We start from the raw sequence: 144,179 nt of genomic DNA on the forward strand, positions 1-144,179 counted from the left end.
TGTGTTGTATGCTACATGTAGAATATATTACCTTATAAAAAGCCCTTAAGGCCTTCAGATGGCTGCAGGACGACTATAGTCCTTTCTCCCTGGTTCCCTGGCTGACTTGTCCACCTGCCACCAGATATCTTTACTAGCACTTTTCTCAAGGAGAGGAAACTAAATTTGTGGTCACATAAAAGTCACATGATTGTTAATGTATTCATTTCAGACACAGCAGAGACATTTGGGGTATTTAAGTACTAATTTTGCCACCTCTTGCTTAATTATGGCAGTACCAAAAACTATGTGGGACAGACATGGTCCAAAAGTCATGAGTAGGGCCTAAATAACTTGGGTTATATGAGTTGTAATGGTCACTTCTGCCCCAAACTTCAGAAGACAGATATGCTACTGTGGATTTTTACTAAGACTGTCCTGTTCTAGAGACCATCTCCTTTTCATTGGTGTAATGTTTGTCTTTGTTGACTTATTTGACTCCACTCTTTTTTCTTTCAAAAAGCCAAAGCATGCTTGATAAGAACTAAAAGAATAATCTTTTCACTAAAATTTCCACCGTTTGCCCAAATAGAGATAGGAAATTACCTATAATGGTCAGAAATGACCAAGGAACCACCAACATACAAGTTTGCCATGAACTGGAATCAGTAGTAGTAGAGATTAAAATCAGAATGGACTGAGGGGGCTGCCATCCAAGAAAGACACCTCCGGTTCCAAAATAAACACGGTCAAGCTTGAGTTTACAGCTGATAACATGGACAGATGACAAGCTTTCTGGGGCAACATTTCATGACCAGATTGGACAAGGACTGAGTTTTTTGGCCACAATGACCAGAGGTATGTGTGCAGAAGCAAAAGTGTGGAGTTATTAATTCTGCTACTCAACAGAATGAGTTAGAAAGATTTCTCCAGCTCTTTGGCTCAACCAAGTACTGAATAGGCTGTGTGCACTTATGCTTATGCACTTAAGATGATATTGTGTGATGAAATTGTGCACTTATGCCCAAGTTGATATTGTGTGACTGTAGAATAGAATAGAATAGTTGGAAGAAGTCTATACCTGCTATTGATCATTATCATTAACAGACAGGTATGAGTAGATTAATTTGTATAGCTTAGATGTCTTCACTGTAACCATAAAATAAACCATCTGGAAATTGAGCTGCTCAGATCTTGAAAAATTCATTGAATTTCCTTGCAGTTAACTGACTCCACTCTTCTTCCTACCTGTTTGTTATTCTGTGCTACAGGCTGCAGCACAATCCTAAAGCCTGGTTGATCAATCGCACTTATAAACAGCTGCAGAGATTATGCTTTCATTAGATTCGCCACCCCTTTTCCAAACAGAGGAAGAGGAAATTACCTACAGTGGCATTTGCATCAATGGATACCCATGTCCATAAAACATCAGAGTAAACTTCCCTTTTAGAGCTTTACCTTTCTCCACTGTAATTAATAATATCCTGTACAAATTCACCAGTCCATAGGACTTGTTTCTAAAATGCATCAGGCTTATTTAAACACTCATCTCCAAACAACTGATATTTTGTGTTGAAAGTGCAGGAAAGATTTTCCTCCATCTCTTCCTGCAAAGCCATGTTTGTATGGATTTAATTTTATTTTTTTCTTTTGATCCACCACCAGCCCATAATCTACTAAATCCTCCTTAGGATTTCTTGTGGTCAAAGAGAGGCTGATGAGTTTTTTCCAAAAATCCTACAAACAGCAATCTGAGAATGTTTTTTGGACTCCCAGATCTGAACCAGTCCTCCACTGTTTCTGTTAACCATAATATCTTGATCACATTACAAACTGAGGAAACAACTTCCTCAAATGACCTTCCGGTGTTATTTTAATTCAGTTGTTAGAACTTATTTTATATCTAATGGGAGTTCTTAAGGTTTTCATTTGGAGCCTAGAAGCTACTACAGAGAGGTCTAAGGTGTGTTGGAGCAGGGAAACATCTAAAACCTGCAAGACAGTGACCCTCAAGTACCAGAGTTTGACATCCCACCTCTAAGGGGACTGTGATAGACTGGTGACCTGTCCAGGGTGTACTCATGCCTAGCAGCTGCTGGAATAGGCTCCACACCCCTGCAACCCTACCTTGGAATGAACGGATACAGAAAATTCTATCCTGCAACTTTTAGATGCATCCCTTCTCCAACACATTTGAATCAAATAAATGGCTCATTATCAGGTCTCTGCAGAGCTGAATGACATGCAGATGAGGAAATTCAGCCATTTGGTTCGGGTGTGTTGGTGAAGGGATTCATCTAAAAGTTGCAGGATAGTAGATCTCAAGGACCAGACATGGGTACCCCTGGTCTAAGGGGAGCCTATGGAGTCTGGGAGTTAGGGATAAGGTTGGAAAAATGTTGCCTGGTCTGATGAGTCTGCATTTCAGCTCCACATTTAGATGGTAGGCTCAGAATTTGGTGGAAACAACATGAAAGCATGAAACGTTCCTGCCTTGCATCAACCAACAGGCTGCTGGTGGTGTAATGGTGTGGGGGATTTTTTCTTGGCACACTTTGGGCCCCTTAGTACCAACGTGGCCTGGTTTAACCACCACAGCCTACCTGAGTATTGTTGCTGACCATGTCCATCCCTTTATGATCACAGTGTAGCATCTTCTGATGCTCCTTCCAGCAGGATAATGCACCATGTCGCAAAGCTCAGATCATCTCCACCTGCTTTCTAGAACAAAACCACACAAACAAACAAACAAACAAACAGACAAACAAACAAGACTTGGATAGAATAATCAGGACATCATCAGCGTATAAAGTTATCTTATGTTGTTTATCTGTTACAGCTATCTCATGTATACCAGGGCTGGTCCTAATTACCTCAGCCATCGGTTCTATAGCGACAGCAAATAGAAGAGGGGAAAGAGGACATTCTTGTCTTGTACCTCTGAAAATTAGAAGACTCTACACCATTAGTGCTGCAAGGGGATCACAATATAAACGTTTAACCCATTTAATAAACTCATTTCCTGCACCAAATTTACCATGTGTGTAGAACAGATAAGGCAATTCAAAGTGGTCGAAAGCCCATGTCTTTGTTTAGTTAAAGTGTTTTAGTTAAAAAGCTGAATTGTATTCAGCAACCTATGGAAAATATTCAGAGTGTCAACACTTTACAAAACCTGATCTTCTTTAACAAGGGAACGAAGTACCTTCTCAAGGTGAACAGCAACTTTAAATCCATGTTTAACAATGAAATCGGCCTGTAAGATGCACAATCCTCCAGCTGTTTTCCCTTTGTTAATAACAAAGAAATAACAGCCTCCCTTAGCGAAAATAGTAAAATACCTCTTTTGAAGGAATCATTGAAAATATCTAGGAAGGGATCAACAAATAGGATCTGAAATTCTTTATACAAAGGGTCCAGGTGATTTTCCAGATTTCTTTCCATTAATAGCTTTCAATACTTGCATACAGAATATGTTTCTGATCTTGTGACAAACTGGGCAACTTCAGGGAGGAGAACAAAAATGTGCCTTGCTTGATGCACATCTGGGTTGGAGTCTGATTTAAACATATTCTGTTTAAAAGACTTAAATGTATCATTGATCCAACTGCTTTCTTGAACATGACAATGAGTTCACTGGACTCCAACGGCCTCCACAGTCTCCAGATCTCAATCCAGTAGAGCAGCTTTGGGATGTGGTGAAACGAGAGATTCTCATCATGGATGCAGCCGATAAACCTGCAGCAGCTGTGTGATGCTGTCATGTCAGCATGAAGCAAAACTTTTCAATCTATGACACCAAGAATTAAGACAGTTCTGAAGCTAAAAGGGGGTCCAACCCGGTACTAGAAGGTGGAACTGATAAAGTGGCTATAAATGTAGTTTAAGCCAGAGTTTTGTATATAAGTAACACAAGCTATTTACTGTATGTTGGTACTGACCAAGTTCAGATGAAACACTCTGGGACAGCGACAAACAGACTGGTGTGTTTATTCTGAGGTATTTTGGTTCTAGTTTATAAAAATATACTTCAAACTTTTGATTTGTTTTCTGTGGATTATAAAATCTGTTTCGTTTGCTTTGCCATGGGAACTGTTTGATTTGCAAACAGACTGACAGACACACTTTTGACAGCAAACGCTATTACAACATGTTTATTGACAACCTTTTTCAACAGCATAGTTTATCAGGCACAGAGAGAGAGACAGACAGAGAGAGAGAGAGAGAGAGAGAGAGAGAGAGAGAGAGAGACATTGTGAAATTGTTTTTTTTTTTGTTTTTTTTTCCCCCAGGGAGAGATGTCTGCCCAGAGGGGTTGTTGTGGTGGAATGTTACATCATGATCAAAATAGGTACATTGCAACAAACAAAAGCTATGAATTACAAATGGGGAAAAAAACAAAAAAAAAATGTCATGTCAAATGGTTAGTTCCACCTTTCTATGTTAGCCATACGAATACAGACAGAGAAAATAATAAATTATCTTGGTAGAAAAAAAAGAAAAGAAAGTCAAAGGATGAACATGGTTTTGAATATTCTTTTTATCAAAAATGGATATGGAATGCAAAGATAAACATGATGAAAGGACAAGAAACAAGGACAAGGACAAAATCCTTTCCTCTCTATCATTCTGACTAAATGTTTCACACAGTTTAATTCAACTCATGAAAACAGCAACATTAAAGCACATTTCAAACAAAAAAAAAATGAATCCAAACTAAGTTCTTGTTGGGTTAAAACTGACTAAATGAGAATGGGATGAATGAATAAAGGAAAGCTGTGTGTAAACTAACCATTCCAATGTAGAAAAAAGGAAAACAAAGAAAAGAAATGAGAAAAAAAATCTATAGTTTTATGTCTCTGGAAGGTACAGCGTGCATCCATCACGACACTCTTCTCCTCTCAGTCTCATATTGAGTCCTTATTATCTTGTGGTTGAGCATAACGGAGAATAAATAAGTTGTTCAAAGCAGAAACTGCTGGTAGTGGGATGTCGATGCATGACTGTACACAACTATGGTCCCTCCCTGCTGAGGCTGTGGAGCTTATTCACTCAAAAGCAAAGAAAACTCTTGAATATGTTTGTTGTTTTTAACATCTGTTTGTGTAACGTGTCGGCTTTTCCAGGAAGATCCTGATGTGTTGCATTAGAGATGATCCAAAAATAGTCCTTTCAGTAGTACTGTAATTTTTATGAAATGTCACGGGAATTTAATCAAACTTATCCGGAATCACGGCTTTAATTTCATTAAACAAACAAACAAAATAAATCTTATTCTGCTGCAGTATTGAAACAGTTTGACTAAAAAGACCTAAAATAAATGACCTAATCGTAGGAAATATCTGTTACATTTACTGCTGAAAACAAGCCACATGGTAAAAACAACATTCATTTCAAAGCGGATTTAACGGAGACAGATGCATTGAAGGATACAGAAAAAAAGAAGGAACCCAGGGAGGGCTTACAGATAAAATGAAAGAAATTATGAGAGAAACTACTCCAGAAGTAAAAACCTGATAAGGAGCATCAGCATCTAATAAAATTACTACTCTACACCATAATTATCATCTTCTGGCTCTTGAATTAACACAGAAAAGTAGATTGCTATGAATAAAAATACTCTCACCATAGGGAAAGCTTTTACCCAGCATGGAAGAATAAATAAAACAAAACACCTTCTGTTTCATTAGATCCATCCATCCTTTACAGAAGTGCTTTTTATAACAGTTTTGTTCATTCAATAATAACAAAACAAGCTAAATACTCGCTAGCCTGTTTCTCATAAGAACTACTTTTTTTTTCTTTTACATTTTTAATTTTTTTTTGTAATTATACTTTCAAAATGTGATCAAAATGTACCAAATCTCTTTTTCTTTGCTAAATTAATTGAGGCACTTCATGGAATTGGGCCAAAACTCTACTGAAAACAGAACTAACACCATTGAGTGACAATTTACTTTACAAAGGCCTTTTTCTCTGCATATAAACTTATGAAAAAGTACATAACATGGTGCTAATAATTAAAAAAAAATCTACCACTATAGCAGAAGATAGTACCTCAAACATTGGGATGATTTAATTAAGTACTGACACAGACTTGTTGGGTAATTATAGCTCATTTCTTAACATTATTTGAGCTCAAACACTGGAATAAGGCCATTGCACAGTAACGTGTTCCCACCGTTTCCATTTAGCAGCGCCTGAACTGTGTTTCTGAACCCTTCAATGCCACATGAACGTCCTTTCCCTTTTGTGATTTAGCTGAAAACAGTAAACATTTAAACTCTTATGATTTCTTTATTGTTGGGGGTCAGCTAGATAGACGGCTGCATATTGAAAATAAGATGAATACACCCAATTGGGGATCCCAGAATCTCTCCTTGCACATGTAAGCTTCGCCCACTTACATTCCACAGTGCAGCATTTGGTTCGGACATCTGGTGAATTCGGTGAAGAAGAATTTAAGACTAATTTGGCACAACAAAACAAGTTTGAAGAAGGACCCACTGCAGACTTTAGAGTCTCCAAAACAGATATTGTGTATTTGTTTATTATTTTGCTGTATGATCGGAGTCACACAGCATGCCTTCATTTCAGTAATAATACTAAAGAGCAGCGATAAAATCTCAAGCATCATGGAAGATTTTTTGTAGTAGAAAAGGACCTAACAGCTAAAGTGATCAGTGTCTCGAGGACATTTTGACTCATGTTAGCATCCATCCTGTGAACTTAGAGATCGCTGACAGAAGCCTTCAGTCACTTTTAAGAGGAAAAAAAAAAAAAACAACAAAAACTAAAGAACACCTGCAGATTACTCTTTTCTTTTATTTTCTGTACTCAGATATTGGTTGGAATTAAGCAGTGAGTACTTATTTATCCTGTATCTTTTAAGAGGCACAGAAAACTGTAGCTTGCCTCAAACTAAACTCAAACTCCCATCATGCTTCACAGCAAAAACTCAATTAATCTGGGGTATGAAATGCAGCATACTTTAGATTGCTCTCCTGCTGTTAAAACAGTTTATGAGAGTTATTCTTCCTGATATTTGCTGCAAAGCCTGCTGGGAATTGTAGTTTTTCCTGAATGTCTTTTTTGTTTTAAAGTTCACAGAAAAATTGAGTGGATTTTCTTGATTTTCACAGCCAGTTTTGTTCAGAGAGGCTGTAAAAATGTTTTTTTTTCCTTACAAATGTACTAGAGTTAACGTATAACAACAAATCAAGTTAAACAGTCCAACAAAAAACTGTAAATAGATTTTTTTTTTCCTCTAAAAAGCTGACCAAGTTCTGAGGCTTTGCATGGTTCACGGCTAATCACTGATGTAATTACATAAAACAGATTTTTCTCTGTGTTGCATGTTGAAGTGCTGCTATTTCTTGCCCAGCAAGAGTTAATCGCTGCTTTCATATTGCAAACATCAACTTTTCAAACCAGAACTGGAACTCCGCGGAAACATCCGAAATCTTCGGTTCACAAATCCTCCTCTGCCAGTCACATCACTCTTTTACAAAAAAAAAAAAAAAATCCTCTCTGTTTTACATTCTTTTTTTCTCTTTCAAAGAAATCAATAAAAAGATGGATCAAACCTGGAAGAGTCTGCCAGTTGTGACGATAACATCGCAGTTCTGCTGTAAAATAAGTTATAAAAACGCTGAAATAAAAATCTTTGTGTACAGTACTAAAACCTAAACTACACCTTTTAAACTTAACAACCACATATTAAGTCTATAAATACCTTTACAAATATACATGTTAATTATTCAAATAAACCTTTTCTGTATCACTTTAAATGATTAAATGTTTTACACGCTCATTACGATGTCCTCCATCCTCAAATAAAATCTTAAAAATGTCATTTTTTTGTCTTTTAAGTACATGTGGACAGCAATATCATACATATTTGCATTTCTATATTTACAATAAATCACTTTTTTAGATATATATGTATATATACTATAAAAAGCCCTCTGAACCTCAATGCTCACGTCACTGAATGGCCCTAAAACTTTGAGGATTTTGTTCGGTGACTATCAATAGACTGTTGCGGTGATGGCGGACATGTTGATGACTAAACAGTCATATGTTCATGTGATCCATTTCTGATGACTCCCATCATTAAGTTGATTCTGGCTCTGCTGTTATCTTCTTTCACGGATTCGCTTTCAGATTGCAAACTTTGTTGGACTCCGTGAACACAAGAGGATAAAAACCTCACCATCTGCATGGCTAACCAGTCAATACCTTTCATTCCCACTCCTCTTAGATCCTCTTTACTTCAGTCTCAGGAGGTTTAATTCCAGTAGGCACGGAATGGTTTCCCCCCACAGACAGTTTGTAACAAAAGACTGGCCCGAGTACAAAAATATAATTTCATTTCTGAAAAGAAGAACACAAACACGGTTCGACAGCTAAAAAATAATCCTTCAATGTTGAAAGAGTGTCTTGGGGACGAGGATGAGGAAAGAAAAACTCGTTCACAGAGAATGTCGACCGAGAGTTTTAAGACGAGCTGAAGAGCTGTGGAAGTATTGCATGCTGAGATTTTATTTCCATGTCTTCAGGAGCTGGAGTCACAGAGAGGTGATTATGTGTCACAAACTGTGAGAAGAGGGTTAACGTCCAACCTCTCTGAGCTCAGGTTTTATGTCCTAATCACCCCATTGCTAGGGAGCTGTTTGGTAAGACAGGGCTCGTCAGGCAGGGGGTCGTGGGCGAACACCGAGTCATCTCCCGATGAGCAGGTGCTGTTGGAGTCTTGACAGGTGGGGGAGTACTGTTCGAAGGGCACCGACAGGTCCAGGTACTCCTGTCAGAAGAGAGCTCAAAGGTTATACTGTCACTGTCATTTAACCCGTCCATGATCACATGATTAGCTCACCAGTACAGTTCCTAAAGAATCCTGCTTATAGTCACATTCAGTGTCTGTATTTCTTTATTGGATTTTCCTAAAGTAAATAAACTGAATTATTTTGTTTCTTTGTCTGTAATTTACAATGAAACCCAGATGAACGTGTCTTTTGTTCCACAGATGTAACAGTAAAGGAAAACCAGGGCTGACTCTGAGGAACTGATCTCCTCTGCCATCTTGTTCCAGAGTTTAATAAAAAGCATCAGCTATAACATCAGGATACCAATCTTTTATCATGTGAGCTCCTTGCTATTAGCACTAGATAAGAAAGTTGTAGGATAGTTCAGGGAAGATGTTGTGAGATACTAACCTGTGCATTGTGCATAAACTTTGCCTATGCACATCCTGACGGACACAAAATATATAATAAACCTTTGTGACAATAATTGCTTTATTTCTCTCTAGGAACTCACTTACAGAGAGAATCGTTCTTATCCTAGGTAAAGAAAATCTGTTAAAGAAAACCTGAGGCTGCAGTGCTAACCACCACACCACCTTGTGGCCTCAGTTTTATACCCAGTTATGTTACTGCCATAGTAGCCAGTAAAGACTTGACAGTAGCCAGCTCGATTCTTAGCATAATCTCATCTAAAACCTTAGCGTGCTGCGTTAAACAGAATTCAATGATTCGTAAATCACATTAACTCAACAGAACATAAACAACATATCAGATGTTTGAACAAAGACATTTTACAGAATCATGTTTGTTTTTAATGCTGAGCCCCGGATCTCCGGCCTTGTCCTGTGTACACTGATTACTCCTGATTCTCAGAATCATTTAATAATATAATAAACTGTTGATGTGGGATCTTTAAAGCCTTCCTAATTTTACTCCAAATTTTACTTTTGGGAGCATTTTTCTGAAATTGTTCTACAATATTTAGACCCAATTTGCCTCAGATTGGTGAACCTGTGCCCATATTTACACGTGCTTCTCTAAAATATTCCTTTTATACCCAGAAAATGTTACTGACCTGTTGTCAGCTAACCTAATAAGCTGTCTAATCCAACAGATGTGTTGCCATCAAATTCAAACTGAGCTGATATTTTCCATTAAATGCTAAAATGTCTCAGTTTCTATTGGGAATAAAAAATTGATTAATGAGATTTGCAGATCCTTACATTCTGGTTTTGTTTACACTACTTGAGTAATAAAATTAATAAACAGGTTTTTTATTTTGTTATTACAAATAAAATGGAAGTTTTGTGGAACAATCTTTTAGTGGAAATCTGTAGCGTAATGACTAATTATAAAGTGGATTGAAGAGCAGAGCAGTGGGGAGTAGAAAGATCCAAATGTAATCGGTTGGACATATTATAAATTGCTCAGTTATTTGCTCAATTGGTCAATTAAAAAGTGAATCTTCTCTTAAGCAAGTTCATGGTACTTTACATTTAGCTACTGAAGATGCTTAAGTATTTTGAGCACCAGTTTAATTCATTTTAAGGAGCTCTTTAGGTATTAGACCAACGTAAGAGAAAACCTGACTTGTAAAAAACTGTAGTATGCGAGGATTTCATCGTTACAAGGGGCATAAGGTCTAAAAGACTTAAGGTGTTTTGTGCAAATTATTTTGTTGTAAGGGGACTTTAACTGACTTTAAGGAAAAGATCTTTTGTGCAACAGGCCCCGTGTGTTTAAGCCTGATGGTGATAAGTTACAGTAGTCTGAAGTTAATCTGAAAGTTGTGTGTAATTCTGAGAGTGTGCATTCTGTGTGCAGAGGGGGAGACTCACGTCTGTGGAGGTCATAGATAAAACTCGGTCGTGATCTTCTACCAGCTGTCTGAATGTCGGCCTCTGTGACGGCACCGCATGCCAGCACTCCCTCATGATCATGTACCTGAAGGCCACAAGTCAAGGTGTTATTACTCTGCATCAGATCCTTTAAATTACAAATCTGAAACATGTACTCTCAGATGCTAAATATGACAGTAATATGACAAAACTCAACTAGAAATGACTTGAAAACTCACAGTTCATGTGTGCAGTTGGCAGGTTTGTCCATCCGATGTCCCTCTTTCAACAGTTTAAAAAGTTCTTCTACTGGGATTCCTGGGTACGGCGAGCCTCCCAGGGTGAATATCTCCCAAAGCAAAACTCCATAAGACCACCTACGCAAAGACACCAAGATGTACACAGATAAGAGGTTAAATAGCAATAATATCCTAAAACTGTCAAAGCTCAGAAAGACTCTTCCTCCCCAGACATCAATCAGTCTTAGAAAATGTTAACTGCAGTCAATTTAGACAATAAATACTCTCAACCTTTTTAAACTGATCAAGATAAAATCAAGAGAATCAAGATAAAACCAATAAAAGTCTGAAAGTTCAGTTATTTGCTGGTTTTGGTCTGGCCACTGACTTATTTTTACCCTTAAAGGGAAATTTAGAATATTTCCAGCCTTACCCGATGCATTTAAAACCAAATAATGCCCACATGCCATTAAAAACCAATTAAAATAACTGGGAATAAAATGGCTGTATGTAAAATGAGCACTAGGAACTCATTATACAGTATCTATGTTTCCAGCTCAACTGCTGTCTAGCCCAGAATCTGCTGAGGCTCTAAACCAAGCCATCATCTCTCTTTCTTTCTCTCTCTGTGGCAGCAATTTGTTTGGACTGCAGCATTTTTCCTAAATGGCTAAAAAATGAGGCAAGGTAATCACATAATGGGCAGTCTATTAACCCAGTGTACTATTGTTCGCCTGTTCATCCAGTGAATCACAATGAGGCCCCTCCTGCCTTCGTGGCGTGCGGTGGGCTTAATCTAATTAGCTATGCTGCAGACCAGAAGGTGGAAAACAACCACTACTGACCGAGCCAGCAAGTCCACCAACCCAACACAGCCAGGAACCGAAACCAACAAAAACAAAAACTTATTGTTATGTGTTGATCTCACACATAGGGGTCAGGACAGGTTCAGGACTGTCCCAAGGACAACACATACTAACACACCAGTTTGTTTGTATTCATTCACAGTTGTTGGCCCAGAATATTTACAAGTTATTAGGCTGCTAATAGGAAGAGGCAATTAGGATCTAATCCAGGGCCACTCAATTTAGTTCTACAGGCCACAGTCCTGCAGGTTTTCGATGTTTTGATGTTACACACACACACACACACACAGACACATACATACATATATATATATATATTTATATGTATATAGGGATGGGAAACGATTAAAAAATGTATCTAATTAATTTCAGGCTTTGTAATTAATTAATCTTGATTAATCACTGTTTGCATAACAACATTTGCCCCAAAACATTTTTTCATTTAAATGGATTTTAGTGGACGACTGAATTAAATAACATAAGTACTTAAACTAGCAGCTCCAGCTGTTCTCTGATTAAAAGTCTAGAACATGTTACAGTACTTTTAACTTTCAAAAAGTTTTCGTCCACACTCTTCATTAATAGGCATTAAGATCTGATGGTAAGCCAGTGTAGGATCAGCCGGCAGCAGCTTTGCATGTTTCATTTTCAGTCTGGTCATGGAGTAGAAGTGAACATCTGCTCTGACTGCAGCTGTGAGAGCTAATGGACGGAGATGGGTGGAAGCGCTGCTCATTGAGAAGAAGTAAACGTGCTTTCATGTCAGTTTCCAAAAGTCTCCAATAACACCAGATAATGTTTCTAGATTTGACACTACTCGCTTCTTTGAATTAGAGTCACTAGATCTGAAAACTTGCTAAATATAGCTCCAAAGTGGGTAAACTGGCAACACCGATTTAGCCGAGCTCTGATGTGTGCGATGATCTAATCGGTGTACGGGAGATGGTGAACAAACGTTCTGCGTTGTTTGGAATGCAAAATGTGTTAAATTTTTTTAATGCGTTAATTTTTGGTAATTAATTAAATTGTAATTAATGCGTTAAAGTCCCACCGCTAATTTCTATATAAGTGAAAGGTCAGAGATTTAAGGCAAATTTAAATAAATAAGTGATTTGTTTAAACTAAAGCAGAGATTACATTTTATATAGACCTATATAGTTTTTACACAACTTAATTTATTTAAGTAGGTTTTATTGATAAATTTGTTTATTAATTGTGCCACTTATATATATTTTTTAAATTTTTTGCAGTTTTAGTCCTCCATATTTAAATGCAAAATAAATGAAAATCGCTGCTGAAACAACATGACGGAGACAACTTTGCTATAAGCTGATATTTGCTTCCAAAGACTCTGTGGAAGTATAGCTGTGTATGGTTATTTTTCATTTTATAAAAAGTGTCCTTGCCGTCTGCTTGGCTTCTCTGACCACCAATCATATGAAAGAGGTTGTGGATAATGTGGCAGAACCTTCTGTTCCAGCCAGGTGGCTGCAGGGAGGGCATCTTGACAGTGAAAAGTCAAACAGTGACTCAGGCTTTAACATTGCCTCCTTGTATGGAAAAAAAAACACCACTAGACTAAAATCACGATGGCTAATGCTGAAACTAAAAGTGGCATAAAGTGGTTTTTGCATGTGGCACCAATCGAGGAGAAATACATTTTTACATCTTATGTCAGGAAATGCTTTAGAACTCGCAGTCTAACTGATGCTGTGATAAATCATACAGGTTTTTGTCCAGGTTGACAGGTCCCAAATAGGTGGTTTTTCCTATTAAAACCATTTGTATTTCAGCGCCAGAACCTCACTTTGACCCCCACCTGCACCTTCTTTGCTTTTATTGAGTTAGCAAATCTCTGTGATGGTGCAGAAAGATTTGTTCACTGCTGCTTTTATAAGCTGACACCTCTGAAACTGCTCGAAATAACATCTTCACCTTTGTGAAACTGACAGTAGGAGAAGCTTATTGAGGAACTTTAAGACCTGTCTCTGCAGTAGATAACACATTTCTCCAGAAAAAAAAAGAAAAAAAAATCCTGTAAAACTGCTGCCAGCTCTGCTCCTGCAGCGAAGAACATTTGGGAAGGTGTAACGAGCGTGAATCTGACTGCATAAACTGGAATTTCAGTTGTGATGGTTTGCAACTCTCGCATGATTTGTGTTATTTATGGTTTGATTGAGGGTTTCTGACACATTTATTTTAATGCGTTTTAACTGTTTCCCATTGCACTGCATGAAAAGCAATCACAGGTCAAAAGTCAAAGCCCCCCCAGGGTGTGCTAGAGTAAACTGGCTTTAGAGTGACTACTGTATATAGGGAGGAGGAGGCGGTTTGGCGGGAGGATTGACTCTGTAATCCAGACCTGCTGAAATAACAGAGCAGGCTGATTCTCCCCTCGGCCCATTCCCAGTCTGGTGTAATCACACGGCCAAGCAGTGTTGACAGGGGCTCTTGTTTGGCTTGGATGGCTGTGTGGGGGACACAGCGTCTGGCTAAAGCTGTTTGAGGGGGAAGAAGTGGGTTTACAGGGATTGCAGCTACTGCAAGACAGATTGATATTGCGACCTTCTCGCCTGAACTTGCACGCACACTCTTGATGGCAGCCAACACGGAAGCACTCAGAGGTAGTAAAAGGTGCGTTTGTCTCTGCTGCCCTGACTCCTTTGAACTGTCGTGGAAAAACACCCAGAGGGGAACGCCTTGTGATAATTCCACTGACCCTCTTATCTCCTTCTGTTTTGGGGCCGGTTGGATTTGTGCTGATAAAACAGCAGTAAGATGTTTCTGTCTCCCTTCTGATGTCGTGTTGGAAGATTTATGAACAAACGTAGACAGGAATGCGGAACCCCCCGATTCACAAGGAGCTCGGGATTATCAAGACAGTGAACAGGAGACTTTTTGGCAAGGGAACGTCGTGATTCCATATTCACACGAACAAATTCAGAGCTTGATGCTAACGCGCTCAGTCACAATATTTCAACACTGGCATTCCTGCAGCGTACAGCAGCTCCACATGAGTGGACAGTTGGCATGTGATGGTTCGTTTGTGCAAACTCACACATCGCTCTGGTGCGTGTAGACCCGGTCGAACAGAGCCTCCGGAGCCATCCATTTCACGGGCAGACGACCCTGGAACAACAGAAGTACAACAAAACCGCTTCGGTTAGCAGAATTGTTCTGTACAAAGCGTAGCCCCAAACAGACAATGTTTATCAAGTTTTAGCTGAAATATCAGCTGCGGAAATAAGGAATAAGACACTAAATGAACACTTGTCTCATACCTTACTGTTCTGTCTTATCACAGTGAAGGTAATATGGAGGCTTGGATTGAAAACTCATTTTGACACAACTAATTTCTGTTTTTCTTCCTCAAACTGACTTCAAACCATCAAACCATCTAAAATCTGAATTTAGTCAATACCACCCTGTCATGTCAGTTTAAATAAATATTTTCCTGATGGAGTCAGACTTACATTTGTGGTCTTTTTGTAGTAGTCTATGTTGTGCACATCTCTGGCCAGACCAAAGTCGGCGATTTTCATCACGTTGTCTTCTGTCACGAGGACGTTTCTGGCTGCCAGGTCTCTGTGGATACACTGGGGGCAGAATTCAAAAAAGCACATTTTAAACTGTGTATTACACATACAAACATGTTCATGTACAATTTTAGACCGGCAACTTTCACTGACCCGTCAACTGTTTAAGCCTAATGATGTGTATGGGCCAGATGTGGCTGAATTCATTTGTCTGCTTTAAATTGGGATATTGTAGAGGCTGTAAGGGTCAAACGTGGCCCAAAGGCCTAAAGAATATGCAGTTTAAATTGTAGTGGGACATGTTGAGGTTAAACAAAAATGTTATCCAAGTTTATATCTTCTTATCTGCCCTTAAAATACAGTACAGACTCATTACAGACTCATTATTACCATTATCTCACATCTGATTTACACCCACTCACAATCATGCTTTGGCATCAACTCTGTCCTCTTTTTTTCCGAATTATCAGTAATTTCACTAAATTTAATTCTATGTAAAAACAGCCACAACAATAATAAATCACTTCAATAAATTAATCTGTGATGTCCTGGAAAGATGCAAAGAAATTCACAAAAATAAGATTTCACTGAAAGTTGCTTTATGTTAAAATGACCTGTGATGAAACGTGATTCCATTACTAAAAATTGGATTTCTCTCAGTATTTAATTGCTTTGCTTAACGATTAATGATGATTTAAAATTATTTAAAATGAAGACGAGTGTTGCTCAAAGGGTGGCGAAGAAGAGGAAAGTAAAGGAATCAGTGATGCTGTTTATGGAGAAACATGCAGGTACGCATTTAAAAAATGGGATTTTATTTTTATTAAGTAATGTAGGAAAAGGCCACAGCCCAAACTGACGTTGACAAAGACGTGAAAGCATAACATGAAAGGCAAATTAGGGGTAAACCAAAGGCCGGTGTGGCTTTTCGAAGGTGGAAATCAGAGATGAAGATACTTATTTACTCAACAGGTAAATCAGCTCACTGATGGGGTGAAACTGCTACCAAATAGGCAACACTACTTAGTTGCAAAGTTGCAGTGGTTGGACATTATGTTATTCAGTGCTAGCTTGGCTATTAATGATATGCTCCATTTCTAATTTAACAATGGGAAAAAATTATATGGAGAGATAAAACTGATGACTGATGCTGTAGCGACTGGAAAGAAAGGCGAAAGGTCTACCAGGCAAACTGTGTTACAATGAAAAAAGAAAGGTAGAAGCTATACAAGCTGAACACATGATATTTTGTTTGGCTTTTTGTATTCTGTGGTTAAAGTGTCAGGTTAATGTGGCTCTCCTGCAAAAAAGAAACAAGATGTCTCTGAGATATTAATGGCTGACCTTCTGTGAGGCAAGGTACTCCATGCCTCGGGCCACCTGATAGGCACAGGACACCAGGTCTTTGAAAGTGAGCTGCTCATCTGGGATTTTGCAGGTATCAAAGGAGTAGTCCATGCCTGGTGGCCTCCGCGCCCGCAGATACTCCCTTAAGTTGCCTTTTGAGGCATATTCCACCAAGACGTACAAAGGACCTGCGAGCGAGATAAAGACCAGTGTCACTTAGAGACTTGCTTAATTCCTTCTGTATTTGAGCTAAAGTGCAGCCTCACCGTCCTGCGTGCAAGCTCCCAGCAAGTTGATGATGTTTTTGTGCTTGCCGATCATCTTCATCATCTCCATTTCTGACACCAGGTCTGACAAATCTTTATCTGTTGCATCATCTAAACATGAGAGAAAAGCTGGATCAGAATCTTTGTAGAAAAAAAAGTGTAGAGACAAGCGGCAAAGAGAAAAGACAAGCCCTTTTCTCAGTTAGCAGGGTTATCACTGACAACCTCACAGCGGTTTCTAACCTTTCAGCATCTTCACAGCAACAGTGAGTGGCTTGTTGGGCTTCTCTTTGTCGATGCCCACCGCCTCTGCCATGACCACCTGACCGAAGCAACCCTCTCCAAGAGGCTTACCCAGAGTTAGCCTGAAACAACAGCAAAACAGTTTCAAAACTCGGAGGTTTGATTCTTGACTTTTTAAATTTCTCTATATAGTTATAAGGATAAATTTAATTCCCATTTCTTACCGTGTGCGTGGAAACTCCCATTTAGGGTCGGAGGGCAGCTCCAGCTCCAACACGTTGGCGAGCATCGGCCCATCGCTGGACGACAGGCGAGCAATCCGGACCAGCGGTGTGTTGGAGTTCATGGAGGAGTTGGAATCTAAGGAAACCTGCTTGGGTGCAAAAATCAACTGTTATAGTCTCTGAAAAGAGTGAGGTGATGTGTGTTTATGTAAGGAGACAGAGGAAGAAGAGAGACCTACGTAAATGCACATGTAAATCAACGCTTTTAAAGAAAGGGTCTACATTTTTTTAAATAATAAAGTGATTAATACATATACAGCGATCATTTAATGTAAAAAGCAAAGCAAAATTTGTAAAAGCAAAACCGTCTATGATATTTCTTTTAAATCAGGAGTTGTTTACTTAAGATGATCCTACATTGTACCGCTTAAAAGACTAAATTTAACACTTATACTTCATTGATTATGAAAAAAACTTGCAGTTTGTGTGAATGGATATTATCATTTATTTAGGCAGTTGGTGAGATGGTGCAGTATAAATGCTGCGTTTTGATCTAAAACATGGCGTTGATGTAGAACATCATATGGAAGTACATTATATGCTGCATTCAATTGCACTTGGGCATCTGAGGTTTACCAGGTAAAGGTCAGTTTACACTAAATATTTGTCTGAATTCAATTGTCTTTTTTTGGGATGATCTGAGCCCCCAGGCCACCCCTCTGGCTTTGCTCTTGATAATAATTACACCACAGTCTTCTTCTACAGATACTAAAATGTTTTCTCTATGGTTGTAGTTTGAGGGGAGAATTCACAGCAAAGCAGTTTTATAAATCATACTGATTTAAAAAAATAAAAGTGTTTCCTAACATTAAAAATGACTAAATAAGTTGTCAAGAAGAAATCTTCTTCAGCAGAAACGGACTGCAAGCATCACACGTCTCCAGACCAACATCGAAGCTCTCTCGGCTTAGTTTCTCTGAAAAATCCGCCTGACTTCCAACACCGGCAGAGACTCTTACAAACAGTGGGACTGTGACTGTGCACAGGAGGAAGCGGGAGGTAACAAAGATGAATGAGGCAGGATACAGAGGTGGGCGACAGCCAGGCGAGATGGAATGGCCATCTCTATCCATCAATAAGCTCCATTTCTAGATTGGCGGTCCTACCGCTGAGCCCCTGGGCGCGACAACCTCCCACCATTTATCTGATGGCTGCGGGGGAAATGACGGTTCTGGCCCGGGTTTTTGATGGATCTGTTTGTGTCAGAGCCTACGAGCTTTGCCCCTTCAGGTGGGGTCCTCCAACAAACAAGTCCACTTACCAGACTTCTGGACTGCAGGAAAATGAAAAAAAAAAAAAAATGCTGTGAAGCTGAAAAAAAAGGAGCTCTGACCACAATTTCAGAAGCATGAAAAGTAATATCTAATAGAACATGCCAGGAGCTTTACAGGAGATTTACTCAGAGTTATGAAAAAGAAAGGAGAGAACTGGGAGATTAGCTTTACAAAAATGAAGCAAAGATTACAGAAAAATGCAATAAGAACTTGCGCTACCTTATAAGACCATTTATATAAAGGGAGCAAAAATAGAAAAGACTCTGAGGCTGCAATTAGAGGATCTTTCGAAAGATGAGGCTTTTTCTTGAAGAGGACTTGAACCTAACTGGACTTCTTTATGTAACATGATTAAATACATTATTTAAAAAAAAATCTCCCCTTCTTTTTTGTTTTCAAAGAACTGAATAGTGACTTTCAAGTAACAGTTTGCTTTTCTAAAAATGTATCTCATGCATGTTTTGCAGCACAAGCCTCCAATTATGAAGCTGGAAAGCTGGAATTTGCAAAAAATAACCTCACAGTGGTTTTGTCCAGCACACAGTGGGAGTACAGCAGGGTGGGGCTGGATGTAGAATCACAAACTCAGCTAACTGAAGATATTCAGACACTTTCGCACACCCGAGATGCACATACTGCACTGCCTGTGGCCTTTTAATGATTTTTAACAAATCACTCTGAACCATACATCTATCAAATTGTACTGAACTGACCAGAATTTTGATGCTTTTTATGTTCAAGCATTCTAAGACAAAATAATATAATTTATCAGTTTGGGAAACATGTGTATTTACCTTTACTTAGATGAGGAGGATAATGCTTGTGTTAGCTGGAACAGTTAGCCTAGCTTGGTAGCCAGTAAAGATGTGATAGTAACCAGCTCAATTCTTTGCTAAGGTAATCTTAAACCTCAATTCCACAAAAGTTAGAATGATGTGTAAAATGTAAATTAAAACAGAATTCAGTGATTTATGAGTCTCATAAACCTATATTTTATTCCCAATAGAACATGCGTAACTTATCAGATGCTGAAACTGAGACATTTTACAGAATCGTGTTTTTTTTTTTTTAATGCAGTGTCAGCAATCTTCGGCCTTGTCTTATGCACACTGACCTGATTTGCTGGATCTTTTAAAGATATTATACACTGTAGATGGTGGGATCCTTAAAGTCTTTGCAATTTTATGTTGAGAAAAAATTTTTCTAAAACTGTTCCACTACTTTTAGGCACATTTTGCCTCAGATTGGGGAACCTCTGTCCATTTTTACATCTGAGAGACTCTGCCTCTCTGAAATGCTCCTTTTCTATATTTAGCCATGTTACTGACCTGCTGCCAGTTAACCGTAGTTGTAAAAATGCTCCTCCAGTTGTTTTTAATTTGTGTCTATTACTTTTCCAGCCTTTTGTTGCCCCTTTTTTAACTTTTTACAAATGTGTTGCTGCTATCAGATTCAAAATTAGCTCATATTTTCCATAAAATGGTAAAATGTCTCAATTTTAGCATCTCATGTTTATGGGAATAAAATATGGGTTTATGAGATTTATAAATCATTACATACTGTTTACATTTTACACATCGTCTCAACTTTTTTTTCTCAGCCAGTTGTCCTTTGTTTTAAGTTGCTATAAGCTAAGCTAACTAGCTTTGTCTTCTATCTTCATTCAGCTTTTGACATTCAAATATTTTTCCAAAATATCCCTTGAGCCCACAAGCCCTGTTTTCACCTTATTTTGTCTAAAATGTTGCATGATTGGCTTAATCTTTTGCAAACACAGCGTTTGAACTTGTTTTGGACTTTTTCTTGAATGCAGCCCCGTCAGAAAACGGGATGAGGAGTTCTTCCAGTTGCAGGTTGTGGCAATGCAGCTGCTTCACCTCATGTTTCTCTCCAAACAGTTGAGAGGAAAGTGTGTGTTACACACATAGTGAAATGTAAAACTAACACTGACAGTCACAGGAGGGCATAAATATCCCTGCGCTGAATCTGCTCCAAGATAAATGTGAACACATGTCACCAGTGTGATACCTTCCTGTGTCGCACAGAGTATCTAAAACAGCAGCACAGCGAAACGTCCACGAAGGACAGAAATATAAGAACTATCTGTTTATTTAGCATTTGTTTATTCATGCTTGTGACTAATCATTGTTTTCTCATTGTGGCACCATCAAACTAGAATAAAACAAATCAGATAAGCAGCGTGAAAAAGGGAAAAGTTTTGTACAAATCTTGTATCTACTTTCTGTTACCTGTCTCTTGAGGGGAAACTTTGACAGTTTTTGCACTGGAGGTGTTGGCAGAGTCTTCTGTGTGGTCATCCTTGTGCGACAGAGGAAGATGATAACCACGGTGAAGATGAAGATCACACATCCAGTCACATAGATGAGGATTTCTGCATAGTAGTCTTCCTTTTGTGGGTTTACTGCTTTTAAGGATAAGGGTGAAAACACAGAGAAGAAATAGTTAAGAAATGTATATATGCTTCTTAAAAATGACAGACAGCCATTGTTTTGATCAGGAGCATGTTTGACCCAAACGGATTTCTACAAATCAGGATCAGAAACTTGTGTTTGCAGACTGAGACATATTCAATCACTGTATAAATAATCAGCTTGTAGTTTAAAACTGAAGTAGGTAATTACACCAGTGATGTGTTGCACCTCAAGCTGGTAATTACTGTCTTTTAACATCCAACACAGAAATGTTCTTAAATTGCCTCATAGCCTCGAGATGTTTAATTAGAGCAGACGATCTGCTCTGACTTAAAAGTGTTTTTCAATGAAGGATGGTTTATGTGCTCAGCCTGTTCCAATGATGGGATGATGATACAATTTTAACAAACTTTAAACATGTTAACGAGTAACAGTGCCAAAAAAAACATGTACACTTGTAAAGTAAAAAATGTGCTACTGAGGAAAACAGGAAGTTGTAAAAACATTATAGTAGCAGCTAAATTTTTTATTACATTTATAATATTTCTAGTGATTCAGGTGAAAGTAATGAGCAACAAGAGATTTGAGACCCATAGAGTGATAACAAATATACCTGGAAGCACAGTCAGCCAAGCAGAATGATAAGTAAAGCCGATAGAGTTCCCTGCCAGACATGTGTACTCGCCCGCATCCTCAAAAGACACATTGGTCAAGAAGAGAACCTCTAGCTCCTTATCTGTGGTGTTAATACCAGCAGTCTGTGGAGGATGAGAGGGGGATTAGGGGGAAAAAAAAGGAGAGACAAGAGATATTGTGAACCCAAAGCTTCTTAAGAGAAAACACCAAATACACCCTGAAGGAAAGGACAGGGCTGAGGAGTCAGCTGTGCCACCACCAACATCTGGAAACACCCAAGCAGCACATTTACCCCGCTGCCGAAGAAGCTCGTTGGTTCAATCCAACGCGAAAGGCGCTTTATGGTCAGCTGTTGAGCTTTTGAGTTCAGAATTTCTTTTATGATAAGCCAGGGTGGCAATTTACAAAAAAAGAGGTAGTGCTCATCTTTCAGGAGTTTATCTGTCAGAAATTGCCGTTCCTTCCTGGAGTTTGATTTGTAAGGGACACATGTTTTGAATGGAGGCTTTGTATGCTTTGTTTGAATGGAGAGAGGTGCACCTGTGATTTTAAACTGAGCCAGTCTGCATCTGACCTGTTACCAAAGCAAACCAGATCCCTTCACCTTCAGGTGTCGCCTGCAGAAATCTGTCAGTTCAGTTCAGTTCAGCTTTATTTGTGTAGCGCCAACTCAAAGTCATCTCAAAGCACTTCTATAGATACAGTTCAATCCCATTTACTGTAATGCAGTTAACATAAATGATATGATCCACATTAATCCAGTTTGTTTGTCAAGTTTTAAATTTACTTCTTTGCTGTCAGTTGCAGTTATTTAGGGGTAGACATAATAATAAGGTCTAGATAATCAAAGGAGGGTAAGATAAAAAAAAAAAGAGTTATTTAAGTTATTTAAAATGGTGTGTTTTTGTGGTTAAATATGATAAAAAAGATTATGTAAAAATATATGCATGTATAAACAACAGGCACTTGAAGAGTGCACAAAAGAGGCACAAAAGAATCAGAATTTGAACATTTCCTGTCCTATAATATGCTGACATGACAACCTGCACATGTGGACAAAAGCATCTTGTGAGACTGGACTGGATCTATTTTTTATGTTCAGCAGAAAGCTACTTGTGTCTTATGATCAGTTTTTCATGTAGGTGTGCTTCTACATCCGTCTATCACACGTCTGTTTTTAAAATGACAGGTTTGTGGTTATTGATCGATGATGATCCAACACGTTCCTATAAAACCGTAAATTTAGTCCAACGGCTCAGTTCCTTTGTGACTAAACACAAGAAGAGCACTACTGCAGCTGTGCTTTTTCTGCTTTGACTAATGTTTGCAGTGATGACCAGTGAGAGTCTCAGTAATGAACACTGTCACCCAGACCCAGTTACGAATAAGACCGCAGCACCCTTTCATCTCAAAATACATTAATACTGCTGGATAATGCACTTCGGGGGAAATCAATATCGACCTGTATGTGGTTTGGTTAGTGAGGGGTTCATGTTAGCTTTTAGATATATTTGTGTTTTCATGTATGGTGGCGTATGGGTGTGCAAGGGCGAGCCCTTTGAAGCCATAGCAGTAATTAACGATGCAATGTTGTGTTTGTTATTGATCTCAAAGTGGCACTGGGAGTTAAAATGAATAATAGCTACTTGCTAACAAAATGAGATTACTTGAGCTTAGTAGGAGAATGAGCTTGTGTTCAAATACATATATGTGTGTGTTTGTCCCATTAGCAAGTCAAGCAGACCCACAACCAAGAGGAGCATTGCTGAGCAGAGGAGACACAGCAGAGGATCGGATGTGGTGAAGGAGGTTCTTGTGCGAGGTTCAGTATTTACCTGGTTTGTGAACCTTAAGCCAGAAAGCTTTTTCCGACTTGCCTACAAAGTTTGAGGCACGACACCAGTACTTCCCAGCATCTTTCTCTGTCACGTTGGACAGTTTCAACTTACTGTGGGCCACAGTGTGTTTACTGACATTACTCTGTGAAGGGAAAATTGAGAGGCACAATGAAGCCTTCACAGAACCTGCAAGAACACATTGTCAAACAAAAATATAAAACAAACATAAAAAACTTCAACATACAACTTGACAGCCAGGCTAGCAGACTGCACATCCTCCCAGTCTTTATGCTAAGCTATGCTAATCAAATCATCCCTCATTGATTGATTTTGTGCAGTAAATCATGTTGAGCATTGGTAGATTAAAGAGATTACAGCTGCCAATCATCTGAACCTTGTGCACATACACACCCATGCTCTTGTACACACAGCTAGCTTTCCTGAACAGACTGCTGTTGAATTATTAAATGGGTAAAGCTCATAAAGGAGAAAACGTATCGTGTTTTACAGTTGCTTAATGAACATCCAGGCCTTGGCTCCCTCTCCCTCCACATGCAGGTCCAGTCGCTCATCGTTAGCTCTTTTTCCAGGCATCAAAAAGCGATTGAGGCAGTTCTCACAAAAAAAAAAGCATGACCCCCTCCTCCCACTCTAAGCTGTATTTAACTCCTGCAGTATGCCACACATGAGAGCATATCATGTCTGAATGAACTGTGGTGAGCCCAGAGAGAGAGGCGCACACAAATCTCAGTAAATACTGTTTCAATTATGTGGTAGTTGAAAATAGAGCCTGGAGCCGCAGTCTGGGGCTGACAGGCTGGCTGTCCCCCTGTTTTTTCTTTCTGTTGGCCTGCTTTCATTTCTCTCTTTCTCCTTGCATTGCCTCTCTGTCCATTCATTTCTCAATCTCATCCTTCTATTTTATCTCATTGATGCTGATCACCTTCTCAGATTTAAAGCTTCCTGAAATCTGCTGAATAGTTTATGATGTGAACCGGGGTTTTTAAGCTCTGGAGTCACTTTTTCACAAGTGATGGCGACCAGATCTGGTGATATATCAAACTGTTTAACTAACAATCGTGGTTCCATAAACAAAATGAGGATCTTGTTCTGCTTTCACAGAATACTGAGATAGACCCTTTTCACACTTGAGCTTTGTTTTAGTAAGACTCAGACTCCTTATTTATCTTTTGTTTCCTTTCTCTGGGACCCAGAACTCAGGCGCAATTGATTCAAGCAATAAGGAAGGAAAAGTCACAATCTTTTTCCAGACGATTACAATGAAAAATGCCAGAACAGACTTCAGAATTGAGCCAACCCAATCGGATTTGAGTGGAACCGTTTAGCAATCTTCCTTTTTTTAAAGAGGAATGCTACTTTATTCTCGACTAAGATGTAAATGGCCTACCAGAGAGTTTGACTTTAAATTTTTTAACGTAAGTAGGACTAATACTATGATAAATTTCATAACTGTATTTATTTATTTGTACTTTTTGCACTATGTCTATACTTTTTTTTTACTGTCTTAGTTATTTATCAATGATTCTTTTGAGCTGCTATCTCTTTGCTGCTGCAATCCTCTAAATTTCCCCATCATCTTATCTTACTTACATCTTTTCTTATCTTATTGAGTAAGGTGGTGATTTCTATGGTGATAAGTATTTTGTTACTTGTAGTGATAAAATAGACATAGTTAAATGTAACTCTACGTCACTGTTGCACCAAATATCTGAGCAAATGCAACCTAGCCCTGTCTTCATATCTTCTGTTGTCCTCAGCTTCAACCCCAACTCTCTAAATCTTTAGTTTAATTTGTCACAAATATGATGTCGTTACATTTTCATTTCTGGCTGATGTGTTAAAATGAAACCTAACATATTATGTTTTAAGAAATTTTAACAAGATTAAAACATTTGTCCATTGGAGGGAACTTTTAATGTCGTCTGTTTTCTCTAAACTTCTACTTCTTGGCTTCCTATTGATCATGGAGACACGTCCAACTTTCTACAAAATGAATAAAAAGGATTCAGTGAGAAAATAAGGCCCTGAGGATCTCCTGCACTCAGAGTAATTATTATTTGGGACTTCAACAAAATAATCCAAACCAACCTCTAAACTGCCTTCTGCTTTGATATTATTACTTTCCGCTCTTTGCTGAGAAACAGCAGAACTCAAGAAAGAAAGAAACCGGCCCTGTTCGATATCATATCTTTTCTGTCTGCTGTCACTCACTTTTTATCTCTGGCCTTCCTGTCGAAGTTTCTCATCTTATTTCTTTCTTTCTCTCCCTGTCTGCCTTTCTTCTTCTCATCCATCTCACCCCACCACTCTGTCACACCTTCTTTTTCTCTCTGCTGACTTTGCCCTTCCTCGTGTTCCTCAGCTCATTTTTTCCATGGCTTTCTTGGGTGCCTCTTCCCTCTTTTCCTCTCTCTCTCTCGCTCTGTATGCCGCCCCCTCCTCCTCAAACCACGCGACGCAGCACATCTGACGGCAGCGGTGGTTAACAGAGCCCGTCTCCCTCCCTGCACTGCCGCCACCACAGCAGTTAACTTAGTCCAAACCAGATGTTTGTTTTATTCGCTCTCACTAGAGGCAAAAGGGGGGAGATCAAATATGAAAGCAAAAGCCGTCTTGGTCTTCTTTTCTTCAGCCCAGCAAAAAGACGGGTCCGCACTGGGTTTGGGGTGTTGTCTCCTCTTGTTGGGGAGTGTTTAGAATATTCTTGAACACCAATATTAAGTGTTTAGTAGGCCACAGAGAGCTTGGGATTGAAAAATCTTCCAAAAAAACAGAAACAAGAAGCTGCAGCAGAATCCGTGCAGGTGCCACAGAGACCTCCTCCTTGATTGCAGTGATATCATCAGGTTGATGGATGTACGCTTCTATAAGCTGCTGGATCTCATAATGAAGGTCTGGACTGGAGCAATGAGCCATTCAATTATGTGCTGCAGTGAAAGGAGCCGGCGGCCCCACAGACTCACCTACTGTAGAAGCTCATTAAGTAAGACATTTTGGGAAGATTCATTTTGGGTAAAATTATCACCAGCTGAGACGGACCCCAGGCAGCAAGTCCCAGACTCATTAAAAGTGAGAAGTACAGCGCAGGACTCTGAACTCACCTTCAGGACGCTGACGTAGGGAACGCCGTCCGAGCCGTAGCGGCTGCCGTTCACCTCGATGTGTTTGAGCCACTGGATGTGCGGCTGGGCATCGCTGTAAACCTTGCAGTGGAACTCCACGTTGCTGCCCACGACCACCGTCTGGTTGGCTGGTAGGCCTGCCTGGAGGATGGGCCTGTGGGGGGAACGCTCTGAGAAGAAAACAAAAGGCTTCACTAGCAGAAGATGTGCTGCAACAAATAGAGACAGGAGTGCAAAATGATCTTTTTTTCTTTAACCCATTAACCTCTTTGCAAGAGCCTCCATAAAGAGGGCAGCATGAGATAGATTTCTGTCTCATCGCTGTGGGACACAAACTATGTCAGCTAGCGGCTTAAGAGTATCAAAGAAAGACGTTACAAAATCAAAAATCATATCTTATTTTTCTGTTTTGTGGTCAAATGTGTTCTCCTATAACTCTGTCATTATTTGAAATGAACCATGAAGGTCCTTGTAGTTTCCATAAAGATGAAGCAGGTTTTATAGTGAAGTATTTACTCTTCCTATGACATGATAATATCTTGAGCTTCACTTTCTGGATCCTCAAGGTGTTTCTAAAGTGAATTTGGGGGCCTATCCCGTGATTCTCCGAACACTGATCAACACTGTGCCAAAGGTTTGCTGAGATATTTACCTGTGTAACACATCTTTTAAAACATCTGGTAAACTTTTCAGGTTCACTTTTTTCGCTTCTACTGAACCTCATCAGATATGACTTTTCTAAATCCAAGATGAATCGAGCTGCTATTATCTGGTTTTCACTGAAAGTTTTTCTTTTAGGAGGAGATAACATTTACATTTTCTACCGTGTTCCAGGTGAATTTACTCTGACACTGTGACACGCATCTTAATTCTGACACTTCTGTAGTAATTTCACATATCTAAGACCATGCACACAACCCTTGTAGTTGTGGAGATATACATAATTTATTTTGGGTGTGTCATTTTGGACAGGAGGCAGAAAAATAGGCCTCTGCAAGAGGAGGTTAAAGTTTGCACTAACAAAAAAAGCAAGAGAAAAATGTTTTTTTCTTTTTCTGTGTGACAATAATCATAAGAATCAACATTTTAAAAAAATGGTTGAGAAAAATCTGTTAAAAATTTAGGTCAAACTAAAGATCTGATGATGTTTACCTAAAACGTCCAGCTGGTAGGTGTGGCTGATGGTGCCGTACTTATTCTGCACCACACAGGTGTAGTTTCCCCGGTCTGACGGCACGGCGCTTTCCATCACTAAGCTCCACTGCTGGTGTCTCAGCTGGGGAGAGGACAGAAAGGTGGGAAAGATATGTTACTAGAGCACAAACCAATCTTTTGATTTTGATGGGAAACAGCAGAAAGATGACGGATGAAAGGAGTGGAGACCAGTCTGTAAGTGTCTGGTGCAGACTTTGCGCCTCCATAAGAATCCAGGGATGATATTTTTTTCAATTCTCAATGAGAAAATTAGCTATTATCTTCTAAATGATGACAAACAAGGGTCATTTCTTCTATTTTCTTTCTCCCTGCAGTGAGGACATGCAGATTCTTTAAAATGTATTTTCAACATCCATAACTGGCCCCACTCAGGAGCAACCCATCCCCAGAGAGTGGAGGGATAAATTTTGTGTGGTAATTCAAACCAGGTGTGGCTTGACGGCAGCAGCCGACAGATACAAACCCAACACAGCGAGGCGAGAACCTGCTACGCATCGACAGACAGAGTCTCCGCGGGCCAAAGAGGACAACCTCCTCAGTGCGCGCGTCCACATGCGCCTCAGATGCCGCCGCCGTGGCTGCTGTTCAAGGCCAGAGCGCAGTGAACCCCTCGGAAAGAGGTCAGAATTACTAATGACGGGAGCGAGTGATGTCAACAAGGAGGCTTTTTTCAGGGTGGAACACTTAACTTCACCTGCATTGGAAAATGTGCCGACCCAGAGAGGGCCGAGTTGTTCACATTTAACCCCACACGTTTGGTGATGGGCCAGCTATTCACCCAACATATACGTGCACATTTGTAGGCTAAGGATCTCATTCTCCTCCCCTCCTTCACTCTCTTACTTACAGCGCACACTTTTCAGCTCCCTCTTGGAGGCGTGTTCGGAAAATAAAGAAACAGTGTAAATATTATGCCAGAGTGTGCTTTTTGCAGTTGCATGGTAACACAGAGCAGGCCGCCCGCTCTATGCTGGCAAATGGTTTTTCTGAGTGGCTGGCTCCACCCGTCTACCCCCCTCTCAGAGCTGAGGAGTCAAACTGAAGTCAATGGCTGCTCTCATGAGCAGATGAGTGACGCCTTGTGCTGCGGTTGCTGAGCAGAGGGTGAGAGGGGGAGGAAAAAAATGGCGATTCATGATGAGGGGATCTAAAAGGTGGTCAAATATGTGCTGAAAGTTGTAGAAGCCAAGACCACCAACAGAAAGAGGGAGATTTGAATCAGAGTTTCTGATACTTGAGAGTATAATTTCAGATATTATATATGTTTTTTTTTATTCTGGCACATTTATCTGATTGCAGTTGTTTGTCTAGCTTGTCTTCATGTCTCCAGCTGCTTACAGTAAACTGAACATCTTTCGCCTGTCTCTGGAAACTTTAATTATTTTCCACATGCATGCCAGTGGATTTTATTAACATGTTACACTGGCTAACCCCTGTTGAACCTGCAGCATTAGGCCCCAAATGTGATAATCCCATCCATTTCAATCATGCCAGATTCCAACTAGAATTAAATTATTAAGCAGCTTACGTTTGAGTCATACGAAGCATTAAAGGTTTTAGGGCTCTGGCTGTGGGTGTACAGAACTGAACAAGCCATGGGAATGGACAGGGGGGGCTTCCCGCTGCAAAAAGTGTGCATCTAAAGCAAAGTCTTGGCATAGATGAGGAAGAGGAGAGGGCTGGAATTTGTATTCAGCTCAGAATTTGTGAAGGAAATATCTCAGCATCATCTGTTTTATTTTAACTTACTGATGTCGGGTTGGTAGACTCACCCTGCAAAACACAGAAGTTACCTCATCCTACTGGCTGTTCTCTCACCTATTTTAATCCTAACTCCACTGTCAGCTTGAATCCCTTAAAGAAGAAAAGAAAAGGAATTTTTTTGCAGTGTAGCAGTTGTCTGAGAAAACACAGGAAGCCCTGTTCCCTTTATAGTCCAAACCCTCCGTCTTCACCTCGCAAAATAGCCCTGTCAGAACCAGCGGGGCCAGTTACCAGAATTTATGACTGTGCCAGAGCAGACCAGTGGCCCGGATCTGCGCTACCGTCTAATTTGACCCATAGAGAAAGCGGAAGCAGATAGATGCGGCCCTGAGGGCTCTCTATTAAAACTGGTGAGGTTTGTGGGTTTGTTGCCTGACTTTGCCTCTGCTTGATGTTGTGTCAACACGGAGGAGGAGGCCGTAAAATTTAAAGTGTAACAGTTCAGCACCGAAAGAAAGAAAAAAAGTTTAATAAATAGGATAATCTGTCTTTTGATATTCACGGTGGATTTGGGTATAACAGCAAAGGGGGAAAATGAATAACTGTAGCATGCCTCTAAAAAAAAGAAGAAAAAGAAAAGAAAAAAAAAAAAGAAAAGAAACAAGACTCCAAAAATAATCTTGCAAGTGCAGAAATTCCTATGTGACCAACAGAGACTCACAATCCAGGCTGTGTTAAAATCTGGACTGGAAAAACACGGATTTAAAGTACTTAAAGTCTTAAAAAGCAACAGTGTGGAGCCAGTTAAGAGCCCTGCTTTGGAAACTTGTCAAAACAGAGATTGAAAAATCTGCTAAGTGCTGAGCAACCTGGATGGAATAAAACACAGTAATGACATTGTCTCTGCAGTTTAGCATGAACACAATAAAATCCCTTTGGCCATAATGTGGAAGCACACAACAGCGTTGGCTTTGGGTGTCAAAGGCTCAGGCGGGCTCAATAGGCCGATGACACACCCATCTCTTGCCACCTCCATCTGATGGCTCAATAGCAGGGTGAACTCTGACCTCCAGGCCCTGCCCTGCCATAATGGAGAGCGCCACAGTTGTCTGGGAAGGCGTGCAACGCTGCAGCACATCGCCCTGCTGGAATTTTATTTTCTATCCCACAAATGAGCCACACATCCTATTTACCGTTTCATTTAGTTTCAACAAATGTACCGTTTTGTTCTTTGTGTTGCATTTAAATAGACGTACAAAATGGCTGTAAGGCTGAACCAAATGTCTGAAAAAGTGCCAGCAAATACAAGAAAGAAAACTGAAAACAAGTCCAAGTTTTCCGCTGATGTGATTCTTTTTGCTGATAAACGATGGTAGAAAATCTAAAAACAACTTTTTTTTCCTGCCATTTTTCTACAGAAAAGCAATACTTTTCAGAATTAGAGGCATTCAGAGCATCATGGGACATTAACACCACTTGCTGAAAGCTAGACTGACTGATAAAAGTCTTAAATGGAGCCTGACCAACAACAGCATATCTGAAAGGCATTCATGCCATAAAAGACGTATTTGCAAACAAATCCTTTATAAAATTAAGTTTTCATCTTTGATCAGACAGAAATATCACAGGCTAGCAATGACCAACAAAAACTGGGATATTTTGTAAAGTTTAAAGTTTGTTTTTAATTTTTTTTTCTATCATTATCAATATTTTGATGGATGTTTTAGTAAAATGACATCATCATTTAATAAAACAACCCAATAAAGCACCTTCATTCATTTTTATACAGCAAGATTTAAAGAATGAGATGAGTTGTTTTGCTATTCGAGACATAAAAACTCACAAACTCAACTACTAAGAATCCTTGTCAAGTAAATGAAGATATCAGGCGTTTCCTCATTATTCTTTATGAACTGCTTCATGTGTGGAGAACGCTGTGACTCCTCAGGAATGATACTTTCCACCACTCTGCTGTGAAGACAGGAGGTATTTTTGTAGCAGAACTAATGGACCATAATGGTCCGACTCAGTCAGCAGCCTTCTCTCACACTTCTGCAGCTCTGAAGGCACTTTACAAGAAATGACAAACTGTTTGGTGGGAGAAGACTCCATCGTGCAGATCAGCGCGGATCAGTTCGTAGGCCACTTCCAGCCTCACGCCTTGCTTGGAAAGCAACAAAGTTGCCCTGTCACCTCTCCAAAAGGTAAAAATCAGACATGGTGGGGACTCATTCAGTCAGAATCAACTATAGCTGTCAAATCAAAACGATCTTGTCATTTGACACAGAAACAGGAGGAAGAAGGCTTCACCTTGAAGACCCTGTTGGAGGAATAGAGTCTTTAGAAGGCCATTGTCAGGCTGTCAGAACTTAGAGACCCCCTTAGCTTCTACACATCTACCCCCAGCCTAGCTAGATGAACTCATCACACAGATGCAGGGTGGGGTTATGAGCTTTGTGACACAGGGCGACAGAGGGACGTCTGTCTTTTACTCGTGTCGACACAGCAAGTCAATCTTCAGCTGTTCTTTCAAAAGATCTAATGATGATTTTTCTTTAGGTAACTCTCACCATACTTTTTAGATATTTATTTACTTTTCATACAGTTATCACTTTTAATTGATTAGCAAGCAGACTTGCTCTGTTGGGTGGTGGCTATGTAAACACAAGCACTCTCAGTTGTTTAGAACCAATGATTGGTGAATTCTTCTAATGAATAAGTGTGGATTTTGTCCACAAAATACAATAATAAACTATAATAATAAAATAAATAAATAATAAAATAAAATAAAATCTATTCTATCTATTCTTAATACTGCAGTCTTTTGTATAAAAAAATCACAATCTAAATAGAGTTAAAATTAGACAAATATAACATAATTAGGCATATTTTTCAAGTTTATTGGGCAGAACATGATAAGTCATGAGCTATTTTCATTTTCATAACTACTTGTTGCATCTGCAGAAATCTTTTGGAAAAAAGTTTTTGTCACCATTTCTCAAATAAAAAACAAACAGACAAACAAAAAAAAACAACAACTCTTAATTGCAAATATTTAAAAATTGGCTATAATTCTTTAATGTTATGTTTCAAGCTAATGCTAAACAAAGACACAATTCAGATGGATGCTTTCAGCAGTGTGCTGAGTGGTATAGTTTTGATATTAGGGTGGGGCGCGCTGTTATCCCTGACCCCTCTAAAGCCCGGCCGTGTCACAGGCTTGTCTGTCATCCAGCACCACGGTTCTATAGGGGATGACCTCTCCCTTCACCTCCCTCAAGACCAACAGTGGCCACATGGTGATTAGCTAACTGAATTTTAAAACAGCTTGGGGACAAAAGTGAAGGGAGGAGCATGTGATTTGATGCTGATAAAGACGCATAAGAGAACGTCTCAATCACCTAATAAGGATTAATAGTTTCTTTTCCACTGAGCTCAAAATGTGCAGGAATGTTATGATCTTAGCATCCTCTAAACATCTTTATTCAAATTAGATCATACTTAAAACAAATGCTTTTTTATAGTTCATAGTTTTTCATAAGAAAACACAATCAATATTCAGGAATTTGCTTTTGAATACCATGATGTGCACAAACCAGTAACAGGAGGAGAAAACTGGCTTTAAATCATAAAGATTGCAAGCTGTAGGAAAGCAAAGCCTCCTGAAAGGGAATTTTAAGTTGTCAGTTCTGCAAGACAAATAGTGGCAAACAGTTTCAACAAAATACCAGTTTAACCACATCCTTGATTTCCAGGAGTTCTGTGAACTGCTGCTTCTTCAATGTGCACAGAGCGAATGCACCATTCAGTAGTTATAACGACTATAAAGAAGTTTCTGTTGGAGAAAAACACTTTTTACTTTTCAGACTAAACTGACAAGTCAAGACAAAGTCAGCAGGACTTGATACTCTAGAGTCTAACAACAGAGTCAAATGTGATTTCATTGATCATCTTGAAATAAATACCTCAATGCAATACAAAACACTCTTGAAGTCTCTAAGATGACACCAGCTGGTCATTTTGTACTTAAAAACAGGAAAACCGGGCTTTGGGAACATCAGAGACTGCTTGAACAGGTGGAAGTGCTCTGCGTTTGGGATTAATCTGCTGCGAACAACGCAGATACACATTATCATCAGCAAATCGTCATGTGCACTACACATGCTAAAAGTTGCTGTCGGGGGCGTAGTGAGGGCTGGAGACAGGTGTGAGGGAGAGGGAGAGAGAAAGAGTGGGGACAGAGGGAGGGAGACAACTGCTGCTGGTCTGCTGGGAGCAGATGTTGGATATCTCTGTAAACTGTTAATAGCTGCAGGATCTCATTACATTTAACTCTTTAAAGGCCAAAGTTCTGCTGGGGAGAAACCTTCTCTCGGTGCCTCCCTGCCCACCTGATACATGTTTACTCTGCTCAAATTAGAGGATGCAACTTAATGCCAAATTAGGCAATTTCATTGACTTTGCTTCTGTTAACTGTGCTGCCTTTTCTGCTTTATTCAACACACTTGAAAGACTGTAAGATCTTTATGGGCATATTTGCCTCCTCTTATGTCACTTTATTGCAGCATTGTGAACAAAATTAGAAAGAGCCTTAAAGATTATCTGTGTATAATTTTAGAATTTTTCTGTATGTCATCAAGTTTTAGTTAATCTGAGTCCAAACAGGATCAAACTAGATGTCATTTGTTTTTGCAGCTAATTAGGGAACACCAAAGTAAACATAGCCTTGTTACGTTAGCAGCACCGTTCCACATGAGAGACCGGTGTTTAGAATGAATTCGATGGCAAAATTGAATACAACAGCTGTTTGCTTCCTCGTGCTTAGCTATTACACAAGCATGCACAACTCTGAGTCCCAGTCAGAGCACCACTGCAGTTTGACCCCCCTCCCTTAAGTTTATTTTGGTCGATGGTTGGTGGAGCATGGCTCTGTGGCATGCTTTTTGACCTTTATTTATCGTGAGAAGATTCACCAAGCGCAAGGTTTCTTTCAGCGCGCTCCTTCGCACTCTTCCAGTTATGGAAATTCACACCAGGGAGCATCGCAACACCCATCCAGTGATGGGCTGCAACTATCCCGGGATTAAAATGCCTTGCTAAAAGGCATTTTGATAGTAGCTTGAGTGGAGCAGAACATGACCCCTTCCGTGCAACAGATTTTTGCACAAGTGTTAAGGTTTAAGTCTATAAATCATGACCCTGCTCCTCTAACCTTTAAGAGTGAACATGTTCTTCCTCTCACCTTGATTCCTCCCATCCTCTGCTCGCCTGTGAACTCTTTGCCATTTTTCAGCCAGTGGATGGTCGGTGTTGGGTTTCCGGCCGCAGCACAGCGGAACTTGACGGTGTTGGCTGCAGGGACAGCCAAAAGCTTCTTGTCCATCCGTTCAGGCTTGGACCAATGTGGAGGTTCTGTGTGTGAAAACATAAAAAAGGTGCTTTAGTCATGAAAAATGACTTTATCAAGCTAAATATGAGCAAATAAAATCATCTTTTAGGTTTGATATTTGCACTTCGGCTTCTAAGGCGCTGTTCACTCTGCAGCTCATATCGGATTTTTTATTGATGGTCTGAATGGCGCAAATTTGATTTTTTTCCAAATCCGACCCAGGCCACTTTCATATGTGGTCCTAGATCGGATACGTAACCGATCTGTGCGGAAGTGAACTCAGAACTCAACAGAAGTTGCACCACAATGCTGCTGTTTCACAATATTCACGTGTTGTTAACTTTTTCTTTCTTATATTGTAAATGAAAACGTCGACAAAACATCACCATCACTTTAAATATATGAAGGAATTAAGCAAAGTAATGCAATGAAGGGAGGGACGGGGTGTATTTACAATAAGAATGTGCTAACTTTCTCTGGAAGATATCCACGGGTCGGGTTTGGTAATCATCCTAACGGGTTCGGGCGGGTGTGAGTTGGTAAAATTGGACCCATGCAGAATTCTGCACAGATGAATTCGGCTGCATTGTCTGTACATGCCTCTGTACAGAAGTAGGAGCCACTGCTCTACAAAAGGCTGTTGTTAACATTTCTGCCCTTTTTCTTACTCTCCTTCTTTATTCATCAATTGGGCATCATTTTATTGGTTCAGAGTGGGCAAGTACTTCCAAACAGATAAAATACTATGCACATGACGTCATGTTATCCTCTGTGCATGCATGTCTCTTCAGGCCACATACCATTTACACTTCCGTGGGATGAAGGTCGCATTGAACTGATAATGTGAACGACCACGCAAAAAAAAACTGATTTCATTAATAAAATCGGATTTGAGCATTAAGCCTTTAATTTGCTTGATGACGACCTGCAACTCTCTCTCATCATAGCAGATCTGTCCTGGCTTTTTTTTTGTTCTTTTTTCATTTTTTTTGTCTATTCTTAGACCATAAAAAGTTTGGGGAAAGACCTTTCCGGAATTTTTAGTTACATGTTGTTGTAATTGCAAAAAGATGGTGCAGATGGGACGACTTTACTCCTGCCCTGTTTTGAAAGTGGTGCATCTTGGATGAGTTATGTTCTTGGCCAGAAGAGATGTGAGATTGTGGTTTCACAAGAGATCTTCCTTCATCAAAATGCACAAAGTACCAACACTGTTTAACAAAGACTGACATGAACTTTAAAGTCTGTTTTTTTCTTTTATTTTTCTTTTTTATTCAAGCAATGTCTGACTGTACTGATATTTAGATAGTTTGAGCAAACAGAATCCATCAGCAATGACTTTCCCATCGTATTTACTCAGACGCTCTTCTACAATGTGAAACTCAACCTGGTCTCCAAAGAGATACTGTTATGTACAAGACACTCAAGTGGTGTGAAACACAGTTTGACAGATTTTGAAAGAACACAAAATTGGTGCCTGAAGCGTCACAAGAACCAAACAAAACTTATCATCTTCTTCCCCCGATTACAATGCGAGGGTTCATCCGACTCGTCCCATCCTGAGAGTTCGGAAACCTGTCAGGGCGATTTATTGAGTTGTATTGAGAAGTTGCCGGACAAAGAGAGAGCAGCCAGTCAGACAGGCTCATTGTTGCTGCTGTGTGGGTGAGGAGGGTGAGAGCACCGAGGCATGACTCACTCACTCTCTCTAACCAGGACAAAAGCTGGGGAGGTGGCTGACCGGTCATCAGATGTCTCTTTTTACTTTCCAAACGCAGGAGGAGAGGAGTTTATTACCATCTCAATGGCAGCGCTTGGTGTGTGTGTTTGTGTGTGTGAATGTGCGCCATCAGACGAAGATTAGCCCGTAGTTAGAAAGTTACTCTCAGCCTCAGCACCAACACGGGCAGGTTTTTGTCTCAACTCAGGTGAGATGTCAATCACATCTGATTTTAAAGTCTGGGCTTTATCGACTACACGTGTGTGTCTGTTTATAATAAAGCTTGCCGTGTTCTGATACATTTCTGACACACACCTCTTTGGCTCCTGCCTTCAAGCATTGGCTTCAGCTTCACAGAGTAATTACACCCAGACTGAGGGAGATTTTCTGTGATGAAAGATGCAGCCGTATCTTTTTAGAAAGCAAACAGAATGTTACTAAACTCTGTTAAACAGGCTGGAAACTGTGTGTGTGAGAAGCACAGCCTGTCATTGTTTGAGTTAGACTCCCCAGCTTGCAAAGACAAACACTCTCCACGTGTAACCACACACACAAACCGCCTCCACCTTAAGAATGAAATATCTGCAAGGTTTCATTACTTCCCCCCCTCTGTTTCTCTGCCGTCTCTGCATATGTGGAGCGACTCGTCGCTCTCTCACACAGTGTGGGGCAAATCACCAGTCTGAACACATTGTTTTCTTGGCATTGTAATCAGCCACACACACATACAGGCCCAAACAGAAACACACATTGAGTTTTAAACTGTCTCCCTCCCAATATGTGGTCCTGCTGCTCCTGAACTCATCTGGACCTAAAAAACACCCCTTCCTGCTGCTGCCGATCCTTTGGCCACAATGACGTCTTTAACTCAAAATAGACACAGAGGTGAAATCGGTACGAGCTAGAGAAGTCCCGGTGGTTTAGTCCACATGCACAAGACCGGCTGTCAGTCAAACAAAGGCGCTAGAGCTCAGATGACTTTTCTTGAGGTTTTCTGTCAATACATTTTAGCTCTTTGTTATCTTCTTCTACAACTTATTCCATCTGAAAACAACATTATCATTAGCACTGGAGAAGGTCTCCTTTCTAAATTCATCTTCCTCAGTTGGGGACCGGGTAGACCAAAGGCCTAAAATTGTGGTTTTCATTTAATAGTTAAAAAGAGATGATGAGGTCATGAGAAACATAGGACAAAAATGCAGGAACAGAAAAAAGTAAAATGATTTAAAAGGAAAAGGGGACTGTTAAAGCTGAATTAATACGATTATTTTCATCCCTTTCTCTTTGATTAGTGTTCTTTTAATCTGGCTTTTATAATTTTTTTAATTACAAAAAGATGATTAACTTACAGGGAGCTAAACAGATGCACACTCAATATGATACTGGATTATTAAAAACTAGTTCACTTCCCAATTATAAATAATTCCTTCTTCGGTCCTGCTATTAAAAAGCTCGGTTTTTCTTGCTAGTACTTCACAAATGTGGAAATTGTAATTTGTTGATTTTTAAAGTCTTCCATTGCTAAGAATTAAAAACCTTGTCATCATGTCCATAAGACATGTTAACAAGCTAATTTATATTAATTCTGAGAAACCAATGAAATACAAAGCTTGTGCAAGCTACAAGGAGAAGTTAGCCGGTGCTAGCAGCTGCTGCCCAGGCCTAGCAAGCATGTGAAGGCTGTTATATGCTAAGATGACGCTCAGCATGGCAAGCGAGAGCTAGCAGCTGAGAATTGGACTAACTCAAGCATGTGAGTAGCTGCCAGCAGCTCGCACCTGGCAGCCTATCTAAGGCAACGTTTCCATAAGACCCTAGCTAACTTCTCCTAGTATCTGCTGCTTGATTTTCATTTCATTCAAAGTTAGCATATTAATAGATCCCCACTAATTTAATGACGAAGAAGATGTGGAGCTCTTTTAAGGGTACAATTTTTACCCCCATGGTATTACTCTAGAAATGTACTAAGGAAATCAGTAACTTCTGAGGGATACTTTAACAGCATACATTTAGAAGCCAGTACAGAAACTTTGCACCCTAAGAGCACATAAAAGATGATGAACTTTTTTTTTTGGGGCAGCAGCTGATATTTGAATAGCAGCATGTTTTTTGTTTACTATAAAGTCCTGCTCTGTACAGTGAGCAACACACAGGAATCTCAACTTGTGTCTAATTGGGTGGATGGTATTTCCTCAGTGGAGGGCAGTGACATGGATGGGGGGGGGGACACAAACCAGATACCCCTCAACCTCCTCTGGGGCGAGATCTCCACATAACCAAACCCTGCTTGGGTATGCAGTTGCTGTAGTGGAAACTGGTTTAGCATAACATCTTCTCTCAGCTCTGTCACAGTGTCATGTCCACCTGTCAGCTGCAGAGGTTAACCAGGAAGCGGAATCTTTCCGGGAGACTAAAAATACATGACGGGGTTCCAGTTTGGTTGGTTTATGTTTGATAACAGATTTCAAAGTGTGGCTGAAGGAATCGCTGGGGTGAGGCGAGTCAGTGAGAGGGGAGTTTGCTTCCACACACAGTCTCACACCCTCTGCTGCAAATGTAATCAGCAACTAATCTCTGTGATGCCTTCACTTGCCAGCAAAAAGAACAAAAGTACACATTTACAGCTTTTAGATGTACACTTTTATACCTACGTTTTCTGAAATAGCTGATCGCAGATTATTTTAAATGCCATGGACAACTGAGTGATACATACATACATTTTTGTTTCAGATTATCAAAACATTTGAACTAATTTCAGTGAGATTTTCCCAAGAGTTTGGGAAGGATCCAGGTTCTTTTATTCAAATATTTATTTATTTATTTTCTGTAATTTCTCATGAACTGCTAATCTGAACAACAGAATGTTTCATATTGTGTTATTTGATGCTAACCCAAATGCAGATCAAAAAATTTCAAGACGCTTTCTGCTTCTAAAATAAGGTTAATGGATTGTGAAGATTTTCCTTGTTTTAAGAAACAAAACAAAAAGATCAAACAGAGAAAGATTGTATTTTTCTTGTTTTTGGATTATGTGCTGGTGTAACAAGTGTTCCATACAGATTAAAGTGTACAACCACAGCGCCTCTGCAGCCCCCTCCTCGGTTTCCCTCTGACTTGTGTTGCAGGTCAGAGAAGCGTGACTGGGGCTCCTACCAGCCTGACTTCAGCGCAGCAGCAATTAGCTGCAGCAGGACATGGAGTGGTGCCGATGGCCGGGGCACAAGGCCCTTTTAGCGCTGAGACACCGATCTGTGGGAAGGAGGGGGTGTTTTAATTGTGTAATTGTATAATTTGCCCTCACTGACGCCTGCGAGTACACAGGCAGATTTCATTACAGATTACACTGGGGCTCTTTGAAGGCACACTGCCCTGGTGGACCTGCAGGGACTCAAGGCAAACAGAACTGGAGGAATAACGGCTGTGGAGCAGCGTAGCGTGGCCCGGCGTCCGGCTCTCTGCTCTCCTGCCAGGGTAAACAAGGAGACTGCATAGCTCTGGAGCAAAGCAGAGCACAGATTAGGCTCTGTTAACATTCCTCCCCCTCACACACATACACTGCCCTTTCAATTCACAAAGGGGCAGTGTGTGCGGATTGCTTCCTACTTAAAACAAACAAACAAACAAAAACAATTACTTTAGTGAATCATATTTATTAGGTGGGGTCTTTAACATTTGATTTTCTCTATCAGCTTCACATTAAAGGCATTTAATTTAGAAAAGCACCTCAATATTGAATGAGGGATCAAAGGGCAGAAGATATAATTATGCAAATAAAGGTGAATGAAGTTCCCTTCATTCATTCACCACAAAAAAAGAAGCAGGAACTGGAGTTTGTTTTCTTCTGGTAGATGTAAATACATCATGTCTGTCCCCTGTCCAGTCAGAACCCTTCCCAACCCCCAGATCTTAAGTGGAATTGAATAAAGGCGATTTAACATGTTTTCCATATAAACCTCAATTCAGAATTACTATTTCCATGTAAATGCAAAGGAGAATACTGTAATTCCAAATGATTTAATTCTGAATCTAAACGTGAAAGGGCTGCACAGGTGGTGTAATGGCCTCACAGCATGAGGTCGCTGGTTCGAGCCTCGGCTGGGGAGGTTTGAACAGTAGCCTTTCTGTGTGGAGTATGCATGTTCTCCCTGTGTGTGTGTGGGATCGCTCTGGGTACACCGGCTTCCTCCTACCGTCCAAAAATGTTAGGTTAATTGGTCCCTCTGAATTCTCCCTAGGAGTGAATCTGGGTGTGAATGGTTGTTTGTCTCTCTGTGTTGGCTCTGCGATGGACTATCGACAGGCTGGGATAGACTCAAGCTCTTCCGCGAACCGAAAGGTGTCCATGTCCTGTGACTGCAGAACAAGCCCAAATAATCAGCCCTCCCCCACCGTGCTTAACAGTTGGTATGAGCTGTTACTGCTGATAGACTGCATTTGGTCATCTTTAAACATGCTGTTGCGCATTAGATTCAAACATCTCCACTCTGGTCTTCATGGTTTGTTCAGAAGCAACTTTGTAAACCAAAGTTGTGCTGATGTGCCATTTTAAAGAAGAGGCTCCATCCTGGCATCCTCTCAAAACAAAGCCAGTTTCAGTCTTTTTAAACTTGTGCACTTAATCATTTAAGCTTGATTGGCCCTTTCAAGGCCTGAACAGACAAAATCAAGTACAATAAAAAAACGATAAAATATGACAATGGTGTTTAGTTTCAACTGTTGCTCAAAGTAAAGAGCCTAATGTTCACAAACAAGACTGACAGTGTGTTTCAGTCCAAACATTGCTTAGAAATGATTTTGTTGCTGATGGTGATCAGTAGCATCTGTGTGCAGGAATCATTGTTAATCTTTCATCAAGTAGGGACAAAAACGGGAGGATAGAAATTTCACATTTCTCGGAGCATTACAGAGTCTGACCTTGGGTTGAACTTGCTGGGATATTCACGCCTGGGATGATGGCAGCTGCCTTTAATGTCTCCAATGTGTTTATAATTGTGCTCACTGTAGAATAATGGTCTCCAAATGGTTTAGAAATTACTACAACCTTCCCCAGAACAACAATTGGTTCTCTAAGATCATTGCTGATGTCTTTCCTCCTTGGCATTGTGGTAAAAATACAAATTGCCAAAACGTCTGTTTTTTTTTTTTAAGAGGTGCTTTATTCAGTTAGCAGCACTTGGCTGCTACTAAAGCTCTTAATTCCTACTGAAGTCTTCATTTTTGGACAGGTTTTTCTAAATAAATAATGACCAAGTAAAATATATGTTGTTTTATATCTGAGGTTGTATTAATTCAAGACCTAGTAAGCACCAGATCATTTTAATTTAATCCTGATATGTGAAACCTTGGCACTCTTTTTCCCCTGACTGCACTTTTCTGGAGGCTTGTAAAAAACGAGCTCATGTCTGTGGCAGCTTTGCATATTCGAGGGACTCAACTTAATGTTCATTTTCTTTTTCTTTCTCTAGATTTCTTCCTCTCCCATTTTCCAATTCTCTCTGTCAATCAGCAAGCATTTCCTGCTCCGTCTCCTCATTAAGAGCTCGACTCTTTCATTGTCTCTGCATCTCGGCTTTCTCTGCATGTGGATGCGGATGTTCTTCCGTTCAGCATCGGGGACTCTCCGTCTGGCTGTGGGGCTCGTCACATGGCTCCTTCCTGCTACAGTCAGCTAATTAGCGGTGGCTTAGTGGACATTAAGCGGTGATAGGGGTTTAATGTTTCTGAGCTAATCCGTCTCCTTTTGGCCAGGAAATCGGAGCCTCATATGTCATGAGGCGGTCTTACATCCAGAGATTAAGTCTGGCAGTCAGGGACTATTTACTGGCATTCAGGATATCTACAGTAAGCTGTTGCCGCTGCTGCCACTTCGGCCCATTTGGAAAACACTCCAGGCTGTCAGCGCAAAGGGAAGTTGTGTATTCAAACACACGGAGGTTTTTTTTGCTAAAGGTGTTAAAGCTTATCCATGGTGACTCGAGGACAAAGGCGGCAATAACAAGCTTACTTCGGGGTTACATGTCTAATGTCTAATGTCAATGCGCCTTACAAAAAAAAGCTTTTGAATATGATGTAAGATTATATTTTAAATGACATGAATGGAGGAATTAAATGTTTAAAGTAACGGCCACAATATGGGAGACAGATTTAGCGACATTCCTACTATCAAATAACAGGAATTTTATGCGAAACGTTTCAGCAGGTATTTTTCACAACATTTTGCACCAGTTGTTTCTGAAGCCATTTCATTGACTTTTCTCTAGAGTTTTCATGATTTCTTTCCCTTCCAAAGACAGGCATCGAAAATCCATCCCCGCATCTTCTAAAGTCTATCGTTTGTCATGTGGCAATGACAAAATGCTGCATGAAACTTTAATGATCACCACAGGCCTGTTTCAGCAGCAGCATCTTCCAAAGTCACTGTCTTGGTGTTTTACTTTGAGTGGAGTGTGACGACATGGGTTGGAGAGTCGCAGCGTTTACAAAGCGGCTTTGATTTCAGAAAGGCGTCTGCCTGTCGCTCCGTCACTCAGACAGCTCCACATTTTACTTCTGGCACCAGATTCTTTTTTGAGAAGTTAATTTGGACTGGGAGTCATTTTATTAAATCATGACCTCTTTGACACGACTGGGTTGTTTTTAAGTTGCTGTCTGCTGTCATAACTTGTCTAATTAAATGTTTCTAAACCCTTTAAGTATGCAAAGAGTCTGGTACACACCCATCCTTCCACTCGTGTCACTTTTTCAGTAAGACTCAGTTTTGGTTCCCTATTTTCTTCTTCCCTTCATTTCTCTTCCAGTGTCTCTGATCTTTTACAGCATTTTTACAATGTAATTACTTTTTGTTTTCCTGATTTTCCTCTGCCTGTCTGCGCTTTACCTTCTGCTGTCTCGCTCCATATGGTACAATAAAGGAAGCGCCAAGTGGCGTCTGGCTGGGGTGGAGACGCTTTCTGTCACTCTGCAGTCGTGCTTGGAAACAGAACGGAGCGCTGCAAAGCCTGCAGAAGCCATCCCTCATTGTTCCCTCTTCACCTACACCTGAACTCGGCACATCCCTGAATGCCAAATTAGCTCACATCACAGTGGAGCACTTACAGGGGTGTTACCTGCTGGAAAACTACCAGCTTCTGATCTGTGCAGCAGTGGTGTTTAGGTAAGTGCTCTGGGGTACAGGTTTAATGTGAGTTAGCAAGACAGCAGGCGCTTAGAAGAGCCATATAATGCCAATTACACATATAAAACTCTAACAGCACTCATACAAATTTAATCACCTGCAAAAAACAACTTTCTAAAGCCCTGATGTTGCTCTCACAAGTTAATAAAAGTCTTACAATAAAATGATTAACTTGTGAGAGTAAAGATACCACAGAGAGACAGAAATAAGTGTAATTTAAAATTTAAAAATGTTCATATGTTCAAAATAAATGACTTTAAGTAAAGATATGAAGAAAATTAACATGTATATTTTTCTCAGATTATCAATTTTTTATGTCAGCGATTGATGCCCTCAAAAACCAGCAATGCAACAAATCCAATTAACCATTTAAAGGAATACCACCCACGTGATTATATGGAAAGCATGAAAAGGTGACCACAGTCTGCACAGCCTGCCAGTTTGGCACAAAGTAGACCTAGCAGTTTAGCCGCTACTAGCAGGTTAATGCTACTAGAAATTTAGCTGCTACTAGCGGTGCAGCCACACAACCAAAACAGCAGTCAATGGCGTCATAGTTTGCAACCATTGCACTGAATGTGCAGCACTCAAAGAGGAGAAAAAGTTTTGCTTCAGTTCGAATTACACTGGGGCTTTCGGGGAAGCTCTTTTTCGGGCACGCGCCTTTACAAGTTACGTATATTTGCATACCCTCATATCAGTGCACAGTACCACAGTCAAAAACATTATAACTGTATGCAGTAGTAGCAGAAAAGTAGACGTAGAAGCAGAAAAATCTCACTTAGGGATGGAAAGCGCTTATTACTGAGGCTTTTTTAAAAATCTGAATTTGGCATTATCTCTGTGAGAGAAGCTGATTTTGGGCATGTGAGTTGTCACAGTGGTGAACAAAATCCACAAAAACCACTCCTAGATTTATAGAAATTCTGATAGTGATCTTCATTAATTTACGTTATTTACTTTTTTATGTTAGTAAATTGCTGAACTAATCTGTAGTTTCTTTACTTTTTAGTACAGATACTTTAAAACTAACAGTATTAAATAAAAATCGTAATAAAAGATTGAACTTTAGCTGAAAGCCATTAGTGCTATTAGTTTATTTTTTACTAGTTTATTAGTTTTTAATGATTCGTGTTAAATTCTTTGCCTGCACTGAAGGTCAACAGGCGTCTGAAATCTTTATTTCATAAAAGCACAGTGGTTTAGTCAGTGTAAGGTTGAGTTTACTGAACCTTTCTGTTTGCATATCTATTTATTTTAAATCTAAATAGGCATATAATCAGTCCTTTAACCCTTTAAACACATGAATTTTGGAACTGATGCTGCATAAAGCATATTAGAGGCGCCAACCAGCTCCCACACCTGACTTCACTCAGCAGTTTGTGTGGCAGGTGCTGCTCATTAACCTTAACGATGTGCCTAATGCTGCCTTAATCAAACTCAGGTTCCTTCAGGATACGGTAAACCCAAGTGAAAAGAATAAAACATTTGGATGCTACATTATTTAGAAATAATGACTGTTTACAGTAGATTAACCTTCTAATTAGTAGATAAAGTAGATAAATTAGCCTGATCTCACCGTCACAACATGTCAGGGTGTATGTGATTACTCTTCCTAAACTAAGCCAAAACCCTTTGGCTTTCCTTACATTGGCTTTTAAAGTCAGCATATTCATCTCATAGTTTTATCAAATTTATTAGTTTTCTTTTTTTTCCATTTTATTTTGCATTTTCGGGGAAAACATCGTAATTATTTACTTATCAAAAACAAATGAAACTGTCTATTAAAAGGTAACAAAGAAAAGATTATTAAAGAATTCACCATTTCCATTACCTGCATCTTCTGGATCTTCATCATAGTCTTCATCATCACCAGATGACAGAGAATCTGATAAAAGTAAAAAAAAAAAAACACTCAGGATTAATTATTAATTCATGGTTTGGAGGATTTATGGTCTTTATGCTCTGAACTACAGAGAGAAAAAAAAAAAAATCATTCCCTTGCTGTAACTTAAATGGATTCTGAGTGAACTTTAGCTACATGTTCTAAAATAATCGATCAATAATCAGTCTAATTGGTGAAGTGAAATGACAAAAATGGACAAATTATTTAAAACATTTCTAATAAATAAAAAATAAATGAATCAAAAAGTATTGTAAGGAAAGGTAAAAGCAAATTCTTGTATGTTGTTAATAAAATGGTTTTGGGTCACAAACCAGTATGATTTAACAAGTGTACACGTGCACATTACAATAAACTGTTCATTGAGAAACTCATGAATGAGTCTACAGTTCTGTGAAGCGCGGCAGCTCTCAGATATCACAACCCAAACATTTGCACAGACGTCAGATATGAGAGGGTCATTAGTATAACTGAGATGCTTGTATGAAAATATCTACACTTTTCTACAGACATGCATACAGTTGAGTCTTTCAAGGGTTTTGTGCAACAAACGAACGCTAATTCTTACAGTCTTGTGTGCCAGTTTAATTATTATTAGTCACAGATACTGTTTAGATTTGCTTTATCAAAGTTTTCCACAGCAGCAGTTTTTTTGTAATTATTTTCCATCTGACCTTGGAGTTTTCTGGTTCAGCTCCACAGGTCTGGTTAATGAGAGCCAGATGTTACCTCGACAGCCCCGGTGAGCAAAGCCTGTTCCTGAAACTCCTGAGTAGCATGTTTTTCTTTCTTTTACTTGACACCTCAGTCCATAACCTCAACTCTGACTGTGGTACAACTCAGCAGAGAGATTTTACAAGTTTCGTGGCATCATTCTTGTAGACAACAACAATAAAAAAAACAACTAAAAATAACAAAAGTGGGAAGAAAAACCTAAGTGGTTGTGTAAACAAACCTCAAAATGGCATTTGGTGATTGAGTAATTTTAGAAACCTTCAGGGGAAAACACATATGGTCCGATGTCTTGTGTCCCACTACAAATTACAAACAACCTTTCTAGCTAGGAGGTTTTCTATGTTTTTTTTAAACAGACACAAGAATAAATTATTTTCAGTTTCTTCACTGACCAACTTCAAAGTATTTACAAAATATAAACAAATCAATTTTTTTATGACAGCAAAAACACAAAAAGAATGTTGCAAGAGAAGCAAATAAGGAAAGCAGCATTTTGACTGGTGCGGGTGTCAGCATTGGTTATAAAAGAAGCATCTACCAAATGTTCAGTCCATCTAAGCAAGTCTGGGTAATAGTTCACCACTTTTATCAGACAATACTTGGTCAGTCGTAGAAAAGAAAAATCTCAATGTAAAATTGCCAAGAACTTTGGTTTTTCAACTTCTAGATTGCATCATCTAAAAAGATCCAGGAAGTCTGGGAAGATCTAAGTGTGAAAGGTCAAAAGTAGAAATTACTGTTGGATGTGCCTGAACTTTAAACCCTTGGGCATTACTGCACAAAAAACTGTTATGCTCTGATTATTAATACAGTCTAGTGAAATCAGGAGTACCTTGGAAAACCATTTCTTACTCACAGTCCAATACTGCCAGAAATTTAACCTGAAACAGGGTTGTGTAAGGAGGAAACCATATATCAGTTATGCACATAAAGTCTGGAGATAAGCTGATAGACATGTTCGGTTGTTAGAGTCCATGTTTCCGCTGATTTTGAGGGTAAAATAAGTTTTATTTAAAGTACTAGAAATTATAATATTAAAACATAGAATAGAATAGAACAGAAATACTTTATTAAGCCATTCAGAGAGCCCTCAGGGAAATTTGGGTATTGGCACATGGTGTTGCTGTTCAACTGAAGTCTAACCAGTATGTCCTAGAAAGTTTGGAAACTACTTGTTTGCCTACAGTTTTCTTCATTCAGGTATCTAAAACATATTTCTTTGATGAAGCCCCAGTAATTCTTGCTAGACATGTAAAAACTCCAAACCTCCCTTTCATTCACTGCAGCTTGCAGATAAATCCTCTAATTCCTTCACTGCTTCTAGTCTCCAACATTCGTACAATGTGTGTACAGTATGATAGGGCCTCTTCTGCTGCCTGGATGCTGTCCTGCTGTGGAATCACTCTAAGGTACCTGACACCCTACTCAAATATTTGCAGAACATGACAATAGTGCATGTGTGCTTTGGAAGTAGAGGGAGAGGAACAGGATATTGTCACCACACACTGACTTTACAAGTAATTCAAACAGGCAATAAGCGCTAAAATGATTTGTTTCATATTAGCTTGCAATGAATTTGTGGTTTTAACCCCTGAGACATGCTGAGCAGAGCTGGAAGCAAATTCACTTATTTTATTCATGCAATTGATTTAAAAGAATATGAAATTACTTTCTTATAGCAAAAAGCAGCTTTCTGATGGGGAAGGGTGTGCTTGTGTAGAACGTTGCAGTCTGGAGCTGATATGTAGGTCTGGGAGGTGAAGCTGTCCATCTCTAACCAGTGCTGGAAAGATCTGTTTTTTCTCCAGCTTGCAGACAAATATGCACGTGTCTGTGTGTGCCTGTTTGCGTGTTTGTGAAGTGGCAGGAGGGTGGACTGAGAGGGAGCAAGCTCATGCATTTATTGCCACCCCATCTGTTTTCAATGCAGAAATCTTTGGAGCTAATTGCTTTCTAATTAGTTGTCAATAACAGGCTCAGCTGGTGTCCTTGAGTTTTACGGGAAAATGCCGCCTGACTTTTAAACTGCTGTTCCCTCTGACACCCCCCCCACATCCCCACCTCCTCTTCTCCTGTGCTTATTAAAACTCTGCCTATCCCGAGTTTCTCAACCCATCAATTTATTTGTAAATAAATTTCACCTTTGACTGTGCATCAGAGGAGTTGATCTCAAACTTGGCTGAGCGTTAGCCGGTGTGGTGCTGCATATAGAATAGATGTGTGTGTGTGTATGTGCAGCTTGGCAGGGAGCTAACAGGGAGCTAAAATCAAGCGAGAGAAAATAATAGAGCTTTCCTCCTGAGCAAACTGTCATGTTGAGACGTTGCTTCGAGTGTGTTTTATAGGAATTACTTCAAATCTCATTTTCTTTGTCAGACAGGCAGAAAAAACAAATCAGGTCAAGTTTCAGGGAGCTCTGCACGGTGACTCCAGTATCTGTTAAAAAATCTGAAATAGTCGATTTAATATCTCATCTAATTTACTGTAACTTCACAGGCTATAGCTAAAATGTTAAGCTCTCACCTGTCACCCTGATGGTGTAGTTGCTGAGCAGTGTGTTGCTCCGAGCGAGCCGACACGAGTAGACTCCGGAGTCCTCGTACGACACGTTGATGATGCGCAGCAACCTCTGGCCCAGTCGCGTTCGGTTGCTTGGCACAAGTCTGGCGCCATCTTTGAACCAGACGATGGGCTCTGAGGAGTCCTCCAGGTCACATGAGATATCCAGGGTGTCCCCCATGCCCAGGACATAGTTCTCCAGAAAGGCTGTCTCGCTGGACACAGAGTCTGCAAATCAAAGTTTACATTAAGTCTTGATTCAGTCCTCTTTTCTTTGTTTCCAGTAAACAGGAAAAATGTCCAGAGATTTATAAATATGTGCAAGCTAAATATAAACACATTACATACAGCCAAAAATAAAGTTTGTACCATTCTAATGAGGTCTTTTAAACAATATTTCTTACAGATATGGACTGAAAATTAATAAAAAGGAGCCACGTTTGAGAGAAAAGCTGAACAAACTTCAGAAAATCCAGAAAAGTATTGCTCAACATCACTTTCAAATATCACAAGATAATCCAAATTGCAAAATATGATCTGGTTTTTTATATCTGCATGATCAGACTAAACAGCGAGTGAATTTGTAGTTGATGTTTGGATATTTTGAGGGCTTAAAATCAGCAAGGAGAGCTGACAATGGTCTGCTTCTTCCTGTAAAATCTGAATGACCTTTTCCCCAAAAGCTTTAGTGGGGTGAAACTCCTTATTCTAAAGGTTGCTGTGTTTTTTCATGTATGAAAAGGCAGTGTTGCACAGCTAACCACCGACCCGCTGGCGAGCTATCAGCTCATGTGCTTCTGGAAGTCACAGAAAAGTGCAGGTTTTTTGAAGAAGACAGATCTGGGCCGCATGGAAAATGAACCACCCGCCTTCCCCAGCCTTCTCTGTCAAACACCAGCTCATTTACTCCAGAAGCGCCAGCTTGGTTGGAGCCGGGGAAAAATCAACATGTTTACTAACTTCACTGAGGATGCTGACCCCCGGAGAGGAGGGGGGCAGAGACGTTGGGATAGAAGGTCCCTTGTTTTTAACTTCTCGTCCATTAATCAGAGGTGTCTTCTTATTCAAACTTCAAATACACAGTATCACTGCTAGGGAGAAATGGGATGGGTTACCTCATGCATGTGCACACAAAAGGCCACTTATAAGCACACAAATGCATACATGCTTTAAGTATGCAGGAGCGCAGCCATATTGGACGTCTCTGAATGAGCGTTCACAAACACACAGCCACCCACCCATGGGAAAGACTGAACGAGGTGCGTTGGACTTGTGATTTATGAAGTCAAACACGCCCGCTACTGACAACGGAATGAGCGAGTTCACTGAACAGTGTGAACGTGAACCTGTCCGTTCAAAGGCAGCCTCAAACTGATCAGGAAATTGGAGCTGAGGGGCAAAGTTGAACTCCAGAGTGGCCTAGACGAGGAAATCTTTGCAGAGAATACACAAGTGGTGCTTTAAATTATAGGGGTATCTGAATGTGAGGCAGGTTTCTGAGGATGCAGACCAATGCACCTTCAAAGACCAACAGTTTATGTAACAGAAGCAGCAAATAATGCTGTCAGCTTATTATCGACCCTGCAAAACAAGCTTTTATCCCTTACATCTATTCTATATATCTTTAATTTTACCCATATTTTATTCAATATAATATAAACAACATATCAGAGGTTGAAAATGATACATTTTGAACATTTTATCAGGCAGCACTGCATTAAAACCAGATATGATTCTCTACTGGAAACCGCTGCATGGACTCAGGAAGACAGAAATCACTCTCTGTGAACACAGTTCACCCTGAAATCCAAAAATGCAGGTTAAAGCTTCATCATGCAAAGAAGAAGCCAGGTGTGAAGAGGATCCAGAAGCACCGCTGTCTTCTCTGGACCAAAGCTCATTTAAAATGGTCTGAGGCAAAATGGAAAGCTGTTCTGTGGTCAGATAAAAATGTTTTTTTTTTCTGGAAAGCATGGACGGCGTGTCCTGCAGACTAAAGAGGAGAGAGAGCATCCAGCTTGTTATCAGTGGACAGGTGAAAAGCTGCATCTCTGATGGGATGGGGCTACATTAGTGCCTATGGCGTGGGCAGCTTCCACATCTGTGAAGCTCCAGCAATGTTGAAAAGTACATGGAGGTTTTAGAGCAACATCTGCTCCCATCCAGACAACATCTCTTTCAAGGAAGGCCTTGCAGATGCTGAGCCACATCCTGCATCCATCACAGCAGCATGGCTTCACAGGAGGAGAGTCTGGCTTCTGAACTGGCCTGCCTGCAGTCCAGACCTTTCACTAATACACAACATCTGGAGCATCATGGAAGCAGAAATCCAGCAACCAAGGTCCAGGACTGTAGAGCAGCTAGAATCCTGCATCAGACCAGAATGGGACAACATTCCTAAAACTCCAGCAACTGGTCTCCTCACTTCCCAGATGTTTACAGGCGGTTGTTAAAAGAATAAAAGATGTTACACCATCCTAAACATCACCCTGAAACTACATTTTAGAGATTGGTGAAATATGGGTTGATGAGATTTAAAAATAATAACCAAACTTTTGGAAATTGGGTTGAATATTAGCTGCAAATCACAACATTAATTTATGAAACTTGTCTTGCTTGGAGATAAAGAAGCCAGTCACCCCAGCCTTTAGATAAATATAAATCAAACCAAATTTATCCACAGGAAATATTTATTCTGTCATTTATAATCAGTTCTTGAATAAACTGAATGGAAAACAAAAGAATTGTGACTTCTTCTCTAAGCCTTAACTCATACCTTAAAAACACTGGATATGTCAAGTCAGAAATGTGCTTAACAGGGCTGCACAGAGGCCTCTGGCTTTGACAACAAAATTTACTGCACTTTTTGTTAAAACAAAAAGGTCCATTCAGGAGAAGAAAAACACTGAGGCAACAGCGCAGAGCACATAAATTCAAGACTAGCATGAATGGCTCTCTACCTTTTGTATATTACTGGGAAGGAAAGATGAAAAAATAGGCTGCAGAATATCTTCAGGTCTTAAACATGGGGAATTGGGCTTTATGGGGCAGATATAATATTCTCCAGAGACCCATAGCTCACTTTGGCTTATAGACCCCAAAACACTCGACCGCAGCCTCCACTGAATGAGAAGCAAACGTGAAAATTCGACTGGAACTGTTCCTTTGTAATAGGCATGCATCTCCTACTTAAAGGTTTGGCTCATGCAGATTACAGAAACATATTTCTGCCTTACACAGAAAGATATTTAATCCTGCAAATACTTTGACCAGAGAAACATATTTAATTAGCATTCGCTAATAGCGAGGCAAGGCTATTTGTGTGATCCTTTGCTTTGATCTTGGGAAAACACATAAGAGGAACATTTGTTCACCGCTTGGATGTTTGGACTGCCAGAGGCTGAACAAATGCAACACACAAAACAAAACAAAGATGCGTCCTGCATACTTTGAAGAGCCCAGTTTCTCAGGTGTCGCACAAAAGAGTAAAGCTCCTTTCTTTTGACCACAATCGATGACCTGCTTCAGATTCTGGACTTTGAAATGGAGATTTGAAGCTGCTCTGAATGAAAGTGGATTTGGTTTGAAGGACCACACTTTGTAGTGTTGCACGACCAGTCAACACCGATCTACTAATACTGCAAGGTCAGAGGCGTGAGCGCATCAGAAAGAGTTGCAATACAACATGCTCGTGTAAGTGAGTCACAGAGAAATATGTAGTGAGGAATTCCTGATTAGCACTTTCAATCCTTGTAGGAAAAAAAAGCTAGCAGCTGTGTCCCCAGCTGTGCAGGACTGTGGCGGTACTGAGCTGCTCGCAGGTGGGAACTTGTGGATGTGAATGAACGAGAACCAGGGTTTCTCTCAGACATCTTTGTCTTTATAGGAGCGAATAAGATAAATATCAAAGTTGAAATCAAACTGGCTCCATCCTTCTATCATCTGCATCTTCCAGAGACGCTCACTGGGAGTTTTTCAGGAATTTTAACAGGAGCACTGGAATTTTGCAAAATAAAAAAATAAAAAAAAAGTGGATGGCAAAAAGGAAACTGTGTCAAAAGAACCCAAGAAATGGGACAAAATTAGAAATGTCTACAACTTCAAAGGTTCAGAATATTCTCAAAAGTACCACTTCTATTCAGCCCCTGGTTACTGCAGTCAAGATAAGGAGGGGCAAAGAAAGGACGCCTGTAAGACCCTTAAAAGTTCATGTAATAGGTCCCTGCAGTTGAAATGCAGCTTAAATCAGTGAACTGATTCCAACAAAGCGGAAAAATAAAAGCTTTGCTCTGGTTTCTGGCAGTGTCCAGTCTGATATCAACATGTAGACATTCCTGCTGCTTTCTCATCCGGCGCAGCATGCGTGAGCTATCGCCTGCTTGGTGTGTGTGTGTGTGTGTGTGTGTGTGTGTGTGTGTGTGAAGGGGGGGCGTTGGGGGCTGTGGCGCTCTTGCCGGAACCCTGCCAGCTGGAAGCAATGTGTTATATGTACTTTCTGAGCATCTGTGTTAATGTGGATGTGGGTTCAGATACGTATGTGTGTGTATGTAAACGAGATATTGAGCGTGTATATGTGCAGTAAAGGCTGGACAGTCACTCCATAAATCAAGAAGCCCCTGCCCTCCTGGCCCCTTATTTACACTCTCATCTCGATATAACAAATAACTCTTTAGACTAATATAAAGTCTGTCTTTGATAAACTGCGTGGCGTTGTCAAAGTGCTGCTTACAGACTCCATCTTTTCTCTGTGTCTGAAGAGCTTTATTTATCCTCTACAAACTTCTCCAGGGGCCGGTGGGCAGGCCGCGGCCCCAGGGATAACAAGATCTCATTATGTGGGAAGCCTTTCCATGTTTAACCCCTCTCTCTCTGTAACACACACACTCTCACACACCCACTAAGGGACTGAGTGGAAGATCCTGGAGTAACAGGAAAGAGTACAAACTGAGAAGCTGTCTCCATGACTGCTGTCGTATCAGGTCGCAGGAGGGAAAGAAGACAAGAAAATAATGTGGTACATGTAAATGAGACGTTTTACAAAAAAGGGTCTAGATTTTAGAAAATAATTTACTGATTATTACAACTTAAGTGGTTATCTAATATAAAAAGTAAAGCAAACATGTAACAACCAACCAATTCTTTTTTATCATCAGTTATTTTACGTGGGATGATTCTGCTTCGGATGGCTTTAATCGCTGCTACTCAAAACAGTTCATTCATAATAAAACTTGCCTGAAGCCAAATCACATGTTTTTATCTGGTTTTTAGCATTAATGACTGTTTGCCTCTGACCAGTCGACACATCTGGTGGTTTTATGACTTTTATATCTTCTTCATAAAATGTAAACTGTTGGGAGAGACAAATGTTATCACCAATGTAGGCAGGTGGCTAGATGATGCTGTTTGAAGGCTGAATTATGATCAGGGACATGGTAGTGTTGATGAAGAACATTATATAGAAATACATTACTTGTTGATTCACTTGCACTTAAGTATGTGAGGTTTACCAGGTACATGTCAGCTTATACTTAATGTTTGCTGGAATTTGATTGTCTATTCTTGGGCTGGCACCTAGCACTTTAACAGTAATAATATTATTGCTAAAGTTTATAGTGCAAATCAGATCATCATAGAACTTACTGTTTCTTTAGCCAAAGAGAGGTTTTTGTGAGTGTTGTCTGCCACCCATTTTGTAACTGTTGATGTATCCTAAACTGTTTTTCTGGCCTCTAAAATGAAGTCTTACATAATCTTTAAAAGGGTGTTTTGTATTTAGATGTTGGTGTGATGTTTCTTCATGTGGTCTTCATTAAAATTCAGAGTTAAAAGGACATTTTCAGAAATTGATGCCTCTCAAACTAAACACAGCGGGTTTCATTCTCAAAGAGTTTTGTCTATTACATATCCCGTCAAAGTCCTGCAAGTTGATTTATGATGCTCTTTCAACGTCTTCTTATTCACTTTGACTGATTTGCATAAAGTAACATCCACACAGGTCCAAACAGGCTGGCAAGATGCTTCCTGAACTGTAAAAGGTTACTGGACTCTCTTAACAGGTAGTTTTATTGAGTCTGGTAGGAAAGCAGGAGCACATACCTTTTCAAACCATATCTGCATTTAAACTGCTTTTCAAAGTGATGGATTCCAGATGCTCTGCAGACATTCGTCTTTATCAAGCTCTCTTTTTTCCTCCTCCTCACTACATTTAGCTAATAATACAACAAGGCTGTGTTTCCAACATGTGCAGAGCAGACTGCTCCCAAACCAGCAGCAAACAATTCAGCAACAAATGGCCTGTTCCAGCTAATTAGTGTTTGTTTCTACTACTGTAAAAAAAAAAAAAAAAACTGGATTCTTTTTTGCTTTTTAGCAAAGATGGCTATTTTGTGATCAATCATGGCCAACTGCACTGCATGTGTGTGAAGCTGGTAATGCAATCTGAGTAACGGTGTGTAAAAATGACTGACATCTAGTGGTCAAGTTGGAGATAGCAAACATTTCTAGTGACGTCCACCCATTACTGAATCCACTGTATATTGATAGGACAAATTAGTTAACAGGAGCACACAAGTAGCTTATCTCCACATTGTATACTCGCCAATTTCAATCCAGGGCCGCGGGATGTTATCCCAGCAGCTACTAGGCGGGAGGCACGGTACACCCCGGAAAGGTGACTGCAGCATCACTGCCTCAAAAGTTTCTTTTTTTAAAGATTTATATCCCTTTTCTAGTATTGTCTACACTCTGCCTTGGTCCAATCTTTTGCTAAAACAAAATCCTGAATTTACTTTGCATTTTTATGTTTTTGCTAATTTAATGAGGTAAACTGACAATCATTGCATTTTGGGAAATCTAAACTATTTTCCTTCAGCTCCTTTTTAAGGGTTAAAATGCTTGAGCTGTGCTTTGTCCAATGCTAGATAAAGTACACTGAATAAAAGTTTAGAGGTAAGCCAAATTTCTGCCCAAGTTAAAAATATAAAAAGGGGTTGAAAAAGCTTACCTTAAGCCCTGATGAGAATATTTGACTTTGTGTTGCTGTTTTCTTTTAATTTTTCTTAGAAGATTATTTTGTTATTAAATGAACATGATGAATGTGAAACATTCTCTGTTTAATCAACAGTGCTTAATGTTAGCCTCTAAAAGCGTAGATAAAATGCAGAAGAACAAACTTGGCGGTGGAGGTTAGGGTTTAATTAGCTGATATGTAAATAAAAAATAGCTTGATTTTTGATTGCCATTCTAAGGCCTCGTTTACATGACAACGCTAGACAGTGAAAGGCAAAAAATTTAGGTTTTGGCCGCTAATTTACACGGTAACAGAGTTTTGGGCAGACAAAACCACAAAGGTTTGAGAACTGGCTCCAGAGTGTAATTTTAGTAAAATGCAAGCTAATCCTGTCCGTGTAAACATGAACTGGAATATTTTGGCAATGATGACGTCTTTACAACCGCGAACAGCACAAAAACAACAACAACAATGGTGGACCACCTTCTTCTGCTTATGCAGCCGAGTGTTATACATATATTTTGTCTTAAAGCAAAACCTGCATTTATCCCGCCAGCATAGATGCATAGATTACATGCGCTAGATAAGCAATACATCTTTATAATAGCTGCTGTCATGTATCCAAGTCTGATTAGGACGTAGTGCACATGTGGGGTGTGTTGCTGTAAAGTTTCACCACCTCCTACAGGCCTGGCATGCACACTACATCATTTATAGTCTTATTAATGTTTGCTGTCTGTATGGAGATAGTTTTCATTGTTACACTGTTTTGCAAATGTTTTTTTCTAATATGCAAAGACAAAAATTTGCGGTTTTGCATGGAAACACTGGCTCACTCGACCCCCTAGAAATGGATGCTATAAGCAGAGGTGGGAGTTGCAATGTGTGTCTCTGTGATATTTGGACCAAAGTGTCACAAATCTGTAATTCAGACCTCAGAAAAAATGTGTCTATTTCTGAAAAAAATGGGATGATTTGTCTTCTGTAGAGTTTTTTTTATAAAAAATAACCACTTTTTAAACATGCAAATTAGCTAAAACCTAGGTGTAGGGCTCCAATATAGTGTATAAAAAAAAAAAAAAAGAAAATATTTCCTGCATAATTGGAGCCACACAGACACACAGCCACCCATCTGCTTGTTGTGTCCCACCAACAGATCCTTTTACTTGTACTTCCTATGCTGAAAAATTAGACCGGCGGCCAACCGTTTGGCAACCTCACCACTTCATCAGACAAGTCAGCATCACATGACCTTCAAACAGGATTTGTGGAGTCCCCCAACAACTATCACCTCCCCCTCCATAAAGAGCACATTTCTCTTCCTCCATTTCACAGCTATGCCCATAGTAAATCCTGCCCATCCTTGAAGGATTCTCTTCTTTTCACTCCTTTCCTTTTTTTTCTCTCTTCTTTTTTGAGATGTGCAGTGAAAACCCTTAATCTCTGTTTAATATGGTTTGGCCGGATGTAAATACCTTTGGACAATGCCTTTAATCTGGGCCGGCCTGACAACCTCACACCGTCGGGGAGAAGCCTGCCAGGAGGAGATGGGGAGGAAAGAGGGATGGCTCGGTGGAGATCAAGGAGTTGGGGGTGGGAGAGGGGAGGGTTCCCCCAGCTTGTTGCCTCTTTTCTTCACCGAGCTGAGCTGCATTTTATCAAAAGAGCCCCTAAATTCAAGTTAAAGATAGACGTTGCTTCTAAACATCCCGCCCCGGCCTATGCCAGCCTCAACCCACCCTCCCTTCAACACTGCCCCTCCCGACCCCCCGAGTGCCCAACCCTCTGCTCGGCTGCACTAATGAGCATCGGAAGCTACTGTACATCCAGAGTACCTTGGCAGCAACCAATCGTCTTTACTCCTTTTATGCTCTCGTCGTCACCCCCACCTCCAATCCCTCCAACCTCAGAATGGGGGTCTGGGTTTGGTCCATGGTAATTGTCATTCCAAAGACGAACTGGCCTAGTTTCAATTCAGCAGACAAGTGTAAGAAGCTCGGCCCACAAAAGCCAAGATGTCTGCAAAGTGAGTGCGGGGCTACTACACAATATAATCACACTTCCCTAAACAACACGGAGGAACCAATCTGATTACAAGGCAGCTTTTCAAGTTTAAAAATCTGGACAATGGAGCTTCTAATTGAGGCAACAACTTCAATAAGCACTTTTTTACAAAAGAAAATGTCATATTTTAGCATTTTTAATGGTATAGCTTTAAAAATGACTTAAGGAATACTGATAGTCTGTCATGGTCGTTATTTGCGAGCACAAAATTCTTTGCCTGACTGATCTAAAAGTGATGAGAGCGAACTTCATTTTTTAAAGTTCAAAGTGATCTTTGAAGGAGTCTTATCCACAACTCCAGAGACAAGAAACAGCTGATGGAAACCATCTCCAAACATACTGACACACAATGAGGAGATGCCTGATTGAAACGTTAAACTTTGGCCCCTGCTGCCCCTGACTAGACTACCCTGACCTTTCAGGGTGGCAAGTGTGACCCCTTCCCAAATCCACCTACACACATACACACTGAGATACTGTGATCTGTGATACTCTCCAGCAGGAAAGACCCAACAATGATACCCCACTCTGGTAGGACAGTGTTAGTCAATGTGTGTGTCTACGTGTGCGATTCGATCTGTGTTGTGGACTGAAATTAATTCAAAAGCACACAAATACATAAAACACCTCTAAAGTAGGCTTTAGTCTATATTGAAGTACACATTAGCTGTGTTTCCATTGCAGTTTTTTGCAAAATAAAAGCGATATTTCTAAAATTTCAACAAAGTGCAATTGCGATTTGCAGGTGCTTCAATTGAATGGTGTTTAGTGCATTAGCTGTTATTCTCATAAAATGCTGCCCCGCGAGACTCCACTTTGAGGAGGATGGAGATTTCTAATTATTTGTAAAACTGCATTTCTCTGTTGTTGGCCATCAAGGATTGCAGTTATATTTTTTCTTTATTTATTTGTAAAAAGATTTCCATCTTCTCCTGCGTCTACTCATACAGCGCCATCTTTACTTGAAAATAGCTGGTCATGTGACCCTCTACATCACATCCTGGGACGTGAAAAGTGTTTCCATTACACTTTTGCGATATAAAAAATAAAAACTTTTTAGCGATATTTGAGAGGTTTTTTTAAATGTAGATGTTTCCCTTTCCGTTTTTTTTTAATGTGATACATATTTTTTTTCAGCGCAATTCTTGGGGTAATAGAAACATAGCTACTGACAGTTTTTTCTTTAGAAAAGCCTACAATGAAACATTAAAGCCTCATTGGGAATTTGTCAAAAGTGTTTAATACCTAGTGACATGCTTTACACTCCAAACCCCAGAAACGGGAAATGTAAAGAGGCCGGTGGCATGTCTGCTATGTGAAATCAGTACTTTAGGCTTCCAAGAAAACTGATGTTAGTTCTTAAGCCTGTTACATCCTCTGTGACAAGCGAGAACTTTTTTCTTTTTCTCAAGACCACAAGAACAAAATGACGTCATTCATCGTACGGCTGTGGTTGGGAACATGTAGCAGCTTGTTAGCGACGCATCAGCTCAGCAGAACTTTCTTCTCTTGGGGCTCCGAGAACTATTGTGTGATTGGTGAACCATTTGAGGTGCACGTTGTTAACGTGGAACGGCATGAAGAGGAAAGTTGTTGCTTCTGCATTTTTGCTGATGCGAGGTTGAACGAATACTTTTAATGAACAATTGATAGTGGTGGTGAGAAAGTAAATGAAAATGTATAAAACACGTAGCATTTAAAGGAAGGGAAAATTTTCTCGTTCAATATTAACTAACCGGGTCAATTGTTCATTGCACATAAAAAGACAGACATGCCCCGCCAATACGGACATAGCTTCTCATGGAATGACCGGAACAAAACAACCTTTTTGCTTGTTCTTGGGGTTTTGCAAAGTTCAAAGTTCTCGCTTTTCTTGGGGTATCTAACAAGGTTTACTGTTTTTTTTTTTTCTGGGAATTATATGGCATTTACAGGAGGAAGGCTGGTGGTTCAATCCTGGCTTCCACAAAGTGTCCTTGCGCAAAGCCCACGTTAGACGTGCTATATGAGTGTGTGTGTGTGTGAATGAGTGAATGTGGCCAATAAAACAAGAAGTTCCCCAAGTGGTTAACAAATACAGACCTTTTACTATTAACAAAGAGCTCAATATTAAAACCAAAGCTGCAGGATATGAGGAAAACATCTGATATATGATATCATGGTTGATTATTATGATTATATAGCTTGTAATATATATAAATAAATACCTCTGCACCTGTGAATTGTTATTTAGTAAAGTTTACAAAAGCAGAAATTAAATAAATGCAATGAAATAAATACACTATTATTCTCTAAAGGGAAATTATAATGTTGTAATAAGTGTTTTTTTTGTGTTGTGTTTAAATTAGAAGTAATAAATAGTCAACCAAATATTACTCAAGTTAAAGCTCCTTTTCCACATAATTTAACTTTAACTAAACGTGTAGTAAAATATAGCTAAATAACCTAATTGAATTGAACCATGTAGCATAATTTCTTACGTCACATTTTATGGTTTTATAGGCAATAATGCAGACAGTGAATCAGCAGAGCAGAGTTTAGTAGATATCAAAATATGGCAAAAATATGACTTAGGCAATTATGCTATGAGGCTATCGATATAGTTTATATTGCTTTACTTCCTTTAACTGGAATGAAATCATCATTAACACACCTAACTTTGTGATGTTGATTGTGATAACAATCAGTGTCACAGAGCCTTAAATTTACATTAAAATCTCATTATTTCAGCACTTTTAGATATTATATTTGGACGAGTATGCCCAATAATTATTATTAATAAAGTATTTTTCATTCATTCATTCATTCAAACATTATAGTAGTATTGCAGATTTTTAAACAGTGATCATTAGCTACAAGGAGCTGCAAGAAAACTGTTACTGGTATCACAAATATCAAGAATATATATTTTAAATCAATATTTTTTAGTCTTGGTTGTTCCAGCAAGGTAATTAAATTTAAACTTTATCATTATCATCACTTCGTTAAACCAGTTTGATCTGAGGGGCAGGAAGAGGTTGGTACATGTATGTCAGGGGGTTTGAATCAACAGCATGTACAAGCGTTTACCTCTCTGTCTATGACGCTGTTTATTAGTAACTGGGGGAGGGGGGCTGCATGACCTCTCCTCTTAAAACCTGCTGTTTGTCTCAATTTCTTTTGCTGCATGTGCAGATCTGCTGTCTTCTTCACACTTTTTTTTCCCTTACTATCCTCTTTTCATTATAATAACAAAAAACTTTCCAACTTGATATGTCACAGAGTAAGTATCACTGTTTCTGTTCCCTTGTGGATTTTGGATTGAACATGGTGAAACTTTAAAATGAGGTACTGTTAAAGTATGTTTGCTTATGAGAGCTGCACAGGAGCAGGAAAGCCCTTTAATCCCATCAACCCGCCCTCTTGCTTCCCCGCCAGGGCTGGCCTCCACTCACAGCACAAACTGATCAGAGAGAGGAGCCTCTGTTTGGGAGAACAACTGGAGCACAGTTGTCCCAAGACATCCACACCAGACATCTATACTATCATATATTCTGTTGTATAACAGGGTCTTAGAACCAAAATAACTGGAATCAACATTAAATTACTAAAACAACTTAATGTTTCATTTATTAGTGTGTGACTAATTATGTTTCTAACCGGTTAGCTGTGCCCTGCAGGTAGCAAGACAGTCCAACATATCTATGCTAACCACCTTAGTAACCAGAGTGACCTCCCATCTGCATCCCATCGCAGTCCTGTCATCATTAAAGAGCCGATGTGGCTTCCTACGGAGCAAAGCTCCACAGAACAGCAATTCACACCTAAAAACTGCCTTTTCACTGAGCAAAGTGTTGGTATTTTATGTCTGACTGTTCCAGCAAAACATTCAGTGGATGCTCGTTTGAAGCTGCAGCTAGATGTGGGAACAGACATGAATGCTGGAAACAAACAAAGCAACAAAACCTAAACAATCTGAATAAAACTGAGGAAATACTGTTCATTCACCGCTTCTGTCCCATTAGCTGTGCTGTTTAGAGACTGACTTCATGGTTTCTATCAGTTAGAAGCCAGTTCATCAGAGATGGTGTCACTGTTGAAGTTATTTCTCTAAAGATAAAGGTCACCGCTGACATCTTGACCCCAGAAGAGGCCAACTCAAACAGAGCAGACCAACCTCAAAGGCAAATCCAGGCTATTACAGTTAAAATGATCCAATGTATTCTGATTAGAGATGCAGTGATACGCAGTAGATGCAGCACTGCATGCTGAGATGGGGAGAAAGTTGTCACATGAGGAAAAAATGCAGCCAATTACCAGATCTACCACACTCAAAAATAACATTTCACGAGAGTTCGAGGAAGAAAAATATAAAAAAAACAAAACTTCTGACGTAAGGTATTTTAAAAAACCAAAACTGTCACTGTGCTGCTGTTTGCCAGCACAACACCACGTCTCGCTTACTCTTCTTTCCAGAGGGAAAAAGGCTTCCATTACACTCTGCAGACGGTACAAGGGTTTATTATTTTAGCTCTACTGGCAAAATAACATACGAGGAGACTGGGGGGGGGGGGGGAGTGAGAGGGTGAAGGAGGGAGTTTGGTTTCAATATTAGATGTGTCAGCTGCCCTGGATGTGGGGGAGCTTTAAACAAAAGCGCATATATGAGTGTGAGAGCAGAGGCCCCGCATCTTCTCAGCAATACTGCAGAGAGGGGAAAAAAAGATGGATGAGCCAGAAAAGAAGTAACAGTCTACAGAAGTTAATTACATGTGTTAGTGAGGAGGAGGGGGAGAGGGATGGAGGGATGGAGGGCCAGATGTGTGAAAATGTGCATGCAGGAAGATGAAGAGACAAACAGAGGGAAGAAAGGAAAGGAAAGGCAAAGTGAGGAAGACAGGAAGAGGAAGATGAAAGAGACACAAGGAGGTATGCCACACTCCTACGCAGTAACTGTCTCCCTCCATCCTTCACCCTCTGACAACCACGCACACACACACACACACGATTTAACACTATCTACTGGCTCATGTTTTCATTCACAGAAATATCAATGGATCGCAGAGCCAGACGACTCTGCTTCTGGTTGGCGGCCAGTGTGAAAGACAGATGTAAAGAAAGGCATTCAGTGGTTTGAAAGATGGCCAATAAATAAAAATAACAGTGTAAGTGGGAGGTTAAGATAAAATAAAACAAAAACAAAAACAAAAAAATGTAAAAACTGGGATTAATAAGTTAGATAGTAACTTTAGAAATCATTGAGCCAGTTTACTTGCACACCAAAAATCAGATTTCTGGAGTTACCATAATCAGATTATGACAAATCGGATTAACACATCTAGATTTCTTCCCGATACTCTAATGTCTTTGTGTATGTAGACCTGTATTTCAGATTTCGTGGTTGTTTTGTTTTATATATATATATATATATATTTTATTTTGTGCATGGGCAATAAACTGCATAGCCTCTCCCGTTTTTTTTTTTTTTTTTTATGTTAGATCATGCTGTAAATTAAGTAAAACATTCACATGTAGATTGTTTTGTAGGCTGACTAGCTACCACATTAGCAGCTAATGCTACAACCATTAGCATCCAACTCAACAAAGATTGGATATGTTAAAAATAACAGAAACTACGTAAGTACTCTGACAATGGACTGGAAAATGTAGACCAGCTTTTTTTGAATATCACATTTTAGAAGTAGATTTAGATTAATTAGACACCGTTATTACAAATATTTGATTGTACTCAGTTTACTGATTTTGATGGTCATGTAAACGGGCTCATTTTTCAATTAATCTATAGTTATTATCCATCCCTATCCATCTCTACGCCTGCTATATCCTGTTTAGGGTTGCAGACAGCTGGAGACACCCATAGTTGAACAAACATGTTCACACCCAAAAATATGTGTCTGGAAAACCTTCACAGGTACAAAAAGCACATGCAAACTCCACACAGGAAGAGGGCTGGTTGCTTCATTGTAGGTGAAAAAGATGACCAGCGGAGAGTTTGTTTGGACCCAGAAAAACTGTAGTGGGAGTTGTCGCAAAGCAAACACAGCAATATTTGGAAAGGAGTACCCACACAAAAAGGCTGCAATCACAAAAAGGGATGTAATGTATTTGCTTACTTGGGTGTCTGATATTGTTTCTGAAAGTCTCAGAGGGCTGGGTTGCATGACAAAGTGGTTAAAAAGAATGAGATTGCAAATGCAAGCAGCTAAAAAGGTCTAGCTCTGAAGAGAGAGGGCTGAGAAGCTCAGTCAACTGGGATGCAATGAGAGCCTTTGCTATTCCTCTGCATTTAAAGTAGAGAAATTAGTGGGGGTTGGGCATTTTGGTCAGGATAGCTTCCACATGCCTCTGAGTACAGGAGTTTTGATGGAAAGATTTTATGTCTCAGCTAGATTGGGAATGCTTTTTGTCCCTTTGGAAGTGGTATGGGATGTCTGGTGCCACTGCAGCCAGGTTGAGGATAAGCTGCAGAATTGGATGCTTCTGTCCGATTCACTTTTCCACCAAGACCGGCTCAAAGCGGAGACACATAAACAGTCTCAAACATGTTTTGACATGCAGTGTGTATTGGCTGGATTTTGCAATCGCAAATCCATCCCAGCAATTCAGACGAAATTATGCAATTCAACGGCTGGTGGTGATAAATCTAGATGACAGAGGGAAATAATGGGAAAGTCTGAGATGACATGTAACTTTTAATAAAAAACTATCAACCAGTCACTCTGCAGCACTAAATATTTTGTCAGATTTAACTGCAGCTCCAGCTGAATGCTCCGCACACCTTCTGAAAAGTCTTCCTGATATGACAATGAGACTTTTTGTTCCCTTCCATGTATGCCTTATCTGTTGAGTATCTCAACAATTTCCTTAAGGGGAGCTTTGTAATTAAAAACCAGTCATATGTCAACGCTACTGTCAGCCTGCAGGCTAAGAACTGCCCTGAACTGCAGCCAGAGGTAGAGCACAAGACATGCACAGGTGTGTTTGAGACAGACAAGTGTACGTACATGCCTTTAAGACAACATTAGGCTGAAACAAGCAGTACATGCAGCTATCAAAGGGCTTAGAAACTGATGGTGATGTGAAAACATGCCATAAGGAAAAGGAAAATAAACTGATTTCTGTGAAGATTTGAGGCTGAAAATGTGTTTGACTGAGTGTGTACGTGCACTGACAGAGAGTGAAAGTGAAAAGAAGTATATAAGGACTTAATAAACCTTTACAGAAAAGGTGGCAGGGGTTAGATTTGAGCATAGCAAACAGACAGGTCTTGTCTTTTCATCCATAATTCATCAAATGACACCCAGAGAGGATTTCAAAGGGCATTAATGAGGTGTATGAATACATGCATAGCTGAGGCCTGGAGACAAGGTCCATATTAAGGCCACTGGGTGACAGTGACCTGCTGATTTACAGCTGTCTGCTCGTTTTTAAAATGGAACTCATATAGTCGTACATTTAAACCTGGGAAATATGACTTCTATTGAGATTTTTCTCCCTTTATCTTTCACTAATTGTATGAGTGATACAATAAAAAGCCAGAATCAACAAACTGGAGAGTAAATATCCATGAAATCCTTAATAATAAAGTGCTTTTTATAAATGATTCAGTCTGACTCTTTTTCATCAGTCTGCCATCCAACATGAAAACGTTTAGTAAAACTCTGCTTAGCAACAGACTTTTTCCGCTTATTCCAAAATGTGTGCCCTTGGAAAAAACACTGTAACTAAAGAATGGCATTCTTTAAAGCACAATGCACTTAAACTTAAAAAATGTGATATGCATCAGGGAATGCTTCGGCTCAATATGAATAAAAATCAGTACAGGTGACAATGTTTTGCCATAAAATCTGTGGACCTTATTTACAGGAATCCCATGCTATGATTCCTCATTGAATGGGAGTTGTGTTTAATCTTCAATTCCCAACCAGAAAAGTGTCTTAAGTGTCTACTGGATTAAGTGCATGATAGAGTATAGAAGAGTCATTGTTCAACAAATCGTCATGCGGCAAAGCTTGTTTGGCCTACACGCTTCCCACGCTTGCCAAAAGATTTCTTGATAATGTTGCCAGGGAAATGAACATTCATGCGGAGACTCAGAGAGCCAAAGTCTCGCTGCAGAAGTGGAGGAACCGCTTAGAGAAACATTACGCCTAAGTTGTGATGAACGGTCCAATTTTCACTGGGCCATGTTAAGCCCACACATGGAGCAGTGCTTATTTACATAATTGGATGATTAAAGGGTGAAACTGATGTGCAGCTCTTTTTGGTAAATAAATGTATCATATTATCTATGAAATTAACCCTACATGTGCACACAGGGGAGGCAGAGGCAAAGTACACATGCAGCGTGCAAAGTAAATGCATATCGTTGGGATAATATCTTCCATTTAACCAATATCTTCTAGACATTTGTGGTTATGTAGGGCCTTCACTGTTACATGAGCTAAGTAGAAGAGGAGTTGAAAGAACAAGAATCCAAGTTCTGATTTGAAGAAATCAGAGGGGCATTCGGACCAGAGAGAAGGAACCTGATAAGTAACTGGAACTAGAATAAGGTGCTAGAATGAACAAAGTCGATGCTCTAGTGAGACATGGGCTATCTAAGGTTATAAATAAACAAGTTTTTAAATGCGCGTGTTTGTGATGGCTTCTACACAAATCCTGTATTTGTTTGGAGCGTCATTTAAACACCCACAAAAGTTCCCTGTGCATGAGATGAAATACAGAAGGGACCACTAAGTTTGAGGATATACTTGCTTTTAATGCATGCACACAAGGTTTAGGGGGCCTTAGATAACATCTACAATATTGCTGTTTTTTACTTTTTTATTTTTTAATTTTTTTGCCATGATATGAAAATTAACCAGACGCTAACCTCCTCTATTGTGTTTATTGTTTTTTTTTGGCAACTCGATCCAGTCTGAGTTCTCTAATGTGCCCCCTAGTGGAATTCTCCAGTAACAAACAAGTACCAGAGGGAGAATGTTAACAAGAAAAGCTGGTTGCCTATGCAAATGTGAGGTTAAAAACACAAGTATATTCTTGGCCTAGGGGCAGTATAGAGGAAAATCTGACAATATTTAAGCCAAGCCAACTTTATTTATAAAGCACTTTGAAAACAGTCAGTACTGACCAAAGTACTGAACAGTAAGAATATATTTAACATCCTTGATTTGGGACTCTTAAAATACCATCTACAATACCACAGCCACTATGTTTTCTGCTTTGATCTTAACAAATGTCACATGTCATGTCACAAAAACTGTGGAAACCTTTGCTTATCAGTCGTTCTTTAACTTCCACCAAGGAGTAGGTTCTCTTCCAGCACAAGGTGAAACATCTGTAAACTACAGAGTGATTTGTCTAGATGACATTAAGAGTTAAACAAAATACAAATAAATAGCCCAACAATAAAGCCCAGGGTTTACTGAGCCAATGTACCATGAAGCAATTAAAACTGAGTATTGATTTATCTACCAGCCACAATATTTAGTTGACACTGAGGTCATCTCAGCATTCCTGTTCTATATTTAGTTGGTGAATAAAATCAAAGAAATAGACATGGACGGTATTGGTAGTCCTTTATGAATCTCCCCAATCCTTAAAGTCCTCAAATTGCCACTAGAATTGGTCCAAGAGAGTCACAGTACTTCCCTTCATGTTGAGACGGCTCTTACTTCAGAGTACAAGCTTTCTTTAGATGAAGGGAGCTTGTAGAAGACCATATAAAGTATTTATAAAAAAAAACTCAGATTAGTTCTTTGACACACAAAAAGAGTGGAACTTAAGTTAATGTCATTCTCAGTCATCCAGTTCATGGATAGAAGGAAACTTCAATCCAAAATACCTCTGAACCAAACACAAATGGACTGAGGAAGTCTTTTGTAGGAGAGCTGAATGTCTTCAAAAACCAAGAAAAGAAGTATGTTTGCCGTCTATGCAAAAGCTTAAAATTTCTGGATCCCTGAGGATCTGTGCTTCACCATCGACTTATGATTCCACAGCTAAAGTGCTGTTTTAGGGTTGGCCTGCATCTTTATGCAACATCTGACTGCAAGAGATCTAAACTTTAGGACAGCTAGAACGATGGGGTGAAAAGAAATTTTTTTTTCTACAAAGTTCTTTTTTTCCCCAACGTTACTGTTTCCAACAACCTTATTTTAATATGAAACTTCAAAGTGATTGTCAGAACACATTGATGAGAAGATGATTACAGACATCTTTCTCCAGGGATGACCTGAAGAACAGATGCTGAAGAGTTGGAGCAAAAATGCCTGCTCTTCTGACACACACACACACAAACACAACACCTTCCAGGCAACACTGCAACCATCAAAGATTGTAAAAACACAGGAGAGATTTTCAAAAGGCAAGAGGGGGCGCACGGTAGGAAGGAAAAATAAAATTTGACAGAGAATAAGAGATGAGAAGTGAGAGACAAAGAGAGGGATGGGAGTGAGTGTGTGTGTCCTTCAGTGTGTGAAATGACAAACACACATATGAACAAACTCTTTACGATAAATTGCCAAATCTGAATGCGTTGAATATTGCATGCCGACGGTTCATATAAAACCAATGGGCATGAATGGGAGGTGTGTGTTGGTGTGTGTGTGGTCAGTAAATACATGTGGGAGAAGAATTACACACACACACACACACACACACACATGAATAGCCTCTGTTCTCTGTCATTAGTCTCTCCCATCAGCCAACCCTGCTTCTTAAACATTTGGAAACACCACCAGCCTTTGGAGAAATAAACAACGCTGCACACTGGGACAACACTACGGTGCACTAAATGGAAACAAGGACTTGCATGTCACTCACACACACACACACACACACACACACACACACACACACACACACACACACACACACACACACACACACACACACACACACACACACAGTTCCTCCTTATTTTACACATGAATAAACACAGACCTGTGAAAAGGTCTCAGACTTATTGTACAGAACATTTTCTAGTCTTGTTACATGATTGTTTTTAAAGGGTAGTTCTGTGCTTCTTGCAGTTTTATTAAAAAAAACTGATTGACATGCTTGCAAGGCATTTTGGGGAATAAACCTTCTATCTAAGCATGCTTTCATGCTGCTTTCGAGCAACAATAGCCTGTTATTCTTGCCCAAAATGTACCTACAGGGTCATGTAATGGCTCAAAGAAGACAAATGAACAATTAGTGGTCCAACTTGCAGCACATCACTTTAAATTAACATTTACAGGTCTGCTGTAAACATTCAAGGACACTTGTGTCCTCAGCACCTGCTGATTATTGACCCTAACACACATAGACACATTAGTCCACACCCAACACACACACAGTAACACAGTGTCACACAGAAAACCCAAACCCAAGTGACAACTTAGCAGCTCCGTGCTGCAGCGGCTGAGGGGAAATTGTGCCATCTGCCAGTAAACGACAGTCATTTTACACCCACTGCTCATCCATCTGTGGATGTGGGGGAACGCCGCTGGAGGCCAGAGGGCCACGGGGGAGAAGCCAATCAGGCACAGAGACCGCTGCATGTGGGAGTCACTGTGTTCTTCATCTCCACATTCATACAGAAAGCTGCATGATTGCAACTGCTGCATGATACATACAAGCTAATACACATATATACATTATACACCTCTGTGTGACAGGAGTAAGACTGGAAAACTCCACAAAGCTTAATTCAATTATAACTTTTAACTTACTTTGAGTATGATCTTATTAAGTGTCTTATTCAGAGTAAGGTCTCAGTCCGGATCATATTGGAATATGTGCCTTTAAACACAGGCCTTAAGAAAAACAGCTGTTGCTGTCTGACAAGAGAAACAGAGACATATATGACAGAGCTTTATTGGGAACTTGGCGGGATTAATATGCACTTACACTTTACTAATTTTACAAAAAGATGCAAAACAATGGAACTTTATGAGGATGTGAGGACTTACTCTGTTCCCAACCTCATTAACAAGGTGTTTTACTCCAGTTTGGGTGCCTTGATTACATGTGATTTCTCCTGAATGAACACACCTACAATGAGTCCAGTTTTGTTCTGACTCAACACTACAATTATTTACTTTTTCTATTTTCATGTCAACATGCTCACTATCTTTAACACTTGCTTCATCCAACACTTTTGAAATGTTTTGCACACTGTGTGTTATGTTGGAGGCCACTGGGCCTTCAAGTGCATTTTTCTAACAGAAAGAAATCAATAATTGTTTCTTTCTTTATTCATTTATTTTCCCCAACAGGAAACAATTTGCAGAAAAAAACTCCAGCTATCCTCCCTAAAGTTTTGTTAACTAAACCAGCATATAAACCAGTGTGAGAGCCTGAAGATGCAGGTTTTCTGGGTGTGCTGTGGTGAAAAACTTCCCTCACCAGAGCCATCCATTTCACATCAAATGAATCATCTCACCTTAAAATCACAAACAACAGCAAATTGAAAGTGTATCCCTCTCAGAGCTGTGTGAACCTGCTGTGTTTGGCTGCAGGTAAATGGAAATCGTAGCCTGAACACCAACCACCCGGAGGGGTGTTTTTTTAAACACACACACTAAATTTGGTGGATGATGCCAAGCATGATAGGCTGAGATGACACCCAGCAGGGAAGCAAATCAGGCGGACGGGATCACAAAATGTCTTGGATATTGTCAGGGTTGTACATTACAGAGGGGCAGAAAGGGGATCAGAGAGGGGATTTTTTTGGCCGCGAGGAGGGGAATTAACAGACCGTCAGATCAGCCTGGGGCACGTCTCTGTGAAGTGATGGAATTCTTTACATTATGAGGCACATCCTTAAAAAGCTGCGCTCATCAGGTGTTTCATATTGTGGTGCTTAAAGGCTTAAGAACATGGAAGCACACAAGTCTCAAATCTGCATGAACAAGTCAAAAAAGCCTCCATGCACACAGTATCACAGCCTCAATAAGACAAAAAACACACACGCCAGCGTGTACAGTGTGTCAAAGACTCTTTTTAAATAACCCTCTTATGAAAAAAAAAAGGGGGCGAGGGATGGGGGAGAAAGAAAGAAAGCAACTTTTGGCTACCCCCTCAGAAAAAGATTACTCTGCTGTGTTTGTTTTGTTTCTCATTTTTGTGCAATATAGAGAGATTAAAGCAAACATAGTCGACGTTTACTTTGGATTGATCTTTGGGTTTGTCTCCGCCTCGAGAACAAAGAGAGAAAAATCGCGCTAAGCTCAGCGAAGCAAGAAGAGTCCAATTAAATCCTCTTTGAAAAAAAAAAGACCACATTTACATAAACAATAAATGTCTTATGAAAGCTTTCATTTGAAGTGACGAGCACACAAAATCGGAGGGTAGTTCCAAGCAGATGTCACATGTGCGGAAAATGACGCAACTGATGAAGAGCAGAAAATAAACTGAATGCTGTCATTTCAGGATCGCTTTCATCCTCAGTGTAAAGCCAGCTGCTGTGTGCTGTTGCTAGAAAAGAAGTCCTTCTTCATGTGTTAAATGCCTCCTTTTGCAGCAACATGAACAAACTCAAACTTTGCTTTTTGCTTGTATGTTTTACGTTTGTGCATCTTTTAATTAAATTGCATCACTTGTCTCCTGTTTTTCTGCTACTGACAAAGAAAAAAAGGATCAAAACAAGCCTTTAGGACTCATCGTCATGTCCTACCTGTGGGCTGAGCAGAGGGCAGCCTGGCCGGAGCGACACAGAGAGGCAGGAGGAGAGAAAGCCACCACACAGCCGTCATTCCTCTGGACGAAGAGTTGAGACGCAGAGCAGCCAGGCCCGACTCTAACTCACGCAACATCCTCCATCTGCATGCTGTCCGGCAGAACGGCGGCCACAGATGCCGCAAGAAACCGTCCCAAAACTCCCCACCGCTGACCTGAAAACAACAAACATGGAGACAAAAAAATCAATTCAGGCTGGAGAAGAGAGGGGAAAGCCTGGCTGATCACTGTGAGACAATAAAAATCAACATCAGCCTGATAATAAAGCACAAAATAAGCCTGAGTATGAAGAAATGCCTTGGGGTCTGCACACAATGTGACATTCCATACAGATTTCAAGGATTAGAGTGGAAATCCCTCTCCATAGTTTTTCTCAGAAACTCTCCGAGCACCTGATTGTTAAAGATGGGCAGACAGAGATCTGAGGAAGACCTGTGTCCCAAGTTCATTAAGCTATCAGTCATCTTACTCGTTCCTTCATAGGTTCTTTTTTGCTCCACAGTGTCTTCTGCGAGATTTAGCAAGTGACAAAATTTACCAATCTTCTAGAACAGAAATGCCGAAGTGTGAGCTGCCCAACAAATCCAGCAGCTCGCGGGATGGAGAGTAGGGGAGACGCTGGAATACACAAAGCCTCACGGAGAAAGCTCAGAAAGACGTGCACAAACACACACTTTTATTACCACTGTCAGCTTAAACTGTTAGCAGGAGTACCCATCCTGACAATGACAAAAACACACAGAACAGGTTTTCCTCACACACACACACAGTCCAGAGGAAGGCTGAGTTGGCTTTACTGTAAACGCTGCTGTTTTTCTTCCCTTTGGGGGTCTTGCGACCTCTTCCTCCCTCAGCACAAACTGTACAGCTTTTATTTGCACCTTATCAGTTTTCAGAAAAAAAACCCACAAAGTAAAGACACTTCACACACACTTCACACACACGCTGTCCTAATCTAAACACTCCACCTTTCATGCTTCAACACACTGCAGCCTTTAATGTTCTCTATATGTAGCTGCTCTTCTCTCGCAGCCCGTCCCCACCTTCCAGCATGCTGCTGTGGTTTGTTTACACAGCTCGATAAGGCCTTCGCTCTCAGGGCGCTGATTACAGGCCTCTCTGAATCACAACTGTTGTTTTTTTCTGCCAGGCACAGAAACATAAACACACATAAAGACAACAGAAAAGAAAAATCACAGCTTTTTTGACGCGTCCTGCAGCAGAGCCTTAAAAGGTTGGTCCCTGTCAAAGTTCATGTCTGCTTAACGAAGTAGCAGGACAGCCTCACACCATGTGTGGAGAAAATAATAAGGAATAAAAAACTGTTTGGATCGACTAATCTGGTGTCGGTGGTAGTTTAGACAGTGAATCCTTGAAGCTGAGGGACAGCCAAGGGCTGACAAATGACGGATGGCAATAAACTGAGATAAATGGTTGTGGTGTGGGAGCAGGAGGGCATTCAGGTACGTTTTCCAGCTAAACTGGAGCTGTATTGCCTGCTCTTATTAAATATTGAGTGATAAAGTAGGTAAAATTCTTGGGTCAAAACCTTTTTATTATGCTTCCGAGAGCTGGGAAAGTGGTGTTGAGCAACAGTTTTCCAGCTTTCTGAAAGTCTTTCAGAGAATTTCTTTGAATACTTGCAGCTTTTTTACTCCAGTTTTTCTATCTGAACATTTCTAGAGCAACATCGACTTTAAAAGATATCTTGATATTATCATTCTTGTGAATTCTTTTCATCACAATAACCATGTAGTAAAAATGTGAAGTTATAACAGCACCAGGACCAGTTTTAAATCGTGTCTTTAGGATATTTAACAGCAGCCTGTTGGAAAGATGCATGATTTCTTCCCATTTCCATCGTTCCATTTAGCAAATAAATCGAAAGAGGACACAGTTCTCATAAAATGGTAAAAGAAGCATTTTATGCAGTGGGTCCTTAAAAAGTTCAAGGAAATTTGACGAGGGGAATACAAGAGAAGCAGCAAGCCTAAAAAAAAGCCAACAAAGACCTGACACAACCTGGGAGATGCATCTGGACCCTCAGATCATCCATCTACTGAATCCTCGTCAGAAATGGTCTCCATGGAAGGATGGCTGTCAAGAAGCCATTCTTAAGGTGGGGAACAGGGAGAAAAAAGCTGAGGTATGCCACATGACACAAGAACTGGGCTGATAATCAGCTCTGATGGAGGAGTGAATCCTCCCCAGAGCCAAGACCTCCACAATTTAGAAGCATAGTGGGATCATCTGGACAGAGAACAGAACAAAGGGCAGAACTTTGGAAAGTCCTTCAAGAAGCCTGGGGAACTATTCCTGAAGACTACTTCAAGAAATTACAATAGAGAGTTTAGACTTCAGTTCTTACACAAATATTGATTTTCATGCTTTGTAACGTTATAAAAAAAAACTTATTTTGCCTCATACATTGCATTTCCATTAAAGTTATGATGTTTCAATAAATCACTGCAACCATTTCCTGTTCTTCTGGCAATAAATGAAGAAACAAGACTTACTGTTTACCATGAACCAAACTCAAAGAGCAGAGAACAAGATCTCAAAGAGGAGTTCAAAGGCTCATAAGTGTTCTTATATGAATATTTTCTTAAAGCATGAAAGAGAAACACAACCACGTCAGTGAATAATACATGAGCATTAATCATGCAGAACTATTTTCACATTGTAAAAGCTCAGAGGCAGAAAAGACCTTCAAGCAGGGTTCAAATCCCTGTCATCCTTCTCCCCCTCACCGAGGATCAATGTAATGCGGTCACATGCTAGTCACACCTCTGCAGAGTGTCAGTAAGCTTTAATGATTAAGCTGGAGAATCAACAGCCGGAGCTGGATCTGCTTTGTCATTTTGGAAATAGCAGACTGAAACTTTTTTTTTTTTTTTTTTTTTTTTTGGAGAGAGGAAGAGTGCAAACGGCAGCCGAACGGTTAGTGAAAGACAATGACCAAAAATGTCTTTTTTTCCACATTTCTTTTTTATCTATGTCTCCCATCTCCCTCTGTTGTCCCCTCGCTGCCTCTCCCTGCCTTTATCAGCCTCTCTCTTCAGAACAGTCAGTCAAATGCTGCCTCAGGTGAGAAGAGATATTGATCAGATGAGAGAGCTTTGTACTTTGAGCTGTCAGAGGAGCAGTGCGACTCCCACAGAGGAGCACCAAACTCCGCTCACCTCACAGTTTTTTTAATACGTCCAAAACGCACATTTTATCCTTAACTTACAGAAGCAAAGCGACGTGCTGCAGGCTGGACCACAGTCCAAAACAACAGGTATTTAGTAGATTCAGTTTATTGTGAATATTGAAGACACAAAAATTAGAAATCTTGAAATGGGCCCATTTTTTTTTTTATTTTAACCTTTGTAAAAAAACACAAGGAAAAGAAAAATTCAATTCTGGGCCACCGAAGTTCTAGTATGAGCTTCTGAATTAAATTAAGGCGGAAAGTTCCTAATTGAGAATTAAAGCAACTAAAAACTTATTTTTGCAACACATAATTTTTCTCATATCAAAGAAATCAAAGCCAGTTAAGACATTGCCCTCTTTATAAACCACAAGCAGAAACAGATCAAGAAGCAGGCGATGCTCTCGAGCCTGTTTCGGTAATGAAAAGAAACAATCAGAGTCTCATTTGGAGTCTCATGCGGCTGATTGAATTTTGCAAACTGGCAGGCATCATTTCTCGGGTCAATAAATACAATTAGTTTACTGCATAACCCCAAACTCTGATTATCGCCACGCTCGTTTTAGAGCTGCGAAATTTAATAGTTTAATTAAATTCCCTTTGATCCCCAAATCTCATTTCAGCTCCCACATCTCGTAGGATGCTATAATCCTATATTTAATTTATTTGTTTATTTCACCCCTCCGTGTATGTGACTTGACATATTGGGATTGTAAGAGCTGAGCTGAGCGGCCAAAAAAAAAAGAAAAAAAAAAAAAAGAAATCACCATCTGAATCCCATTGAAGCGCATGTGTGTTTGAAGAAGGGATGACTGATCTGCTGCTGAAGGCAGAGAACCGCACGGTTCGTTCATTCAAAGGGAGGAGGGGGAAGCTGCTTTCTGGAGAAACTTCAGAGACGATCAGAAGCATTAGCGAGTGAGGGGCTGATGTGCAAGTTCAGATCTCAGCTCCGGATCCGGGAAGACGTCACCGTTTCAGTGAGGAGAAACGCGGGTCCGTGCTGGTGTTTAAAAGATGGCAAAACCGTAATTTTGACAATAAATTTTTATACTGAACCCTTATTTATCATAAACGGAAACCGAAAACTCTGCTCAAGTGGCCAAAAAGTGCGTAATTCCATACACCTGCCTATTTTTATCACGAGTTTCTCTTCATTCCATGATTTTTCCCAAGATTTGATCTTAAATGGGAATAAAAAGATGATCTCAATCAACTGTCAGTTCCTGTAAAAACTAACAAACAAACAACGGTTTTATGACCCAAATATTCAGTAAACTTGGTTATTTCACAACGTGCGTATACCGAGACAAACTTGCGCCACACACATAGGAATTATACGTTTTAATTAAAACAGAACTCTTACTCCAAACAATTGAGATATTAGAAGCAGTACGACGCCGGACAGGGACGCGCCAACACACGCACGGACCAGTAGCCGGCCAGCCTGCGCCACCTGTGCGGAGACGCTGCCGCGGCGCTGATCCTGGACCCGCAGCTCCAACTTTCACGCTGAAAGCGCAGCAAGAACCCTACACACTCAAATCTACGAGGAAGTGAAACTGCCTCTTATTCCTCAGAAGCTGTTTCCAGTAGGCTAATAATGATGATAATAACAACAATAATAATAATTACCCCAAAGATTCCGTTTTGACAGTAAAGCAGCTTTCAGATTCCAGATGTCACCAAGCTTTAATCACGGGGAAAACCAGGATTTATTCTTCTGTAAACTTCACAAAAATCCACACTTTAAATCCTGACATCCGAACGCTCGAAATCAGTTTGGTGGGGGGAAAAAAAGTCAGAAATCCTCCTCACGACCTCACGGAGAGAACCTCTGACCGGCTCCGCTGCTGCTGTGAAATCCCAACTTCTCCACTAAATCCTGGTCTGGACCGCGCGCTGCTGTCCACACGATCCAAAGTGTCCAAACCGTCCAAACGCGCTCATCGTGTCCTGCGCGCAGCGGCGTGGATGACGGGACGTGCTGAACGTGGCTTCCTCCCAGCTTTGTGTCTTTCCAGTGCGTGATGCCAGTTATGAGTTTCGTCGTCACGGATCACCCAACTCGGTCTGGTGGCTCTTCTCCTTCTGCTGCCCGTGAAGTACGATTTGCCAGGTGCTGACGTAAAGGTAGCTGCGTTTAGAAGCGGCACGTTTTCCGCTGCCTGACCTTCAAAATAAATGTTAAAGCGGTGATGCAGTGCTTTCTGAACAGTGTCTCTCTCTCTGATGCCAAAAAACAAAATTCTCTACACCTAACAGGACAGACAACTTAAATGCTCAAAGTTCTCAGTCTGCCGGACAGTATTTCCGGTTTGCAATAAACGTAGGTCCTATCTTTTATCATGCAGTCACGTGATATTAGTTTATCTGTAGCTCTCAAAGGAATGAGGGATAAAATAAGTTTACATTGGGATAAGTGAGCAGATAGCCTTTGGGTTATATAGACGTCAGGTGCGTCAGATAGCTTACAGTGACGTCACCTGAAACGCCAGAGTATGCTTTTATTTTGAAGGCGGAGCCGTCACCTTTTTGTCCGCGTGTATTCTGATTCACTTGACGCTTTCTTCCTTTCTGTCATGATGCTCCCCTATTCTTCGGGCTGCGGGACATGCTCCAGAATCGGAGGCAGGACTATCACATTTCGTTGCCGCCCCTTCTGTATCCCCCTCCCGGGTCCGCTGAAGGCAGTTAAGTGACGGAGCGACTTAAATGATGGGCCAAGCACCTCCCACCTCCCCTTGTCTTTCATTCAAAAAAAAAAAAAAAAAAAATCTTACTGCTCGGAACCCATGAGCTGCTGTGCGAGCCCAAAGCTGAATCTGAATGACTCCTGGGGTTTAGGATCCACAAGTGAGCCGGGAGAGGGCTCTGGAGGCTTCAATACGAAAAATACCTCCAGATTACTGTTGGTCACAGACAGGTACACAACCTATTACAATCCTAATTTTATTTATTTATTTTATTGTAATGTGGTGTAAAATGTAAACAAACAAAAAAAACCAAACCAAACAAACAAACAAAAACAAAAAAAACCAAACAAACAAAAAAACAACAAAAACAAACAAAAAAACAGAATGCAATACCTTACAAATGTCAGTCATTTTACTCTCAGTAGAACATAAATATGTCATATGTATCAGCAACATATTAGATGCTGAAACTGAGACATTTTTCCATATCATGAAAAACATTAGTTCATTTTGAATTTCTAAAAAGTTGGAAAAGGCTGATGTTTACCTTTTGTGTAGCATCCCTCCTTATCTTAACAACTGTAAACATCTGTGGGAAGACCAGTTGCTTTTGTTGAGGAATGTTGTCCCTTTCTGTCCTAATGCAGGATTCTGCAGGATAATGCAACCCCATACCATGAGATGCTTTTTAATTGTCCGCTGATAACAAGCTGGATGCTCCCTTTTCTCTTTAGTCTTCCGGACATGGTGTCCATGGTTTCCAAAAAGAACTTTGAAGTTTGATTCATCTGAGCACAGAACAGTTTTCCTTTTTGACTCGGACCATTTTAAATGAACTTTGGTCCAGAGAAGACGGCAGTGTTTCTGGATCGTGTTCACATATCTCTTCTTCTTTGCATCATAGTGCTTTAACCTGCATTTGTGGATTTCAGAGTGAACCGTATTTAAAGACAGTGATTTCTGGAAGTGTTCCTGAGCTCATGCAATGATTTCCAGTCCAGAATTATGTCTGGTTTTTAACATAGTGCTGCCTGAGGACCCCAAGATTCCTCCTGATTCTCTGAATCCTTTGTTGTATAATATCCTGTAGATGGTGGGATCTTCAAAGTCTTCACAACTTTTTGAGGAGCATTTTTTAAAAATAGTTTAATAAATTTTAGACACAGTTTTTTTCAGATTGGTGAACCTCTGTCCATATTCACACCTGAGAGACTCTGCCTCTCTGAAATGCTCCCTATGTTACTCCCTGTTGCCAATTAATTAGTTGTCAAATTCTCCTCCAGATGTTTTTGATTTATCCTAAATAGTTTTCCAGCTTTTTGTTGCCCCTGTTCAAACTTTTTAGACATTTTGCTGCTGTCAGATTCAAAGTCAGCTCATATTTTCCATGAACATAAAATGTCTTAGTTTCAAAATCTGATATGTTGTTCATGTTTGATTTAAAAATAAAATATGGGTTAATGAGATTTACAAATCATTGCATTCGGTTTTTATTTAAATTTCACAGTCTTCTGTAAAGTTTTTATTTACATCACAGAACGTGTCTGGAATTGTGGTTTTATTATTGTTTTTATTCATTGCTGTCCTCTCAACTGTTTCACTCCTCATATTTTCTTACACTCAGTTTAACTATTTAATTTCAGAGTTGCCTTTCAGTCATTAGAAGACTGACAGCAGCCAGCTTGCACCAGTGTTTGACCATTCAAACCCTAAAGTGTGCTGAGTGAGGAATAAATTACCATTAACACCCATTTAATCTGCCATGTACTGCAGCCTTTGGGCTAATTACTGCTGTCAGGACAGGGGTGATAGCACCCGACCCACCCAGCTTTAAACAACACGCTAATTACTGTCATCTCATAAACTGTGTTTTGAGAAGGCAACTTTATGACACCATAAAGCTGAGCAGCCCTCTGCAAAGTGACTGTGAGGAGGCTCAAGGAGTGTGCCGCTGTCATCCATGTTGGTCCAGAAGAGGTGGGCTGATCATCATGATTTGTTACCTGAGACAACACAAATAATAATGACATAAAGAGACAAGATGAGCAGTGTACCAGAATAAGCAGATAGATACATAAATTGATTTTAAAATGAATTACTTTTTTGTAATATTGCAGTGTCAGATGTCAGCAGTTTAACTGAAGAGATTTCTTTCTGTTTTTAAAAAGAAAAGGCACGCTAAATGCGAGTTAAATCAAACAGTCGCCACGTTTACATGAAAATATAAATTCCCCTTTAATTCAGAAATAAAACTAAATCCTCTTTAAAATGACCTTGTAAACACCTAATTCCAAATAAAAATGGCCATTCTGAAATAAACTTAAATCTGAAGTAAGAGGCTGGTTTATTCTGATTTTAAATTCAAACTGAATAATTTCTCGATCATGTACACGTTCATTCTAATTTATATTAATTCAGGTCATTCAGCTGCTGCTTCAAAACTAATCAAAATCAGTATGTGGTCTTCCATGCTGTAGACAAAACGAAGAGAAGCAGGAACTGGACTTTGTTTTCTTCTAGTAGACGCAAATAAGTCACGTCTATCCAATAAGATACCTCCCCCGCAATGGATGCACCATGCTAATTTAGCTAGTGGTTTCATTAGTCGATGATTTGGTACTCCGGAATTCCTTCCAAATCTGGTCACTTTTGGTTTTCAAAACAAACCCTCAAGCTATCAAACTAGTACAAAACCCAGCGGGTGGTTTCATGGTGAATGCATCTTTCTTAAAAGTATGATAAGCCAGATTTTCCACTAGTCATAGATTTCAGGGGAAGACCAGATAAAAATTTATAAATTCAACTGAATGCATTTAATCAGACATGTTTCTTTAAATTGTTTTCATTATTGGTTTTCCCATTAAAATGTGAAACAACATTCCCGCAACGCTCTCTTTCCCAACAGTGAACACGCAATTTTTGGTCTGAACATGTTTGCAATGATCTTCTCTAAACTTTAGTTTAATAAACTTTTACATTACTTTGTTAAGAGTTTTGGTTGTCCAACATTTGTGGAATATATATATATATATATATATATATATATATATATATATATATATATATAATTTATTTAAAACATAATTCTGAATCTGAGCCACTTTTTTTAGCTTAGGTATTTGTGCTTACGCACGGACTCTGGACTACATGAGTACTAACTATCTGGGTGTCAGAACTTTCTCCCCTACCTCCTTTCTTATCTTGTAACCAGTCTTGTAACCACCGCCAAATCTGTGTTTTTTTACTACATGTTAATTAAGGCCCACTTATGCTCTACAGACAGATAGGGAGCATTTCGTCCATCTTTTGATCATTTACGTGTGTAATTTGGTCTGTTTTTGGGGTCCTTGCAGAGCCGTACCCTCATGGAACAAAAGTCGCAGTACCACCAGAAACCGTGGGGCAATGTAGAAATGTATAGCTGGCGTTGCGAAAGGAAGAAAGAAGAAGCTGGGAAGTTTTTAATACTGGGCAGACCACCTCCGTCACTGCAATGCTTCTTCTTAAGTCTTGTTCTGAGAATGTACATCATCATCATCTCCTCCATTGTCACCATCTTTACTACTGATTAAAATTGACGTTGAAACTCGAAGGTGAACTCTAAATTCTGCACTGCCTACTGGTGGATATATTACCTAATAACCATATCAACATAATGGATGCATGGAAGTATGAGAGCAGTGAGGTTTGAAGCAGACACACCTAAATGGACCTTTATATTTAAATTTCACTCAGTCACCGGCATTTTGTTCAGGTAGTAAGAAAGCACAAAGCCAATGGATGTGTGATACATGGAATATGACACTTTTATAACACTGTTATTTTTTAGTGAGGGACAGTTTTTTTTACAGTAGGGTCTAGGGTTGGGGGCTGGGACTCTGTTCATTTAGCTTGTGTGTGTGAGAGAGTATGATTAGTTGTTTGCTTGTTTTAATTTGTTTTGTGATAAACTTTGGATGTGTGTCTGCTTATGTTTTTGTGAGGTAAAGACTGTAGTTTCATCATGTAAAGCACTTTGTGCTGCTCTTATGGAAAGTGCTTTATAAATAAAGTTTGATTTAATTTGATTTGAAACAATGTCCATTTTAAATGTAATGGTGGCTCTACAAATAACTGAAATAACTTGCTTAATTTATCACCTGCCAAATGGCCAGTTTAATATATACCCACCAAAATTAATTCTTATCCTACAGTATGTTTTGGACCCCGACATAAGATGCTGAGAGCATTTTGTCAGGTCACATTGATCTTCAACCATTAGCCAAGACAATCTTGTGAGTTTATCTTTAAATTAAAGTGGATGTTTCTGAGAAATCATGTTAATAATAATAGGCTTTACAAACTTATAAATGGACAGTTTACTCCCTTTCCTGCTCCAATAAGTAGCAGGAATGCAGGAGGTCCAAAGACTGTGTTAAGGTCTTTAAATTCTGTCACTACTTTCCTGTAAAAATATGCACACAGACAGAAATGTAAAAGAATCAGTATCATTTTATTTTACTTTTGTGCAATTGGGTCCTTTTGAGTCATTTATACACTGTAAGAGATCCTTCACAACATCGTGGGAAAGTCTCACAGTCGGAAAAACACCCTACAAAGCAAAGAGTCCTCATTAAAGTAAGGGAGGAAGAGGAGAACAGAGTGATGATGAAGGTCGAGCTGAGTGACTCTGGACTACAGTTCTGTGTGAGAGACGTTAGTGGGAGGGAAGGAGGCTCGGGAACAAAAGCCAGTCGGTCAGGAGGAGAGGTCATACAGATGGTGAGAATGCTCACTTAGACATCTCAAGTACTGATGGGCAAACTGACCAAATGACCCCTTCAGACACACACACATTCACACACACACACACATACATTCACACACACAAAAACCACAATTCTCAGCCCACCACAACTGCTCATGTTAATAGGAAAAACAAAACTCCCCCCAACAGCCCTACAACACCCTAACATCTAATGAACTCTCACAACACACACACAAACACACGCATTCACACACCCACCCCCTCCCCTTACATTCCTCTTCCCCAGCCCCCCAGGGAGGAGATCAGCAGGAGATGAAAGGTGAAGCCTTTTCATTTAAAATGGAGTTAAAAATTAAACAACAACAAGAAAACCTCAGAGTTTAGATTGATTAGCTCAGACTGAAATGTCCAGAAAAATCTGAGAACCTCAGTAAATCCCCCTTTGCCAGCAGAACGCTTGGGCGGTGTTATCATGCCGCATATTTTCACAGATAACCCCGAAGGAGCTGGTAGCGTAGACGGTTTTCTCTTCAGGCTTGCTGTACACTGCTTGTATTAGCAACTGCCAACTGGCTTGAAGTGAGTTGGACAAAAGCAAAAGAGCTAATCATTAACAGGAGACAAAGATAAAGCACAAAGGGGGTGGGGGTGGTGGGGGCACTGATCACTGAAGCTGCTTCAGACTGGACTAGAAGCTGCTCTTTGACCCTGATAAACACACCAAAAAGGAGCTGTTGCTATCACACAAACATACTGTATAATGGTGGTTCCCATTGAAGCTCCTTTAGAGACACAAGAATACATGAAAAAGTTTGTTTTGTTACATTGTTGTTTCTTCTTGCTGTGAGCTTATCTGGTCAAATTTAAATGATATGACAAAGTGGAGGCAAAATATGTTCTTGCAGAAAAAAACAGAGGCAGCCAACAAATACTACTGAACAAGCCATGTGACATTATTGGTCTGTGTTGAAAAGGGAAATGAAGAATTGTGTTGAAACAGACTACATCAGCCTGGAAAATATACAGCCATGTGAAAAGGAAAGAACATCTGCTTTCAGTTCAAAGGTTTGACCTGTAAAGACATACAAAAAAAAAAAAAAAAGGTTCTTACCAGTTCTTAAAAACAGGTAATTAAAAAAAAAACATTTTATTCTATTCCATCATTTATTTATTCCATGCCATTATTTATAAAATGTATCTATTTAAAACTAAACTTGTATAAATAACCTTAAAGTTATCTTTTTCTGAATGATAGTTGTTGGACTCTTTTAAATAATTGCCTTGACATTATTAAAGCTGTAAAAATTGGACTAACACATTTTGCATGTAAATGTTCAAATAGCCACAGTTCACATCATGATATCTCCACCACCGTGCTTGTTACTGCTGATATTCTGTGCCTGGTTTTCATCAAACATGGGGCAGTGCATTATAGTAAAACATCTCCACTTTGGTCTTGTCTATCTAAAGGACATTGGTCCAGAAGTTTTGTGGTTAAGCCATGTTGCCAGTTTGCAAATCATTTCAGAAATGACCTCATAACCCTTCCTAGATTGATGAGCAGCGAATATAGCCTCTTCAAGATACCTTCTGTCTTTCCTCATTTGCATTGTGTTATCAGACAACTAAATGCTATATTCAGCTCTGCCATCTCAGTTTGGGACATGCGCTTATTATTAGCTTTAGGGCATGTGAAACAAACCTTTGCACCATCAACCCACCAACTATTTTTCTCCTCTCTCCAAGTTTGCATGGATGCAAACCCTTTAAGATGAATTTCATTAAAAAATTATGGTAATAAACCTGCCTGAGCCATCTTTACTAATTGCTTTAGGTATGTAATGCTCAAAATAAGTGGGTTTTTATCTCAGTGTTTAAAATTATGATAATTTTACTGTTGTGACATTATTATTAACTTTCATCTTGACCGTTAGATAAAAAACATTAATTCTTAATATTCTTGTTCAAAAGAAAATGCAAAGAAACACGTCTCTCTTGCTTTTTTCTTAGTGTGAACTTTAAATGGTGAAATGTTGAGTGCAGCAGTCTACCAAGTCGGGTGTGAACAAGGCAAGTGGAAAAGAAGAGGGAATTAGAGGATGCACAGGAACATCGTTTTCGTCTGCTGTGTGGGAACATGTTGGATTTAGTGCTACATATGATGAGGGTGGTAAGTAAATTACTGTGAAATAGTTCACAACTACTGCTGCTCATGCTAGAAGCAACATGTCCAGTATGTTGCCTCATCTACGCTAGTCCCCCTGGGGTGTCAGTTGACAGTGCCAGGAGGAGAGTTGGTAACAACTTCTACTCCCCTGCAGCTTTTAAACAGCCTTTCAATGAGAGTCAGACTGGACAAAAGTTGTAATGAAAGCAGCGGGACATTTAATTTGAAAACGTATGCAGTCTTATGCTGTTGTGGAAGATGTGGAATGTCAGCACATGATTAAAGTACTAGAGCTGCTGTATAGTACCCCATCCTGTACATCCCGTCCCCCAACACTTCCCAGCTGCAAATCCAAACCTAGCTTTTATAGCTTGTACTGTCCATCTACAGTCATCTCACCACAGAGATAAGGAAACAGAAGAAAGAAATCCAGAGTCATTTCTTTGGTTGTATTTGCAAATACTGTACTTTATAGTCAAATGGAAAAAACAAACAAACAAACAAAAAAACAGATCTTTTCATCAGTTAGTGAACTGAGACTGTCACAAAGACTGTTGTTTCATTATTTCTGTTATTTTACATCTAAAAAACAAAAGAATTTTTACCAAAACAATGAAATTAATCAAACCAGGATTAACAGAATCCATGACTGAGATTCCAGATTTCCATCCCTTCTTTTAATTAAAATTACAATGAAGCACACAAAACATTTACATGAAAAACAGAAATAAAAGTAACTGGGGTAGACCTTATTATAATTAACATGACAGACCTCATGTCCTATTAATCTACATTGTAAACATCAGAGCCCTCTAAATATTTTATGTAGAATTTCTCTATGAACCTTGTTTGTTTCCCTCTAAACTGCAATATCTTATATTGTTCTCATGTATCCATTTTATCCAACCCGTCCTCGTAGCCATCACAGTCTTTATTAGTAATTTCAGGATCATTATCACTCCCAGCAGGACTCTGGATTATTTGCTGCTCAAAGACAGCTAGAGCATTTGATGGAGATTTAACTGCACTGGCAGCTCATGCTTTAAATATTTTAAAGATCCTGTCTAATATTTCTTCTCCAAGTAAGAAAATTCTGCAAGTGGTGGTTTAATATTTTTCTTGGCAGCTGACAGACAACATGTCATGCTTCAGTAATGACCAGACTCATCATTGCCTCTACTTTAGGCTATTTGGCCACCTGAGGCAACTATGGTGTAAGACTACAAATCCAACCGCACAAAGTGAAAGGTTTGTCAACCATAATGTCTGAATTCTCAACAGAAGCAACAAGAAGTACTGATCCAACACAGGAGGCCACATCTGCTCATGTTGTTGGAGGACTGAAGCCTTGATGTTCAGACAGAATGGAGTCTTAATTGAATCTTTTAAAGGAGTTGGCAGTGGGTAAATGTACTGGCCAGGGTTCCTCGGGGTGATTGAGGTGATGGACGATGGACTGGCAGCTGAGTATGGTTGGTGAGCTTACTGTAGACCAGCTTTGACCTCCACCTGATCTGATGCAATCTTTACAGTGTGCATAAAATGAAACCTGTAAATGTTTCGCAGATTAAGTGTCTTAATGATCTTTTTTCATTAGTGGATATTATCTCGTTTTTATTAAATTATTTCCAAGATTTCTTGATATAAAAAGTATTTGCTTGTTACAGGGCGATGTATATAAAGAAATGCAATGTAAGTAACTCCATGAGCTCATTTGCAAGTAAACAAGTTGTGCAACAAAATTTCAGAAACATGGAGCCAGTTGATGGGTGGTGTGTGCAGTCCCTCGTCAACAGCAATTGTCATAAAAAATGAAACAAGCACATTTGAAGCATGAGATGAGTTGAGCTGAACATCCTGCTGAATCTTTACAGGGTTCCTCGGTTTGTATCAGCCCTCCCAGTGGGTGTAATGGTCTCAGTAATGGAAACTGTCTGGAAGAGATGGAGAGGTTGAGCTAGTCCACCTCTTTAGCATAGCTACTCCTCTTCAAACCTCTCCTGAAGACTGCAGAGTTGTAAGCTGTTATTGCACTTTTGATGTGTGGCAAAACAGCTGGACAGTTTGATTCTGGTCTCTTTGTGTGCTTGTTCAGAGAAAAACACCTGAAGTGTGAAAAGAGTAAATCACTGAGGCACACCTGGATCTTTGATTTCTCAAAGTAAGAAGACTGGATTGAAGTGATGGAGAGAAAACTATTAAAGAATCAGTTTTAATCTTATTAACACAGTGAAAATGAATTGTACATTGATGGCTGTGATGTGCATCATCTGGTCTCCTGGGTTTTACTTCACATTGTCAATTGGACATTTACACAATTTCTGCATGAACAATGTTTAAGAGACAAAAATCCTCTAAGGCTTTTGTTGAGCTGGTGCATTTGCTCAGTAAAACATGATGAGTAATGAGGCAATGACTGGAATCCATGGACCTTACCAAGCACTGGTTGCGTCCTTTGTTATATTTTATCTGACCTTTACAGCCGCTGTCTTGCGTTGTTTCTTGTTTATGGATATTTCTGCTTTAAGTTTAGTCTCAAGTAAGTGAAATGCAGCACAATCCATTTGAGATCTGATGACTGACTCAGCCACTGCAGGAAATTCCTCTTCTTTTCCTTAGAAATCTCCTGGATTGCTTGCACAGTATGTTTTGTTCATCTGTAATATATAATCAACTTTGCTGAATTTGAGCAGAAAGTAAATCCCTGTATACCTCAGAATTCATCCTGCTGTTTCTGTCACATCATAAATAAACACTAGTGACCCAGTACCGTTGGAAGCCATGCGTGCTCATGCCACCTCGCTGCCTCCACCAGGTTTAACAGAGGATGTGGTGTACTTTGGATCATGAGCTGTTCAGAGTCTTGTCCATACGTTCTTCCCATCATTTTGGTACAGGCTGATCTTAGTTTCATCTCTCCAAAGAATGCTGTTTCAGAACTGGACTGGCTTCTTTACCTGCTTTTTTTTTTTTTTTTTTGTCATCGTCTAATCTGGACTTTTTATTTTTGAGGCTCAGATACAGAGATACACCAACTTCCTGGAGAATGTTCTTCACATGGGGGATGTGAGGGGATTTTTATTCACTGTGAGAAAAATGCGATCATCCACCACTGTTGTCTTTTGTGGACGTCCAGGCCTTTTTGAGTGAATTGTCCAATTATCTTTGGTCTCAAAGAGACATCTACATTATAAAGATATGTAATAGCTGTCATTTTTAAACCCTTCCTCCAATTTGGATGCAAATACCCTCTAATTAAAACTGATAGTCTCCACTTTAAGCCCATGTTGATTATATAACTGTCTCTTGGAACATGTTTTGGTAAACAGCTTGGTTTTGTTTCAGACCTGCAGCCGCCAGATGAGTAGTTACCTTCCAGTTGGTGACTGGTTCATGTCCATTCTGCTAGTGGTTGTGTGTGGTCATCATCCAGCTGCTGAGGGATGACCCGTCATTATTGTTGAGTTAGACCCCTCACTGACCTCATTGCCATGTTGTCAGTCCTACACCTGGTGTTCAAATGGTTGCACAACCTGTTGTTAACAAACATATGGCCGATTGCATTTCAGTCAGCCATCAATAGAACCCTAAGTGTTCCATCTTTATGTTAACTAAGAGCTGATTGGCCACTTGTGGCTCAACAACATATTTACCATGAAGCTATAAAATGCTGAATTACACTTCAGAAGACTTTGAGACTTCTCACTTTGGGAACATCCTAAAAGCAAACTTTAAGCTTGAAGAGCAAAGATATTTTCTATCCTTCCTTCTATCATTACTCTTGTCATTGCAATCCTCTGTGCACATCCATGCAGTAAAAACAGGAAACCTTCATGATGGCAAGATCAGATATTTACAGCCTGCTTTACTATAATGTAGTGCAATTTAAAATACATGAGTATTTATGAGCTGTGTGTCTTTTATCTGAAACCGGCTGAATGTATTGCAGCAGTGGGAGAATTAGAGCCAGAAAATCACATCAGAGCATTTCCACTACAGCTGAATACTTAAATAATGAGGAAGATTTTGCATTTAAACTATATATTCAATAGACAACAGCACAAGAACATGCCAATTTTTATATAGGGGAGAGAGGCAACTAAAAACTGAAAACAAGCAACAAACTGGTTGAACATTTAGTTTTAAAAACAGAAGAGACCTTAGAGGAAAGCCAAGTCTGTCAAATAGAAATAAGGGAAGTGAAAGATTACATGAGCAAATACTCCAACTTCTAAGTTTTAGAATATATATAATTAAAACATTTTATTATTTGTCATTAAATGATAATCTTTCAAATAGTTAATGACTGTGGACATCACTGCATTAAAAGATCGACTTTAGACTTATTCAATATTTCAGGCAAGGCAATCGCAAACTACACTCACTGTCCACTTTATTAGGTCTACTTTAACTAGTACCTTTGTCTTCAGAACGGCCTTAATTCTTGGTGTCATAGATTCAACAAGGTGTAGGAAACATTCATCAGAGATTTTGCTCCATATTGATATGATAGCATCACAAAGTTGCTGCAGATGTTTCAGCTGCACATTCATGATGAGAATCTCACCACATCCCAAAGCTGCTCTATGGAGATCTGGTGTCACAAAGGGATGGACATGGTCAGCAACAATATTTTGGTAGGCTGTGGGGTTTAAACCATGCTCAGTTGGTACTAAGGGGCCAAAAGTGGGCCAGAAAAATATCCCCCCACACCATTACTCCAGCAGCTCCAGGAAATGTTGAAACAAGCTTTCATGTTGTTTCATGTTGTCGTTACAAGCTTTTCATGTTTTCATGTTGCTTTCATGCGTTTCCATCAAATTCTGAGCCTACCATCTGAATGTGGAGCTGAAATAGAGACTCATCAGACCAGGTGGAATTTTTCTTTATTGTCCAGTTTTGGTGAGTCTTTGTGAATTGTAGCCTCAGGTTCCTGTTCTTAGCTGACAGGAGAGCCACCCAGTGTGGTCTTAGAGACTGTTTTGTGTTGAAAATTCTAGTAGATCAGCAGTTTTTGAAATACTCAGCAACCTTGCCATATTTAAAGTCACTTAAATTTCTTTTCTTCCTCATACTGATGCTAGGTTTGAACTTAAATAAGTCATTTTGACCATGTCTACATCTCTAAATGCGTTGAGTTGCTGCCATGTGATTGGCTGATTAGATATTTGTGTTAATAATCAAATCAGTGGCTGGCTGGATGAATAATTCATACTGAAGGTAAGAGCAGATATTATCAAGATACAGTTTTGAGGAATAAAGTTTTTCCTACACTATTGGTGTATATTTTCATGCAAAATTTAAAGGTCCCATATTATGCAAAATTCACTTTTTAATGGTTTTGGAACAGTCATACTGGTCCCCCGCATGTGTAGGAGACCCGTAAGTGTGAAACTCTTTCAGGCGCTCTCTCTCCCCCCTGCTCCACCTCTAGGGAAGTAAGCGCTGAAATGAGCTTGTTTGAAAGCGTGTACGTTATGACGTCATAAGGGACAATAACCACTCCCCACAGAGCGATGGACCCGTCTACCGGCTCTCAAAGCCCGCCCTCTAAAAATCACCTAGCACCCAGTGTTTTTCCCTCTTCGGCAACCCTCGTTAGCGGACATGGCTAAGCGACAGAAGCACTGTTCTGTTTGTGGCTGCATAAATGAACACGAAAACGTTTTTTTTACTTCCATCCACTGAACCCACGAGGACTGAGTGGATTAATTTTATTTTTGGAGGAAATGTACCCGGAAAACTTCCAAAGGTTTTGCATGTCTGTGGCCAGCATTTCAAAGAGGACTGTTTCCACAACATGGGGGCATGGAAAGCAGGCTTCGCCAACCGTTTGAAGCTGAAGCCAGGTTCAATACCAACTGTCCGTGACACAGCTGGAGAGGTAAGAGCTGGCAGTTATTTTATCATTTCGGCCTTATTAGTCTGATAGCTTGAAAATATATTAACCTGTCAATCACCTCATGACGGGCGATGCGATGGGCGGAGCCAACAGCTGAGCTGCTCCACCAGGGTTCCGCCCACCATAAACGGCACATTTCTGAAGCTGCTAAAAAGAGGGAGGTGAAGAGAAGCCGCTGCACTCAAACTGAGGGTCGATTTGTCAATACCATGGCGGAAATATTTCATTTAGATATTAATGAATGGTCTCAGATTGGGAATAAAGTGTATAATATGGGACCTTTAAAATTCTATATTGGAAGTCCTGTATGATAGGACCTTATTATTGGTGCTGAGAAGTCTGAGTTAAATCATCCAAATGCAGTGGAAAAAAAACCCTGACATGTTCCTCTAAGTAGATTAAAAGAAGTCAGTTGAAGATTATTTAGTGCTTTTCAAAGCTAGTTTGCCACAAGAGCTCAGGAACTTTAAATCTTCTCTTCATTGTCTCAGCACACAGTGGCTGGTTGTGTCACGTTAGGGCCTTGGCACGATCCCCGTCCCCATGTCAAACTCCGGCTTTGCCTCCTTTCTGCTCTGATTACAAGCCGAGGTGTAAAACAGAGTCAACATGACAAACAAAAACAAGCTCTCAGCTGTGTTTGCATTTGCACTCACCCCCTAAAAAAAACCCCTCTGAAAGTCAAAAAGCAGATTTCTTTATTTCTGCCTCCCTTCCCACAGAAAATCTGCTGTTTACAAGGAATAAACATAAAAGGCACTGCGCCACACATTTCCATTTAGCTTAAACTTTAAACTACGACCAAACAACCCAAGTTGAAGCTATTCATATTACTGTTTGCTTGGTAGATAAAACAATCAATTTTGAGAGAAACAAAAATGAAGAATCAGGTAGAAAAGGTGATATCTTTAGGAAGACTTTCTCTTTAATGCATCAGACTTGTCAGAGTTTGCCAGCTGCCTCGCTGCCAGCCAGACGGGGGTAAAAAAAAGAGATTTACTGAACTTTATTGAATCAAGGTGGTGATGCTGGAGACACTGATCCGTGCTTGGATTAGAGAAGAATGAAGCTTTTTTCTGCCTCTACATCCCTAAGAACACAGCAAGCACTTGAACTGTTATATGAACCTAATGTCTTTAAAATCAGCCTTAGACACGAGCTCGGTGACGTGAAACTCACTGATTCAGAGAGAGAGAGAGAGAGAGAGAGAGAGAGAGAGAGAGAGAGAGAGAGAGAGAGAGAGAGAGAGAGAGAGAGAGACCCTTAAAGTCCTGTTATGCTGCTCCTTTTTCTTTAATTTTATTTTCTGTTTCTGCATGTCTTCCTGCCTTCATGTGATTATGTTCTTTTAGCTTTTCCCTTTTTCCTCTTTTTTCTGTTCTTACCTTAATTCATTATTTCCTTGTTTTTTTATATTTATTTTTTATAATAACTTCCATAGTCTCTCTTCTGTCCTTCTATCCCTAACCCTAACCAGCCTTATTTCACAAGCTCTTTTCCTTTGTTTCTGCTCTTTATCTTCTTCTTTTACAATAATTTTTCTTCTCTTTCTTTACCTCTCCATATTTTTGTTTCAATTTCTTTCCCACCCGTAGCTTTTAAACCATCGGCTTTAGTTTAGATTTGCTCTTAAGTGTCATTCTTTTTTGGATGCATGTTCACATTTTGTGTCGCTGCAACATTTTGATTTGATTTAACTTTTTCCTCCGTCACTGAAGTGGGGAAAAAAAGGACTTCATGTTCATTTCCAGAGGACACACAGCAGTCAGCAGACTATACATTTCACTATCCAAACATATATTGAAATCTCTGTGCAGGCGCAAAGCCAAAACAGTACACAAGCTCCTCTAGTGAGGTTATATAAACTCAGCTGTCTCCAGGCTCAGAGCCACTGTCTCATATTATCAGAGCTTCTGAGTTTTTAGCCTGTGATCATTGTATGCTGGTGCTACATTGGTAATGACACAAAGGCATCTGGGTAGTGTGTTCACCTGAGGCTACTGCTGATGCTATGACAGAGAAGTGGAGCGAAGAGGTGGAGGCCCTACAGTAAGGAAGATAAACTACAGGAGATGAGTATTAAAAAGAGACAGAGATATTTGAACAGTGAAAGTATGATGGGGAAAGTTGAATCCGCTGGAGATAAAAGGAAAATACATCAGCAGCCTCTGGTGATATGGTTAGTTTTAATGTTTAGCGGTGCATTTTTTCATAACTTCCTAAACACTGGCGGCATAACTTTGGCATAGCTAAGCCGGGTGGAAGAAAATAAATCATTGCTTTAATATTTTAATGGGAGTCTGTAGCTAGATTTAGTGTCACTGTGAGAGTTACAGAGAATGAGCATTAGTTTTGTGCAATAACAGGCGGAGGAATTACTGGTGGGAGAAGTGATGAGGCCATTTCACCACTGACAAGTGTTGAAATTGGGACAAAATACTTCAAAATCCAGTACAGAAACAGTGTGAGACCAAAAGGCTCTATTAATCCATCATGTGTTGTCTCAACAACCAGCCAAGGCACATTGTGAAATACTGTATTACTTACAATTCATTATTTTCTGGTTTACCAAAGCAGACTTTGTAGCTGCTTAGAAGCTTTATTAGTTTCACTCCTCACAGAAGATGGCAATATAATTCACAACAGAGGGTGTTACTTTAGTAACTACTAGGACTTTTAAAATCCTCGGGAATTGTCATTTTTTTCTTGTTAAAGTCTTGTCTCAGACATAAAAAGGAAGATTGTAGTATTGGGCAGTGTAACAGTTCAAATAGAAAACTGTTTTTTTTATCACATAAATTTGTGTTATTCATTTTAATAACAGCAGGAAGCTGTTTGAGGGGGACCGTTTGTTGTTGAGCGAGATGTTAAACAGTGAAAATGGACAGACAAAGTTCAAAAAGTAAAATTGCAGCAGACACTGAATTTGAACATGATGGCTCAGATCAAAGTAGCTGTATCTTTGTCTAGCTTCAACAGGTCGGACATGGACCAACAGGGATGTTACCAGGATTTAAAGATGGGGGGGATTAGCCCTCAAGAGATGACAAAGTTACTCCTTTGAGCGAATGGTAAAATATGATGATGATGAATTAAAAGCATTATTGAAGAGCAGTTATTGTAATGATCGCCAGGTACTGTAGAGTTATTTGAGACACAATTCTGTGTGGGACATGAGGAAAGTTAGCATGACGTTATGCTCCTGCTGAGTTCTTATAAATACACTGATAAAAAAAATACTAAATGATTGAATAGAACAGCCACATACCTAATTCCACTTCCTATTAGATAACTTGCAGGCTCATTCATCAATCCATTTTCTATACCTGTTTTATCCTATTGACAAGTATTTTTTGGACAGTGGTAGGAAGTCATTCATGCACAGAACGAACATGAATTCACCAATAAAAATATAAACATAAACTAGATTCCGAAGTCTAAAAATATGTACTGAGGGATCAGTTCAGATGTCCCCAACTCTGACGTAATTGTTGAGAAGTAATACATCAACTATGAGATTCTTGGGATTTTACCAAACTTAGCCTGTTAGCTAAACATGTCTGTTCTGTTTTAGCCCAAGTTTTGCAGTGTGTGGGAAACACAGGGGCTTTAGCGTTGCTGCTACAATTACCTTAAAGAAACCATTATTTTTTCACAAATTTAATTGATTATAGGTGACACTGTGGTATGGTGGTTAGCACCATTGCCTTATGGCATGAAGAATTAACCCTTTAATGAAGTAATTTATCATTTGGAAGAGCACATTTTTCAGTGACTTAACTATTGTTAATATATTATTGACTTTCATCTCAACCATTTGTTTAAAAAAACAGACAAATTTTTGCAGATGCAAAGAAACATTTTTCCATTGACTAAATCTGTGGTAGTTGTCAGGCTTGGCAGGTGCAGGCGCAAGGTTTTAATAATTATCATGAACCAATGGCAAACACAGCGGATACGTGACAGGGACTGAAACATGACATGAAGACTACAAAACATGGCAAAAAGACAATGCAGGCTAAACAAGATATGAAGACTACAATTAACTGGTCAGGTGAAAAGGTAACCAATGGATACAGCACTAATGAACAAATCAAACCAGGTGTTTTAATGAACAGGATGCAGAAAGCAAAACAGAATACACAAGGGAAAACATACAAAATGAGACAAGAAAACAGAACTAAACATGACATGACTACAAAAACCTAAAACAAAACCCACAGATCATGACAGTAGTATGAGCTCAGTTGCTCTGTATGCTAGTGCTAGCTCTCAGGTGAAGCACCACATGCTCCCTCATGTGTGCTTTGATAGGAAATTAGCTTAATTTGTGTTTAAATTAATGCTTGCAAAAGATGCTAACACTGCACAAGACTAGGGTGAAGTGCCATTTCTCGTTTCACCCTCTTAAGCTAATTGCTCTGAACAAGGTTGTGAAGACATGGTTGAGGAAAGCCATGGGAAATGTTGTCATTTTGTGAATAAAAGGGCACCTGGTTTAAGTCTAAGGGGTTTTAAGAAAAGATATAAGCAAGGAAACATCTTGCTTGGCAACGTCTCTTACAAAGGAAAGTGTTGTGTGTCAGAGAATCTGTTAAGATGCAACCTGTGTAGTCGTCACTGTTATAGTGTGTTTCACTTGTCATGCAGGTTTTAAGGATATTCTTCACTGTGAAAAAAGAAAAATTAAAAATGAATGTGCCAAAGACAGACGTGTGGCTATTTTCTGCCCGCTTCTCATCCACAGCCTATTTTTAGACTGATATATTTTTCATAACCACTCCCTTAGTTACCAACATCAAAAAGCTGCTGCTACATAAAAGAGTTTGAGCGACTGATATATTTATGGGTTTCATTGTGAGAATATGCTTTTGGATGTGTGTGAGTCTGAGTGCACATTGACAGACTGGTGAAGCTGCATTGTAGCACGTACTGTAGCTGACCGAAAGGGAGGGGGCATGGGTGGAGGTTTGTGTATTAGTGTTCATGTGTGTTTAGTGACGCAAGTAAGATTAACACTGAAAATGATACTAGTTATACAGCAGTGCTGGTTTGTAGCATTACACACTTGTGCTGCAGTGTGGTGCCCTTTAAGCTACAGCCAGCTCTTATCACTTGAACACATCAGAGGATATGTTGCCTTCATCTGACAAGTGTGAGCTATTTTTTTCTCTCTTTCTGTCGGCTATATGAGGCCGTTTTAATGACTGTGTGGGAAGGCAGAGAGGCAGAACTCTGAACCCGTTTTTTCACACAGAACTACAGGGTTTGGCCACTGGATTGCGAGAGCGGCAGTGTAGGTGGAAAGGTGCAGATGGAGGAGAGGCTCACAATGCCAGTCAGACCTGTTTGTGAAGCTTGGGCCAAAGCAGAACTGAGCACCTCCATGACTGACTTGATTTACAATCTACCAGTCAAACCAGATGTTATCTCATCGGCTCTGTTTCTTTATGGATGTCCCAATAGGTGTGCTTGTTTCTTTAATCACTGTTTAAAAACAGGATTCAATTCAAGTTATTTATATAAGTCATCTAAAGGTACAAACAGAGACTAAATAACTCAGTCAAATCCAACTATATGCCATTTATCCTATTCTGGTAGTCTAATTATTGAATAATAAATTAATTGAAAAGTTATGGATCACTCTAATTCAAGGTGTTCCTAATTTTGGCAAATTGCAACAGTGAAGGAATTTCATCCTAGAAACTTGTTTTATATTTGAGTTAAAATTAGAAAATAACATCAAGGTTTCTCTCTGTAGTACTGTAGCCAAGGTGATGCCATGAAAAGTAGCTACAAACCTAGACAGTGTGTCACGGGAGCTGGTCTGCAGTCTCTGCAGCTTCTGTAATCAGACTCATCTGCTCCACCTGAGCCTCATTACCACTCACTCTCTCCACCTGTTCTCCACCCTATTTATTCCCTACCCAGTCTCTGCTTCCCTGCCAGATGGTCGCCTACTGTCCTTGTGAGAGATCCTGTACTAAAACCTTGTCTTGTTCTAGATTTCCGTTGCCGACCATTGCTTCCTCCTTTGACCTCCTGTTGCCAGATCCCCTGTCGGACTCTCCTGTCTTCTGCCTACCTGGTTGCTGATCCCTGTTTTGACTCGACCACCGATCACCGCCTAAACCCTCCATTTGGTCCCAGCAGCCGCCTGCCTGTCTCCGCCCCTCCAGGCGTAAATAAACGGTTCAAACTGTTCCTTGTGTGTGGGCTGAATTACCGGGTCTTCCTTAATCAACCGTCACACAGTGTCTTCCTGTGGTGCACAGGTTCAAGAACAATAACTTCAGTGTTGTCTTAAAATCGAAGGAGAATATTTAGTCATGCATGCCTTTACCTTGTGAAGATGTGCTGTTAGTTTGACCAACTGAATGGTTTAATGTGGCTGGTTATCATCTGCATATCAATGTAAATTTGTTCTATGGTGTTACCTCAACCATACATTCACCAGCCACTTTAATAGGCCCACCTAGCTGGGTAACACAAATAATTAAGCAGCCAATCACATGGCAGCGACTCAGTGGTACGTCGATATGGTTAAAAAGACTTGTGGAAGTTCAAACTGAGCATTTGAATGGAAAAGAAAGGGAATTTAAGTGACTTTAAATGTGGTATGTACAACAGAAGATGGTAAAAATGTTGTCTGATTTGATGATTTTCTATTTCTATTAGCTGGAAACATAAAAGCATGGATCAGGCTGCTAATGGTGGGGGGGGTGGGGTATTTTCACTACACACTCTGGTCACCTTTGTATGAACTGAGCACGGTTTAAACCCCACAGCCAACCTGAGTATTGTTGCTGACCATGTCCATCCCTTTGCGAGACCAGATCTCAATACCTTAACCACCTGAGACCCAGAAAAAACATTTTCATTAAAATTTGTAAAAAGAAAAAAAAAAAATTGCAAAAATTTATTTCTAATTATTTTGTTCAAATTTGATTTCCAGAAATTGATTTCTTGTTCTCAGATAGAAAACATTTATTGAATGAACTGTTACAAAAATCAGATAAAACATCTAAACAAAAAAACAAAAAAAAAAAACCAAATAAAAACAAAACAAAACAAAACAAAAACAAAATAATTCACCAATTCATGAAAACGTCAATATTTAACCTTTAACGTGAACCTTTTGTTAGTCTATCACTATACCTATCAATGTAGGTGTTATTTCATGAAGCCATCAGGTTTTTTGGAAAGACACTGCATTTTATGTATAGGTTTCATTAGGTTAAAAATAGGCACTGCTGGGATCTCTTTCCTAGTAAACATCTCTGAATGCTATACTTCCTTTCTTTTGGTTTGAACTACTTAAAACCCTACATGTTTGTTATGGCCCACAGAAGACAACGGCACACGTCTGGCTCTGCATCTTGGTCTTCTTCATCTTTGTCTTCCTCATCAGAACTTTCACCCTTCGCTGTCTCATTCTCTCTCTGGACTCAGAAAATTCTATATCCTAGTCTCCCTCAAAGATTTTGAGGATCTTTTCTACCTCTGTCATGGAGGTGTCCACTGGAAGGAATATATATATATATATATATATATATATATATATATATATATATATATATATATATGACACCAACAGTAGTACGAAGACCTGACGTCCAGTACAGAGGACATTAATAAAGTACCATTTTTTTCTAAAAAAAAAAAAAAAATAAACTCAGCTCTGAAAACTTACATAAATATTCATAGGAGGTTTACACACTCAAAACAATTGGAATCTAACATTTAAAATCATGTTAATTGTTATTAACATTATTATCCTTCTGTTTTCCATGAAATGTGCTTGCCAAAATGGAGGCCATTTTGAAAAACACAGGCAAGGTAGCTATGCCACACCTCCTCACGTGTGACACCATCTTCAAGCTGCAGTTGTCCTGTGTAAAGATCAACAGGACTTAATAAAATGAGTTTTTTTCTACACATGCTTTTAAAAATTTTTCTGCATAAAAAGAGTCATACATGTAACAAATCAACTTGTTTCATCGATTAATAATTCTCTGTTCGTGGGCAACTTTAAAAAAATATATTCAGTACTACATTACTAGGATCTACAACACAATACGCACTCTGTTTTTTCACCTAGTTACGTGATAATATCAGAATGTGTTGCATCACATTCACTAACTTTTTCTAGTTTTCATTGGCTGTTCAAACAGGCACAGATCTCACTGTTTGTACAGATGTGTAAACAAGGACACACTCAAAACTTAGTGCATGCTTGAAAAGCTCTGAATTCAAAAAGCCTTGTTTCTGCTTACAGAAGAAGAAATATGGCTGGTCGATGCCTGCCCGCTGCTGCATACAGGCCTGTAAGGGAGAGCTGGCAGATGGCAGGCATGTCTTAGCATTTATCAATCATCACTGCTCATCAGCTGACTCCAAGCTGTCACATAAACACTGAAAAATTCCTGACATGTGCTGGGTATGTGTTGGACAGTGAAGGTGTAGCTTCACTGTGAGATAAGCTGTCCTCGTGACAAGCTGAACTCACCTTTTTAGTCAGGTTTAGCAGATCTTTTTATTCTCCTCTAAATAATGCAATATTTTTTTATTTGGTTTCAATTTGAAGCTGATTTTCTCATCCGAACTTCACCTTCAATGATTCATTGAATCATCCATTTTTATTTGCTTTTTATGTTTAAAACTTAAAAGCTGAAAATAGAGAACATCTGTATTCCATCACCAACAATTTCACAGTTTAAAGAAAGTGTGATCACAATTTCTTGGCTACTTTCTCTGCCTGTGATACAGCTTTCTGCAAGTTTCTGAAGTTCAGCTAACAAACAGACAAACAAACAAACAGCAAACGTCACATGCTTTCAATCTCATGGAAGAAAAAGCTCCAAGGTCCAACCAAGAAACAAAACATCTGTGACAGTGTGACCAAATTTCCAACTTTCCATTTACAGAAAAGAGATAAGCAAAGCCATGATGTGTTTACTGATTGTTTAGATTCTACTCATCTTTCTTCAGTATTACATGTCTGCTAATGATGGCTGTTATCTGCCCCACTGGCGATTGCTGGAATCACATTTTCCACATCTGTTTACTCGCACATATACACAGCTTCAGCTGCATTCTCTATCACATAGTGTCATAGCAAACCCCACATGTAGATTATGATCTTTGCTTTCTGAAGGGGAGGAGAGGAGGGGTTTGCCAAAAGCAGCTCAGCAGCTCTCTACTGCAGAGCTCCCTGAAAAGAGCAAAATGTGCAGACTGCACGCCAGTTGCTTCCCTGAGGCCAGTGGATCGAACATAGAGGCCTGTCAGCAAATTCTCACAAGAAGATCAGATGCAGTGAAACTTTGAGGAGTTGAAGAGAAAAAGCAAAGAAGCCCCGTAATACCTGCGCTTTTCAATTTTCTCTGACAGCTCATAAATTTGCTCAATCTGATCAGCCTCCCACAGTGTTGCCTTTATTTTTGTCACAGGGAAGTAAATTCGATTCTGTGGTTTGTTTAAAGTCTGTCAGGATTGGTGGGGGGGTCACTTATATGGGTCTCATAAAGCTATTAGCTTGCTCTCTTTCCACCTGTCACACTTTGGTAACTTTATTTGGACTCAACTGAGGCCCCCTTGCAGATATCAGAGAGATCATCTCCATCTTAAGCTAAACGGCTCCAACAAGCGTTGTGGCCCTCCGCTCTTGTCCTCCGCGACCTTTTGGCACCACGGGCCGCCCGAGGAGCAGAGGTCTAAGCCCAGGCCAGAAGGAGTGGCCATGGGAAGAGAAGGAGATGGGCTGAAATGAGCTCTGTCATGCAGAAAACTGCAGGAGGGGAAGGCAACAAATAGACTCTCCCACCCCCACAGACATGCATACACAGCTGGGACAAAGAATGACACACAGACTTTCTTCTTCACACTCTTTCCGTTGAGTTTTCTCTTTTTATCCATCTCACATATTTCTTTCTACCCCCCCCAACACACACACACACACACCATTCCATCTTTTTCTTTCTACCTCTTAATTACACACACACACACACACACACACACACACACACACACACACACACACACACACACACACACACACACACACACACACACACACAGTAGAACACACTCATACTCACACAATGGCAGCTGTGACAAAGCCCACTGCAGGATTAGCCAGCCTTTGTTGGCAAAACACAAATTACAAGTCTTTTAGAGCTGGCTCCTCCCTTCTCTGCATGTGTGTGAGTGTGTGTCTGAAAAAGAGAAAGTGTGTACATATATGTCCTTGTGCATCTCGCCCAGTATGATGAGATACATGCATGCGTGCACAGTGGTGCACGTGGGTGGTTTGGTAGTTGCATGTCATGTTATGTGCAGACAAGTAGAACGGAGCGTGTGAATGTGTGTTTGTGTGTTTATGAGGGGAGGTGTGGAGTGTTTTAAAGAGGGGGAGTTGTTGTCAGTCTTGGGTAAGCAGAAAAAACAGGCACAACGGTGAAGAACCCTCTAAGGGATGCCGTCTGAAACCCTGAGGAGGAGCAGCTTGTCAATTAGAGACGTCTCTTTTTAAACTGCGAAGGTTGCCATCATCTCCATCTTTAGAGTCCAAACCCCCCCCCACCAAAAAAAAAAAAAAAAACCCAAAGGTTCTTTACCGTCTTAATGTAGTCACATCTGCAGCTCACACATGATGAAACTCAAGAGGTAAAAGACAACACGGCAGGCTGTTGTAGTCCCAGATACTGCAAATACTGCAACAATACTGCAAAGTGAAACATAAACCCTTCGAAGGAGTAAGTTTTAAAACTCTTTCATTCAGGACTGTCGGAGCATGCAGTGGCTTGGTTCATGTCTTAAGCCTTAGACTTAGAAATGAAGGTCTGCTTTCTAAATTAGTTACCGTCTATAAAGAGTGCCCCAGGGTTCAGTATTAGATCCCCTCTTATTCATTGTTTATCTTAATGATGTGGGTCAAAATGTGTCAGATGCTAATTTAGATGATTATACAGGTGATGCAATAATTTACTGCAGTGGATCAAATCTTTTTTCGGGCAATTGAATCCCTGCAGAAAACCTTTGCAGGCAACCCAGTGGAAGGCTGATCAGATTGAACATTCATTACCTAATCTGAGACAAAGCTTATGTTGTTTTCCAAACTGAGGAAGAATCTACAAACGATACTATCAGTGACCACTCTAGAAGGCGATAAAACAGGTGTGGTTCAATCATTTATATTTAGAAGTACTAATTGATGGCCCCCTCACTTTTAAGCTGCATGCTGAGATCCTTGTACAGAAATTGAGGTTAAAATTGGGTTGTTATTGTCAATAATTGAGCACTTTTAGAGGTCTTTTTTTGTCATTTGCTACTGCCTATTTTGGCCAGTACTCCCTTGGGAAAAGACGTTCTTAATATCAGTGCATTTTGGCATTTTTCTGACTAAATCAAGGATTAAAAAACAGGAAGTCTGGACTGCATGCAAGCAAGTTTAGCTCACAGTATCTTACTTTAGCTAGGTGCAACAGCAACTGCACTGTCATACATACAAAAGTAATGTCGCAGAATTACTTTTTCAGACTGACGTCGCTTTGACACAGATCAGATATGTATCCAAAAAACAAAATCGGACACATATCCGATCTGGGACCACATGTAAAAGTGGCCTGAGCTGGATATAATAGGGGCATTCAGCCTATTGTTAAAAAGATTGGAATTGAGCTGCAGTGTGAACATAGCCAGTAGAGATGGGATTTATGGCTCTTTGAATCGAGCTGGATCTTAAGGAGCCATTCCTTTCAAGGTGCCTGTGCAAAATCTAGTAAATGTTTTGGATAGAACTCACAATATTTGTTTCCAAACAATACTTCTGCCCATAGATGCTTCACATGAATGGAGCGTGCTGGACATCAGACTTCTATTATGTCACAAATGTTATTTATTTTACTTTCATTTTTCTCAACTGTACTACTTCTTATTTATTTACTTATTTATTTATTTATTCATTCAGTCATTTTTAGCTGGAAGGGGGGTGGGGGGGATTGGGCTTGGCGTGTGTGTGTGTGTGTGTGAATGTATCAGATGATTTTGACTGACAATGCAAATGTTCCAGACGGCTGATACTGGTCTTTTGGGGAGTGTATATCTTTTATAGAATATATGCAAACCAGTGCATACAGTTTTTATTTATATTTTATAGAGAATGTTGATTTTTTTTTTTGGAAACTGTCAGCACATTTATTAAACAACAGATATTTCACTTTTATTTTTTAATTATTACTAGACAATAAATGAAATTGATTACTAAAAGAAAAATGACGTGTGTATCAATATCCAGGTTTCTTAAATGAAAGGTTACTACTTAAAAACCTACTTCGATATGATGACAAATAATGTTTGTGAGCATGGAGTCATTTTTCTGCTGATCTTTATAGCTAAACATCAGCTGTTTTACTGGGTTAAAAGATGTTTCCAGCCTGCTTGTTTTTTAGAGATCATTGAATTATTGTGTCTACAAATCCATTTCTTGAAGCAAAGTTACACATTTTGTCCTTCAGACTCCTCAATCCTAAACAAGCAGAAGAGTTACTATTGATTTGTATTGATCAGCTCATGAGCTTGTTATCATGTGGAATGTGTAGTCGGCAGAAATGCATGGGAAGGGCAATGAGTCTGTGATGGGTTTTTACACATAGAAAAGAAAGTCTCAAATCAGTTGTCAGTAAAGAGAATCATGACAATGCATGAAGCTGGGAAACTGTATTATTTTAATTTATTTTAATCACCAAATATTTCTCAGAAACACTGTTAATAAACAGACCACGGGTTTCCATGAACAAACAGAAGCAGGATATGTTTGTCAGCTATTTATGTTTTGAAATATTGGAAATAGTCTTGGGAAGAATTCTCCTGATAATGAAGGTGTAAAACATCCCACCTCATCCCTGCAGCAACAGGGATGAGGTGGGATGAGGAATCAACAGGTACAGATTTTCAGGAGCTTCTAAATTACGTTAATAGTGATTTATTCTTGAGTAATAGTCTCTGGAGGATTCCTCTTTTACTTTAAAATGTTGTTGTGTAGGTTTTTCTATTCAGTTAGTTGAGCTATTTCATGTGGAATCAGATTAATGCCAATGAGATCAGACAAAATTTATTAAATGTCAAACAGAAAAGTATGAATTTGAGAGAAAATGTAATTTTACATATAAAAAAAGTTTAAATAATTTGTGTAACTGTTTAAAGTAAGTGCTCATTAAACAGTAAAAAAGTTAAATGTTGATAAAATAGCAATAAAAGTGAACAAAAAACATGGAATTACTAATGAAATTACCAAAAATATAGTGAGAGAAGGATAAGAAATAATATACAGAAAAGATTAAATAAGATAATTAGATAAAAGTTCTTTTCAGCCGGTAAAACACGAAAAAGGAGACAGCGGTGTAAGCAGACACTTGACACGGACTCTCCGACAATTTAGTGAGAAAAGAGCTGAGCAAGTCAATGTAAAACATAAACCTGAACTCTTCCTCATCGATATCCTCTCTCTGGAGAATTTTATAAAAATTCTAAGATTTTCACCTGTGGGAAATGAAGCTGGAAACAGCCCACCTGCTAAATTTCTTAGGGGGGGGGGCAATTGTTGTGATGATGACTCAGGTGACCTGTTTAATGAGTAAATTAATAAATAGCATAAATAGCAATTGTCAGTTTTTACTGGTCAACTGAGCAACATCACCTGTAAATACTACACTGCAAAACAAAGATTCATTACAAAAGCCACATACTGAGCTACACTGGAAAGTTACATCCATGAATCAATTTTAACTCTACAAATAATGCTCAGTCTCCTGTGGTCATCCGCAGATAAACTGTCAATTAGTTTACCCTCAAATACCATGAATATTGAAAGAGAAAAATGCTTTACCATTAATTAAGAAAAGGGGACTAGATGTGATTCATGAAGCGTTCATTTAAAAGTGTTGTATTCTAGTGGTTTACAAATATTTTGAGCCATGACTCAGAAGATAAGATGCATTGGTGTTCGCGACCCCCATACATCCACTTAGTGATTAATTGTGTGATGTATGAAGTGGGTCATCTTGCAGTATCCCTTTAAATGTGAGGCTGGAAAACTGTCAGAATCTTCATAAAAATGGAGGATAAACTGGTTTTTGGTGGTTTACCACTTTGACAAGGCACCTACATGCCATCAAGTTCTTTCCAATAGGTTTCTAGTTTCTTCCTTCAGATTATTGGCAGTTTGTACCCAGACTGCTTTTACTAGCTGAAAGTGTGTCCTTCCAATCTGGACCTGGAAAGTCAAAGCAAATATGGCTGAATTCTGAGAGTGAAGCACTCCTGTGGGTGACAGGGAATCATCCGATCTTTCAGGAATCATGGAGCTTGGTTATTTATGGCGAGGAAGAAGGCTTTAAATTAAATTCTAAACTTAATAGAAACCCAATGTAAAGAGGCTTCCTAAGAGCTCTGTTAAGCCCCTTTCATATATTACCACAGGAGATTTTTGGGAGAGATAATTTGGGCTGATATTTTCGGTAGCTGCCATCCACACAACTACATAGCAGCAGTTGGAAATGCAGGGGAGAAGGTGCAAGGAAACGAACATTAATGGTGCTCAAAATACAGCACGTGATGCAGATATTACATTTTGGAAATGTCTCTGATTTATTCATAGCAAATTGGAAAAGCATGAGGTTCCTTATCGTCTTAGTATGAGTTCTACATGTATTATATGTATCCACAAACCATAAAGCTGCATACAGGTCAGCAGAAAGAGCAAACTCCCACCAGCACACATGCAGATACACTCATGTGCACAGCTTCATAAGATTTGTTGACATGCTCAAACGTTGTTTTACCTGCTGATGATATGGAGATTTTATTTGGAGCCTGGGTGGAAAATCTCCGTAGAAAGCCCAAAGCAAATGTTGCAGTTTTTTCTTGCATGCCACTGCTTCAGAACATCTCCGGAATATTCCAGGACTCATGTGGAAACCAGTTTGGTGGTGCCAGTCACTATTCTGGCTACTTTTTTTTCATTTATTTTATTCAATCATTCTTATTTTACAAAGAACAAAATAAAAGTTAAAGGCACATACAAAGAGAAACAGCTGTGTCTGCAGTAATGCAGTTTTAATCTGTGGAGATGAGATTTATCTTACCCACATTCACAAAGAGAGATCATCTATAACACATCACATTCATGCATTACAAACAGCCACATCAATGACAAAAGGCTGTCTTCATTCCAGCCATTGATTACATGATTATTATCTGATAGTTATTGGAATATGTGACTTCACTGTAGCTGCATTATAATGAACTCGGGCTTCAGTAAAAGTGTTTTCAAGACTTTGCTCGTCTTCTAGGACGTACATGCAAAAAAAAGTACATTATTGCCCCCCTACGGTCACAGATTCTGTTGGATCACAGATTTTGGTATAACACCGGTCGGGTCATATCTTTTTAATTGTGTTTCCTGACCTTGCAAAAGTGTTTCGGTAAACTTGTTAAAAAGTTTCACATCAATGTAAAGTTGCTTCATCATTGGTAAAAGTGTTTTGTAGTTGCACATGTAAGTTTGCATCAAGGATTGTAAAAGTGTTTCACATTTTGTACAGTTGTTTATTCTGAAATGTTTCTATAATGTAAATGTGTATCATGAAAATGTAAAAGTCTTTCACTTGTTACAATTGTATTGTACTTCTGGGCCACCATAGGAAGTACTCCAGATACTTGTCAAACTTGCTGATCCTGTCACTTAATTTTTCTGAAGCAAACTAGTCAGTCATTCCCTTCAGCCGTTGTGCTGAGGCACATATTGCTTCTGTTTTTCAAGCAAGTTATACGTCGTTTTAAGTTAGTTTTTTAAGTAAAAATTGCACATGTTTTAATATAACAATTTTTTTTTTGTTACTGTTTGCAGCATTTTTTTTTGTATGATGTTGCTGGAATACCCAAGAATATTACATATGACATTGTTGATGAAAAGGGGGCCCAGCAGAAAAAGTTTGGGAACCACTGATTTAAACTGTGGCAGAATTCAAATGATATTTCCAGTGATTTGCCAGTAGTCCCAGTAACTGATAAATGGGATGTATTTGCAAATGAGCTGTAATATTATAGCATTTTGTCACACCCAGTCACAAATACATTCATACAGCACTTCTAAGTGTTAATTAAGTTCTTTTATATGCATTTATACACATTCATACCTCAATGGACACAGAAGACAGTGTAGGAAAAATGATGACTTATGAGCATCTCATTTCATATTGTGAATTTTCTCAAAAGATACGTACAAGTCATTAGAATTAAAGCCCACATTTTACAAAAAAACCACAGCGGTGGTTGTTAGGTAAACAGCTGTGAGATGTTACTGGCCTTAATCTGTTAAGCTTTGAGGTCAGCCATGTCAATATTTTCCCATATCTGCTGAACATTGTCTTCTTTATTTACCCTCCTGCTCCCCTTTGAGAATAACATTCCACTTCCATCTTAAGATGGCTCTGGATCACTTAAGCCACTGACCATATGTCATAACTCTGGATGGGATTAGGCACATTCTCAACTTTATGGGATAACTTGTGGGAAAGTGTGCTTAGAGGACGGCTAATGGTGTTAAAGAAGATCCACCTCAAATAAGGATCAGATGAAGCATTTTATCCAAACCTGCCTAAAGAAATAGGTTATATTAAATAAAACAATGCCAATCAACACAGCATTAAATTCTCCTTTCCTCTCCTTCAGTCCTGAAACACAGAAGAATATGAAGAATATGACTTAATATGAAGAATATGAGTTCATTCACAAGTGAAACTGTGTCACTCTTGTTTGCTTTTGTCTCCATCTTTGTTGCTAAGAGCTAATCCATGCACTTTATTCACATGTCAATCAAACAAAGTGGGCAGTACAGTAAAGTCCTATCCATCAAATGAGGTGCTTACTTTGCAAAGCCACTTACATCATTTTCTTTGTAACACTGGCATTTATATCATCAAATGTAAACATCTCTATCAAATTTTTATCACCTGTTGTTGGCAAGCTGTAGAAGAAGAAAATGCAAGACGGTTGCACTGACCTTTGTCGTAATGTTGAAGTTTACATTAATCTCTCTGCAATCCTTACATAACCACATTCTTGTTACTGACAATGTAAAGCCTCAGATCATCAATAAGCTGGGAAATTAGTAGAATTTAACCAGAAAATACTTTCAAAGACTTCATTTATGTCTATGTACACTACTGTTCAAAAGTTTGGGGTCACTTTGCCATGGGATTCAATAGGGAAGTGACCCCAAACTTTTGAACAGTAGTGTATATTCAAATTCTTCTTAACTGGACTGATATATTGAGTTTTTCTCACTATTTTTTGTTCTTTATTCTACATTGTGCTGCCACATCTGATATGTGAAACACTGTGGAAACAATAACATCATTTCAAGAGATGGTGAAGGGAATGCTGCCAGTTATTTTCCCTTTTTTAAGTCATACATGCGGCTAATTAGACCATTTTCTTAAGATAAATAATGTTTTGACTGTGAACCCAAACTAAATAGTTTTAAAGGTAACCCCCTCAAGTTACACTGGTTTTATTATCATTTATTAAGTTGTGCACTTCCCTTCAGGAAGCTTGTATGGTCACAATGATGATGGGTCAGACAAAAAGTCTAAATTATAGATTTATTCTACCCCCTTTGTGTTATCACTGAAGCAGAGATGAGTAAATTAGGTCGCTGGGGAAAATATAAAAGTTCAACTTATTTTCCAATTAAAATTGCATCTGTAATAATTATGCAGGGAATAATAAGAAGACAAATTATACTGTAAACCAATTTTATTGCCACATAACCTTTTTGTGCAACCTTCAAAGCTTATTTGGAATCAATAATATACATTATGCATGTTGCAGATGAAGATGAAATGCTGCATGACTAGCGTTGTGCTATTTGAAGTCATGTTGTTTTTGGTTGCAGCCTTACACCTGACCACATCACTCTATCATCTGAAAATGAATATTACACCTCTTAAATTGTTATAACAATTTTTTTATCCCCTAATGAGGAGTGTGGATTTCTTTACATAGATTTTGAACTTTTCTTCTTCAACAATCTCTAGGTCTTTGAGGGTTGAAGCCTTACTTGTATCACTCTGGTCATTAATTTTAATTTGATTCATGGAGTCTGGATGGGATGCAGAGACAGACTCTAGAAAGCAGAGCTTTTGCATAGAGCGGATGAGATGGTACAGAGAGGTAAGTTGACCAATGTGGACCAATCTTTTTGCAGTGTCTACTGGAATGCCTATTTTGGACTGCTGGAACCACAATTCCACAAATGTTTTGGCACCATCACTGTGGTGATACTTAAACCTTTGACTGTATTGAAAACATTCTGCTAGTGATTTGAAAGAGTCAGAGCTAGAGGAATTTGTGAAGGAACAAAACCTCAAATATCTGGGGATTTTTACAGGAGAGCAGTGGTTGCAGGTGAGGAACAACTTCCAGCTCACACAATTGCTGATAGTTGAAATACTCCAATAGATTGACTTCTAGAGATTCTACCAGTAAGATAAATCTAATATAGCAGAGATTGCATGTTTTCATGCTGCACTTTCCAAACTTCAGCAGGAAATTTCAGGACTTGTAGTGCATGTGTCAAAACAGCTCCACACTGGTAGCGTCAGTGTGAAAGACAACAGTAGGGTGTTTCTCTTCTCACTATAATGAACTCTGTGTTTCTGTCAGTAATCCCCAGATTAAGTTTGCATCATTGTTTGACCTGATTCAGGTCAGAGAAGGGGCATTGTAGACAAGGAGTAGAAGAGTTGGGAAACACTAGAAGGAAGCCTAACTCCCTTGAATGTGTGACAGCTGATGTGTTAAGTTTGTATCACAGTGTTTTAACTGTGCAACATTTGCAAAAAGACTTCCGGCCATAAGACCTGAAAACTGTAAAAATTTGATCTTTTCATCAACTTCTTGCTAAGTTTTACTAGTTGTGTTTGGATCCTGTGTTGTGTACTTGTGATAATAAACGTTTTGCTTCAGCTCCAGACTATATAGAGCTAACATTTCACTTCTGGGGCCCAGTTAATGGTGTTGCTGCCTTGGTAATTTTAAGCAAGTGTGCTTGACAGTCCAGTTCAAAGATTCTCTCTTCAGACTGAGCAACGCCTTTATTTGGTGAAAAGCTAATATTTACATGGAATAGGATATGCATTAATCTTGCTCCTGGAAACCAAACCTACTCACAAAAAATTCTCCAGGATGTGTCAAAGTTAGACAGCAGATTCATGAGTGAGTGACGCTGGGTAAATGCACTTTATCTAAACTTTACCTGAGTCTGAGTATCCTGTGAATTTAAAAATACACTGTATATACAAGCCTCCTACACAAACCTCTGATCTCAAAGGCAGCAGAGCATAGATTCCATGATATGCATTGTTAAGAGGAGGTGGATAACAAGTCAGTTCTAAAGCCGGATATGTGACAGTCTTTAGATTCTTTATGTGGGGAGTACCTGTCTGCCTGGCCCCGGAGACAAGCTGCTACCTTCCAAACACCCACTCAACCTGCACTCCAGTCACAATAAACACAAAGAAAGTTTGTGCATGTGAACAGGTTAGAAATAACTTCCCAACTTGAGGGTCAATGATGATGATTTTCTGAAGTGCCTGCAAATATCTGAGGGTTCAAATGAAGTTTTACTTTAACATAACCGATCACTCTGATTAATAAAAAAGAGACACTGAAAAACAAAACAGTGGAATTATTAAAGCACTAATTTCAGTGCAGAATACATTCTTCATTAGCTGATTGTATGGAAAGCCTCAACAACAACATCATGACTGTAATAATCACAATCAGTTCCTAAAATTCTCAGCAGTCTCAAGGGTAATGGTGTGATTAATGCTGGTGGGTAACCTTAATTAGAAATCCATATAAAAACATGTTTATGTTGAACTGCGACTGAGGTTTACCAGGAAAGTAATTGCTGGTTACCTTGGAAACAGAGGAAGATGGCCCTTTAACAGGCTGGAAATTGGGCTTTAATGCACTTAGAGACAAAGAAAAAAGAAAAGTGCTTCAGATAGAAGTGGAGCATTTCTGCTGCAGAATCATTGCATTCGTGCTTATATCAGTGTGGTGGTTTTTCATTCCTCTATGCATTAAAAAGATATTGATCCATGGAAACAGAGCCTAGTGCAGGAATGCACCGAAGCAAATGATTGTGATAGAATTAACCTTGAAAGGATAAACTAGAAGCTGATAAGAACCTGATGTAAATTAGCAATAAAGACTAAAAAATTATATGATTACTGTATGATTTCTGCCCTAATTGTCCTTCATCTATAGAAAAACAGCTTATGTCAGGATGCCCGTCAGTGTTCACCCACATTCTTGACGATTGGCTCCCACATATCACCACATGTTTATGTTATTTGACCAAACACAATCACATTCACTCTTCAATTAAGATGTTTCTCACCAAGATAGTTTCATATTTGGAATTTGAAGAGGATAATCAGTTCTTTTTTTGTTTAAGTATTTTTGTTTGTTTCATTTTTCCTCCTGCTCTTGCCTTCCTACAGGCTTGGCTCCCCAGTGCCTGCTCTTTTGGCTCACCTGCTGCACTGATGGCCTCCTCCTTACAAACCTGTGTCAGCTCTGCATGCATGCAGTATTGTAGGACCAAAAACTTTATGACATGTGTTCAGGAAGAGTTATTTCTTAAATAAGCCTGTTTTTCCCTCCTTTTGTCTGTTTACCTTTTGTCTGTTTACAGACAAAAGGAGGGTTACTCACCTGTCATCTTGCCACTCTGCACGTCTTCAGTCCCATGACTACATGGTTAAAGTCGCTTTCAAAAGAAATTCTTTACTAATAATGACCATGTCTTCTGTCTCTGCTTCTGGGTACTGCTTCAAGCACAAAACTAATATCGTAGGACATCAAAAAACAAAACTTATGCTTAAAAACCTGTAGAAATATAACATCACTCATTCAAACGTTTCTTTGCACTGATAGCAGCAAGTTGTAATAAGTTTAATCATACTGTGTTAATTTATTTAATATGTTGTTAAAGATTTCTCATGTTAAAACAAAGAAAACTAATATAAAATAATCTATCTTCTGGGAATAACTGTGTTTTTATTCTTTCCTTTTCCTTTCATCCTTCATCCTTCATGTGATTATAGACGTGCGCAGAAAGTTTTGATGACTTATGGCGGAACATCTGTGAAGAATAGGATTAACATAGGATAGAATAGGATTTTTTTTTTCCCTCGAGGACCACTGTCCTTCAGTTTTTAGATGTTTCCTGCACAAACACACCTGATTCAAATAAAATAGACACAACAGTTTGTCAAGTTCTGCAAACTGACCCATTAATTTTTTAAACTGAGTTGCAGATCCCTGTCAGACACCTTTTATAGACTGATGCGCCTTTGTTTCACATCAGTGTCATATACAGGGGCGGTAATGGGGGTACTAGGGTTGATCCACTGCTGAGTCTCCTCTGAGTTGTCTATGTAAAGTAATCTGCCATCATGAAAATTGCAACACCAACTATAAATGCTGGTTTTTAAAGGTTTTTAATTGACTTTATAAGATTTCTCCTGCACCCCGCTGCAATGCTTTTAATGTTTGATGTAAAGCACTTTGAATGGTCTTGTTCATGAAATCTGCCGTAACAGTCCGTGGACAGTCTTTAGGAGTCAGAAATTTAAAACTACTGGGTTTGTTTATATTTAATAAATATGTTTAGGTTAAGATACTTCTGAATAACATTGGGTTTATACACTGCCCTTCCAAAAAAGTCAGCTCCTGGATATAAATAAGCAAATAAGTAAGACTCCCCTTATGGATTAATTACTGCACGTAGTAAGTAGCTTCTCATTTCTCAAAACCATGTTGAAAGACACATCATGTGGTCGTGGAAAAGATGTCTGTCTGTTGCAGAAGGACCAAATTATTGGTGTCAAGCAGAGAAGATTTTGCCCAGTGGTCGAACTCTCCCGTCACCAATACAAGATCCTGGTGAAAAACAAAACACAACTCTGGACATAAATAAATGTGACATTGCAGAAGCTTATGGAAACCAGGCTAAAGTGATTGTGTGATGTAAAGAAGTTAAAGGTGAACCAATGAAACACTAGAGTATGTGATTTTATTTGGGTGGACAGCGTATATTACTGAATACCACTAAATAAATTCATGGCTAAAATATATACATGATTAGGGCACATTATTGCTTTTCCATCATGGTAACATCATGTGGACACACTCCTACATAACAAGCAACACAAAGAATGTAATTTGACAAAATCTCTACGGTGAACTTTTACACTTTCATGTGTTAGGACATCTAACTGTGCACCATTACAAAACATATTTTTAGTAGTGAAAAAAAGGCACATTCCAGGATAATGAAAGAATGAATCCGTTTGGGAAAATGAACACACTGTTGAGTTTTGTTTAAGAATTTTGGTTGCACACAAACTTTGCTAACTATTGCTGATTATAAGTAGGTCTTGAACCAACCCGTCTCCAGTATCATCCATCATCTGCCAACAGTCCGGTCAGCTCTGACAAAGTAATAACACCTCAGTGGACCCTGCTTGATAGCCTGGATAAAAAAGGGGGGTTTAGTTGGACTGGAGCTCACTGTGCCTCTGTTTCTCCTATTAACTCTGTCCTCTCTCTGCATTCAGACTGTGTGTCTTCTCATCTTCTCATCTACTTTTACATCTGACTGCCTTTCTGTTTCCCTGCCATTTGTCTGCCTTTCAAATGGGGAAAAAGTGATAAATAATGTTCAAAAGAATTCTTTAAGAGCAAGTTCAAAGTTTGTCCTTGCACCCCACCTTTTTGCTGCTTTTCCATCTCAACATTCAGTATATATATTAACCTTTCCTCCCTTATTCTCCCTTTATGTTTTGGCATGGGTGAACAGTTACCCATTTAATGCTTCCTCCTGCTGCCACTGATGGTATATTACAGCCCAGCTGGCCACTGCAGTTAAACATGGCCTTGCTATGTCTGGTTAGCGGTTTTGTTCAGTGTGACAACCTCGCCTGTTCTCCCAAAGCCCAAACATTTTATGTTATGACAGCTAAAAACAGGGAGTGTAATTACCACGGCATAGTAACCTGAGTGTTTCTGTGGGGGCGAAAGGACTGCATAAACACACACACATCACTCTTAAATTGGTTGCATCTAAAATAGAAGACCACAAATAACACACCGTGATACAAAGAGCTTTGAGAGCACTTTAGCATGAACAGCCATTGCTGCTGAGTACTTTAGACACAGAGCAAATTCCAGTTTAAAAGCTTTGTTCTTATTAGTGCTTATTTGTATCACTATGTGAAAAAAACTAGATGGTCTGAAAATCTCTTGCACACTTATAACACCTTAAAAACAACAACAGCAATAGAGCACCCTTTCAAAAAGCTGTGATGGATGATCAACTGATGCTGGGCTGGGCATAAATCTAAATCCAAATACACTTATGGAATATGTTGGTCTGAGGCACCAGTGGTCTCGGTTTCCCAATATCACTCTATTCCTTATTCATATGTAGCTTCTCAATAACTGTTCCAACATGATGGATTTTATTTTCTTGTTTTTTTAAATGGTCACAATAACGTATATAAAAAAGAGAGGTGAGGCTGGAGGTGCTAACCCATGGGTTTTAGAGAGATTCTGAATGTTTTCCTGCAAGAGACTGCTGCTTCATGACGAGTCCATCGTCATTGTACTCAACAACTTCTGCAATTTTCTGCTGCGTTCTCATCTACAAATGGAAAAAAAGAAAAAAGTATAATTCATTTTAATAGTTAGTTAGGAAGCATACAGTTACAGCTTGCTTGCGTTTACAATCATGCATTTTATTTCTTTTTTTGTAACATGAACACCGTCTGACAGAAAACAACAGCTTAGTGGCTAATTTATGCACAACACCAAAAATACATGTGGATAGAGTATTTTATCTGGATTCATGGTGGCATATTTCAGTACGGTGTTAAGAAGTTTTCAGCTGCATGGCCAAATGCAGTAAAGAGAGCAGTACCACCAGAAATCATGGGGGCACTGTTGCACATAATGGCTCATGTACAATCTTCGAAAGGAACAGAAGAAGTAGAAGAAAATGATAACCTGAATGCCGGAACATTTTGAAAATAGGCTCTGTGAATTTGTACAGAACTACAAACACATCTATGAAGTTACCTCACCTGGACATAGGAACAGCAAACCGTTGCCATGTTTGCTGTTGTCTGAAACTGACCTCAGAAACTGGGAGTTAACTCTGCACACATGGGAGTATGTGGCCAGTGATGTTTGACAACATAGACGTGGACAAATATTTCTTCTATCCAACTGAAATCAGTCTGACTAGAGATTCCAGCTGACATGTTTACATGGATACTGAATAAAATGATCTGATCAGTTGTGTGTTTACATGATGGAAAAGCTTTAATATGACTGAAATGCTTTTGACAACCACTTTGTCAAAATGATCAATCAGCGAATTCCACCTTCTTTCATTTTATCAAATACCTGCGTGAACAACTCCAACAAGTTTCCAGTTTACAACAAAATTATATCCACCAATTTTCAAGTCTTCCCAGAAGTTCACCACATCATCTAACCCCTACGTGGTTTTAGCATGTGCAGAAATACCATACATCACAGAACCCCTGGAATGAGTGTATACATGGTTACGTGGGTTTCCTGTTGATCAGATTTAGAAAGATTTTGATTGGATTAAAAGTGCTCCATCTAAATAGCTAATTTTAGCTAATATTTGAAATAGACCTACCTATTTATGTTTGTAAAGTAAGCATAAATGATCTTTAAGGATACATTAGCAGCCTATGTTTTACGACCATTGAGTGTGACACTGCTACATCCAGTAACACTGCAATTCTGCTTTTTTCTTTCGTTTAGTAATCGAGCCCGCTTTGTCAATACTCAACAAGGATACATGCCTGTATAACCTCTTTATCATTGCAACACACTTCTTTTTGTAATTAGCCAGGCCTCCATTGTTGTCCTACAGCTGGTGCAAAACCAGTTGTTTTGCAGATGTTAGTCAAATCTAAAATTCACCTAAAAACTTTTTAAATTTGTCTTATAAACGACTTTGCCCATTTTGTCTGTCTGAATTGCTGTACCCAAATGTACTGTTTTAAAATATTACCATTTTAGGGGCTTTTGATTGTTCCAAAAACACGATGCAAACTCAAAGCTGATGGAGCCTTTTTGGAAGTTACAGCTCCAAAACTGTGGATCAATTTGCTAACACACATTACAAACCTTCACTTTTGGCTTTTAAACACTTTTTTAATTGTTATTTCTTTAGTTCTTGTCCTGAGTTTTCTAGGGTTTGGATTTATTATATTTACATGTTTCTGTATGTAAAAATGGAGAAGTCTAACAATACCTGCAAAAAGAAAACAAAAGCCCTGCATAGATAAAATGCTCATTTCCTTTAACAGTTTGAGTAATGGGTAACACTGAATAATGCATCTGAACAAGGCTTTTGCAAACTGACCTTTTTTTCATTATTCAGTGAATTGTTATTCTACATAAACTACGTCTGTTGGATCTGTGTGTAGTGTTTCTTTGCCTCTAATAGCCGGGGCTTGCTTTCTCACGATATTTTGTTTTGACAGGACTCCACACTCCAGACGACTCCAGGCTTCCTCTTTTAAAGGTGTTGCGTCTTGCCTCAGAAACCCCATGAAAGCCTTGGACCATAATCTCCTACAATTTTATCTCCCTCATCTTCACTCTCACCTCCCCAACAGCCCCTCTGAACCCCTCGATCTCAACCGGCGCTTCTTGGTTTTGGTCAGAAAAGCGCAGTGAGCTCCCTGGCGCCTGGGTCTGTGTGTTTTTACAACTGCACAGCTAAGCACTTGGCACAGCTTGTTAGCTCCGCTCTGTCCACCACTGAACACTTAAAACAAAAAATTATCTTTGAGGCAGGGGAGTTCGTGTCAGTCAGTGCACCTCCGTAAACCCCAGAAGTATTATATTTGAATCCTAGTGGATTTGCTGGATAGCTTGACTACTGTTGTTCAGAGAGAGACCTCAGGCTGACTCTGATGCTGCTCTCCATAACCTGACTCTCCTCTTCTTTGCCTTTAAATAGCCACCATTCTGGCTCAGCATGACCACTGTTCCACTACTACATCAAGCTCTAAACGCACTCACAGTGTAACCCACCCTCAGTTAAAAGCCCCAAAGATTGCCATGACAAGCTATTATCATACATGCAACATATGAGTATTTTTGCAGTTAGTCTAAAGCATTAAATATACATTTTTTTAAATAAAGAAAAGATGATGAGTCCAAGATGAGGTGGTTGTTTTGACCAATTCCAGAACTAAAAACTGGCCACAGGTGATCAAAGACCATCCGAGCTGCTATCGGATAAAAGGTAGATCACACCCTGGAAGGTCGCTGGTCCATCACGGGGCTGACACAGAGATTAATTAGATAAACAACCAGACACACTCACACACAGCCTTAGCTGAGATTTGAATAACACAGAAACTTTTTTGTTGTGAGATGAAAGTGCTACATGAAGCAGTACCTGAAATCTTTACAATACACAAACTGTGACTTATGCAAGATGACATGTTTTGACATTTACAACATTTAAAAGTCAAATATAAATCAGGGTTGTCCATTTCTGGTCCTCAAAGGCTATTCTTCTACAGGGTTTAGATGCTTTCTGCCTCAACACACCTGAACATCGGATCATTATTCACCGAATCAACTGACTGCTTCGTTAAACTTCACTAGTATCAATTATGACATTTCTTGATATCTTTGTTGGGAAGTTAAAAGTAGCACTACTTAACTTTGATAGATTTTTTCACTTTGTTTTCACCAACAAAGGCTAAGTTTGTATCCATGTTGCAACGTGTCTCTTCTTTAAGTTCTTTTCAGGTTGAATCGACCTGGAGTTTTCTACTGAAATACCCATGTTGCAAGTTCAAAACAATCACAGTGTCCATTTGCTGTTGTTTAACAGTGCCATAAATCAAAACGCAGCTGTCATGTCATGCTTCAAACTGGAAAAACATAGTTGTGAAGTGTGTTTGCAGCCTTAGGGCCCTGCAGGCAATGAAAGCCTTAGGAATATTGAATGTGCCATCAAATTAAATCAGAAGCACAGAGTTTTAAGGTTGGAAAGTTGTGTTGTGTTGTTTGAAGAAATGAGTTTTGGTTGATGTTGTACTGGATGGTGCAAGAGGTTGGGATGGCTAATAGCTCAGTTTTAAAGTAGTGATTATTCACCCACGTTATTATGGTTAGGGTCAGACACGAGATTGTTATTTCATGTAACTTGGGAGATACTTTACGAGTGCAGTATGAAGCAACTGTTTTAGTGAATATAAACTTATTCTCATTCCAACAACACTTTATGAACAGATTAGCACCAGTGATTTTCTTTCATCATTTCTTTTAATCTTTGCCTTTTAGCATTTTAACTCAGAATATATATATATATATATATATATATATATCTATATATATATATATATATATATATACATATATATATATATATATGTATATATATCTCAGCACATTAAATGCAAATTCATGCTGACACGTCCCACAATGACGAGAATGGTGTTTAGGAATGATTGAGTCCTTAAAAGCAAACCTGGCAGTTGAGTGTAAACATTAGTCACTTTTCTCTGTCAGATGTTCTCGGTGTGGTCACAATACTGCTTGTTTAACCTGCTCAGGATACCTCCACCTCATCATAGATCATTGTGCTGTAGGTTATTCCAAACGGCAAAGGTTAATGGAATAAAGATCACAGTGACAGGGAGTGGCTGCAGCAAAGTGAAATTTATTTGACAAGGCCACAAAATACAAAAGAGGTTATGTGGAGACGTCACTTTTTCAGGAGACATAAGCCTCATTCCAACTGCTGAAGCAAAAGCATGATAACAGTTAAACAGAAAAATATCTTTAACAGGAGAAATAAAAAGTGATTTATACAATCTGCCACACAGTAATTCCCCAGTATATTTTGAATTCTGTAGACATGCTAACTTTTTCAGATGTTTAATTTCAAGAAATCAAAAGAATTCAGGGGATATTAAGTTTGTAAATTGAGGTGAAAGATTGTATTTTTTCTGATAATTTAATCAGCTGATCATGGACTTATAAAAAGCTTCTTATTAACTTTTGACAGTTTCTTAAAGCTTCTGTCTAAAGTCTTCAGAGCATTAAGGGTGAATGTTTTTGTTGAATTTTGTCACATAAATAAATGAATAAATCCATCTTGGTTTGTTTTGTGTTTCACAGATTTTATATTAAATCTGGATGGCTGTTTTATTTGTTTTGTTTTTTCCTAAAATTCATTCAAAACATTTCATAGCAACACTTGACAGGCAGTAACTTACTCTTAATAAAAAAACAGCTGATGACATCGGGAGCTCAGAAACTCTTCTGTGGTCAGGTTTTAGACCAGAGGATCTGTCAACAGCCTCTCTGACAGCACAATCTAGACCCGGGGTGCCCAAGTCTGGTCCTCGAGATCTACCATCCTGCAGCTTTTAGATGCAACCCTTCTCCAACACACCTGAATCAAATGACTGGCTCGTTACCAGGCCTCTGCAGAGCTGAATGACATTTGATTCAAGAGTGTTGGGGAAGGGTCGCATCTAAAAGTTGCAGGATGGTAGATCTCGAGGACCGGACTTGGGCACCACTGATCTAGACACATCCACTCACCAGCCATTTATAAGGTACACCTGCTCAATAGCTAATAGCCACAAATGGCTAATCACCCAATCACATGCCAGCAACTCAATATGTAGACATGATCAACACAACTTGCTGAAGTTCAAACTGATCATGTGAAAGGATAAAAAAAGGGGATTTAAGTTATTTTGACTGTGACATGGTTGTTGGTGCCAGACAGGCTGGAAAAGAGAAAATATCCAGTAAGCAGCAGTTGTCTGGACCAAAATGTCTTGTTGGTATCAGAGAGGCAGACTGGTTGGAGATGATAGAAAGACAACAGGAAGTCCAAAAAGAACTGGTTCCAATCAAGGTCCGCAGAATAGCATCTCTGAACACAGATGGGCAGCAGAAGACCACACCGGGTGCCTCCTGTCAGCTAAGAACAGGAAACTGAGGCTACAATTCACACACACTCACCAACACTGGACAATAGAAGATGGAGAAACGTTGCTGGTCTGATGAGTTTCCATTTCAGCTCCACATTCAGATGCTAGGCTCAGAATCTGGTGGAAACATCATGAAAGCATGGACCCATGTTGCTTTGTAAGATAGGGCTGCTGGTGGTGTAATGGAATAGGGGATATTTTCTTGGCCCACTTAGGGTCCCTGAATACCAACATTGGATGGTTTACCCACAACAGCCTACCTGATTATTGTTGCTGACCATGCCCATCCCTTTATGACCACAGTGTAGCATCTTCTGATGCTACTTCTAGCTGGATAGTCCACCATGTCACAAAGCTCAAATCATCTCAAACTGCTTTCTTGAACATGACAATGAGTTCACTGGACTCCAACGGCCTCCACAGTCACCAGATCTCAATCCAGTAGAGCAGCTTTGGGATGTGGTGGAACAAGAGATTCTCATCATGGATACAGCCGACAAACCTGCAGCAGCTGTTTGATGCTGTCATGTCAATATGCAGCAAAATCTCATCTGTTTCCACAATCAACACCTTGTTGATTGTTGTGACCAAGAATTAAGACAGTTTTGAAGAGAAAAGGGGTCCAATCAGATACTAGCAAGGTGGACAAGATAAAGTAGCTTTGAATGTTGGTTTGATCTTAGTTTTATTTTTACCCATGAATACATAACATCACCAACAACCAAATGTATGGGTTGAAGCCAATGTATAGGCCACTTTTTGGCTTGGGTTAATAATCGTTTAAGCTTTCTTCGTCATCGACACCTTTTCTTCCCGACTAAAGTGGATTTCATAAGGTAAATACCACAAAGAGCATATTACCTGGGTTACTTTAAGCTTGTGATATATCCAGGATCTGTCTGATTAAAAATACCCCAAAAAATCCACACACTCAAAGTTGGTCTCATTTAAACTCAAACATTCATCAGTCTGCCTCCCCTCGCAGCATTCAGGGAGTGCCAGAACTACCTACAGAGAAGATTTACAGCAGCACATGTGAGAAAAAGCAGCAGCAAATGAAGAAGTTCATTATGAAGCCACACCTCAGGGTAAAGACAGCAGATGAGAGAGAGAAAAAAAAGCAAGTATCAATCATGCCCAAGTTCATCTCCCGACTGCTGGGTCTGCGCCGTCATTCTCGGCAGGTGTGACATACCAGAGGTGAGAAATAATTAACTGAGCAGCGAAGCCTCTGATGGGTTTTCTGTGTCCACTGGCCTCCTCTGTTGCTTTCTTCACTTTGGATTTCCAAAAAGAAGCAATCAGTAATCAATGGATGCATCATTTAGGAACTAATTGCTAATTAAAAGCTAAACCCTCATGCATACCTGTACTACCATTGGATGTATTAGATAAATATTGTTTCACAACTATGTCTCTTGTAAATGTGACTGTGTATCTCAATTGGACCACCTGTATAAAGGTTCAATAAAAATAGAACAAACTGTTGTCTATTAAATATTTCACCTGATGACTGTTGAGCTTCTTTCAAGCAACCTGGACAAATACCTACCTGCACCACAGAGGAATACAAGAATCTGGGATTTGGATCCAGACTGAGTAAACATTGGAGCAACACCAATTTTCTGCAGTCTTGTGGTTTCTCTTCTGTCTGTAATGCAGTTTTCACAAGACTTGTCCAGTATGAGCAGCAGGAGAGGCAGCGAGTTATCCAACGATGCATCCTCCATCCCTTCCTTTCTTTGGTTCACTGGATGGTCTGTTTGCATTCACACTGCAAGCAAACTGTACCAGGTTTACCTGCAAGTGAATCAAGACCCCCAGACCAGGTTTGCTTCTTTGGTCCACACCAGAGTGTGAAGCAGTGTGAAGCGTCCACACTTCTCCAAACGAACTGTACTATCCATGGAAACAGACCAATGTTTGTTTAAAACGGAATAAACAGTCCCAGTGTAAATGGGCCCTTAAAAGCATGGATCCCCACCAGAGAACAACATTATAGGCAATGCTTTAGTGAACATGAGGGCAACATTTCATGTATGTTGTCCTGTTTGTTGTGAAATTGGATGTTGTCAGCCTGAGTCAGGCCTTTTCTAATTTAGTTAGCTTTTAGCCAATCAGCACTCAGTTAACACATTGCATCTGCTCTGCATTGTTGCCTTTGCTCTGCTGGGGAGTTTCCAGCTTAAAGGCCTGTACATACTCCACAACAACAGAAAAAAATGTGTTTGCCTTCTCTTTGCTTTTCTGCCTCACCAACAGCCACATCAAATTTCTGACCAACAGTTGACAGACACCACAGCAAAAAAAGCCCTAGTTGAAAAAAAATATGTCATTCATTTCTCACAGTTCCTGGAAGAGAAAACAAATATTTTTTTCTTGTTCTTGCAGCGTATGAACAGGTCTCAAGTTGTTGAAAGACTGTTCACACTTAAAGGGTTGTTAAAGTTGCATGGACATCACTGACTTACCTGATCATAGTGTGGGGTTAAGTCATTGCTTTCTGTGCTTTTTACCTGCCTAAACTAACATGTTTTGGTAAATTTATTTTATTTAACCTTTATTTAACCAGGATAGTCCCACTGAGATTAAAAACCTCTTTTGCAAGCGAGTCCAGGCCAAGAGGCAGCAAAAAGTATCAATTACAACAATTAACAATTAAAATGACTTACAAATTGAGAAAAACAGTTACAAGTTGAAGAGGCTGCCTGAAGTGCTCACAGTCTGGATTTAAAGTCATTCAATGAAATAAGTTCTGTTAATTTACATTCCTTTTGCATGATGTTCCATGTGGAGGGGGCAGAGAAGACAAAGGCCCTTTTTCCCAGTTCAGTGCAGGCAAATGGCACAAAGAGCAACAAATGTTTATTTGATCGCAAACCATATGAATCGATATTTCTCTGTTTGATTAAGTTACAAATATAGAAGGGCAGTAGTCCAAGCATGGCCTTGTAGATAAAAGTGTACCAGTGTCCCAACCTCCTGGTGGACAAAGAAGGCCAACCCACTCGAGAAACAGTTCACAGTGATGGTCAGGGCTCTACAATTTGTAATGAACCTCAAAGAAGCATGATAAACAGTGTCAAGCTTTCTCAGACATTGAGCTGGAGCATTCATATGCAACAGATCTCCATAATCTAAAATGGATAAAAGTTGGCATTTGGTAACAGAGTAATAATAATAATAATAATAAATCTTTATTTGTATAGCACTTTTAAAAACAAAGTTTACAAAGTGCTGAACATCACACAGCAAAGAAAACAATGACAAGACACATACAAGAGTACAGCATGAAAATTAAATAGATAAAATATTATAATATTATAAAAAGGCCAATCGATAAAAGTGCATTTTAAGAAGTGATTTAAAAGATGATACTGATGGTGCCAGCCTTATCTCCTCAGGCAGGCCATTCCAGAGTCGAGGGGCCCGGACAGAAAAAGCTCGGTCACCTTTGGTCTTGAGCTTCGACCCCGGAACAGCCAAAAGAGACCTGCCTGAGGATCTAAGGCTGCGTGGAGGCTCGTAGGGTGTCAGTAAGTCCGTAACGTAGCTGGGTGCCAACCCTAAACTAGCTTTAAAAGTAATCATTAAAACCTTAAAATCAACTCTAAAACGCACAGGGAGCCAGTGCAGCGAGGCTAAAACAGGGGTAATATGTTGTCTTTTATTGCCAGTAGGACATCAACTCCTCAGAATACCTAAGGGAATCAATTCTGCAAAATATAACAAGAAGCAAGACTAACATTGAGGAGCAGAACAAAACAGAGTAGTAACACAAAAATACAAACCTGAATTTAAGACAGCTGCACTGAAAAGTAGTAGACAGACTGAGGAGATAACAAGAGTGGAAACAGAAATCTAACAACTAAACCTAACAGAACCAAAATCCCACAGATAATGACAAATGGCGCTGACCCCCCCCCCCCCCCCCCCCCCCCCCCCAAAAAAAAAAAAACAAAAAACCAAAACAAAACAAACAAACAAAAAAAACAAAAACCGCACATCCTCAAGGTTTTTAAACTGATTACATCATCATCACAAGTAAGGGGATGTTTGCATGTCACAGAAGACAACAAAGATGCTGAACTACTGCAAACAAACAGCATGACTACCTGATTGTTGGCATTACCTTCTGGAGAAAGTGTCACGAAAGTGGAAGCAGGAGACGAGGAGGACAGACCAACCGAGGCACAAGTGAATGGATGACTGAAGATGTTTTAATTAAACAGAAAACACTGCAGAAGCAGCAACACTGAAAACAAAACTAACAAGAGACCAGACTAAGAAAACTGACACAGGAAAAACCAACACAGTTACACACATAAACACACACACACAATGAACTAGTGCTGCATAAAGTAAAACTGGAGGATATATACCGAAGGACTGGTTACAAAAGGAGGAGCAGGCGTGACAGTTAATGACCTGAAACAGGAAGACAAACAGAATACACAAGGGGAAAATCCAACAAAATAAAACAGGAAACAAGACAGAACAAAAAATTACAAAAGACCAGAAACCAAAACAGGCTGCAACAGAACATGAACAAAACCTGCTGATCAGGATAGAAAGTGTCATAGTCTATGGGTTTTTGGTTTAGTTCTTGTTTTCTTGTAGTCTGTTCTGTAGTGGCTGGTTTTCATTGTTTTTGGGTCCTCAGTCTTGTTTCCCTATTTTATTTAGTAGTTTATCTGTGTATTTGTGTTTATTTGTGTATTCTGCTTAGCTTATTTCCTGCTCCCTGAATCTGTATTTAGGCTCCAGGTTTTTCTTTCATCATGTCCAGTTTTTTTTGTTGCCTCACTGTTGCTTTGCTTGTCTCAGCCAGTCAGTCTGAGTTTGTTTTAGTCTTCTACTGAGTTGCTTTACATCCTCCCGTTTATTAAATCATCTCACTTCCACTTGTGACTTTACTGTGAGTCCTGCGTTTGGGTCCTACCTCCTCATCTCCTGCTGCCTTGATCTGTGACAGAAAGTGGTCCTGACTGAAAGAAATGAATTACATCACATGTTAAATCAGATCTGTTCAGGGTGTGTCCTGCCTCTCGCCTAATGGGGATGCAATAGACTCCAGCCCCCTGCAATCCTGCAGTGGAATAAGCATTGGTACAATGGATGGATTGATGGATGGATAACCATAAAAATATGCAAAAGGGAGTCACAACTACTTTGAATTACATCCCACTTATATACATTGCTACATGCACTTAATCTGTGTGTGAGCTAAGTGTGTTAGCTGTATATGTGAAGATATAATGGCAAATTAGAAAACTTGGGCAACAAACTTTACCTGAAGTTAAAAACAAAAGTAAAAATTAGGGTACTAATAAACAGAAAAGGCTTAAATAAAACACTAACCATTAGGAGATCTGGCTTAGTTAATTACATGTTTTTCCAAATCCATTCATGTTGCTCTTAAGACCAACAGGGTGCCAAGTCCACTGGCAGAGTCCATTCTTCTTTTCTTTAAACCGCCAACCAAATAATAACACAGCATAATGGTGAATCAGCATGTCGCCATTATTTGTGTGCAATAAATACAGCCATGTTCTGATTATGCACACCCAAACAAAACCAACACTAACCCACAGCTCTTGGCTGCACTTCCCCCACAACAACTAATTTCTTGGTGGGAAGCCCAAGTTCTTACTTGCACATGCTTGTGGGTTGGCGGCAGCAAAAACTCTTCAAATATCTGGCTCCAACGGTGAATTATTATCATTTCTAAAGATCTAAGGTTTCACAAGAGCCATCAAGTCATCAGAAGTCAATTGAACTGTTGTTCTTTTTTGTTGTTGAAAGGTAGCACTCGTACACATGACCCCCGTTCATTTGGAGCAGAAATTATTCAGTATGGGTTTTTAGTCCTCATTTGTTTGACATCAGAAAATTTAAGCCACAAAACAATGAAGTGGGGGAAGGGAAAATGTTTGTTCCTTACATTTACATTGACATTAAGGAAAGATGAATGATACTGCAGATATAGTTGAAAAATTTTGGCTTCCTGGTGTTCAGATCTTTTCATCTTTCCTGGCCGGGAGGTGTAGTTGCAGTCTTCTCTCAGACTCTCAGCAACTAATTACCCTGCACTTTTGTTGCTAAATTAGAGGAATTGATGTTTGTATATAACTCCAGCTGCTGAAGATCACTCAGGCAGCCGCTGCAGCTCCTGGTGAGGAGGAATATTGCTTCCAACCCCAAAGTTAATAATGCAGGATGGTGCCAGGAGCCAATTTCAGAGGCATGCCTTGAACTGATGACCTGATGTTCAAAAAGAACACTGGGAGGTCAGGGAGAGGGTGAAATGAACATAGAAGTGTTCCTGGATCTTATATTGGAAAGTATAGAAGATTTCTGGAAGATCTTTTGGCGACAAATTCGTGTTAGGAAAGTTTTATGGCCCTAGTGTGATTACAGTGTGATTGCTTTAGGGTTGCCTTAAATAGTGGAAAAGATTAGATGGAAACCCCTCATGTGTTTAGTCACTGTGGAGGTTACAGGACAGACTTTTAAAATGCACATAAACATGCTAGTCTGACCTAAATCGTACAAAATCGAAGCTCTCAAAACCAGACTGACTAACACACAAGATGGCTGGGTGGATTGATCCAAATATCAATAGTATCAATAACAACGCTAGTATCAGTATCGTTTGATACCAGTGTGATGAGATTGATATTTTTCTTGCAGGGGGTTTTGGCAAAAGCCAAAAAATGTCAATGAAAGGCCAACCAATAGTTGGTTTTGCTGTTGTTTAGCTTTGTGTGTAATAAAAATGAATAACAGTTATTTTATTCTTTTGTTACATTCTTGTTATTTTAGATTTTTTTCATAGAAAAAAAGCTTAAATTTAAATTTCTCAGTTCTGCCATTCAGTTTAAAAAAAAATGTTTTGACATTTTTTTAATTCTGTTTGGTTACAAGGACTGTGGTCAGAAGTGTCCAGAGGAAATATGGAAAAAGTCAGCTGGCTCTATGCATGGACTTGAAGGCATTACACTCGTGAGAGATGAGGATGTTTTAACACCCACACTTTTCCTGGTGAGAGGGCTCAACACCTGCACTTTTCCTGCAATAAAGCAAAAACCGCCCAGTGCAGCTTCCTCCCCTCCTTCTCTCTTTCCTGTTGTGGATCATGGCAGCTGTCTGTGATCAGCTGATCGGCTTTTCTGTCACTAGTACCATCTCTCTTGTTGCGTTTGTTTATTGTTCAGCTGAGAAGGAGAAAACTACATTTATGGTTCACAGTGGCACACATTTACCTAAAAATTTTGTTTTTGGATGCTAAATTTACCAGTCTCATGACTAGCTCTCATGTAGCTCAGAAAGAGAAGTTGTCAGCCAACCGGAAAGTTGGTGGATCGATTCCAGTCTTCCCCTAACTACATGCTGAAGTGTCCTTGGGCAAGACACTGAACCCCACGTTGCTCCCTGATGTGTCTATGGGGGTTATGAATGTGTGTGATAGTGGAAAGCACTTAGTATATAACAACAGAAGTTTGAGAGTGTGTGAATGTGACATGTAGTGTTAAAGCGCTTTGAGTTTTCAACATGACTAGAAAAGCGCTATATGTGCAGTCCATTTACCATTTAAAGTAGATATTGTTTATTTTCATTTCATATAATTTTCATATATAATTTCATAGATCAGGTTGACATATCTAGTGAGAGTGAAACAGCTAAAAGAAAAAAGAGGCAAGGGGGTGTCTTCTCTAAATTATTGGTTCTGTGCAGGTGTTGGAGACACAGGTCTGATCATTTATTGCCCACGAATGCGATGAATATAATATACTATCATGATTAAACTGGTGAACTGCTCCCCTACCAGATGCTATATTATACAACACATACATTTAAAAGTTAAAGGTATGAGTTTATGCAACCAAAACATAATAGCATTAGATTTGTTCTTTACTTTGACACAGTATGTTCTCTACAAAACAACACCCACTTTGAAAGGATTGTGAACTGCATATACATTAACTGCAGACCACATAACTGTGGGCCACTGGTGCAGCATGGATGCTCTCCGGGTGAAAAAATATAATGCCAGTATAAATAATAAGCTGAAGCTGTCTTTAATTTGTGTAGAAACCAATAACCTGGCATTCACTTGATCCAATATAAGTTAATAAGTTTTGAGTTGTTTAAAAATGTAACAGTAAGTTTTCCGCCTGTCCTCAGTTTCATTAGCTGCTAGCTTGGCTCATCCAATGATCTTATCCAAATAAAAAATGCTCTGACAGCTGTTGAGCGCAGGTAAGACGTTGACTGTTCCTATGGACTTAACACAACCCTACTTAAATATGAGTTATTTAGTCAGTTCAACACTCATGCACTCCACACAGTGCACAGCTTTCAGGAACCTCCAATCTGATGATAGTCCAGTTGTAAGATGAAGTAAATCAGTTCAGGGGAAACTTGCACCACATTAAAAGCATGTCATCCTTGAGGTAATTGCATCTGTATGTGCATCTAGGGCTGGCTCTGAAGAAGCCACATCAAGAGGGTCATTACGCTGAGGCTGTTTGCTGTCAGTTCTATGATTCATATGGGATAATATATGGAAACTAGATGCTCTTTAAAGCCAGCATCATTATGTTAAGCTGAATGGGAACTCACCATGTGTACTATGAACTAGCAGGGTGGAAGGAAACGGTGACAAAGGAAAAAAGGCTTAATGTATGTAGGAGAGAAAGCGATTTAACCCTAATTCCAAAGATGTTGTGTGAAATTATAACACAAACAGGAAGGGCAACTCTCACAGACCAAATTTTAATTCGTAATAGAATAAAAGAAAAAATATATATTTGAATTGCTTAAAGTGATTTTTATTTGTCATAAAAAAATATGAGCTCATATTTAATTTGATGGCAGGAAAAGGCCATGTTTACCACTATGCAGCACTTTAACAACAGTCTTAAAACATCTGGGAACTGAGGCAACCAGCTGCTGGACATTTAGGAAAGGAATGCTTTCCCAATCTTTTATGTAGAAAATTTAACAGCCCCAAATATTTTCTGTTGCCTTTATGGAGCTATGTTGGTACCATAAATACTGTATTCTTCGATGAAGCCAATGTTAAAGTAACAACATATACCCTTACTTTTTTTTTTAAATTTGTAATAGGGAGAAGCCATCTGCTCTGTGATGTTTTGCAGACACATTTGATTAATTAAATGTTGCATGAAAAAATTAAGGCTACCAGAATAGAGATGAAGTGCTCCACTACTGTAGCTCCACCAGCTAACTGATCACACAAAAACCCACTAAATGGGCAAAAACTGATTGGCTGTACAAGTTGTAGTCTGACAAGTGGCTTTTTTATTCATTGTAATTATTATTGACTAAGGTTACATACATTAAAATATTGTATAGCAGATTTTGATGACCCGTATTTTTTCACTTTTGGATCTGGTTTAAAACGTTTCGGTTTTCCGGCTTCCAAAACACCAGTTCCACATGAAACATCCAGATAATTAAAGTAAAACCTTGAGTGAGTTCAACTCGATTCTGTGTTGACATGGTCTTAATTTTTAATCACAATGGTTCAGACTGGTCAAAGCCTCAGGGACCCCCTGTGCTCTTTGAGGGGACCCAACTGGGGGGTCCTGGACCCCATGTTAAGAACTATTGCTATGCATTCCTGCATCATTGATACATGTGATTGAAAAGTGCTCGTGAACCCATGCAGTGGTTTCCATGACAGAATCAAGTTTATTTTATTGCAATGCTACCTTTGATGTTGCATATTGTAATAAATAAATTCCTCACTCTTTTTTGCTGATGGCTGAAACTCTAGCATCTTTACTTCTGAGAAATTTTGCCATTTTAAAATGCTTTTTCACACTAAGTTATGTTATCAACCTGTTTCTAAATAACCTCATTTGTTGCAACATGTTGCACCACCTTATTCTCTCATTTTAAAATCTTTACCCCATCCCAACATTTTTAGGATGTGTTTCTGCCATCAAATTCTAATGAAAATAATATTTTTCATGACATTTATGTTTTTTATGTTCTGTTGTGACTAAGATATTGGTGTATTTGATATGCTAACCATTGCATTCTCTCTTTATCTTCTAAACAACTTTTAAAGTTTTTTTTTATGCAGTTGGGGTTGCAGACATATCTTTGCATACTGAGGGATTTAAATTGAGGCCTTAAAATAGTGGCTTTAAACCGTTTTCCAATGCAGGTTTGTCATATTACAATTAGTCATTAGATTAGTCATATCCCTCTCTTTGTACTTGTACAATGGGAAACATGGTGCTATCATTTTAATAAGAAGACACAGAAAGTCCACCAATAAATAAATAAAGTCAGTCATCACAAATCTTTAAAAGAACTGTCAAGCTAAAAGACTGCTCAAAATTATTTTAATGCCCTGCATATCATCTGAACTATGACTTGACCCATTTGATAAGATGCTGACTTGTCTGCTGCTGGTGATCCATTCTGTGTAGTTTACAGAATGGATCAACGTTTAAATGACCAAATCTTAAGCTAAAGCTTTCTCTTCTGCATTGATGGAAACTCAGATGTTAGAACTTGTGAAGTTTCAGGACCCTATAGATATTTTTAGTTTGTAACCAATGTATTTGTAGCCACTTCGATTGAGCTTGCCCACTATGCATGTGTATTGATCGATTTCCATTCAGAGGAACAATATTCTAAGAACAACATGAAGGCGTGATTTGATGAGAGGCAGGGGCCTCTAGTCCCTGAATTATGGATGTGGAACATTTAATTTCAACTGAATCAAACAGCTTAGATGTGAAAACACAAACATACAAAGCAGATATAAAACATTTTGGTCACTTTCCAGCAGTCACCAAGGTGAACCTCCACATTGTGTGGCTGACAATGCTGGTATTTTGCAGATCTGGCAACATACCAACAGATTTCATTGTTAAGTTATTTTTGTTGGCTTTGTATATATAAAATGCCAAAGCTTTATTTGTAAACATGATGTAAGCATGTTAAAAGGCAGAGAACTTGTTTCCATGGAAATGAGCTTTACTCTGACTTGAAGAAAAAAGTATTTTGGCACTTGATATTCTCTGATTATGTCCCCTCTTATAATTTAAATAAATGATCATCAATGGAAAAATTCTCTCTCATCCTCCAAACTCCTTGTGTTTCCTGCAGGGCCTCCTTTTCATAGCCATACCAAGCACAAGATTTAAGCAATAAGAATTTGAATAATCAGTAGTCTGTGTACCAAAGCCAAAGTAAATTCCTCTGAATCACCCCTTTACATAATCTCCTCTCTAGATTTTATGCTCTAAACAGGTAAGAAAGAAGAAACAAGGCCAGGTGTTTATGCCTTTCATCTCTTGTTTTGCACCTAGCTCATTATTTAAGCTGCTGTGCTATGTGCACCTGTCTTTTTGTTGTGTTTGATTGGGTTGACATACCTGCCTGCAGCCACATGTAAACCAGTTTTTTTACATTTTGCAATTCCATCTGTTCAAAGAGCTAATGGCCTAAAGCACTCCCTCTGTCTTGGCCGAAGTCTGGGCTGGAGTCTGAATATCTTTCTGTGTTGAAAATGTTAAGCCCCAAATATAAAACTAAGGCCAGGCCTGTTCTTTCTGAGCACCTCGGTTGATTATTATGTTTAATACAGTTCAATTATGCAGATTTCTTTATTGGCAAAACAGTCTATTGATATACAAAATGTGTGTTTAAACCAAGTGGCAACCTTGGCTGGTAAAATGTGAAGCCTTTGCAGAAGTGCAAAAAGTTGCAGTTCACCCCTCATCCACTATGGGGACTGGCTCCAAAACAGAACAAATCCCCATAGACACCCATGTTAATAAGACCAACTTCACAGTAGAAATAAACATGTTTAAAGCCTGGTACAAAAGAACATTTTAGGATTAATAGGTCAAGTTTACATTCATGACAACTGTGAGGCTGGTTTTTTTCTAACTCATCCGTTTGGATGTTATTTAATCTTGAAATTCTGCATAATTAGGATGTGTCCTTTTGATTGACAGGTATCCAATATCCGTGGCAAGAAGGGAGAGTGTAGCACAACCACGGTTTTTAGCTAACAGTGCGCCTTAGCTTTAGCCCGCCTACCTCCGTTAGCCTGTTAGTTACCGTTAGCTCTGGGTTAGCTCGGTTAGCTCTTAGCTACAGGCAGCTCAGAGTTTGGTGGGTGTCAATCATCCACCCCTACCTTCACAGTCCCCCTCTCAGCTCCACCTCTTTGCCCATTTTTGGATTTTCCGGGAATGACAACATACGTGACGCTGCCAAAATGGCGACAGTGGGAACTAACCAGTGAGCTTCAATTTAGCTCTTCAGAAACCTACGGGTGACGTCACAGAGGCTCTGTCCATCTTTTATATACAGTCTATGGTTTAAACATAGCAAGAGCCTTTAAAAGAGTCGTAAGTTAGTCATCTATTATGCATAATAATAAATTATAGAAAACTTTTTTTTTTTGACAAGTCATATTCAATAACATTTCTGGCATGCATTCAGACAGGTAGGCAGCTTAACAGAAAGACAGGTTGGCAGCAACAGTATGTCTTGCAGGCAGGCACGTAGTCAGGTAGGTAGAAACAGGAGCAGAGAGGCAGGGACAGTTATTCCTCTCACAGCACCACTGATCAGCAGTAATTATCTTTCCTGACCAGGGAAGACTGTCTTTTAATGCATCCCTCGCCACTGACAGCTCATTAATCACCAGCTGCTGAGCCAATCCAACCCAGCTGTCACGTATAACCTAGAAACATACCTGAGATGGAAGAAAATAAAATCACTCACTTCTCTTACCTGAAGAGGTGCCTTACATATTTTGTAAGTGAGGCATCATTGGAAACAACTGATTCAGTCCTTTCCAACTGCTTTTAGCTTTTGACAAGGGTAAGTATTTTGAGATGTTGTGGGAGTCTGTTTCAACAGAAATGTTTAACAGAAATTACAATTAGATGGTGACAAATGATTCTCCTATCCTGAGGCTTACAGTGCTTTTGTTTCAACAAGTAGGCAGGATGGGAAGTATAGCATTACAGATGAGACAACAAAGCTAAATGTAATTCTTGTTCCTGCCAAGCTGATTTTTTTTCTTTTATTTAAAGGAAGAAAAACTTTTTTTTTTATAAAACCATTATATTAACTGTTCTGCAGACAAGTTTTATACTCCTGCTAGTCTGGTGAAACTGGGCAAGTTCTTCCCTAACCGAAGCAATCCAGGTAAGTGAACCAAGACCAGATGCTGTTGATTCAATGTGAGTTCATTTACAAGCTGAACAACTCACGTGGTGTCAAGCAGCAATAAAACACAATGCTGCTTTGGCTGGTAGCTTGCTATAAACAGGCGGGCACACGAGCCTGCTTTCGACATGTTAGAGGAAAGAGTTTGGCCATTTCCAGTCATTGTTATCAATCTGCTAGAGAGCTGCAGGAATAAAACATTTACCTCCTTAAGCTGATCAATCTTAAGATTCCTGAAGGGTTATTTTTCTCTCCTTTAGCATCACACACAATGACTAATTTTCATGCTCTGTTTGTTCAGGTTCTGTAGATTTATAGAGTTATATGTTATACTAACAAAGAGTTTAAGTTAGTATGAAACCTCAAATTGGTGGATTTTAACCCTTATGCCCTCCTTGGGACATTTTTGTCCATTTTTCTCAACATTTTTTTTTAAACTTGGTGATCATTGGCTGTAATTAAAATATTCAAATTGGCATTTAAGGGTTAAAATCCTAAAATGATTGAATGTTTGGTATTTCTGAGCTGGAAAGGAAGTTTAAAAGATTTATGAAAAAAAAGAAAAAATATTGATGTATGACGATTTCACAACAGTTTTTGTGCTTGGACACCTTTGGTCACTAGAGGGTATTAAACTTAGGAAGGCACAAGGATTAAGGAAGAGAAAATAAGTTGTGGTCATTAAAGACTGGTTTGCATGATGTCACTACTTTGAGCAAAAATCGCAGCTTTACAGAAGCTTCTTCTAACAAGCTTTCCCAAGGATGTAAGAAAATAGCTGTGGCATAATTTGGCTGGAAATACCACAAACAGCACAACAGTTTCTTTTGAAACCAAGAATTTAGAGCTCTTTTCATGGCATCAGATTTTGGAGTTGGAGAGAGAAATTTGACTCAAGTCCACTTTCTTCTCCAGAGGGGAGGGTGGGATCAGGTTAACAGCTTTGAACTACCATTCAAAGATAAAGCTGCATGTCATTTGGACACAAATTACACTAAAGAATCCTTGAAGCATGTTATTACTCTATATGAGTACCTAGCCTGAGAGCTCATACAAGCACACATTAGCATACAGTACCAAGCCTGAAAGTTTTTACTAGTGCGCACACACACACACACACACACACGCACGCACGCACGCACCCACGCACCCACGCACGCACGTACACACAAACTACAACACACCAAAGTAATAGTCTTGTGTGATCAAATGCATCCAACAAAAACGAAGAAGAAGAAACATAGCAAAAACAGAAAAAACGAAGAAGAACCATGGCAACGACCGGATTGTCGGCCACGACCTGTTTCAGAGCCGATTGTCAGGACAAATTTGGTCTTAACACATCTCAGACCAAATGATAATTTTATAGGATAATCTTATAAGACTTAAGATAATCAGGCAATTGCCATCCTTGGTCGGGAAGGAGTAAAATCAGGACAAAAACAGCCCGATAATCTTTCTGTGTGTACCCAGCTACAGTTACGCCACAGGAAGTGAGCAATTTTCAGTCCTAATGGATGAAAACTGGACACATATTGTTTCTTTTTGGTATGCGCTATTGTGAATGTTAACTGTAATGTGTAAATTAAGAGGTATTGCATGTTCTAACTTTTGTCACTTCCTGTGACAAAACTATTGCCCACTTCGTACCCCAACTTCCGAGAAGCTGTGTAACTTCTGCTTTTGTGCTGTGTTGCAGCTAATTGTGGAGTGTTGCTACTTATTGTGTCGTGGCTAATTGTGTAGTGTTGGGGCTTATTGTGGAGTGTTGCCTTAAAACTAATTGTGGAGTGTTGTGGCTAATTAAGATGGATGTGTTGTAGCTAACTGTAGAGTGATACGGCTTATGTTGTGTTGTGGCTAATTGTGTAGTGTTGTGACTTTTGTATTCCTGTGACTCTTCTGGACCACCATACATAAAAGCTTAAATGTTAAATAACTTTATATTGCTGTTATAACATTCAGTTTTGATTGTCGTGTCTATACATGGGATATGTTATGTAGTTTATGAATAATATTGGCTTAAAAAGTGGAGTTTAATGTGGGACTGGCATGCCGAGTTTCCCAACTAACAAGAAAATAAAAAAAATATTAAAATCAAGTGGTAATAAGAACATCTTTTTTTTCTTCTTTTTTTTGTTTTTTGTCTTTCCAGGCAAGTTTTCAATAATCTGACAGACTCACTTATCACCTAAGTGCAGGAGTATGAAGTGTGAAGTGTGTTCCAGTTTTCTGCCGTCCGCCCTGCATCTGTGTCAATGCCCAGAGACACAGGGTTTGGCAGGCTCTTGCTGCATAATGATGGTAATTCATTTCTATTAAACAGGCCCACTATTATTGTTAAATTGTTAGAGTGGCGTCTAGGAGCTTAACATACTCCACCAGACAGCAAGCTAAGGAAGACAAATTAAAATCCTGTCACCTCGACAGCCACTGCTGGAGCTGTCACAGCCTTCACACTGTCATGGAATACAAAAGACTTACTGGCTTCATCCATTGTACAAAAGTTAAATTATAATATGACAATATACAGCTATGGAGCTTTATGTTAAGCTGGATATACAATGATCAAATATTCATCATTGAAAAAAAAAAAAAAGATTCACTGAACAGTTCAGAAGGGATAAAGTAATTACATAAAAAAGTCAATCTGCAACCAGTCCAGATGACAAAAGCAAAAAACAAAAAAACAAAAAACAAAATATGGCTTCACAAATCTAAATCACAAAAAAATCAAATGCTTGCCAGGATTATGAGCTCATAAACAACTTCTGCAGAAGTTCCAATGCTTGTCAAGACAGAAAGCTGCACCACAAACACATTAATATTTATATTTTTCTTTTTTTTAATATTCAGAGTGTCTTCTAATGGATGTAGGGATGGCATTACTGATCAGCCAATTATTGGTCCACCACTTTGGTTTAGATGAGGTCTTGAAGAACAAGAAAATATTTGACAGAATTGCTCTTGATGTCTTCTTACAGAGCAAATTCCTGCTAAATTTACTGTGAAAATATCTTATGGAAATCTTTGAACATTCTTGAGGGATTTTGCAGTTTTATCAAAACCTTTCCCGCATCTGGATTAGATCTAACATAGACAATTTTGAAAAAAACAAAGAAGCAAAGAAACAAAAAAAGTTTGTTTCAACCAAATCAAAATATTTTAAAGTAAAATCACAAATGCACAGAGGAGATATTTAACATTTCACTCAGCTTTCAGAAGTGGACTAAGTTTCCAACATTGTAAATGTTAACAGCTCATGCTCTAACAGTGGGTTTGTCCTGCCAAGAATTTAGCAAAGATACCAGCTTCCTTAAAGAGAAGTTAGTATAACCCACAAGTGAAAAATGAGACATGTGTTTTTGGTGATTCTTTACACAATTTATTTTTTATCTTTATCACAATGGATCTGCACAGAATCCTTCCACTGACATTAAAGCTACTCCTGTAACTTTGTAACTACAGAGTAGAACGACAGCTACAGAGTTTCTGCTATGACATCCATACACCAAAGTCTTAAAATGTGTATAAATGACAAGCAAAAAGTAGAGTTATGTTTACAAATGGGATGTTAGTGGTGGAATTATTCATTACCCTTAAGTTTCATGATCTAAACATTATTAAAACTGTCCAAAGATCAGTTCATGCAAAACACCCCAAGAACATAGGAGCCACTTAAAGGAATAATGGGTGAAATCCAACAAACAAAAAGTGAAATACTCTTAGCTGGCTATAAAAAGTGTTAACAAGCAGTGATACTAGCCAAAGGAAATGCTACAAAGTATTTACCACACCGGGTGCCCAAACCTTTGCTTCAAGGTCTGTTACTTACAAAGTGTAAAAGCTGGAAATAATAATAATAATAATAATAATAATAAAAATAAAAAAACAACAACATAACATAAAAAAATCTAACACCTTTAACATGAAAAATGAGAACATTTCATAGTAACAGCAGTTTTGACCAGAAGTGTCCAATCATTTTCATTCGGCTAAATAAATAGTTCAAATATCTGCTTTCCTGTTAGTCTCAGCGCCAATTAGAGAGGGAGGGAGAACTTTGTAAACACAAGTCTGCAGGTTATACCATTTTTGCCCCTTGGGGGCAATCTCAGAAATATAGACTGCTCCTACCTGTATGGGTTCCATCTTAGGACCTTTAGACCTTTAGATTTGGTCTTGTGTGAAAAGGTAGAAATTTAATTGAAGAGATGAGTTCCTGTGAAATAATATTGTCCAGTGCAACTGTTTCCTATGATTTTCACCTGTATATTTTTGTAACACTGTGCCCTTTCTTATTAAATAGGTTGTAGTTAATTTGTTGATACTTCTCTCAGGCTAACCCATTAGCATTTGTTCAGCATGTAGCTTCATCTCTGAAGCCTACACATTGTTGTCTTTTTGGAGAACATGCCAGTTCATTTGCATTCAAAATGGCTGCCTTCAGGCCCAGAGAGTCCTCCAAATATGTCTGGAAAGGTTTAGATCAGCCCTAACTGTGTCTTCTCTTGTTTCTTGTCTTGATAACAGTGTTATTCAGTGATCCCAAAAGCAGAATTTGCCACATTAGTTGTAAATAAGTCCCTTTAATGGATTTTCCTATCCACCCCTCTCATTTTTTTCTTTTTTTATTATGTCTGCCTGGTACTAAACATCTCCTGTGCCTGTCTCTCTCCTCCCTAGCCACCACAGCAGCTAATGGGGTGAGAGGGAGAGACGAGTAATAGTGAAGGAAGATTTAAGGGAGAAGAAGCGAGAAAGAGAAGCATTTCAGAATGAGGTGAATTGGAAGGAGAGATGGTAAGAGAGATGAAAAGAAGAAGATGATGAAACAGGAAAAAGAGAGATTAGAGGAGGGCCACTAGGGAAGGTTGTCAGAGGGAAAAAAGAAGAGAAAAGACATAGAGTGTATAAATTGGTAGAAGAGGAATGAATGGATTCAAAACAGAGACAATCTAGGGAAAAGGAGGAATGAAAAATGGGGCAAAACAAAGGAAACAATAAGAATCCAACATTTTTAAATCTAACTTAATTTTCATGTGCTTGTCTTAAACAATCTTTTGAAATGGCAAAACATGATTCATCTACTGTGTGAGTCATGAAGCAGATCCTCACTGATGGTGGTAAAAGAACAACAGAACAGAAACAGAAAGAACAGCAGTTACTCTTGTTGTGCAAGAGAGAGAGAGAGAGAGAACAAAAAACAGCAGAAACATAAAAATAGCTGCTAAATTTGACAGTTTCTGTGTTTTATTTTCCTTTGACAGTCAAAAAATGGCTAAGAGAAAGAATGACAACTAGATGTCTGAAATTATCTGTGGAAAAAAAATCCCACATCCATGTGATGGGTTTCAGTCACATCTCTGCTGTAAATCTGGTGTTTCAGTCACTTCGTACCTCAAATAACCATCATCACATGAAATGTACCACCACTAGTGGCTGATTATGTTTTTTTTTTTTTTTATCTTTGGTCCAGAGCACATGGTATCAATTTACTCCATAAAAACACCTGGAATATTCAAGGGTGGGGTCAAAGGATTGGCCCTGATGGGCATGGGCCACCTCTAGAGTCTGACTGGTCCCCTAAGACCTTCTTCCATATTTCTTGAATGTTTCCATGATGTAATGCACTTTAAATGACAAAACATGGAAATCCACTCCAGTTTTTCTTTATGTATCATGGCTTTTACACATTTCAATGATTTTGTCAAGCATTTTCTACAGAGCTGGCGACCGTTTGCCTCTGTTTGTTGCTTAAAGACTCTTCTGTTGGGTGTATGCTTTTGTACCAAATATCAAATACAATCATCTGCTGACATTAATTTGTTTTTAGACTCCATTACTAGCCTTAAAGGGCCACGGTTTCAACTTAAAAAACATCAGAAATGATTATACTGTATATCAAAAGAAATAAAATTGCGATAAAACGTGTCTGCCACAATTAAAGACATTAATTATAGTTTAGCTTCTTTTTTCTTCTGTTTTTCTCATCTCACCACAACAAATACTTTTGACTAAATTATAAAAGTCAACTCATAGTTGAGATGTCTATGGGTGACAGCCAAAAGTTATTCAACAAGGAATCTTGTGTATTCTGAGCACATGTACCTTTTGTTGGATTTAATTATACTCTCTGACTGATCTAAGCTTGGTGAAAAGGTTTAAAGGTAGACCGGTTGCTTTAAAAAGAATTCTCAAAAGTTTCCTTGGAACATCTTTAGCTTTTTAAAAGTGATTAATAAGCAATCAAATCAAAAACTGGATCTATATATAGTTCATTTTGCAGGTCTTGTGTTGCTACAGCTTGTTTTGCCTTGAGCACAGTTGCTTTTTATGCCCAGATTCTTTGCCAAGTCTCTATTTTCCTATCATTTTCTTTAGGGCATGCTTCTCAGTGGCTAAACACTTGGTATGTGCAGGGAAGTTGAGGCAAGAGCTCCAGGAGAGTTTGAGCACCACGAAGCGACGTCAGGAAAACAATGAAAAGATTGTGATTCAGTGATTCTTGTTAATTGTGATGGACAAATTCCTCTGGAGCCAAAGTGAAGGCATTTCAGTGTAACCCTCTTAAATGCCCCTGTGTGCAACAGCAGAAGCAGTGCAGTGGTGATGGAAAAAAGTTTTATGTCCCAATAAAAGCTGCTTTACAACAGACTAACTGGGTGTGTATAAATATCCATAAAAACAGAGACAGGACTCAGGCGTGCGCTTGTTTTTGTAAGTCAGAGAAATGTGCATGTGTGAGTTAAAGATGCTCAAATAAAATACTGTCCGCAGACTAGCAGGAGTAAACGTGCACTCTTAAATACTGGACAGAGCTAAAAAATAATGGAAATTTGCTGCTGAGCTTAAGCTTGACATTATCCTAAATAGAAGTTTATGCTAACATTCTGTGCTTAGTTACAGCTAGCATGAGTGTGATTTAAGGATGTAGTGCTAAAATGAAACCAGGGTCACCCCCATGAAGCACACAGGTTGAGCCATTTCCAACCTCCTGGGTTTGTTTCTGTCTTGTCTGGTTCCTTTTGAAGGGACCCAGGCTGGAGCACCTCTGCCCACAGCTTTGTGGGGTTGCACAGTCACAGGACGGGCTTGAATTTTCCACCCAGGGGGCCCTGGTGGACGACTGGGGAAACAAACAGGGCGAAACTGCTCTGTGCAAATAACTGCCCTTGTGGTGAAGATGCCCACAGCACAGCTGCCTTTCCCCAGAAATGGAGAATAAAAAAGCTGCATTGGTGAACATATATAGCTGTTTTTCAGAATACTAACCACATTTGGTATATGTGTAGGTGTGTGTGTGTGTGTGTGTGTGTGTGTGTGTTGTAGTATTTGGGCGGCATGTTTTTCTCATTTTCTGAACTATAACTAGACAGCTCCTTACCGTAACCTCCGACCAAAACACTGGCTCCACTTGACTGGATTTACTCATGCTCTGCTGTAGAATTAGAGTGGCCAGACGCAGCAACCAGATTACAGGGTCGCTGCATTGCAACAAACCATTTTAAATAACCTCTTTTTAAACTCATTGCAAGTTCATTCATTCATCCATTCATATATTCATTTTACCTTCGTTATCCTATTCAGGGTCACTGCCACCAGCTGAGAGGTGGAGAACGCCCTGAACAGTTAATTACAGAGACAAACAAAACATCCTCTCACATTCACACTGCCGTCCATTTAGAGTCCCATGGCAAGCTATTGAAGGAACAAAAGAAACATCGGTTTTGTATCTGTACATCACTGGGTTCATAACATTTTTGTTTAAATGTGTGAATATCTATAAGTATAATTGGTACTGATAGTCTGACAGTCTGATGGCTTGGGAGATGAAACTGTTGCAAAACCTGGTTGTCCTGTTTTGATGCTGTGGAACTTCTTCCCAGAGGGCAGCAGGGAGAACAGACCATGGTGGTGGTGCGTAAGGTCTCTGGTGATGATGTGGACCCTGCTGAGACAGCACTTGTGTGCAGTCGTCCTGGATAGATGGCAGCGGTGTCCTCTTCTTCTTCTTCTTCTCTGCATTCCTCAACACCCTTTGCAGCGACTTCCTGTCTGAGCCCCTGGAGCTGCCTTTGATCAAATCAGAGCTCAATGACAGAAATACTCAGTCATCTGTTGCTTATATTTGCATATGCTGTAATGTCTGCTAGAAACGGTGATAAATCAAATCAGACTCAAGCTCAGAAACAGTTTATAAAACTGATCTTATTTAATTGCTGAAAATTTTAGGCATCACGTCTCCTCATCTTAGTTGTTTATTAGTTTATTCGTGCATGTATTTTAGCCTGTTTTACTTCATGGTTCATATGCTTGTATTTTATATATGATCTGTCTTATTTTTAATTTCAGTGTTTTACTCTTGTTTATACATTTATTTACTCTCTAATGCTACCTGTAAATATATATTTTTATTCTAATTGCATTTCATTTAATATTTTAGTCTATTAATACCCTGCTTATGAAATCTAAATATCACAACATTTCCTCAGGTTTTAAGTTTGACTGAATAACTACTGTAGTTTTCATATACAACTCCAGATGCATAAGTAAATGAAAAGCCCTCTGAAGGACTATTCATTTTAGTTGCACGAGTGGCCAGAGGTAACCTCTTAGGTCTGCCCCTGCCCATGGGTTGTTGTTTAAAGGACCAACCCCACAACTACAGGCAGAAAGTTCTGTGTACTAAAAGGCTGCATATGACATTTGTTGCTCTCTGAAATATGTTATAAAGGATCATTTCCTCATGGAGCAAATAAAATTCTCAAATGTTTAATTTAACAAATCAGCCTAAAAAACTCTTAACGAACCACAAACCTTAAGTCCTCAAAAGGAAACAAGATGGTGCATGGGTTATTCACGGTGCTTCAATGAGATACCAATTTAAGATCAAGTATGATGACTGTTTACCCCCCGTTTCTTTTCTTTCCTTTTACACTTCCTTTTTCGACTTCTGTTCCTGGTTGGGTTTAGTTAATTCATAGGTTGGGTACTGGGCTAGGGCTGGAAATAGATCATGTTTTTAAATTCATAGATTCCTTCTACAACACCACAATCATGTTAGTGGGTAGCCCTTTTTTTTTTTTTTTTTTAATGAGCCACAGTGGTCATGGCCACCCTGTCCACCCCTTAGCTTTAACCTGTATAATTATAGGTTGTAAATCATCTGCAATGAACAAACAACCTGTAGGATTGTTGCAGAAAAAATTTACTTTATACAATCAGAATCTTTTAATGTTCCCTCACACTCACTTTAGAACTTGCTTTAGGACTCGTTTTAGGACTCGTTTTAGGACTCACTTAAAGACTTGCTTTAGCATTCGAAGAGCACAAGCTTTCCAAGCAGTAGCACCCAGACTATGGGATAACATGCCCCGACTTTACGTAGTTTGGACTATGGATATCTTTAAAAACAAGCTGAAGACATTTATATTGCAACAAGTTTTTAGTTAGACCTGGCCTCTTACGACTGATTTTACTTTTTATATTCTATTTTGCGTATTTTATTTTGTGTATTTTATTTGGTTGTGAAGTTTGTCATGGCCTCTGGGTTTTGGTTTGGGTTTTTGTTAGTTTTGCTGTTGCCCAAGTTCCTATGTTTCTGTCTTGTTTCCTGTTTTATTTTGTAAAGTTTTTTCCTTGTGTTTTCTGTTTGCTTCACTTCCTGTTCATCAACACACCTGGTTGAATTTGTTACTTTGCTTCACCTGCTCCTTGTTAGTTAGTTAGTTATACACTAGTGTATAAATACCCAGTGGTTTCTTTTGCACTACCATATCTTCCTTGTTGTTTCCCCAGTGTTGTCCTTGTATGTGTGTCTTTTTTGTTTCCCTTTCCTGTTAACTGTAATTATTTTTGTTTAAGCTTTACATTCCTGCTTCTGCCTGCCTCTCAGGCCTGCGTTTGGGTCCACACAGCTTTACAATTTTCTCTGTGAAACACTTTGAGACAACTGTCTGCAAAAGGGGCTATAATAAACTTTACTTACCTACTTGTTTGTGACATCATTTTGTGTATAATGCACCAGTCAGTATAGTGTATAAGGTACTAATTTATTTGAAATAATTAATGGGATTGTGGCTTGTTGCAGTTTATATTAATATGTTAACTAATCAGTAATGAGGAAATGTTTTTGTTAAGCAAGGAGTAAGATTAATCTGTCTTGTTGATTAAATTAAACTCATAAGAATTGCTTCACAGTCCGAGTGCCTGCTCAAATATAGATCTTTAGCAGGACTGTCTTCTCTATCTAGTTCGGTTCTAAGTACAAAAACTGTCTTCTCGAATCCTCTGTGCCTCTCATTCTCTGTTTTTAGCCTTGGGGATGACAGAAAGCTGATCAGAGCAAAGATCCACAGGCTTCTCATTAAGGCTTCACCCTCACAAAATATTTGCAAAGCAGAATTGCCTGCTTGCTTCAAAGTCTGCAGTGTTTCGTCCAAAGAGCCCCGTGGTTACGGTCTGGTGTGGTGCTCCTGTTTCTCATATACCCAGAAAGATGAATGATATCAAGCTTGAATGCTCTACAGTCACTGATGGTGTATAACAGACTTCTTAAAGAGGAAAAATATATATATAAAAAAACAAAACTGGAACACACTGAAAGTATTCATAAATTACCCCAACTCTCAGCCTAACCCTTAATCCCTAAGTGTGCGCCTAAGTGTGTGATGTCTGTGTGGACCTGATGCAGACACAGCAGCGATGACATCGTCGCCCCTGCAGATGTAAATATGTCACATATAACAGAACAGCCAGACCACCCTCACAGGCAAACGTCAGCAAGCTCTGTGATTCTGCAGGCTGAGAGGCTGAGACCTGCCAGCCTGATGAATGAGGACTTTTTACTGAGAACAAACAAAGCATCACCACAAAAACGTCAAACAGGAAAGATGGGGGTATCTTCGGTTCTCAAACTGATTCCACAAAAATTACAAAGTGAATGTATTTAATATTTCTTTAAATCAAACTGTACCATTAAAACTTTCTGCTGCTATTTGTTTTGTGGTAAACACTGGAACACAACAAATGTGGAGTTTTTAATGCTGAAGATGACAAACTGGTGACAGGCCTTTTCCACAGCGACTCCCGATGGGAGCAATTTGTGCTTTTTAACGTCTGTACTGACAAATGAGCATGTTTTTAAAAACAACT

At 39.3% G+C, this 144,179-nt stretch overlaps 1 protein-coding gene and 1 long non-coding RNA gene across 8 annotated transcripts; one reads left to right on the forward strand and one right to left on the reverse strand.

The window, feature by feature from the left end:
- Nucleotides 1-4,117: 4,117 nt before the first annotated feature.
- fgfr3 (fibroblast growth factor receptor 3) lies at nucleotides 4,118-77,213 on the reverse strand. 7 transcript variants are annotated; one of them, XM_041971640.1, is made up of 18 exons: nucleotides 76,757-77,213; nucleotides 71,867-72,083; nucleotides 49,092-49,355; nucleotides 45,765-45,818; nucleotides 34,890-35,059; nucleotides 27,881-28,004; nucleotides 26,708-26,898; nucleotides 21,725-21,869; nucleotides 20,929-21,104; nucleotides 17,346-17,494; nucleotides 17,122-17,243; nucleotides 16,879-16,989; nucleotides 16,610-16,800; nucleotides 15,203-15,325; nucleotides 14,788-14,858; nucleotides 10,864-11,001; nucleotides 10,625-10,730; nucleotides 4,118-8,785 (listed from the first exon to the last, which is right to left on the reverse strand). In XM_041971640.1, the coding sequence occupies exons 2-18, from the start codon at nucleotides 72,003-72,005 to the stop codon at nucleotides 8,621-8,623; spliced, it is 2,439 nt and encodes an 812-aa protein (XP_041827574.1). In that variant the 5' UTR covers nucleotides 72,006-72,083; nucleotides 76,757-77,213; the 3' UTR covers nucleotides 4,118-8,620. The 7 variants fall into 7 exon arrangements, with proteins under 7 accessions (XP_041827574.1, XP_041827575.1, XP_041827572.1 ...); XM_041971641.1 differs by lacking the exon at nucleotides 21,725-21,869 and adding an exon at nucleotides 23,583-23,727; XM_041971638.1 differs by having other exon boundaries at nucleotides 20,929-21,101; nucleotides 45,753-45,818.
- Nucleotides 77,214-104,435: 27,222 nt separating this feature from the next.
- On the forward strand, nucleotides 104,436-125,096 carry LOC121631700. The gene is made up of 3 exons (XR_006008780.1): nucleotides 104,436-104,547; nucleotides 113,145-113,147; nucleotides 125,086-125,096. It is a non-coding gene; the product is annotated as an uncharacterized LOC121631700 (long non-coding RNA).
- Nucleotides 125,097-144,179: the final 19,083 nt, after the last annotated feature.

The sequence above is a fragment of the Melanotaenia boesemani genome, chromosome 20, assembly GCF_017639745.1.
Source record: "Melanotaenia boesemani isolate fMelBoe1 chromosome 20, fMelBoe1.pri, whole genome shotgun sequence".
Lineage (NCBI taxonomy): Eukaryota > Metazoa > Chordata > Actinopteri > Atheriniformes > Melanotaeniidae > Melanotaenia > Melanotaenia boesemani.

Coding starts and splice junctions, on each gene's coding strand:
- fgfr3 (XM_041971635.1), bottom strand. CDS start 72,005: ATGTTGCGTGAGTTAGAGTCGGGCCTGGCTGCTCTGCGTCTCAACTCT. Junction 49,356..71,866: donor GCCCTCTGCTCAGCCCACAG/GTAGGACATGAC, acceptor TTTGATTTGCAG/ACTCTGTGTCCAGCGAGACA. Junction 45,819..49,091: donor CTACACCATCAGGGTGACAG/GTGAGAGCTTAA, acceptor TACTTTTATCAG/ATTCTCTGTCATCTGGTGAT.